This window comes from Ahaetulla prasina, chromosome 4 (assembly GCF_028640845.1).
Source record: "Ahaetulla prasina isolate Xishuangbanna chromosome 4, ASM2864084v1, whole genome shotgun sequence".
In the NCBI taxonomy this organism is placed as follows: Eukaryota; Metazoa; Chordata; class Lepidosauria; order Squamata; family Colubridae; genus Ahaetulla; species Ahaetulla prasina.
Genome location: NC_080542.1, coordinates 54,502,266 through 54,605,943, shown reverse-complemented (window position 1 = coordinate 54,605,943; position 103,678 = coordinate 54,502,266). Strand labels below are relative to the sequence as shown.

General features: G+C 38.4%; 4 protein-coding genes across 13 annotated transcripts; 1 reads left to right on the top strand and 3 right to left on the bottom strand.

Annotated features, from left to right (window-relative positions):
* Positions 1 to 6,468: 6,468 nt before the first annotated feature.
* On the bottom strand, positions 6,469 to 55,975 carry LOC131196899 (membrane primary amine oxidase-like). Of its 4 annotated transcripts, XM_058180347.1 has the most exons (6): positions 49,500 to 55,975; positions 43,066 to 47,535; positions 18,592 to 18,877; positions 14,709 to 14,838; positions 13,101 to 13,135; positions 9,798 to 10,013 (listed from the first exon to the last, which is right to left on the bottom strand). In XM_058180347.1, the coding sequence occupies exons 2-6, from the start codon at positions 44,633 to 44,635 to the stop codon at positions 9,944 to 9,946; spliced, it is 2,091 nt and encodes a 696-aa protein (XP_058036330.1). In that variant the 5' UTR covers positions 44,636 to 47,535; positions 49,500 to 55,975; the 3' UTR covers positions 9,798 to 9,943. The 4 variants fall into 4 exon arrangements, with proteins under 4 accessions (XP_058036328.1, XP_058036331.1, XP_058036329.1 ...); XM_058180345.1 differs by lacking the exon at positions 13,101 to 13,135 and having other exon boundaries at positions 6,469 to 10,013; positions 50,243 to 55,975; XM_058180348.1 differs by lacking the exon at positions 13,101 to 13,135 and having other exon boundaries at positions 6,469 to 10,013; positions 43,066 to 43,363; positions 50,243 to 55,975.
* A 156-nt stretch (positions 55,976 to 56,131) lies between these two features.
* On the bottom strand, positions 56,132 to 72,462 carry PSME3 (proteasome activator subunit 3). Its single transcript, XM_058180350.1, has 11 exons — positions 72,231 to 72,462; positions 67,401 to 67,433; positions 66,969 to 67,031; positions 66,711 to 66,815; positions 66,469 to 66,517; positions 65,428 to 65,540; positions 64,429 to 64,497; positions 62,746 to 62,813; positions 62,576 to 62,630; positions 61,709 to 61,795; positions 56,132 to 58,507 (listed from the first exon to the last, which is right to left on the bottom strand). Exons 1-11 carry the CDS (start codon positions 72,378 to 72,380, stop codon positions 58,427 to 58,429), a joined length of 873 nt encoding a protein of 290 aa, XP_058036333.1. The 5' UTR covers positions 72,381 to 72,462; the 3' UTR covers positions 56,132 to 58,426.
* A 61-nt stretch (positions 72,463 to 72,523) lies between these two features.
* On the top strand, positions 72,524 to 82,996 carry BECN1 (beclin 1). 7 transcript variants are annotated; one of them, XM_058183006.1, is made up of 13 exons: positions 72,841 to 73,314; positions 73,400 to 73,454; positions 74,068 to 74,196; positions 74,530 to 74,597; positions 75,038 to 75,096; positions 76,674 to 76,764; positions 76,976 to 77,112; positions 77,775 to 77,969; positions 78,555 to 78,701; positions 79,389 to 79,538; positions 79,674 to 79,734; positions 81,617 to 81,759; positions 82,219 to 82,996. In XM_058183006.1, exons 3-13 carry the CDS (start codon positions 74,070 to 74,072, stop codon positions 82,385 to 82,387), a joined length of 1,347 nt encoding a protein of 448 aa, XP_058038989.1. In that variant the 5' UTR covers positions 72,841 to 73,314; positions 73,400 to 73,454; positions 74,068 to 74,069; the 3' UTR covers positions 82,388 to 82,996. The 7 variants fall into 7 exon arrangements, with proteins under 7 accessions (XP_058038990.1, XP_058038989.1, XP_058038991.1 ...); XM_058183007.1 differs by lacking the exons at positions 72,841 to 73,314; positions 73,400 to 73,454 and adding an exon at positions 72,524 to 72,655; XM_058183008.1 differs by lacking the exon at positions 73,400 to 73,454 and having other exon boundaries at positions 72,841 to 73,164.
* Positions 82,997 to 83,050: 54 nt separating this feature from the next.
* Positions 83,051 to 92,108, bottom strand: CNTD1 (cyclin N-terminal domain containing 1). The gene is made up of 8 exons (XM_058183011.1): positions 92,061 to 92,108; positions 89,072 to 89,264; positions 88,894 to 88,969; positions 87,968 to 88,124; positions 87,308 to 87,470; positions 85,620 to 85,764; positions 83,366 to 83,462; positions 83,051 to 83,221 (listed from the first exon to the last, which is right to left on the bottom strand). Exons 2-8 carry the CDS (start codon positions 89,241 to 89,243, stop codon positions 83,114 to 83,116), a joined length of 918 nt encoding a protein of 305 aa, XP_058038994.1. The 5' UTR covers positions 89,244 to 89,264; positions 92,061 to 92,108; the 3' UTR covers positions 83,051 to 83,113.
* Positions 92,109 to 103,678: the final 11,570 nt, after the last annotated feature.

Genomic DNA, 103,678 nt, shown 5'->3' with positions numbered 1-103,678 from the left:
TCCATGTTGGTCTCTTGCCTTTCCTTTTTCAGTTCACTTATTAAATATTTCATGGTAGGCAACCCACTCCTCTTCAAAAGACTATGAAGTGCCCTCTCCCCTCTGACCACTAATTATTTCCTCCACAGCTATTTTATCTGATCTGCTGGATTGATGAAAAACTGTGGACCTTTCTAAAATAATTAAAATAGTGTAGCACATGAAAAGCTGGTCTTTTGAAGAAATTCCCTGAAGGTAGAGCAAAGTTTTGCTACATGGACTCTACCTGAATTTAGTGACCTGGCAAATAGGCAAATGGCCTGAGAAAAAGAGCAAACCAAAGCAGCAAAGCCATTTCAAGGAGGTGGCCTGGATGTTGAAAACCAGTGAGTGAACTAGTTTGAGATCAGATTAGACCAGAAACCAGTCACAAGATGAATGTTGCATATCAAGTAATGAAACCTACCTAGCCCACCAACAACCAGTTAAGAACATGGCCAAGTGAAAAATAAAGCAAGGGGCTATTTTAAAAAGGATCTTGATAAGAGCCTAGCTGAAAGTCATACAATACTGGGTCATGAGTCATCTCCCTCAAGCGTCTTAGTCAGTATATGAGAGCAAAAAATGAGTGTGTGTGTATGTATGTGTGTGTTTAAAGCACAATATTTTCACATTATGATAGAAATAGAAAAAAATGTAGGGAGTTAAGAGAACATTGTTTGTGTGCTATCTCATCAATTAGTGAGAACTATTTGACATTTCCCAATCTTGGAAGAGGTTGATATTTTATTGGAAATCAGTTCATGACCACTGACCAAAGCTATGTTTCCAGCAACTCAAGTACACAATAGTACGCAAAAAACTGATAAGTTTTCCGCAAAAAACTGATAAGTTTTCTGATTCTATGTTGTGTAGCCCATGTGACAAGGATAATGGTAAAAATGTGATGTTTTCTATGTTTTTAGTAGTCCCCACATAATCAAATGGAAGATATTGAGTACAAGGAGGAATCGACAGAGAAGGGCTGGTACAAAAGTGGAAAGCACATGTTCTTGAAGACTCATGGAAAAGACAGCAATTGGTGTTGTTTTCCAAGTACAGATGGGTGGAATCCATCAATTGCTAACATGGTTTGGACAGAACACCAAGCTATTACATTGAGTAAAACTGTAGGAAAAATCTGAAATCTGTAAAAAGGTTTCTTAATACAGCTTCATTTCCTTCTGATTTATACATAAAAATCAAGTAGCTTAAGGCCAGAGTGTGACAGTGGCAGAAAATGGTCACATTTATATTATAAAATGGATATTTTGACTGCTATACCCAGGACTTATTAGATATGGCTTCTCATTCACATAGACAATAAATCAAACTACCTGTATTTTTCGGAGTATAAAATGCACCTTTCCCCCCCAAAAAAGAGGGTGAAAATCTGGGTGCATCTTATACTCCGAATGTAGCCCTGCCCAGCTTCTCAAATGGAGGTTTCAGAGGCTGAAAAAAGCATCAGAAATGGAGCTTCAGAAAAAAAGCCCCCAAAGAGAGCTTCAGAGGCTTTTTTCTGAAGCTGTTTTGGAGGCTTTCAGAGGTAGGAAAAAAAAGATTTTTCTGAAACAGAGTTTCAGAAGTTTCAGAGGCAGACAAAAAAGCAAAAAAAAAAAAAAAAGGCAAGGCACAGAGCTCACAACCAAGGAACCTGTTGCTAAAATTCACCTCTTGGAACAGCTGATTGGGGGTATTCTGGAAGGCCCCAGCTGCCAATCAGCATTTTTCTTATTTTCCTCCCCAAAAACTAAGGTGCGTCTTAATATTCTGAAAAATATGGTACTTGCTGATTTCTGCCGGTTTTGCAAAAGCATCAATAGGTTGTTCCTATTACCTCAGGTTGCAAAATTGCAAATTCTTCCTGTTTTGATAGAAAATGTATAGCAATGTCATATACTTACTTCCCATATAACTTCATAAATATGCAGAGGTAACTTTCAGCTTTTAAAACAAAAATATAGCAAAGAATGATAGCTTAAATGTATAAAAACCTTACAGTGGCCACCAAAGGTTAGAGGCAGAAGTGGGTTTCAGCAGGTTCTGACCAGTTCTGGAGAACCGGTAGTGGAAATTTTGAGTAGTTCGGAGAATCGGTAGTAAAAATTTTGACTGGCCCCACCCCCATCTATTCTCTGCCTCCCGAGTCCCAGCTGATTGGGAGGAAATGGAGATTTTATAGTATCCTTCCCCTGGAGTGGGGTGGGAATGGAGATTTTATAGTATCCTTCCTCTGCCACGCCCACCAAGCCATGCCATGGCGACCAAGCCACACCCACAGAACCAGTAGTAAAAAAATTTGAAACCCACCACCGGTTAGGGGAAGATTTACAGTCACCCAATTCTCTAATTCAAAGTAAAAAATATGGAGTGTTCAAAAAAGGACTATTCTGGAAGGGTCATTAAGTTCCCATTTATCACAGCCAGCTGGAAAACAAAGTTATTTTTTTTTAAATTTATTTTTGTCACAACAGTATACACAAACTAATGTCATAGATAAAACAGCATATCTTGAAGAATATATTCTTCATATATTCAGCATATATTGAAGAATATATATATATATATTCTTGTATATATATATATATATACATATATATACATATACATATATAGTTAAAATTATGCATCAACTATAGTAATTGGATATAATGAAGGGAACAATAAGACAGGAACTGCAGGCACATCTGTGCTCTTATGCACGCCCCTTATAGTCCTCTCAGGAATGGGGTGAGGTCAATAGTAGACAGTTTTTGGTTGAAGATTTTGGGATTATGAGTAGAGACTATGGAGTCAGGTAATGAGTTCCAAGCATTAACAACTCTGTTACAGAAGTCATATTTTCTGCAATCAAGTTTGAAGCGGTTGACATTTAGCTTGAATCTATTTTTTGCTCTTGTAATATTGCGCTTGAAGCTGAAATAGTCTTTTATAGGAAGGATATTGCATTAGATGATTTTGTGTGTTAAACACAGGTCATGTCGAAGTCGACGGAGTTGTAAGTTTTCTAATCCCAGGATTTCAAGTCTGTCGGTATAAGGTATTTTTTTGTTTTCGGAGGAGTGAAGAACTCTTCTAGTGAAATATTTCTGGACTCGTTCTATTGTGTTTATGTCAGAGATGTGGTATGGGTTCCAGACGGATGAGCTATATTCAAGAATAGGTCTGGCAAATGTTTTGTATGCTCTAGTTAGTAGTGTAGAGTTTTTTGAAAAGAAGCTGCGTAAAATTAGGTTTACAACTCTTAGGGCCTTTTTTGCTATGTAGTTGCAGTGGGCTTTGGCATTAAGGTCATTAGATATGAGAACTCCAAGGTCTTTGACAGGGTGGGGGTCGTCAGTTAGATAATGTCCATCCAGTTTGTACTTGATGTTGGGTGTTGTGTCTTGCCCGCTCTCACTGCAGCTGGGGTCTTCTTATCTGCTTCCGAATGCTGAAGAATGTCCTAGTATGCCTCCCGGCCCCAGCCTTGGCTCCATGCCCAGACAGGCTGCGGAGGAGGGAGCACCTCCCGGCCCCAGCCCTGGCTCCATGCCCAGGCAAACGGAGCAACTAGACCCCTCCCCCTCCCCCACAGCATGTGAGCCTGAGGGAGGTTTATTACCAACAGCTGCCGACTGGAGTGACCCTCGCTTCAGAAGAATTGATAGGTGGCGGCATCAGAAGGAAGGGAGGGGCAGGCCTGGATAAGTGCTGAGTCATGGAGCCACACCCCATGGCCTATATAAAGGATCTGCTTTCTGGCAGTCTCTGAGTCAGGCAAAGTTGAACATATCTTGCTGAAGTCACTTTCTGGTCTCCTGCCTGCCTTGAGGACCTTGCTAGGACTTTGGCAGAGCTGCAGAGGCACGCCTGATTTGGATTTCCCTGACCCGGCCGTCAGCGGAGGAGTGGGACATGACAGTTGGGGTTCTTTTTTCCAATATGTAAGACTGAGCATTTGCTGGTTGAGATTTGGAGTTGCCAAGTTTTAGACCAATCAGAAATTAAGTCGAGGTCTTCTTGAAGGGTAGAAGTATTATTAGTGGTATTAAATAGTTTGACATCGTCAGCAAAGAGAACACAATAACTTGAGATTAAGTCACAGAGATCATTTATGTATAGTATGAAGAGTGTTGGTCCAAGAACACTACCTTGGGGAACGCCACTTTTGACAGGAACAGGATTCGATATAGCGTTGCCAATTTTGACCACTTGTTGTCTGTTTGACAGAAAGGCATTTATCCAATTGTGAAGAGGTCCCGAAATACCGTAGGATTTTAGTTTAAGGAGTAGTTTATCATGTACTACTGAATCAAAAGCTTTGCAGAAGTCTATGTAGATTGCATCTATTGCTTTTCCTTGATCAAGGTTGGTAGTCCATATATTTTTGCAGTGGAGTAGTTGTAGGTTACAAGACAATTTTTTTCTGAAACCAAATTGTTTATTAGATAGAAGGTTGTTTGTTTCAAGATGGAGTGTAATGGATTGGTTAATGATGGATTCCATTACTTTGCATGAGACACAACATAGAGAGATAGGTCTGTAATTTTCAACTAGGCTTGGATCTCCTTTTTTGAAGATAGGGATGACTTTGGCTAGAGACCAGAGTTTTGGAAGGGAACAAGTTTTGAAGGTTTATTAAAAATTATGCTTAGGGGTTCGGCTATATTAATTGAAAGTTTTTTTAAAAAGTATGCACATAGTCCATCTGCTCCGATAGATAATGATGGTTTTAGGTTGCGAAGGGCTTTCTCAACATTATCTTCTGTGAAGTCTATATGTGTTAGGTCGTTGTTATCTTCTGTGGAATCTATATGTGTTAAGTCGTTGTCAATATTTTTGGTACGATTATGGAATGTTGGATATTAGCCATCACTGTTTACAAAGACTGAGCTGAAGAATGTGTTAAAGAGGCTTGCGTTAACTGTTTTGTCAGTACATTCTTTACCGTTAGGTTCTTTTAGTGGTGGAATGGATCTTGTTTTTTTTAAGTTTATTGTTTACAAAATTATAAAAAGCATGACTGGAATTGGTGCGTAGAAGGTCTTCTTCTTGTTTGGTGTGGTAAGTGTTACATTCTGTTTTTATTTGGTTGCAAATATTTTTGTAGCGGTTTTTGAAGTTTGCTACATAACCCTTTTTGTTTTTTTTCCAGAGGGATTTTTTTTTGGATTGCAGCTTTTTTATTGATATGGGAAATTTGCTTTTCCTTTTGATTTTGGTGATGATTTGTGGTACATATAGTTTGATGATTTTATTGATTTCAAGTAGGAATACTTTATAGTGGTCATCTGTAGTGATACAGGTTGAGAATAGATTTTGCCAGTCAAGAAATGAGAGATCATTATTTATAAGGTCATAGTTGGCTTTTTTAAAATTGTAGTTTGGGGTACTATTGTTGAAACGATTTATGTGAGGGCGTATGTTTAGATAAAAGTCTATCATGCAGTGGTCACTGTTGGAAAAGGGTTCTTTTACTTGTAGTCCATAAATTGAGTTTGCGTTATTGCAAAAAATAAGGTTGAGGCAGTTCATGAGTCTAGTATTGTTAGTTACTAGTGGTTCAAGGCCAAGGTTCGTGACTGCGTTATAAAGAGTAGTATGGATTGGTTCGGTTGTACATTTATTTGTTTTCCAGTTTATAGAAGGTAGATTTAGGTCTCCCAGAAAGATGAGAGGATATGGGCAAGAGGTAGTCCATGTTAGTAGTGAGGTTAACATATTTGCATGAGCGATGTCATAGTCAGGGGCTCTGTAGCATAGTATGAATCTTAATGTGGTATTGGTGGACAGGTCACATACAATAGTTTCAGGTAGAGAGAGTTTATGTGCAACTTGAATATTTTTTAAGTTCAGAGATTTTTTGTAAAAAAAATAGCTACTCCACCACCTCTGCGGTGATCACGATCTGATCGAAGAACTTGGTATTCTTTATTTGAAATAATGGAGTCAGTGAAGGATGAGTTTAGCCATGTTTCACAAACAAATATGATGTCAAATGTACCATTGTTTAATAAGAGGATAAATTCAGGTAATTTGTTTACAATACTTCTTGCATTTAATAGTTTACATTTGAGACCTGTAGAATTAAGTGGAGGAGAGGTAAGGGGCGTGCATACCTAGTTTTGATTGGTAGTTGATTGAGGGTTTTTTGTAATAGGTGGTAGAAGGTAGGTTGGTTGAGTAATGAGTGGTTGATCGTTAGATGATTGGGGTTTTTGATTGGGTGGCTCCTAGGTTTGGACAACAATCACTAAGTAAGAGTTACTTAACTCTAGGATTAGTCCTAGGTATGTTTACAATTGGGGCATAATCCTAAATTGAAATTAGCTAGGTACCAGTTTTGGAAAAGCAGTTTAAATATCCCAGTGTCTTGTTCTAGGGCAAAAGTTCATAGTTTTGCTGTGCTTTATTGTGATCATGAGTTAGCTTTATTGTATATGCAAAAGATGACACCACACATAATTTATTTGTAGATCTGGCTCGTTGATTTTTATTGCCACATAGAAGCTTTCAAAGAATCCAAGGATATAAAATAATAGCAACTAAACAGGCAAGAAAAAGGTTAGAAACTGGCAAAACAACTAGCATGAGCATTTCGAAGACTAACTGTAGTTTAACAAACCACATTTTAGCATAACATGTGTTTACTAAAACAAACATTTATTATTGATTTCTTAACATAATGTATCCACAGTGTCACTGTGATCTGTCTAGATGCAGTATATTTATCGTCAACTGTGGTAACTAGAGAACACGCTGGTGTCTCTGGTTAACAGTCAGAGGAACTTAATCATGAGTTCTGATAAAGAATCCTGGAAAACTTAGTTTGATAGAATAGAATAGATAGAATAGAATTTTTTTTTGGCCAAGTGTGATTGGACACACAAGGAATTTGTCTTGGTGCTTATGCTCTCAGTGTACATAAAGGAAAAGATACATTCATCAAGAATCGTAAGGTACAACACTTAATGATAGTCATAGGGTACAAATAAGCAATCAGGAAACTATCAATATCAATATAAATCATAAGTGTAAAAGCAACAAAGTTACAGTCATACAGTATAAGTGGAAGGAGATGGGTGATGGGAATGATAAGAAGATTAATAGCAGTGTAGACTTAGTAAATAGTTTGACAGTGTTGAGGGAATTATATGTTTAGCAAAGTGATGGTGTTCGGGGGAAAAACTCTTCTTGTGCCTAGTATTCTGGTGTGCAGTGCTCTGTAGCATCATTTTGAGGGTAGGAGTTGAAACAGTTAATGTCCAGGATGTGAGGGATCTGAAAATATTTTCACAGCCCTCTTTTTGATTTGTGCAGTATACAGGTCCTCTATAGAAGGCAGGTTGGTAGCAATTGTTTTTTCTGCAGTTCTAATTATCCTTTGAAGTTTGTGCCTGTTTTGCTGGGTTGCAGAACCAAACCAGGCAGTTATAGAAGTGCAGATGACAAACTCAGTAATTCCTCTGTAGAACTGTATCAGAACCTCTATATGATGGCATTTATAATTTTTTAAAATCAGATCCATAGATCAAATTTAGAGAATAATATATAAATGTAGTTGTAAATACTATTAAGAAAATCAGAAGCCTTTTCTTTTCTTGGTACTTTTTTCACTTATTACTTTTTTTATTAATTCTCTCTTTCAAAATTTGTATTTTTATTCTTTTAAAATTTATGTCATTCACTCACACATATGCGCACACAGTGGATATAAAAAGTCCACACCCCTCTTAAAATGCCAGGTTTCTGAGATGTAAAAAGAAAATCATATCAAGATAAATCACTTCATATTTTCCCTCTCTTTAATATAACACATAAGCTGTACAATTCAATTGAAAAACAAACCGAAATTGTTTAAGGGAAAAATAAGAACTTACAATAACATAGTTGCATAAGTATGCACATTTTTATTGAAGCACCTTTATGGCAGCATTCAACTTTTGAAGGTAGGATGGCCCACCTTTGCCTTGGGAACGTTTGCCCATTCTTCCTTGGAAAAGCACTCCAAATCTGCCAGATTGTGAAGGCATCTCCTGTGCCCAACCCTCTTCAGGTATTCCCCAGGAATTTCAATTTGATTTTATTGATCATATTGATCATATTTATATACCGCCCTATCTCCCGAAGGATTCACGTTTCCTTCCAAAGGTTTCATCTTCTTCTGGCTAAGCCATTCTTTTGTTATGCTTTGGGTCATTGCGATGTTGAAATTTGACATTCCTCTTCATCTTCAGCATTTTAGCAAAAGCCCGAGGCTTCTGTGCCAAAACTGACTGATATTTGGAACTGTTTATAATTCCCTCGACCCTAATCCTGATTAAGCCCCAGTTCCAATTGAACAAAAGCAGCTCCAAGGCATAATGCTGCTGCCACCATGCTTCACTGCGGTGTACTTTTGATGACGAACAATGTTGTTTTTGCACCAAAAGTTCAACCTCAATCTCATCAGATCATAACAAATTTTCCCATATGCTTTTGTGAGATATGAAGTAGTTGTTTGCAAAACGTATTCAGGCTTGGCTGGTTTTTTTGTTTTTGTAAGAAAAGGCTTCTGTCTTGCCATCCTACCTCATAGCCCAGATATATGAAGAATATGGACACTGTTGTCAGATGTGGTAAACCGCCAGTACTTGCCAGAAATTTCTGGAGTTCATTTAATGTTGCTATAGGCCTCTTGGCAAACTCTTAGACCAATTTTCTTATTTTTTCATCGATTTTGGAGGACATCCAGTTCTTGCTAATATCACTGTCGTACCATATTTTTTCCACTTGTTGATAGCTGTCTTCACTGCGTTCCGTGGTATAATCAATGTTTTAGAAAAAAATTTTTGTATCATTCTTCTTCCAACAGTAAGGACTCTTTGATGCTTTAGAAATTCTTTGAAGACGTATCTTTTGCTATAAGAGGCAACTTAGTAAACATCAGAAAAATCCTACTAGAACAGCTGAACTTTATATGGGCTTGATCAGAGTTATTTTAATAGATGGCAGTTGTGTACTGACTACTATTTAACATCAGTTTGAATGTGTTTGGTTAATTCTGAACACAGCCACATTCCTACTTATAAGAGGGTGTGTACACTTATGAAACCATGTTATTATAAACTTTTTATCCCCCCCCCCAAATTTCAGTTTGTTTTTCAATAGAATTGCACAGCTTATATGATATATTAGAGGTGGGAAAAAATCTGAAGTGATTAATCTTGATTTTTTTACATCTCAAAAATTTGACATTTTAACAAGAGGATCTAAACCTTTTATATCCACAGTAGGCAGATAGGTAGATAGTAGAGCAAATTATAAAAATACAGATAGGTGATAGATAGATAGATAGATAGATAGATAGATAGATAGATAGATAGATAGATAGATAGATAGATAGATGGATGGATGGATGGATGATAGGACAAGTTACAAAAATACAGACCAGACAATTACTTTCAGAGTGGGGATTAAATGTATTTTACAGATATATCTAATATAATATTCAAATAAAAAATTAACAGGAGAAGCAGTTGGATAAAAAAGAAGTATTTGGCTGATACAGATAAGCTGCAAACACAAGTGAGCACAATGCCAACAGAACTAAGATTTAGGTGAAACACAGTCAACAATAAAGATTTCAAAACTGCTATCCTACACATAGATTTTGTGCTCGACTATTTCCACTACTGTATTCTCTCAAATGAAAACAGCAGCATTGATTCAAAGCCTAGACAGTATCAGAGCACTGTCAGATTTTGGAAACCTTCATAAGTGAAAGGTGGAAGATTGGGTACGCAAGCAGCTGTTTTAGGAAGGCAGGCAATATGGTTGATCTCACAGGAGTTGAAGTCATCCTTGTCAGTGAAGAACACACTATCAGGTGAGTCAATGGAGGGGTCATTGTCAAAATAATTATAAGGTCTTAAAATGAAACCAACTGCATTTGCAAGTGTCACAGTGTTAGGAATATCCTCGGCATGGGGAATATGTAGAAATCCAGTGGTGATCCAAGCAACCAGATCCTAGTGAAAGACCATAAAACAGGGTAATGTGGTTAAAAAACATGGAAGGGAAATTTTGGAATAGTCACTCCAGTCATGTGATTAGGAAGGAAGGAGCTTAAAAATGGAGCACTCAGCAATACTTCAAGGCTCTGCCAACTGCCTTTTACAAAGGGAAGCTTTGGAGAAATTATTCCTGTTTGTTTGTTTCTTTCCTGCAGAAGTCCCAGATTGATCTGGCCCATTTTGGAAGTCCACTTTTTTTCTTTTTAGTTTCCCCCATTGTATCAAATTTAGTCCCTCTTCTCTCTGTGTTGTTTGATTTCACTTTTGGAGAGAGGCTCTGCTGACAGAATTTTCAGCCCTAATTTCTTTCTTCTAACATCCCACTGAGTATTCATTTCTGCAACTAAATGTATAAAATGAATAAAGCAACTATTGAGACATCATGTTGAGAAACCCACCCTTTCCTGTTTGTATTCCAAAGCACTTTTTTTATTTGCCCCATGCCTGACTGCACAGATGTTTTGGTAGGAAAAGTACGCCAAGCATGGCTTCTGGAATTGTTTCTAACTCCTTAACAACTGTAGACACAGGACACTGTATTTTCTTCTGTTACTGAAATAACACATTTTATGTGTGTGTGTGTGTGTGTGTTTTGCATGAATGAATATGCTGGGAATATTAGCAGCATATGCTTCACTTTGGGTCACATGACCAGAAAGGAGGAACTTTCCTGTGAGGCAACCCAATCAAATGTGTCTACTCTTATGAAAATAAAATAAGGGGTGGGAGTGAGGAAGATAGACTTTTTGGAAAGACAAAGATCTGTGAACTATTCATAAAAACAGAAGAAACACCATTTTTTGTGCACCCACCAGTGATTGGTTGCTCCTGGTTCTGTCCGGTTCTTGCGAACCGGTAGTAAAAGCGGCAGGAGGCTCCGCCCACCCACCCAGATATCATAATGGATGATCTGCACACGCACAGAAACACTAGCTTGCACATTCGCATTCCTGCTGCGAACCAGTAGTAAAGGTAAGTAGAACCCACCCCTGGCACCCACCTACTCTTAAGCTTGTTACTCAAAAACAAACTACCTATCTAGCCTCACTTTTCCCATGTCTGCTGTCCCCTGTTAAAGAAAAGGGCAAAAAAATTTTGGTGTGGGGAAGTAGATTTGTTTCTTTGAACCCAAATTCAGACTCTCAAGTGAACTCTCAGCAAGACCTCGCTCTCCTGAACCTTTTTCACCCATGGGTGCAATTAACTCTGTATCTGCCTTTGTGTTGGACTTCTTGTTCCTCTTAGTAAGCTGCTTAGAAATCAAGCTGATACATCTTTACTCAGTCTGAAATAGAGCAGCCAGCACAAGATAGGTTGCCTGTGATAAAGTAGAAGGCTTCCCAGCTCCCTAATAATACAACACACTTGGGAAGCTATAGGCTGGTCAAATTATTTTAATACAATACTTTCTAGGAAAACATTGAATTTTGGCTACAAAATCATTCTGGGTGCAAAAATGCTCCAAGTTTGGAACGGCTATTTCAAGCATTCCAATTATGAACACCCTCCCCCCCACCCCTTAGAATTTGCCCTAATTTGGAATAAAACTGCTTTTTTCCTTATTATTTTCAAAATTCCACTGTCCTTTTTTTTTTTTAAATCCTCTTTCCAAGATTTGAAGATTGTGATGGCAAGAATTTAGAGGAAAAGTAGACAACTAGATAAAGGACAATCAGTTCAACCAATACTGAAATGGGAAAAACTTTGGATTGCTACAGGAGTGAAATGTTCCCAGATTGGATTGGATTGGATTGCGCAATCCGATAGTGATCGTGACCGGTAGTTCGGTGATCCGGTAGCTATTGTAGCTGGTAGTTTGGCAATCCAGTAGCGATGGCAGAGCAAAGCTCCGCCCACCCGCCTGGGTGTCATTACTTCCTGCTTTTAACCAGGAATTAGTGTGTTTTTTACCTTCTGTGCATGCGCAGAAGGCTTTGCGCATGTGCAGAGGTCTGTGCACGCATGTGATGTGTGCGCACTTCCGGACCAGTAAGGAAGCTAAGTAGATTTCACCCCTGGATTGCTGCTGTGAGAAATCACAGATTAATTTGGCAGTATAATCAATCAGTTTACACTAATTTCTTTAATGTAAACAATTGATTAAATTAATGAAGTTCAGCTGCCAAATTAATTTGGCCAACTCTCCTCCTATCCCATTTCCTGTATCTAATTCAGTAGTGTTATAATCCTGATTAGCTAAGCAGTGTAGACAGTGCTTTATGAGTTGAAATGTGACATATGTGTTCTTAAGAGACCGCCTGCTGCTACCTTATGCCTCCCACCGACCCGTACGCTCTCACAGAGAGGGCCTTCTCAGGGTGCCGTCTGCCAAACAATGTCGGCTGGCGGCCCCCAGAAGTAGGGCCTTCTCTGTGGGAGCACCAACACTCTGGAACGAACTCCCCCCTGGCTTACGTCAAGTGCCTGATCTTCGGACCTTTCGTCGTGAGCTTAAAACATATTTATTCATTCAAGCAGGACTGGCATAAATAGTTGTTTTTAAATTGGGGTTTTAATAATGTTTTAATTATCGGCCGCATAGTAATAGTTCATTTTAAATTCTTTTAATTGTACATATTCTGTGTTTTATTTTGGCTGTACACCGCCCTGAGTCCTTCGGGAGAAGGGCGGTATAGAAATTTAATAAAATAAATAAATAAATAAATAAATAAATAAATAAATAAATAAATAAATAAATAAATAAATAAATAAATAAATTCTTGCATGTATGTGTATAGTAGTTTCTTTTTCAGGAAGCTTGCCAATTCAAAAGTACATAATGTTCATGTGCATAAACAGATAGTTCCTGTAGTTGTGCTGTGTTTTGTAGGCCTGTTGCTTCTGCAGAGAATGTTAAATAGTAGAAAAAGAGAAACATTCTGAGCTTTATTTGTGTGCTTAAAGTTTTTGTGGGGTGATGTTTTTTTTGTTTTTTGTTTTTACAGGTAGGTTGCCTAATCAGAAAAGCATGCACTGTGAGTATTTTTCTGCTGCTGCATTGTTTGTGAGGTGTACTGAAATGAATTTATGGCTGCTACTTGCTTTTTTGGTGGCCTCAGTTCTGTGGCAATTCTGGGCTGCAAAAAGCATGATTATCTGTTAGTTCTATTGTTCACTATTGGAATTTAATTTTCTTTTAAAGCAAACTTTTTCATAATTTTATAAGTCAGATGGCATGTAGCATTTAATTGTGAACTACTACCCCACTTATTTTCATGACTGTGACATACAAGATAAAAGATATGAGCTTTGTTTTATGTTCTTATTTTGGAACATAGCCTGCTTAAAATTCGCAAGGTACTTTCTAATGGCTGAACTTCAGGAATAGTATATTCAATTTGAAAATATGTGTGACATATGAAGGATAATTGTTGTTAACATACTGGTAGAAACTAAAACAGCTTCTCTGTAAAAGAGAAGCTATATTAGTTTCCACGTGAACCAGAGTTTTCACTGACATTTATACTAAACCCTAGATTGCCTTTAGGGAAGCCCGCAGGATTTCTTTAATGATCCTGGTGGAGTAGGGGAGGCTATCCAGTGTGCTCATATAAGTATGCTGGATTCATAAAGCCCAAAGAAGGCTGTTATATGAGAGGAATGAAGTATTTATGTAGGAGAATATGCAGGCAGAACAGAATTGTTTCTTTAATCCTTTCATAAATGTAGATTCTTCGCTGAAATTACAAATTTCCAGTCCTGGGATCTCATTGCAGGAAAAAAATAGATATAAAATATAACATATTAAGTTCTAAGATATAAAAATTGGGGAAAGGAATGGCGTTCATAATAGGAAATTTATTCTGCCTTGAAAATACATCTCTTGTCATTGTGCATTGTCTAAAAACATCCAGCTTTGCTTCATAATGTGCATTTTTTCTCTGAAAAGGTATGGAAGTTATCTTTTTTGTGTATGTGCTGTATAGAATGTGAAAGATTTCCTGTGTGATCAGCTGTAGGAGTTTTGTCAGAAAGAAAATCTTGCCAGAACAAACATTAGCTACATGAAAAATTGACTGTTCTTCATTCCCACCCACTTTCATTTAAAATACTTACCCACAACCCACAGAGGGATTCTGTAGAGTCTACTTATTTTCATTTAATGTATTTAACAACTAGGGATTTCTTGCTGTATCGGCATTTTTAAAATGTAAAAACTCAGATTTGCTAACAAAATATTTTTAACTATTAGAAGTTCTCTAATTTGTATCTTTCCAGTGCAGATAGCATAGCAGAAGATAAAAATACTATAGAGACTAGAAAAGTAAAAATTAACTACACATCTTTTTCAGCAGCTGTGATCATAAACAATAGACTTTTTAAAAGTAGAATATGGAGGAAAACCACAGGCAAATTTTAAATCACCCAGTGCAAATGCTTCACTGTACATATCAAATCAAGTTAAATACAAGCCTCATGTGGTTATCAAATTCATTCTAAATTTTCAAAATATACTACAGCAGACAGCAAAACGAACAAGATTTCTTGGAGTCGGACTGCTAATAAACTGCCATAGAAAAGAGAGGGGACAATAGATTTGTCTAGTATCCAGCCAAGAGTTAGGAGCCACACCTGTCCAACCTCTGTGTGAATTTGCTTGGAAAAGGAGGAAATATCCCCTGTTGTCTCCTTCAAGATCTAACAACTCACCTCATCAACAATGGTCTCATTATCTATAAAGTCTGCAAAGGCAACAGTAGGTGTCCATGGGTCATTCTGATTATAGATGCTGGTACTGCAAGGTTCTTTCTCCTTTCGCTTGGTGACAGCCAGCTTGTACCTAAGAAGCAGAATTGCAATAACTGAAACAAAGTATTGTTGAGCTGGATGATTTCATCACTTTCATAGGCATGAAATAAGTTTCCCTTATGCTTATACCAGTGGTGGGATTCAGCCAGTTCGCACCACTTCGGGAGAACTGGTTGTTAACTTTCTGAGCAGTTTGGTGAACTGGTTGTTGGAAGAAATCATTAGGGCAGACAACTGGTTGTTAAATTATTTGAATCCCACCACTGGCTTATACGTAATAGCTCCAAAGACTATGGATACTCTACAAAAATTGGCAAAGCTTATCTGAATATGTGCCTTTCCAATAGTTACTCACAATGTAACACATGTACGGATAATCCTTGACTTGTGACCATTCATTAATGACCATTCAAAATTATACAGGTGCTGAAAAATATGATTTATAGCCAGTCTTTGCATTTACAACTGTTGCAGCACCCCTCCCCCCATCAGATGATCAAAATTCAGGTGCTTAGCAGCTGGCATGCATTTTAACAGTTGCAATGCCTCAGGGTCACTTGATTGCCATTTACAATCTTCCCAGGGCTCTTTTGAGAAGTTGGGCTTGCTTAATGACTGTAGAATTCACTTCTTAATGTGTGAGAAAAAGACTGTAAAATGGGTTATGATTTGCTTAATGACTGCATCGCTCAGTGACAAAAAAAACTAGTTCTAATTGTGATCATAAGTCAAGGTGCCTCTATAGCAATAAATGTATTACTAAAACTATTGTACAGGTATTAGGTGACTTACGACCTTTTGTTTAATGACAGTTCAAAGTTACGATGACTTATGACCCATCCTCAAGATATAATGGTTGCACTACTTCTTCAGTCACGTGATTGCAATATGAAACCTTCCTAGCCGGTTTCCAACAATCAAAGTCAATGGGGGAAACGAGGTTTGTTTAAAGATGCTTAATGATAAATGAATCGTGTGATTCACTTAACAATTGAATGATTCACTTAATAATTGTGATAAAACTGATGGTAAAATTGAGTTTGCTCACATGTGATTCACTTACTGACCACATCATTTAGCAACTGAAATTCTGGTTCCATTTGTGGTTGTAAGTCGAGGACTGTAAAACTGTAACAAAATTACCCTAATGCCAACATAAAAGAAATGCGTCAGTACATAAAACACTGAATAAAAGAATACAAATAAATGGATTCAATGCAACAATTTAAAATGAAGTTGAAGACAGAAGCACAACAAAGATATGAAAGAAAAAACATGTCTCGCAAACTGGCAAATGGTTTTCCATTTTACAAAGGAGTACAGGACAGCATATTTCAAGCTTGATAGGTAGGCTTCAGTTCCCACAATTAAAATCTTCAATCCATCTTCAAGTTAAAAAACTTGGAAGTTAAAAAACTCTAGATACTATTATTTAATTAATTTATATGCCCAACAATTCTTTTCCCATTAAGACTTTGCAAGCACCCTCAATTCGTAACTTATATATTAATTATGCTTGTAAACTGTCAATTCTCTCAACTCTGATAGTTTATAATATAGCCATTAAAGCAATAAATATAGATGTAATTATATTTGAACAATTATAACTCCATAGTAATAATACAATAAAAATAAGAAACTATTGGCACTAACCGAACAATCCAGTAACATTAACTCCCAAAGAATCTATGAAACTGCTCTGTCTTAGCAGTTTTAGAAAAGGATGCTGGGGAATTCTGGAATTCCACATATCTTACAGTTGCCAAGTTGGAAAAACACTGCCTTAGAGCAACTTATGGTATGCCTATCCTAGGCTTGAACTGTGCATAAAAAGGGATTAAACAATCATCCTCTAAAACACACTGTTGCTGCTCTGTAGCACATCTTCTCAATAACCTTCCCTAAAAAGGGAAGATTGGCAATGTTGTGATTATTGTTTAATGTAACCAAATTTAAAGAAAGCCTCTGAAAAGACTGCATCAGCCTTGTTGAAAGCATAGCTAGACTGAGTAAATCTAGTGGTCAAGGCATCAGACTAGAAAGCAGGAGGTCGTGAATTCTAGTCTCCCTCCATCTTAGCAATGACAGCTGGCTGAGTAACTATGAATCAGCCACACTCTCCCAGCCCAAGTCACTTCACAGAGTAGCTGTTGTGGACAAAATAGGAGGAGAAAGAAGTATTAGGAATGTTCGCTAACTTTATTTCTTAAAGTAATGAAGACAAGATACAAGTAAATAAAATTTAAAAATAGTATCTTTTCCCCGGACAGGCCTGTTTATTGGGCCAACTGGTTATAGCTTTATCCTTTGTCTTTTAGTGCTTGCCTGAGGAACTGCTCCTCCTGTTAGACACCTCCTCAGAGCTTAAGATCCATAGGAGAGGCCATTTGAAGATGCCCCTACTCTCAAAGGCTTATCTAACAGGCAGATGGAGAGGATCTTTTCTTTTTTCTTAGATTCTAGAACAGGTGTGTCAAACTCGATTTCACTGAGGGCCACATCAGGGTTGTGTTCGACCTTGGAGGACCGGGGTGTGTGGACAGATAGGCATAGCCATGGTGGGTCTTTGACACAGGTTCAAGGTGCATTTTTCCCCCTTCTTCCTTTCCACAGTTCTTTAGTATAACCATTTTCCTATCTCTTCTACCAGATATTACTGGCAAACATTTATTACTTATTCTTCATACTCCACTAAACTTTTTATTTCTGAATTTATACCTCATTGTTTAATAGTAAATTGCTTTTCCAAGCAGAAAAGCTATTTATACTACCGTACTGTATTTTCATTATTCAACTAATAATAAAAATACAGTAGCATAAATAACATGATAATACAAGATCTAACAACAGAGGTAAATTTCCTGTATAGTAAATAGAAATGGCTGTCAATTATAGATTGCTGATTGTAGATTAAATGGACCTACAGTATGTAAAATCTGGCATTGAACTGTAGTATTAACATAGGATGTTGCTTGTCTTCTATCCAGATCAGACACTTACTTGAGGCCACATAATTGTAAACCAATCCAATCCAGTCCTCCTGCAGCACTCTGTTGGCTCAGGGTTGTGTGGGGCCTCCATGCAGCACTCTGCATGGTCCATTTTTTTCCTCCCCAACCTCCTGCAGCACTCTGCTGGCTGAAAACGGTATGCGCAGGGCCTCCATGCAGCCCGTTTTTGGCCGGTATAGTGCTGCAGGAGGCTGTGCAGATCCCCTACATACCGTTTTGGCCGGCAGAGGGACCACAGGCTGGTCCTTTGATATTAAGAGTCGAGGTGGTGCAGTAGTTAGAGTGCGGTACTGCACGGTACTTAAGCTGACTGCTAGCTTCAATTCAGCAGATCTAATCTCACCGGCTCAAGGTTGACTCAGCCTTCCATCCTTCTGAAGTGGGTAAAAATGAGGACCCAGATTGTTGGGGGTGGTATGCTAACTCTGTAAACCACTTAGAGAGGGCTGTAAAGCACTATGAAATAGTATATAAGTCTAAGTGCTATTGCTACTGCTATTTCCAGGCTGGCCACGCGGTCCAGATTTTCATGGGCCGGATCCGGATTTCTCTGCCTTGTGAGAAGTGGTAAAAAGAGTTAGCAATTAATGCTTTCATAATTTATGTTTTAGTTATGTTTCAATGTTTTTTCTCTGCATATGTGTCTATCACTTTAAACTGTAAGTTATCCAGAGTGCTAATTTTGAACAGAAAAGCCTCATTTCAAATCAAGCAAGCAATTTAATAAATAAATGAAAGCATTAGATGTTGGTGCTTAGAAAAGGACTGGTTACCTGCCCCAACTGATAGCTCTCTCCATTGGATCTGCCTCTGGGAGATGCTCTCCAGCAAAGCTGATTGTCTGGATTAGGTAGCCACGCTTATGGCCCCACTTGTTTGTGCTGTTTGCTGCAAAATATATATATCTTGGCATCTTATCATTATGGCGGAAGGCAGCTTTATCTTCGGTATCCAAGACCTTTTTCACCAGTTTCATTCTCCGAATCTCATGGTCTGGGTTCCAGGGTGTGTTCACTGTCTCAAAAGTCATATCATTGGTAACCAAGGAATTTTTTGTACCTATCGATAGAAAGAACAGGGAAAGGGAATGAAAACAAGAGACAGAAATGGGTTTTTTCCCCCTCATTTTCTCATTTTTCAAATCACAATACAATCATGCTTTAATAAACAATTATTTTTGCCTTGTTCCCATGTTGTTTCCTTCAGCCCATCTCCAGTCCATAGCTGAGACAGTTTCCTCCTTATCCTAACACATTTTTCCCTCTATGGATATAATCTAGTATACTTCATTGACAATTTAAGAAGTGATGTGCTCAGGAGTTGTGATATGTCCCATTTCTATTCACCACAGTCCTTTAGGCTGCTGCAGACATGGCTCCTTTCCTCCAGTTGCTGGATGCTTTCCAATTTTGGCTTGGGATGTATAATGATGAGGGGACACCTGAACTCCACAGAGGCATCAGCCCACATAAAGGTCATCCAAAGCTTTCCATATCACTTGCCAGATCTTTTGTGGGCTACTTATCAACATAGATTTATTTAGTGCTCTTTTGAAGGCTGCATGTCACCATTTGGATGCATTGTGTATGTTTTTTGACAATAGTGTTTTATGGGGCCATTTTTTTTAATACTTAGTGTTTCAGTACATTTTTATTATTTTAGGAAACTTCAACAGAAGCCTAAGAATCCCAAAGGTGCTTTTTCAATAGGCAACTGAACTTTCTAGTTTTTCTTTTGAAGACGTTTAGCTTCTCATCCAAGATGCTTCTTCAGCTCTGATGTTTGACCTTTGAGACAACCATGACCTGGATGACTGAGAATTTCCATAGACATAAGCCTTAGAACTTATCACTTCTAACACTCATTCTGTTTCATGGAGCTGCAGTTCCTATGACTGCTTATGTGATATACCGTGGTTATTTACACTGTCTTAAAGGGGGAGTGATGCCATTTATTTACAGTTAACTTTGATGGCATTATGCACTGTGGGGACAAATGCTGTTATATATGGCCATATCACAGTAGTATATATGGCCATTAACTATATTTGAATACTGCCAGAATTGGATTGTTTTCTCAATTGCTGCTAACACTTCCTTCCATTCCTTGAAATACAAATAGTTCTCATTTAGCAACTGCTTCATATAATAACTATTTGCAGTTATGACTAATCCTCACATTTACAATCTTTTCAGTTTGGTAAAGCAAGGGAAAAATCTTCATAATTATCCGTTGCTTCTTTTGCACTTCACTTACCAACTTCAGCCAGGCTACTTTTGAATATACCTTTAGTGCTATTTCAGAAAACTAAATCTATTGACATGGTACAGACATAGAGAAGGAAGTGCACCAAGCATCTCTTGCTTAAGTAACTTCAAGTGACTATAATAAACCCCCTTCAGTGAGGCTAGCCTCACCTAATGTCATCCAGTACCACTCCACTCTGGACACACAAAAAAAGCATTTGGTAATGGTTGCCCCTGCAATGGGTGAGTTTGGTAGAAAGAGAATTGATGCCAGGGAGTATCTTAACTGCTTTCCTGGAATTGGCTTACATGATGTAAGTAAAAACAGTACCATTGGCCAGTCTCTGTTGGTAGAATAGAAATCGGCAATAGGAGCACAATTAATGTCAACACACTTTGCTCCTGGTTCAAGGACTACTATAGTAAACAGAACCTTAAATTGGCCAGGTGGAAGAACCCTGAGTCTTGAGCTGTGGAGATATTTCAGGCACAAAGAAATCTTCTCATGTAGGGTTTATCAAAATCAATACAGCTAATCCTCAGTCAACAACTACCTTAGTTAGTGCCCGTTTGCAAATAAGACTGTAATAAATGATAATTAAAAATCCATTTTTCAGCCAATGTATGCATTTAGGACTAAATTTTGGATACTTGACAACAAAAGACTTCAATGGGATTGATGAAGTTCTGGTCAGTTTCAGGCAGCTGCCTGGAATTTAATCAACTAATTTACGGCCACACAGCTGAGTTTGTTCAACTTGCAGTTGTTAACACTTTTTAGATTCATGCTGCTCTGTGGAGAAAAATCAGGAAGAGATAGCTTGTTTAAGCAATACTTCATTCCTGTGAGGGGGCAAAAAAAAAAAAGGCGAAGTATTGGGTCACAGAACACTGTTGGATAGAAATGAGTTGCAGCAATCAATAATCTTCTACTTCATTCTCCTTAGCATTCAAATCACTGCAAAGGATTTCGGTCGCTAAACAGGAAGAGTGTATAAATATATGGATTTAATTATAAAAAAAGTAGAAACACAGGATTAATAAGTACAGGTAGTCATAGATTAGTAATGGTAATTGGGACCAATCAGCAAGTAACATAGTTGTAAAGGGTGACATCATGTGATTTTGCCAACTTACAATGGGAATTCCAGCACTTCCGGTTGCCATCATTAAGCAAATCCTGTGTGGTCATTAACTGTGATACCACACAATTGCCATTTCTGATCTCTTGCCAGCTTCTGCACTGACTTTGCCTGTTGGAAGCTTACAGTGAAGGTCACCTATGACGATGCCATGAGTATGGAATGCTACATCATACTTGCAAACTATTACCAAGGGCCCAAATTGTAATCACATAACTGTTGGGATGCTGTGACAGTCACAATTATAAGAACCAGTCATAAATCTCACTATTCGGCATTGTAACTTTGAACAGTTGTTAATTTGCTTGGACTATCTATACCATCATAGGCAACAAAGATCAAATTAGCTTTACTGAATTTTTACAGGCCAGATATTATTTACTTATTTAATAAATTTATATGCCACTCGATTTGGGCAGGTTTGAAACTTACATAGTCTACTGTATTTTACTTATTTATTTATTCTAAACTCAGAAATCTATCACAGTTTGGATGCTGGATTAGGGAATATAGCCATAAGACATATATTTCCTATGTATATATACAGATAGTTCTCAATTTATAACCACAACTGAGTCCAACATTTCTGTTGCTATGGAAGACAGTTAAGTGAATTTTACCTAATTTTATGACTTTTCTTGCCACTTTTGTTAAGTGAATTACTGCAGTTGTTAAATGAGAGTCCTTCCCTGTTGATTTTGCCTATCAGATTGCAAAAGATGATCACATGATCTAAATACATGCCAGCTGCCAAGCATTCAGATTTTGATCATATGATCACAGGGATGATGCAACCGTCATAAATGTATCATATGACACTTTTTTCAGTGCTATTGTAACTTTGAACGGTCATTAAACAAATACTTGTACGTCAAGAACTACCTGTATTTAAGTACAAAAACTTCAGTTGAATATATATTTCAACAATTCAATCAAAGGGGCACTAAAAAAACCAAATCAGAATGAAAACAATATATATGATTATTCATTGCATGATTGTACTATATGCCGCAGTGGCGCAGTGGTTAGAGTGCAATACTGCAGGTTACTTCTACTGACTGCCAGGTGACTGCAATTTGGCAGTTCGATTATCACTAGGCTCAAGGTTGACTCAGCCTTCCATCGTTCCGAGGTGGGTAAAATGAGAACCCAAATTGTTGGGGACAATATGCTGACTCTGTAAACCGCTTAGAGAGGGCTGTAAAGCACTGTGAAGTGGTATATAAGTGGTATTGCTATTGCTATATATTTGCATTACTAATTCTCATTACACCATTTCTGATGCCTCTAAAATCATGAAAACATAAAATATATCCACAGTTATATTTCTTTTCTCTGCAGACTAATGCTTGTAATGCATAGAAGCAAATTGTGGAAAGTATGCAAAGATATAGTGATAATAACAAATCTGGGTGGTTTTAAAAGGGGGTGGGATTACAGGCTTATATAAAACAAGGCTATAAATAGTTACCAGAGATAATGGCTAATTGGCTATATATTATACGATCATCACTAGGCTATAACCATTTATAGCCTTACTATCTATAACAGGGTCTCCAACCTTGACAATTTTAAGCCTGGTGGACTTCAACTCCCAGAATTCCACAGCCAGTTTGCTTTGCTTAAAGTTGTCAAGGTTGGAGACCCCTGATCTATAACATCAGAGAAAGTTGTAATACTAGTACAATATATTATAATATATACTATGTATTAAACTAAAAAAAATCAAAATCTTTTTCAATGTGTTTTGCAACTTTTTGTTAATGTCAATTTTTGTTCATTGGCATCCTACAAATAATGTTTAATCTTGATGTAAACTTGTTTTCTCATCTTTAAAGGTTCCGCTTATCTTGGTCATTACTGTATTAACATTTTTCAGTTTCTACTGTATAAATATCACAGAAATCAGTTATTTTCCATGATGTATTTTAGTATTTCAGTTTAATGTATCCAAATTATATTAGTATTTTACAATACATTAAAACTTGTAAAAAAAATTCTAGTGGTGCTATAATCTATTACACTGGTACTAAAGAATTATAATATTAAAGAAAAGAAGTGTTTCTATATGGAAGTTGTGGAACAGGGGGAGAAAGGAACTCCTATTGCATAAATATCCTGCTTCAAAGTTTTACCAGATGAACCTTGATACGGACCAGAGGGTTCCCAAATCACTCCCTGCAGAACAACTGTGGCATGACTAATAGTGATCTGAATTACTGGCATAAATCATGGAAAATATCTGTGTTTTATAAAATATCTGTGTTTTATAAAAATTATGGTTTTTTAAAGCTAGCTGAAGGCACAAAATATTGTCTCTCTAGGCCTTTACAGCCACGAGAATGGTAGATATATGTATAGGATTATAAATTGTTAAGTAGTTACATATATTGGAATATGTGTAAACACCCAAATACACTAAATCTAGGACTGACACAACAAAGTTTATATTGAATTGAGTATGTATACTATACATACTTAAATTGAGAAACTCCTTTAACTTGTTACCTAATCCTAACTGCTCTTACCCTAAGGACTTTAGAAAGCTGAACCTAATAAATTGTAAATGATTGCTTATCATTGACATTCCTATTCTTGTAGTAACTGACCAGTGCAAGATAAGAATATGGGGAAGAGAGAGGGGGGGAGAGAGAGGGGGAGGGAGGGAGGGAAGGAGGGGGAGAGAGAGATACATGCATCCATTACACATATTTAATCTTTAGGGTTAAAGAGCAAATATAGACTATGTGTGTTTATACAGTACATGATTTTATGTGAGTGTGAGTAGACAAGAGATTAGAAACAAGTAATCATGTAGGATTTAGAAATTCAAATTATTTTCATTCAGCCTAAATTGTTGGATTTATTTTGGTATCGTTGATAAATGATGGAACTAGTGTGGTTTAGTGGTTAAAATTTTGAACTGGAAGTGGATAAACTTAAGCTAAGTTCACCTCAAACTATGAAAGTCTACCTCACAGGACTGGCTTTTTTGGGTGGGAAGGAGGGAAATGGAGGAAGAGGCTCTCTATATATTGTCTTCAGCTCTTGAACAAAACAGTTATGACAGACTGAATCTGAAAGAGTGAAATACAGGTAGTCCTTGACTTACACAGCCTACCTGTATATCCCATTTCTTGTTTAGGGATCATTTGAAATTACATTGGAACTGAAATAAGTGACTTATGACCATTTTTCACATATATGGCTGTTGTAGCATCCCCATGGTCATGTGATCAAACTTCAGACGCTTGGCAATGGACTCATATTTATGACAGTTGCAGTGTCCCAGGGTCACATGATCACCTTTTGCAACTTTCTTTCAAACAAAATCAATGGGGAAGCCAGATTCACTTAACAACTATATTGCTAACTTAACAACTGCAGTGATTCATTTAACAATGGTGGCAAGAAAGGCTGTAAAATGGGGCACAACTCATTAACAATTGCCTTGCTTAGCAATGCAAATTTTGGGCTCAATTGGGTTATAAGTTGAAGACTGTCTGTAATAGTGTGTGTGTGTGTGTGTGTGTGTGTGTGTGAGAGAGAGAGAGAGAGAGAGAGAGAGAGAGAAGAAAATGTTTTCATTGTTCAAATGGTGCCCTCTTGAGGTGCAGAGTTAGTTTGCTCTGTAAATTGAGTTGCAAACTTTTAGTTTGGAGGTTCAGTAGAAAATATTGAAATATTAAATAATTCTGCAGCTCATCAATATTGACTATCTGACCAAGGTGGGCAACCATCAGTTTTCTATTAACCATCAAATCACTCTTTGGCTTTTCCATAAGAAACCCAAATTGAGATAGATACAGTAAGAATAAGCAATGGGGTAGAGAGCTGCCAACAGCAGAAGAAAATAGTGCAAAACTGCAACAATCAAAATTATTTAAGACTCTCAAGGACTTACCTCCAACATCTAAATCAACTTTGTAATTGATGACATGAGTATGGATTGTACCCAGTGTGTGATCTCCAACTCTATTACCATAATCCAGCCCGTCACTATAGAGGAAAGATGAGATTATGTATCCAGTTGCTTGGACTTTGCTTTCAATGGCACCATTTGGATGAAAAATAAAATTCCAGACATAGTCATAGTTACCGATGGTAACTATAAAACGCATTACTAGCGCAGAGCTAGCAAGTCCCCCATAATAGACAGACTGAAAATTGGAAAAATGACGTCGGAAAGGTGTCCCTGTACTCTGCTCAAAGACACAAATTGAGTTCTTGTGTACCTCTGGCTCGATGTTTTCAATTAAATAAACAGCATCAAGGTAAGTGGCAGAGTAAGGGCAATCAACTCCACGAACTAATGAATATGCAAATCTTCCCAGTCCAAAACTTGCATCCATATATCGGGTTAACATTCCGCTAGGAGTATTGGAGCCATAGATAGAAATGGCATCCTGCACATTGAGTTCATATACAATCCTTTGGTCCTTGAATCGGATATCATAGAGATGGAGTCCCCTCTGTACATCCATCCGAAAGGCAAAACTCCAGGTTGGGGTAGTTACTTGGTTGTTTCTCACATCGTAGTGAGGACCAAAGGGCTCATGATAGAAGGATCCAGATCTTAGAGGGGGTGTCCTTGGACGAAGTGAGGAAAAGCCCCCATCAGAGGAAACTGGCTTAACTTTTGTTACAGTCACCCTCTTTGCTTTGTATTCCTTTTCCAGTTCTGCCAAACTGTTAAAATATTGGCCATTATAAAATACCTTTGGAACTTTCCAGTGAGAGACATTCGGACTGCTGTGGTCAACAAGCACCTCTAGTCCCAAGGGATGCAAGAAAAAGCCCTTTACATTCTGAAACAAGGTAACCCAGGAACAGCGATCTCCAGACTGAAACCCCCCAGGTACTGCGAGGATACCTTCAAAATTGCTTCCATTATGTCCAAATACTTGATTCATAAAAGTGGGTGCCTCTAGAAATTTCTTTTCCACTAGGAATGTCCTAATATCCCCAAATTCACTGAGTATTATAGTTCTGCCATGAGAGGATAATTTCTTTCCATATTTTTGCACTGTTACATCCCAATGATACATTGGCACTGGAAGTGGCCCTACAACATACTCAGTGATATTTGGTTCTGGTTGATTTCCGAAATACACCACAGCCAATGCTTGTCGAGGAGGGCGTGGTCCATCATGATCAAGGAATTTCAGCACCTCTTCCTTGCGGGGAATATTAACATCAACATAATAAATAAAATTATTGGAGAATACAGCCTGAGAAGCATCTACCAAGGACAATCTTAGTTGTAGATATTTCACGACCTGCACCATCTCTTCTGCTGACAGGGCAGCAAATACCATATTCTTGTTCTTCTGACTTCTATCCAAGGAAATAGGTGACTTAGCACCACAATGACTAGACTTCTCCCTCCTAGTCACCAACACACACACCAAGGCAAAAATCGTAACCGAAGCAAGTATAAGAAGAACAAGGAGAGCTTTTGGGTTCATTGCTGCAAAGATATGGCTTGAAGACTCACCAGATGTTTAAATGAAGGCAGTCCCAAAGACAATTCAATAGCTGCTAGATGGCAAGAGACTTTATCTATTTTCTGCAGGAAATGGGACTTCACTGGATTTGGTCCAAAAAGTGGAGGCTTAGAATTCATGGCTTCGATTAAAAAGTAAACGCCCTTTCATGACAGCTATAATCCTTCTCGGTGCCAAAAGTGGATAATGCACGTACTAAAAGACTATAGATCACAAGAAAGGAACTAAATACTAAATTGAAAATAACAGATTACCTCATTTTAAAAATATTCCTGAACTTATTGCTACATTGCTCATTTATGCATTTTTACTATTTTCCAAACAAACCAATAGGCTGTGTATTACTCTTAATAGAGTAATGTTGCTCTATTAAGTACATAGTGCAACTGTTATTTGTTTAAAACCTGAGATAAATCTCAAATGTGCATAGAACCAGTGATGGGATCCAAGTAATTTAACAACCGGTTCTCTACCTTAATGATTTCTTCCAATAATCAGTTCACCAAACTGCTCAGAAAGTTAACAACCGGTTCTCCCGAAGTGGTGCGAACTGGCTGAATCCCACCACTGCATAGAAGTAAATTAATCAGTTGATCTACTGCTGCAAAGAACTGAAGTTGGACTAAATGCTTAGGCCATAGCATACATTAGAATAACTAAGAAGAACAGTTAATAGACCGCAATAGTAGAGTTTGGGATTATCTTCAGAGATTAAGTTTCTCTGATCACAGAAAGTTAGAAGAAAGCTGCACAAATGGAATATATGGGAGATCTGCAAGTGCTGCAGCTTGAGAAACTGCAGCCAGTGCTGGAAATAAGTTATTTAGGTCACTTTTGCACTAGCAACTTGTTGCGTTTTGTAGTCTTTCGGCAATGGCTATGTCAAAATTATATTAATGAGGAGAGGCTTTACATCACTTTAGGTAGTGCTCTGAAGATGCTGTAAGTCATTAGTGAAGAAACAGCCTTAGAATCATTGTAAGCAAGCAACAGATAAATCAGAAGCTAATGAAATTCAGATTATGTGGAGAAAAACTACCCATTACACCATGCATAGTTTACAAAAGTGGAGGCAGGTTGCTAAGACTGCTGTGACCCTAAATCAGGCTTCTCCCACAGGAACAACTGGGAGTTTTTTTTGAAATAGGGATTTGAGCAGTGGTGAAATCTGAACCAGTTTACTACCAATTCACTGGCTGTGCACACACATGCGCAGCGCGCAGCACGCACCAAATGTGAGGTGTATGCGTGCGTGCGCACAGTGCACACCAAAAGGAGGCATGGGGTAAGTAGAACAGCACACGGGGGTGATCAGCTGTGGCACGTGATCTTTTTTTTACTTTGAAAAGCATTTTTTTACAACCTATTCAGCTGAATAGGTTGTAAAAAATGCTTTTAAAAGTTTTTTAAAAAGGCTCTGATGATCGCACGGCTCAGCTGTGAACGTCAGAGCCTTTTTTAAACTTTTTAAAAGCATTTTTAAAAAGAAGCGGCAACCGGGCGATTGGGTGGGCGTGGGCGGGGGGCAGGGATTTTTGCTACTGGTTCTCCGAACCACCCACCGCCATCGCTACCAGATTGGGTGATCTGGTCCGAACTGGGAGCATTTCACCCCTGGATTTGAGACTGTCTCAGCATATTGGCACAGAAGAAAGGAAGATTTCAACAATAAAAAACATATTATAATAATGTAAGGATTTAGGATATTCAGGTTGAATAAAAACATTGTATTAACCAGGCACAGGAACCAGTTTTGGAGGTGTAGAGAACAAACAAACAAACAAACAAGTCTATACCATTATTTGCCAAAGATAGTGTAACTTTCACCAGCTCTTTGTCCAGGCAGCAAGAATAGTCGTGATATACTAAGTGTATCAGTCAGCAATAGGACAAATAACTACATGGTTAGAATAACTATGTTCTTGGAATTTTTGTGACTTTCCTATAGAATAGCACATGAAGTTCAGGAAATTCTGGCTTTTACTGCAATGCAATATATTTTCCATGGAAGATAAAAGCCTATTATCTTTATGTAAACAAGGCTGTCAGGAAGCATCTGTCGGTGAAAGGGTTTTTTAAAAAAGGCATAAGGAAGGGGGCTTCCATATAGTAGCTCTTAACCACTGTAAACACTGCATTTCTGCTGAGTACTAGAAATGCAATTGTAAAAGATAATTCACGTTCCAGGAAATCTGTCGTTACAGGTAGTCCTGGAGTTATGACAGTTCGTTTAGTGACCGTTTGAAGTTACAACAGCACTAAAAAAAGTAACTTATGATCGTTTTCCACACTTACAATCTGTTGTGTCCCTTAAAGACCTCTTAGGAATGGGGTTAGGTTAACAGTAGCCTGTCTAAGGTTAATTTTGGGTGAGTTTTGGGATGAAACCACAGAATGAGGTAGTGGATTCCAGGCATTGACACTCTGTTGCTGAAGTCATATTTTTTGCAATCGAGTTTGGTGCGGTTTACCTTAAGTTTGTATCTATTGTGTGCTTGTGAATCATTGTGGTTGAAGCTGAAGTAATCATTGACAGGTAGGACATTGTAGCAGATTATTTTATGAGCTATGCTTAGGTCATATCGAAGGTGGCGTAGTTCTAAATGTTCTAAGCCCAAAATTTCAAGTCTGGTGGCATAAGATATTTTGTTGTGAGTGGAGGAGTGGAGGACTCTTGAAATATTTCTGGAGACATTCATTTGTATTAATGTGCAATATGCAGTGCAGGTTCCAGACAGACGAGCTGTATTGGAGAATTGGTCTAGCAAATATTTTGTATGATCTGGTTAGTAGTGTAATATTACTGGAGAAGAAGCTACGCAAGATTAGGTTTACAACCCTTAATGCCTTTTTGGTGATGTTGTTAAGTGGGCTTTGGCACTTAGATCATTTGATATGAGTACTCCAAGGTCCTTGACAGAATGAGGATCATCTACAAGGTCTACAAGATCATGTCCACTCAGCTTGTATTTTGTGTTCTGATACTTTTGCCAATGTGTAAGACCGAGCATTTGTTGGTTGAGATTTCAAGTTGCCAATTTTTTGACCATTCCAACACAAAGTCAAGGTCTTTTTGAAGGATAGCAGCATTGTTGGTGGTGTTAAATAGTTTTACATCATCGGTGAAGAGAACATAATTTATTTTATTTATTTATTTATTTTATTAAATTTTTATACCGCCCTTCTCCCGAAGGACTCAGGGCGGTGTACAGCCAGAATAAAACCAAAATATATACAATTTAAAACAACATTTAAAAAGAGCAAATTTTAAAGGCTGATTATTAAAATTTAGATTTAAAGATTTAAAAATATTAAGAATACCCAATTTAAAATTCAACACAAATTATGCCAGTCCCGCTTTAATAAATAAATATGTTTTGAGCTCACGACGGAAGGTCCGAAGATCAGGCACTTGACACAGGCCAGGGGGAAGTTCGTTCCAATAATAATTACTATCATATGATCACAACGGTCATTTATGTATAGTATGAAGAGTGTTGGTCCTAGAACTCTACCTTGGGGGACACCGCTATTAACAGGTGCAGGAATTGATAGGGTGCTCCCTATATAGACCACTTGTTGTCTGTTTAACAGGAATGCAGTTATCCAATTATGGAGGGGACCAGAGATGCCATAGGATTTTGGTTTTAGAAATAGTTTGTCATGTACCACTGAATCAAAGGCTTTGCAGAAGTCTATGTAAATTGTATCTATAGCTTTGCCCTGATCAAAATTTGTAGTCCATATGTTTTTGCAGTGTAGAAGTTGTAGATTACAGGATAATTTTTTTCTGAAACCAAATTGTTTATTACAAAGTAGGTTGTTTGTTTCTAGGTGGAGGGTAATGGATTGGTTGATGATTAATTCCATGACTTTGCAGGTGACACCGCATAAAGAGACTGGTCTGTAATTTTAAACTAGGCTGGGATCTTCTTTTTTGAAGTCAGGGATGAACGTGGCTAGTGACCATAGGTGGGTAGGGAGCTGGTCCTGAAAGATTTTTCAAAGATTATGCTTAGGGGTTTTGCTATAACAGTGGAAAGCTTTTTTAAGAAGTATGCACATAGTCCATCAGGTCCAATAGATTGAGATGGTTTTAGTCTACATAGTGCCTTTTCAACGTTATCTTCTGTGAAATCTATTTGTGTTAGATCATTGTAGTTATTAGTGGTAGGACTAGGGAATGTTGGGCATGAGCCATTGCTGTTTACAAAGACTGAGCCGAAGAATGTGTTATAGAGGTTTGTTTTAACTGCTTCATCATTGCATTCATTACTGTTAGGTCCTTTTAGGGGTGGGATGGATCTTGAGTCTTTAAGTTTGTTGTTTACAAAATTATAGAAGGCGCAGTTGGATTTCATGTGCAGAAGGTTTTATTCTTGTTTGAAGTGGTAATTGGTGCATTCAATCTTTATTTGGTGGCATATATTTTCGTATCTGCTTTTAAAGTTAGCTACATAGCCAGTTCTGTTTTTTCACCAGAGGGATTTTTTTGGGGATTGGAGCTTTCTTATTGATATGGATAATTTGTTTTTCTTGGTTTTGATGATTAGTGAGACACATAATTTAATAACTCTATTGACTTTGAGCAAGAAAATGTTACAATGGACTTCGGCAGTCTTACAGTCAGGGAATAGAATTTGCCAATCAAGAGATGAGAGGTCAGTGTCTATGAGAAAGTTGGCTTTTTTGAAGTTGTAGTTGGGTATCCCATTATTATGGTGATTTTTGTAAGGGTGTATATTGAGACAAAAGTCAATCATGCTGTGGTCACTGTTGGAAAAGGGTTCTTTTATTTTATTTTATTTATAAAAAGGTTCTTTTATGTGTGTCAGGCATTTTTAAAAGTGGGATTTCAATTAGGCAGTCTTTGCTGCTATCTTGATTTTTTCAAAGCATGCTTCATCATGTTTTCATTACTGTACAGTTCCAACTAAATGCCTATGACTGGCAGAAAACTGTAAACAGTATGATTTAAGTTATCTTCATTGCTGGTTGCTATCTTAGTTCTACTGCCTCTAGTCTGACATCCTGTCTAGATGATAGGGGACCAAGTTCCCAGAAATATTATACACCTCAAGGCTATCGCAGAGCAATGTCAGATTAAGAATTGGAAATATCCCTCCCTCACCTCCCTTCTCCTCCCCTTCCTGCAGGCAGGTAAGTGGCTGCTGCTAGGTGGGAGAGGCACAGAGGGGAGGGGAATTGACTGGGTGGCCAGGAAGCTATTAGGGGTCATTGAAAATGAGGATCACATGACTGCAGCAATGCAACAGTGGTGCTGAAGCATATATATATATGACTTTGGTTTTCTGGTGGTAAAGTTTGCTAGTCCTAGTTCTTCAATGCCATTGTGGACTCTGGCCAATGCCTGCTGACTAGGCCATGAACATCATAATCCCGCTCTCCAAGAATAAAAACAAGCCAGCAGCTTGTTCAAATTATCAACAAATTCCCCTTCTATCACACACAACGAAACGTTTTGAGCAGATCATCTATCAGTGCCTACGTGACATAAAAATCAGTACCCATCAATGTGGCTTTGTCAAAGACTCTAGAATTACTGACTACATCTTTGCAGTTAGTTTGCATGCTTATGGAGAAACACCAAGAAAAGGGGAAGCCACTACATTTATTTTTCCTTGACCTTGGAAAAAACCTTTGAGTGTGTTTCACATCAGTTAATTTAGTATGCGTTATGTAACCACAGTGTGCCTGAACAACTAATAACATGGGTCCAGATGCTGTATACAAATATCAACAATTGCATGAAATACACTGTTGGCCTTTCTGACATCTTTCTTGTGAAAGTTGGTGTTCATCAAAGTTCAGCATTATCACCATTGCTGTTCATTTTTATCATATACCGGTATTTTTTTTCTTTTTATGACCCTGTAATCCCTTAATTCAGGGTCAAGTTTAAGCAACTAAATTTGGCTGAGTGTTTACTGGACAGATGTCCTTTCTGACATCTATGTGGAGTTTACAGCAAATGTTTTATTTTTGTACTTTGAGAGCGAAACATCTGTGGCTACCTGGGATTGAACTCTAAATCTTCCGGTGGAAGCAAGCAGCTTCACCTCTAGGCCACCACGGAGCTCAGTCATTTTTGCCATAGACATTATCATGAAAAAACCTTGCAACATGACATCCCCTAGGCCTTGCTCTATGCCAACGATGTAATGATCGCAGCTACCACTAGAGAAGAATTGCAGTAGTAGGTGCAGATGTGGAACAACCATCTTAACCAATTTAGCCTATACCTCAACATCAGAAAGACTGAATATTTAGAGATCGATCCAAGCAACACCAGCATACAAGTCAGCAGTGAAGATCTAGTGAAGACCAACTCCTAGGATCCCATCTACAAAGTGATGGCAGCATCAAAAACAAAGTGTGTGCAAGAGTAAACGGATGCTGTTTATAGTTACAATGGAAGGAGATCACTGATGTATTCTGTGATTGACACATGCCAATCCATCTAAAATAAAAGATATATAAAACGTGGTGCATTTGGCAGCTCTATATGTTGCTGAGTGCTGGACAGTCACCAAATGTTAACTGAATGCACGTTACACGCCATGGAGATGTGCACACTTCCTTGGTTGTTAGGTGTTTCTCTCCTTGATCTTGTAAGCCACGACACAGTTCAGAAGCAAATGGACTCTGTGTCAATATCAGAGAAAATGCAGGAGAAACACCCACAATGGTATGGCCATGTTCAATGAGCAGCACCTCACACGGTTGCCTGTTACATCACCTTCCACTTTAATATAGATGCCAAGCGCCCCATGGAAGACAATAGAGAAGAATGCAAAATACAATAAATGTGGGCATGAAAAATGTCAGTTAAACCCAGATGCTGCATTTGATTGTGTAAAATGGTGATTGTTGACCCAAAAAACAGACCTTGCACCTGGAAGAAAAATGCAAAGATGATTATGACATTTGTTTTTTGATAGTTTGGGATGAGTTTGACCCTGTGGCTCCCGAGGACGTGGACAGGTTGTTGGGGAGGCTCCACACCACCACATGTTTACTGGACCCGTGTCCTTCCTGGCTGGTGCTGGCCACTCAGGAGGTGACACGAGGCTGGCTCCAGAGGATTGTCAACGCTTCTTTGTTGGAAGGGGTTTTCCCTGCCGCCTTGAAAGAGGCGGTGGTGAGGCGGTGGTGAGACCCCTCCTCAAGAAGCCCTCCCTGGACCCAGCTATTTTGGGTAATTATCGTCCGGTCTCCAACCTTCGCTTTGTTGCGAAGGTTGTAGAGAGTGCTGTGGCGCGGCAGCTACCCCAATACCTGGATGAATCCGTCTATCTAGACCCGTTCCAGTCCGGCTTCCGACCCGGATACAGCATGGAGACAGCTTTGGTCGCATTGGTGGATGATCTCTGGAGGGCCAGGGACAGGGGGTATTCCTCTGCCCTGGTCTTGCTAGATCTCTCAGCGGCTTTTGATACCATCGACCATGGTATCTTGCTGCGCCGGTTGGGGGTATTGGGAGTGGGAGGCACCGTGTATTGGTGGTTCTCCTCCTATCTCTCCGATCGGTCGCAGACGGTGTTGACGGGGGGGCAAAGGTCAGCCGCGAGGTGCCCTCACTTGTGGGGTGCCGCAGGGGTCGATTCTCTCGCCCCTTCTGTTCAACATCTACATGAAGCCGTTGGGTGAGATCATCAGTGGCTTTGGGGTGAGATACCAGCTGTACGCTGATGATACTCAGCTGTACTTTTCCACCCCGGGCCACCCCAACGAAGCTGTTGAAGTGCTGTCCCGGTGTTTGGAAGCTGTACGGGTCTGGATGGGGAGAAACAGGCTCAAGCTTAATCCCTCCAAGACGGAGTGGCTGTGGATGCCGGCACCCTGATTCAGTCAGCTGCAGCCGCAGCTGACTGTTGGAGGCGAGTTACTGGCCCCAAAGGATAGGGTGCGCAACTTAGGTGTTCTCCTGGATGAACGGCTGTCGTTTGAAGATCATTTGACGGCCGTCTCCAGGAGGGCATTCCACCAGGTTCGCCTGGTTCGGCAGTTGCGCCCCTTCCTTGATTGGGATGCCTTGTGCACAGTCACTCATGCACTCGTTACCTCTCACTTGGATTATTGTAATGCTCTCTCTATGGGGCTCCCCTTGAGGTGCACCCAGAGACTGCAGTTGGTCCAGAATGCAGCTGCGCGGGTGATAGAGGGAGCTCCACGTAGCTCCCGTGTAACACCGCTCCTGCGCAGACTGCACTGGCTGCCTGTGGCCTTTCGGGTGCACTTTAAGGTTTTGGTTACAACCTTTAAAGCGCTCCATGGCTTAGGGCCTGGGTACTTACGGGACCGCCTGCTGTTACCTCATGCCTCCCACCGACCCGTACGCTCTCACAGAGAGGGACTTCTCAGGGTGCCATCCGCCAAGCAATGTCGGCTGGCGGCCCCCAGGGGAAGATCTTTCTCTGTGGGGGCTCCCACCCTCTGGAACGAACTTCCCCCGGGTTTACGCCAAATACCTGACCTTCGGACCTTCCGCCGCAAACTGAAAACTCATCTATTTATTCGTGCGGGGCTGGCCTAAATTTTATCTAAATTTTATTTTTATTGGTTTTAAATTTATTATTAATTTTAATGGGGTTTTTAGTTATATATGGCCATTTTTATAATAAGTTTTTTAATTAGTATTTTAAATTGTATATTTTGTACTGTTTGTTTTTATCTTGGCTGTACACCGCCCTGAGTCCTTCGGGAGAAGGGCGGTATAAAAATTGAATAAATAATAATAATAATAATAAATAAAATAATAGTTCATAATTCCCAGTTTTCGCAATAATGTATAAATGCTCTTCACAACAACGGTGAAAGGATACCTTATCAACATAAAAGAGGATTGGGATATTTCTCTCAGTTAAGTTAGGCAGATAAAAGTACCAGTTAATAAAATAGGAGACAATAACATTGTTAGCAAGATTTAATAATGGAGCAAAGAGAAATCTTGTTAAACATCCAAGGTTAGGGGAATTGAATCAGTGCCTTGACCTGGGACACTGTGCATAGCTCTCAGGACAATATAACTGTAGATATTATTAATAAAAGACATCTTTGATTTATAATATTAGGCAATAATTTCTTCCATAGAATTTCTCTTGATATGTTATAAAAAGTTGATTTTATGTCTGTGAGGGCTGCATACAATGGAACTTAAGAATGTGGGTATATTTTTCTGGTAGGTAGGATAAAATCATTGCTCAATCAAGTGTACATCTACCTTGTTTAGACCCTGCTTAATCTTCTATTAAGATGTTATTATCTTCTGTTCAATCCAAAGATATTTTCATGTATGAAACACAAATACTCATATAGGAAAAATACTGTATACATGAATCTGCATTTTTATCATGCATTTCAGTATGTTCAGGTTAGCTAGTTGAGAACAGCAAAAATTGGCAACAATCTATCCAGCATTCATTCCTGCTGGAAGTACCCTAAAACTGACCTTTTTGTTAATGGGAAAGGCAGTCACCAGAAATGGAAAACTCTATGCAGAGTAGGAAAACCTCTTTTTCATTGTTATTTTCCAAAACTAATCACAGTAAAGGCTATTTTATCCCAACTTTCTCTTAAACCCACTTCTTCTCAAAAGGCACATCTATGTTTATGTTATTGGAATTTTCTTCCCTGTCCAGAATAAACACAACCCAAGAGAATAATTCTGCAGAGGGACTTTCTCCATCAAAGGTCAGAATCAAGACTTGACTACTCAGAAATGTGCTAAGCCTTACAGCTTAAAATGAATAGATATCATTAACTGATTTTCAGTTCTTGGCATTCTATTAGCCCTACTGCCAAAATATCAGTCCTTGTACATTTTTGAGAATTTTGAATCCCCCTTCCTATTCTCAGCTTGCTGGGAATTGTGAGAATTAAAGTTCCCAAACTGATGTGCCAAGCTGGAGACCCCCAACAATAAGCCAAGTTAATCCTTGGAACTTTGTCCATGTGCTTCCAGCTATAGTTTTTTTATCATTGTATTCTATGCTATGTTTTCATTTACTTGCTTAACCCTTTTCTTTTTTTTGCTTTTTGATCTCTGACCATTTCACCCAGATAGGTGGCAGCAATGAACCAGCTGATCTCACCAAAAGTAGTACGTACTTGCATGGAAGACCACCAAGAACTACTAAGATTGTAACCTGGATTGAACAGCTGAAACATCCTGGAAGAAGGCAAGGAAAAGTTATCTTTATACTTTTGCCAAGAATGAGGCCACTGGTCAGCAGGAACTGGGCTCAACTTGAAGAGGACCTTGGAGTCTTCATATCCAATGACCTAAGTGCCAAAGCCCCACTGCAACTACATCGCAAAAAAGGCATTAAGAGTTGTAAACCTAATCTTAAGTAGCATCTTCTCCAGAAACACTATACTACTAACCAGAGCTTACAAAACATTTGCTAGACCAATTCTTGAATACAGCTCACCTGTCTGGAACCCATACCACGTTTCTGACATCAACACAATTGAACATGTCCAGAAATATTTTACAAGAAGAGTTCTCCACTCCTCTGAATACAACAAAATACCTTATGCCACCAGACTTGAAATCCTGGGTTTAGAAAACTTAGAACTCCACCGCCTCCGACAGGACCTGTGTTTAACTCATAGAATCATCTATTGCAATGTCCTTCCTGTTGAAGACTACTTCAGCTTCAATCACAACAATACAAGAGCAAACAATAGATTTAAACTTAATGTTAACTGCTCCAATCTTGATTGCAGAAAATATGACTTCAGTAACAGAGTTCTTAATGCTTGGATACACTACCTGACTCTGTGGTCTCTTCTCAAAGTCCCCAAAGCTTCAAGCAAAAACTGTCTACTATTGACCTCACCCCTTTCCTAAGAGTTCTATAAGGGGTGTGCATAAGAGCACAAACATGCCTACTGTTCCTGTCCTATTGTTTTTCTTTTTTCTTCATATATATATATGAAGCACAAAGCTGATTTCGTTGCTCCCAGAAGCACGAAGCTGAAGCCTGAAGATGACGAATGAGACTTCGTCGAAACGTCGCCAAGACACTTCCAATTTTAGGCGGGAGAAAACCCGAATAACCAAAGACCTACATACATACATATATATATACTTATACCTCTTACCTGACTCCATAGTCTCTACTCAAAATCCCCAAAGCTTTAACCAAAAACTGTCTATTATTGACCTCACCCCATTCCTAAGAGGTCTATAAGGGGTGTACATAAGAGCACAAATGTGCCTACCGTTCCTGTCCTACTATTGCTTCATGCTTATGCTTATGTATGGTGTTGTGACAAGTAAAATAAATAAATAAATAAATAAATAAATAAATAAATAAATAAATAAATAAATAAATAAATAAATAAATTCTTAACATGTCAGTGGTATTTCTTAGTATTATTTTAACTTCCCATAAATAGTTAATTAAGGGTCAAAATTCTTTTTAAAAATCTATATTTTTTATTATGTTTACTGATCTATTGGATTCAAGTATGGGATAGGAAGAAGAGACACAATACAACCAGTTGGACTAAAACCACCAGAAGCCATTATTGTTCTATTTGAGCAGTTCTGATCTTTTTCCTGAGAAAAAGGAAGCAAAGGATATAAAAGAGCCAGATGTCAAATAAATTATATAAATTAGAGATTTAATTTAACAGTAAAATAATCTGAAAATTGTGACTTCCTTATCAATAGCAGACAAGATAAAAAGTAAAATGGTTCTAAATCTTTGGAAGATGCATTTAGAGCAGCGGTTCTCAACCTGTGGGTCGGGACCTCGTTGGGGGTCGAATGACGATTTGCCAGGGGTTGCCTAAGACCATCGGAAATATGGGAAGTATACTTGCGAGTCGAAGGATCGCGCTCCAATGCTTGACTCCACAAGCCAACTGCAGGCTCTTCAAATCGCTAGCCGAATTTGACTTCAGGTGCGATGAATTAAAAAAGAGGGAAATCTTTGCTCTGATGTCTCCCTCTCAAGCCAACTGCAATCACTCCCAATCGCTAGCCTAATCTGGCTTCAGGCGCGATAAACTTAATAGGGGAGGAGACTCCACTTTAATGCCTCCGTCCTCAAGGCAATTGCAAGCAGTTCAGATTGCTAGCCAATACGGCTTCAGGCGCGATAAATTCAAAACGAAAATAATTTTATGGTTGGGGTCGCCACATCATGGGGAATTGTATTAAAGGGGTTGCCACATCATGGGGAATTGTATTAAAGGGGTGCAGCACTATAAAGGTTGAGAACCACTGATTTAGAGTAAGCATTTAAGAACATAAGAATTTTTATTTGCAGTCTCTTTAAGGTAGAATGCCAGTTGTCCCAAAGGTGCTTTTTTTTCAAGAGGCAACTGAAGTTTCTACTTTTTCTTCGAAGATGTTTCACTTCTCATCCAAGAAGCTTCTTGGAGCTAAAGAAGCTTCTTCGATAAGAAGCAAAACGTCTTCAAAGAAAAACCAGAAAGTTCAGTTGCCTCTTGAAGGAAAAAAAGCACCTTTGGGACAACTGAGACCTGGATGACTGAGAACCTCCATAGACATTTAGAGTGCCCTTTGTTTATGTTTTAGATAAAATAGCTGGTTGTGAAATAAAAATGTGCTGGCCTTTTTAATCCACTCAGCTAGCCTCCAATCTCAATTGCTGGGACTGAAATTCAATAGATGTGAAAATTAGTAAGATGCTGCTGTGAATTTCATTTTTTGACAAAGTGTCTAAACTAGTGGACCAGCAAAATGCTGCGGGCATAGTATACTTAGATTTCAGGAAAACATTTATCAAAGTAGACCACAATTTACTTCTTGCTAAACTAGAAGAATGTGAGATAGACAGCACCACCACCAGATGGATCTGTAACTGGCTGAAAACAGTACTTAATGTGTAGTCCTTAATCTACATCTACATCTACAGTGGGGTACCCCAAAATTCTGTTTTAGGTCCAGTACTCTTCTACATTTTCATAAATAATTTAGACAAGGGAATAGAAGGGAAACTTATCAAATCTGCAGATGACATGAATCAACACCCCAGAAGTTAGGCTCGATGGATCTTAATAGACCTGAATACTGGGCCCTATCTAACAAAATGAAATTAATTGTGAATAAAAGTAACGTTATACATTTAGGCAAGAAAAACCAATATAAACCAGGCGAAACGTGGCTCAGTACCAGTAACTGTGAGTCCTTGGAGTCCTAGCAGACAATCACTTAAATATGAGCCAGCAATATGCGGCGGCAGCCAAGAATGCCAATGCAATCCTAGGCTGTATTAAAAGAAGGAGAGGATGATCACATGAAGTATTAGGACTGCTTTACAAACCTTCAGTAAGACCAGAATTGGCACGCTGTGTCCCGTTCGGATTACAACAATATAAAAAAGGTACAGAGTGCAGAGAAGAGCAACAAGGATGGTTAGGGGGCTGGAGGCTAAAACATATGAAGAACAGAATTGGGTATGTTTATTCTAATGAAAAGAAGGACTAGGGGAAGCATGATAGCAGTATTCCAATATTTGAAGGGCTACCACAAAGATGGTACGACATGACCATGGAAGTATTTTTGGATAACACTGGTTCCCTCGGCTAAGAAACGGAGATAAGCACCACCCCCTTGAGTCAGATTAATCCTACATGGAATCACAGCACATAAAAACATGAGAAAAGGTTGGAATAATGAGATTGTTTATAAGGAGTCAGCAACATTTTTTAAAAAGTTGTCTGTGTACATTTTTGATAGAACATCAAAGTTAAAAAAAATTAAACTATCTCCTGCCAGGGCTTTGAACAAGAATGGTATTGAGGAAACAGGCAGCAACTTCAAAATTAATGAGGGAAGAGGGGAAGTGGAGAATGTAAGATTCCCAGTGCAATAGTAAGAATGTATGTATGTCCCCTCCTCAAAATCATTGTAGCCCCAACATTCCAGATATCTGTCCCGTCTCCAGCCTTCTCCTTTTAGGGAGGTTTTTTAGAAAGTGGTCCAGTTGCAAGTTCAGAGGGTCCAAAATAAAGATATTATCTGAACTCTTTGCAACTGACTTTTAAACTAGAGCATAGTATGGTGTCAGCATCAATCTCTTCTGAGTTGGGAAGTCTGCTATTTTGGTTCTCCTTGGTCTCTCAGTGGCTCACAGTCCACCAGTCATACCATGGTCTTTCTGGTTTTATCTACTGAGATTAAGGATGAAGGCACTATTCCACAGCAGTTGTCCACTTTGCTCTGTTCTAGCTGATGTCTCCGGGTTTGATGGTCTTGCTATTTCTGTTTAAATGAGTTTATCTTTTGGCTTGAGGCCAGGTACCATTACTATACTAATGATATCCAGTTGTATATATGGACTGGTATACATCTGGGCTGTCCAAGTGATGCTATCAAATCTTGTCCTAGTGTCTAGAGGGTATAGGGATCTAATAGGAAATAGATTTAGGCTCAGTCCCAACCAGACTAAGTGTCTCTGAGCAGGTAGAGTACACAGCCCTGGAATTTTTCCATATTAAATCCTAGATGGGATAGCCCTTCCACATTCAGAAACAGCACACAATTTGAGGGCATTTTCTGGATTCACAGTTCCTGCCTGAAGAATATTCAGCAACTATAATCAGGAACACATTCATCTGATATGTACCTGCTACTGAACCAGGGCCCCCCTGCAAACAACCAATCCCATCCTAGTCACCTTGCATGTGGACTATTGTAGTGTCATCTAGATGGAACAGCCCTTGAAGACCACTCAAAACTGGCAACTAGTTCAGAACATGACAATGGAAGCAGAGATGGGGATTCCTTAGTATGCCCATATAAAATTGCTACTCTATGAATGACACTGGCTACAAGACAGCTTCTGGATGTAATTCAAGGTGATTGTCATTATCTTCATGGTGTAGGTTTTGCTTGTCTGCCTATCTCCAATGGTTTCTGTCTTCCTATATTATCAAATACAGTGGGCACACTCTTGGTTCTATCAATTAAACATCATCTCATGGATCAAAAAAATAGGCCTTTTCTGGCAGAGCACCTGCCTTCTAGAACATCCTCCTCCCACCGATCTATATGTTTCCATCCTCAAAAGCTTTTAAAATGTTTTTGAAAACCTGGCTTTTCCTCCAGGTCTTGGTTAGAATGGATGGCAAGGCTCTTTTAAATGTTATATATTTCTATTTTATTTAATGTAGTATGCTGATGAATTTGGGCAGTCCTCTAGGAAGGAAGGAAGGAAGGAAGGAAGGAAGGAAGGAAGGAAGGAAGGAAGGAAGGAAGGAAGGAAGGAAGGAAGGAAGGAAGGAAGGAAGAGCAGAAACAGTAGGGAGTTTTTACTCCCTACTGGCTATTACTCTCACTATGGTGGTGAAGGAGAACAACACTGCCATTTCAATATTTCTAAAACTGCTGTGAGGATGATTCCTCCCAAAACCAAATAAGCAAATAACAGTTTCCTGTGCCTGTAAGCTTTCTGGCTGGAAGCTCCTAGAGAGAGTAACAACTTAAGTGAAAACACTGATTTAGCTGTTTTTCCATTCTCTGTTTCTTTATATATTACCATTATTTATAAACTGCCTTTTGGGATAAAAAAAATCTAATATAAACATGCAAGTAAATAAAAATAGAAGGCAACTTTCTGAAAAACAAGGTTGCTTTTCATTGAACTGCTATAATAGGAGAGGGAGAGAAGAATACAGATGGGAAATCATCCTGTCTTTCTTTCACAATATCTTGCCAAAAAGGCCTAATGGAGAATGGTAATTTGGGTCATCAGACTGAAAGGACATAATGCCTTTTTGCTCAGAAAGATCCAAGAAAAAAATTACTTGAGGTTTGGGATTACATCTACAATAAAACTAACATATTTGTATCTTCTGCTTATTAAAAAAAAACCCTCAAAAGAAGGCCAGCTTCAGAGGACAAAGGCAAAACCAAATTGCAAGTAATAGATCATTTGGATCTCATAAAAGGATTATATATCAGCAAAGGATCATTTCTGAGAGCAGAGGGTCAAGGTATGCTAAAATGAGTATAGGTTAGCACCAATACTCAGCAGAACCTTACTTCTTATTCTGCAATTACAAACAGTACAAAGCCTGAACTTATAGGATTTGCTAATATAGGAATCTGAAAAGGATGGTGAATTATTGATAGGCTACAGGGAGAGAATAAACATAAAAGGAGAGAGGCTGATATTCTTGAAATCAGAATCTCTGTCTTTATCCATTATGCTTAAATAGCACAAAGGATATACTGCAATCCATTCAAATGTCTGTCAGAGATAAAGAAAGACCTATCTATATGCACACAATAGAAGTAGATAGGATTCAGGATTTACTTGATGGAAACAGAAAATCTGCATACTTACCGGCAACATCTAGATCCAGCTTAAAGCCAACAAAGTGTGTATGAATTGTTCCCAGAGTGTAGTCTCCAACTCTGTTTCCATATTCTAGACCATCATTATGGAGATAAGATGAACTTATATAACCAGTGGCACGGACTTTGTTTTCAATTGCTCCATTTGGATGAAATACAAAGTCCCAGATATAGTCATAATTGCCAATGGTGGAGATAGAGCGAAAGACCAATGCTATGCTTTGTAGCCCTCCATAATACAGAGAGTGAAGTTTAGAAAAGTGACGTCGAAACGGAACTCCCATATCCTGTTCAAAAACACAAATAGCATCACGCGTAATGAGAGGTCTTTCTACTTCTGCTAGGAAGGTAACATTAAGATACGTAGCAGAATAAGGGCAGTCAAGCCCTCGCATAAGAGGAGATGAGAACTTTCCAATTCCAAAACTCCCATCCATGTATCTAATAGACATCCCACCAGGGTTGTTGGAGCCATAGACAGACATAGTATCTTGTACACTAAGCTCATACACAATCCTTTCATTTTTGAACCTAATGTCAAAAAGTTGTGGCCCTCTACGTAAATCCATTCGGTAGGCAAAACTCCAGGATGCAGAGTGGACTTGATTGTTTTTCACACTGTAATGCGGTCCAAAAGGTTCATAATTCAGGGAACTGAGTTTGGCATGACGCACCCTGGGTTTCATTGAGGAGAATCCCCCATCAGCTGGAACTCTGTTCACCTTTTCCACATGCCTATGCCCCTCTGTGAATTCTCTTTCCAATTGTGCCATGTCTCTATAGTATTGGCCACCATAAAATACTTTCTTGACAATCCAATGGGTAATATCCAGGCTTCCATGGTCTATAAGCACTTCAAGTCCAACAGGATGTAAAAAGTAGCCAGTTACATTCTGGTACAGGATCAACCAAGTTTCACGATCCCCAGATTTCATTCCCTTTGGCGTTGTAGTCATTGCTGCTAGGTTGGCTCCATCGTAGTTCAATACTTCCTGCATGAACCTTGGGGCTGTGGGGAACACTGTACTCTGCAGAAAGTGGGCCATTTGCTTGTGTTCAGCAATCAGTGAAGGTCTGCGATAATATGGCACTTGTCCTCCATACTTTTGCACTGTCACATCCCGGTGATACAATGGCTGTGGGAGGGGACCCACCACATATTCAGTAACATTTGGATCTGGCTGATTTCCAAAATACACTACAACCAAAGCCTGCCTAGGTGGGCATCTTCCTCCATGATCCAGAAATGACAAAGTGTCTGCTTTAGAGGGCAACTCCAAATCAACAAAGTAAATGCAGTTATCAGAAGGCTGTGCATGAGAAGCATCTTCCAAGGTGCCTCCAAGGTTGGATTTCAAATACTGTACTACATGGACTAATTCCTCTTGTGATAAATCAGCGAAGAGACAACTCCATTTGTTATTTAGATTTTCAGTTAAAGCTTGAGATTGGGAAGCACAGCTGTCATACTTTCCGCCTCTGGTCAACAAGATACATACTAAAGCAAAAATTGCTAGAAAGGCTAGAAAGAGCATGAGGAAAAGAATTTTCTGATTCATCTTTGCAGCAGCAGAAACAGAGGAGCCTAAGCAGTGGTGTTCCGATTCCAAACCGCTCTCTGAAATTATAACTAGCTAGAATGAAAGACAGACGAGGAGGAGGGAGAAACTTGAAAGGAGGGATTTGTCAAAGGTCAGCAAAAGAATATGACCCTCCTCTTCATGCTTGTGGAGATATGATGTGCTGTGGCACAGACATCCTGGGGCTAGAGAAAATAGTGGTGAGTCATGGGATAAATCATAAACCACTTATTTCAGTTTGCTCATCCACCCCAGTTTTCCAAGGAAAGACAAATACAGATACTAGAATGTCTGATAGCTTCAGCATATTTTGGAAATCAAAAAAGCTGTCTTCTTCTCCAAAGTTAGTTCTTTGGGCTAGCATTCATTTCAATGCCACTGCTCCTTGAAGGATTCATGATGGCTACAGCAATCAAAACACATAGGATTGATGCAACAATTAACAAAATATCTTAATAGCCAAATAACACACTCTATGAATATTGCTTTGATTGGCTCATTATACAGTATGACATTAACTCATAGAAAGGCAACATTTTTATCGAGGTACATCCACGTTAGAAGGATATATGTTTTGCCATACCTTACAGTTCTTTCAGAAGGAATGCTGAGCAAATTTGTCCTGCAGCAAGGCAGGGCAGCGAGCAAAGATATGACTTAGGAATTGCATTGCCTGCCTCCATGAGTCTGCCAGATAGCAGGGTCCTAACAACAGGCATACGTGAATGTCTGCTGCTTTATCTTTCTCTGGATTGAGACAGGACCTTGTGTCATGCTTCAGAAAATCCAAAGGGCTATGAAGTTTGAAAGGTTCCCTCTTTCATACAGCATTTTCCATTTCTTCTTTGAATTTTTTTTAGGGCAAGAAGCACAGCTTGACTGCCTTCACACTGAATTTCCACTCAGCTCAGCCAGAAGACTTCAGACAGTTTTATTCTTTTTTGTGCCTGGCTTGCTGAGGAAAGAAAAACACAAACTCTTGCAAGCAAAAAAAGGTCTTTGTGGGAATTTCCATTCCTACTTCTAGTTTGCTGCTATTTGGTTTCCTGAAACTTACAGAATGAATGAGCTCTTTCTGTCTCTTTCCAGGGCAAAATATTGTCCTCCAGTTAGCCTCAGGTACCTTGTTCTCCCTTGGACTACAGTTGCAACACTTTCCTAAAACTTGGTATCTTTGAAGATCTACTTTTTTGTTTGTTTGTTTTAATTTATATCCTGCCCTTCTCCGAAGACTCAGGGCGGCTTACACTGTGTTAAGCAATAGTCTTCATCCATTTGTATATTATATACAAAGTCAACTTGATTGCCTCCAACAATCCGGGTCCTCATTTTACCTACCTTATAAAGGATGGAAGGCTGAGTCAACCTTGGGCCTGGTGGGACTTGAACTTGCAGTAATTGCAAGCAGCTGTGTTAATAACAGACAGACTTCGTCTGCTGAGCCACCAGAGGCCCTTACCTCTAGTCTTCATTTATATCAACAGGCTATATCTGTTGCCTGCACCTTTCTCATTTTCTACTGCTCTATTTGTTCTTCATCCAATTGTCTGCATGCATAGTAGCAAATATGATCTAGGATAGGGTGGACAAAAAGTAAATGCTTTTTGGATCTGCTCTTAACTGATGTTAACCGCCCTCCTTCCTTGAAAGAGAGTATTAGAGAAGCAGCATTTAAGAAATCTTAAAAAGTATGGTTAAATGTAATGTAACTATTCAAAATATAGTAGTCCTTCGTGAAATTGGGGGAAAAAACTGGTTTAAATCCATCCTCCAGAAGACCATTCTGTAAGCAGCCAGCTGCAGACCTCTCTACCAATGAAAAGATCCATCTCTGTGCTGCATCAAGGCAGAAAAAAACCTAAAAATGGTTGTTTTAATATTAGTACTAAATTGGAATTAGTACAAATATTTGAGAATAGTTGCAACAATTGCTGGAATTCTTGTAACCCTATTCCTTTCATCTCTCAGTGCATTTTATTAGAGCATATGCCCCAAGACAAATTCCTTGTGTGTCCAATCACACTTGGCCAATAAAAAATTCTATTCTATTCTATTCTTAAAGAAAACAGATTCTTACTTGGACATAATTTCTTTCGATTTGAGGCAACTACCCAAAAGCTGGATCTCAGCTAGTTGTTTTTTTACTATCATGTTTTTAAAAATTTTAATTCTATTTGGGTGTTATGAGCTTCCCAGAGTCATTTGGAATGGATGACCATAAATTTGATGAATAATAATGAAAAATCATTGGATATCTTTGGGCCAATTGTACTCTCTCAGCCCAATTTATATCAGAGTTGTTATGGGAAAAATCTAAGGCGAGATTTACATAGGCTGCCTTGATTTTCTTGGGAAAGAACAAACATGGCCTTAAAATATGCCTTAGATTAGAAGTAGATTATGATAGCAGTTAGGACCCGGATTATCAAAAGTGATATGATTGTATAGCATGACATCACATAACTACATTGCTTAGCACTTTTGTTGGCAGGGTGATGTCTCTGCTTTTTAATACGCTGTCTAGATTTGCCATAGCTTTCCTTCCCAGGAGCAAGCGTCTTTTAATTTCTTGGGTGCAGTCCCCATCTGCAGTGATCTTGGAGCCCAGTAAAATAAAATCTGTCACTACCTCCATTTCTTCCCCATCTATCTTCCAGGAACTGAGAAGGCCGGATGCCATGATTTTAGTTTTCTTAATGTTGAGTTTCAAGCCAACTTTTGCACTCTCCTCCTTCACCCGTGTCAAAAGGCTCTTTAGTTCCTCTTCGCTTCTGCCATTAGAGTGGTATCATCTGCATATCTGAGGTTGTTGATATTTCTCCCAGCAATCTTGATTCCAACTTTTGATTCATCTAGCCCCGCCTTTCTCATGATGTGCTCTGCATATAAGTTAAATAGACAGGGTGATAGTATACATCCTTGCTGGACTCCTTTCCCAATTTTGAACCAATCAGTGGTTCCGTGTCCAGTTCTCACTGTTACTTCTTGACCTGCATACAGGTTTCTCAAGAGACAAATAAGATGGTCTGGTATTCCCATCTCTTTAAGAACTTGCCACAATTTATTGTGATCCACACAATCAAAGGCTTTAGCATAGTCAATCCTGGAATGTGAAGTCAACCTTCGCGGTGAAGGTTGTAGAGAGTATGGTGGCATATCAGTTTCCCTTGCACCTGGATGAAACTGTCTATCTAGACCCATTCCAGTCCGGTTTCCGGCCCGGTTACAGCACGGAGACGGCTTTGGTCGCGTTGGTGGATGATCTCTGGAGGGCCAGGGATAGGGGTTGTTCCTCTGCCCTGGTCCTATTAGACCTCTCAGCGGCTTTCGATACCATCGACCATGGTATCCTGCTGCGCCGGTTGGAGGGATTGGGAGTGGGAGGCACCGTTTATCTCTCTGACCGTCGCAGTCGGTGTTGACAGGGGGGCAGAGGTCGGCCCCGAGGCGCCTCACTTGTGGGGTGCCGCAGGGGTCGATCCTCTCGCCCCTACTGTTTAACATCTACATGAAGCCGCTGGGTGAGATCATCAGTGGTTTCGGTGTGAAGTACCAGCTGTATGCGGATGACACCCAGCTGTACTTTTCTACACCGGACCACCCCAACGGTTATCAAGTGCTGTCCCGGTGTCTGGAGGCCGTACGGGTCTGGATGGGGAGAAACAGGCTCAAGCTCAATCCCGCCAAGACAGAGTGGCTGTGGATGCCGGCATCCCGGTACAGTCAGCTAAATCCGCGGCTGACCATCGGTGGCGAGTCATTGGCCCCGATGGAGAGGGTCCGCAACTTAGGCGTCCTCCTGGATGAACGGCTGTCTTTAGAAGATCATTTGACGGCCGTCTCCAGGAGAGCGTTCTATCAGGTTTGCCTGGTACGCCAGTTGCGCCCCTTTCTGGACCGAGATGCCCTATGCACGGTCACTCACGCACTCGTGACGTCTCGCCTGGATTACTGCAATGCTCTCTACATGGGGCTCCCCTTGAAGGGCATCCGGAGGCTACAGTTAGTCCAGAATGCGGCTGCGCGGGTGATAGATGGAGCCCCTCGTGGCTCCCGCATAACACCCATCCTGCGCAGACTGCACTGGCTACCTGTGGCCTTCCGGGTGCGCTTCAAGGTTTTGGTGACCACCTTTAAAGCGCTCCATGGCATTGGGCCGGGTTATTTACGGGACCGCCTACTGCTACCGAATACCTCTCACCGACCCGTGCGCTCTCATAGAGAGGGTCTCCTCAGGGTGCCGTCAGCGAGGCAATGTCGTCTGGCGGCGCCCAGGGGAAGGGCCTTCTCTGTGGGGGCTCCCACCCTCTGGAACGAACTACCCCCCGGACTTCGTCAGCTTCCGGACCTTCGGACCTTCCGCCGCGGGCTTAAAACATATTTATTTAATTGTGCAGGACTGAGCTAGATTTTAAATTTATGGTTTTAATTGGGTTTTATTCTTATATTTTAATTAACGGGCTTTTAGAATAAGTTTTTTAACTGTTTTTATATTGTATTTATGTGTTTTTTAAGTGCCTGTGAACCGCCCTGAGTCCTTCGGGAGATAGGGCGGTATATAAATATGATTAAATAAATAAATAAATAAATAAATAATGAAGCAGAAGATATTTTTCTGGAACTCCCTAGCTTTCTCCATGATCCAGCGTACGTAGGCAATTTGATCTCTAGTTCCTCTGCCTCTACGAAATCCTGCCTGTACTTCAGGTAGTTCTTGATCCACATACTGCTGGAGCCTAGCTTGTAGGATTTTAAGCATAACCTTACTAGCATGTGAAATGAGTGCAATGATAATTTGAACATTCTTTCTTTGTCTTTCTTTGGAATTGGAATGTAAACTGACCTTTTTCAATCCTGTGGCCATTGTTGTTTTCCAAAGTTGCTGGCAAATTGGGTATAGCACTTTTACTGCGTCGTCTTTTAAGATTTTGAATAGCTCAGCTGGAATACGGTCTCCTCCACTAGCTTTGTTGTTGCTCCGATTTCCTAAGGCCCATTTGACTTCACATTCCAGGATTCTGGCTCAAGGTCAGTGACCACCCCATCGTGGTTATCATGGATGTTAAGCTCATTCTTGTATAGTTCTTCTGTGTAATTTTGCCACCTCTTCTTAATCTCTTCTGCCTCTGTTAGGTCCCTGCCATTTTGGTCCTTTGTCATGCCCATCTTTGCATGAAACGTTCCCTTCATATCTCCAATTTTCTTGAAGAGATCTCTGGTCCTCCCTATTCTATTGTTTTCTTCTATTTCTTTGCACTGCTCATTTAAGAATGCATTCTTATCTCTTCTAGCTATTCTCTGGAATTCTGCATTTAACTGGGTGTATCTTTCTCTTTCTCCCTTATCTTTCTTTCTCCCTTGCCTTTCACTTCTCTTCTTTCCTCAGCTATTTGCAAAGCTTCCTCAGACAGCCATTTTGTTTTCTTGCATTTCTTTTTCTTTGGAATGGTTTTAGTTGCTACCTCCTGTACAATGTTGCAAACCTCTGTCCATAGTTCTTCAGGCACTCTGTCTATCAGATCTAATTCCTTAAATCTATTTGTCACCTCTACTGTATATTCATCAGGGATATGATTTAGTTCATACCTGAGTGGCCTGGTGCTTTTCCCTTTCTTCAGTTTAAGCTTAAATTTTGCAAGAAGCTCATGATCTGAGCCACAATCAGCTCCTGGTCTTGTTTTTACTGACTGTACAGAGCTTCTCCATCTTTGGCTGCAGAGCACATATTCAATCTGATTTCTGTGTTGACCATCTAGTGATGTCCATGTATTTCATTACGGAGCACATATAAGTTATTGAAGGCCTGGGAAGGGAAGCGGAGAAGGCTTACCTGCATTACTTGATCAAAAATATTGAGACTGTTTTAAAAATATGTAAAGTAATTTCAGAATAGGTTACTTTCAATTTTAAGAAAAAAGTGGGGGTAGGTAAAAGTTACTAATATATTTAAGAAAATGTGTTGTTTGTCTGCTAAAGTGTTTCTATACCTCCTTTATATCTCTGATAAGTATTTGACTAGCAATGGCTAGAGGCAGAATTATACACACATCTTTACTTTCAATCCCACTCATTTTTTCTGTTCCTTTTGTGTGTGTGGAGAATTTGAAATTTTAAGCAGAGCAAGATGCAACTTTTGGCCAAAGATGGCTATCTCTGGCTCAAGTTATGTAGGGTTCAAACTATTGGGTAAGTATCTTAAAAAATGCTATGATAACTATCTTAGAAAATACCATATTCCCTAGGGATCTGGACCCTTTTGAATTGCTATATCCTGCCTAACGTGCAACTGCAAGTCAATTATTTGCTTTCTGAGCTTAGCTGCAGAAGACCTTTGTACATTTTGCATTATAATAACTCTGAGATGCACACAGATTTTGAACTGGCATGCTTTCGCCGCATTTAAACATTAATAGAATCATATTGCATATGTTACTGACAATGGTAAATTACATATTTTAAGCTTCTGCAGGCCAGTAAAAAGAAAAGATCCTGTTCTTGATGGGCTAAACAGGAAACCTTGAAAAAGAAAAGAATAGAAGTTGGAGAAATGGTTGTTTGGACCACACTATCCTGCTCAAATTTTGGGCTCAATTTTGGTTATAAGGACTACCTGTATTTTAAAGCCCTGAACGCATATTGTGCCTCTGCAACTGAAGGGAAAAAATTAGAAAGAGGAAATGGGAATGGGTTTATCTAATGATGGAGCTTTTACTACGTACTTTTTGTTGTTCTTCAGAAGGAACAGAACTGACCCCACCCGAATCTTATAATATTATATCTTTCAAGCTCAGAAAATGAGTAAGAAGATGAAATTAAAAACAATAGTAGCAGTGTCAGCTTCTCTTTGATTAAGTCAGGAGGCAAGAAAAAATCACTAGTTCACTTAAATGAAATTCTGTCAATTAGAAGGTATGAAAGATTTTCAAATACAGCACAGAAAAGAGGCCAAGCACTCTCTAGGTGTATACATTTCAAATTAATCAAAGAATACTTCTTGAGAAAGAAAACACAACTATCCATTAAATAGATGGTGAAAACAATAATGGAAATATCACATCACCCAGACAATTTTAAAACAACCTGAAAGTCAGAAGTTTTCTAGAAAAATACTTGAGAGTTAGCATTTATTTGATGACTATATGAAAGAGCCACTATAGACAGACTGCATTCTGCAGAAAGCATAACCTTATTTCCCTGAAGAAAAGACCTGTGACTATTAAATGAGCTCAAGAAAAAGGAATAAATACAAAAAAAATGCTGTATAATGTCCAACTTCCCTATGCTATCAACAGAGTTGCCAGCTCCAGCTGAAATCATCCTGGAGATGTTTTCCCCCCAAATATTATTTACTTATTAAATTTATATACCACCTAGCTCACTCACTGGGGCGACTTTAAGCAGCTAATAAATTGATAACATAGGTGCCTAAAGTCGCCCCAAAGAGTGAGCTAGATAGGGTTAGAATTATGTTAATATTTATTAATATTAAGTGAATTAAGAGCTCCTGATTAAAACTAGTTGCTTATAAAATAAGGAAACCCTTTTGTATATATTGATTCTTCATCTGTCCTCACTCTGTCACCCAGGCAAGCAACTTCTATGTTGCACTAAAATATATAAACACAGTTTTTTAAATCTTCCTTCCAGCAGAAACTAATCAAATTAAAAACCTCAGATTGGAATAGCTGCCCTGAGAAGGGAATAGAAATTAGGGAGGGGGTGAGGGAAAACAAAACTGGATAGATAAGGGAAAAGTAGGTAGCAAAGGGGAATACTTTACACATTACAGAAACAAGTTAGAATTCAGCAGGCAAATAGATTTGATGTATGCAAACATTTAGGTTTGGAATGGGATAACTCACCACAGACCAACTCATCGCAGGAGAATTCAACATTTCGATTTAATTGTTTAAAATAATTAAAACATTATTTTAATTTTTGTCATTCACATTTCATTTTATCCCTTCTTTTGCATCCTTTCTTTAATAATTCTATTCCACTATTATTTTCAATATTAGTGTAACTTCTGTCTTGTAGTGAGTTATCCTAGACTCATAGGGAACAGTTAACATTTCAGAGAAACCTGTTGGAAAGAACAGTAATGTAAAAAAGCTATCTTGAAAGGACAAAGACTGGGGCTTCAAAATGTGGAGCCTCTTCAATGTCTCTGTCCTGGATATCCAGCTCATTTGGCCATGGATTCAGTTCATGGAAACTCATATTTGAAACCACTGAAACAAGCAACAATTTCCTCTACAAAATAATATGCTTGTAATTTTATTGAGAATTTCCAGTATTGACAAAAGACTAATTTATCCTCAGATCAAATGTTTACAACTGAGCAGGAAATTTATGCTAGGATGAGGGATGAAGACAAAACAGGCAGACACACAAAATCTCTTGCAGTGGTCTTGGAGGATTTTTAGGCCCCATCAACAATTGGCAATTTACATAAAAACATAAAACATCATAAAACCTGCAACATGGTGTAATGGTTCAGCAGCCATTAACATACCATTCCAGATAGAATCATATCCCAAACTGCCCTCTAGTTCATTTTTAGCTTCTTCCAGAAGACAGTCCAATTTGAAGTTTGTGTGAGTTCCAGGGGAGCAGTACTCTGCTGAAAAGCATGCTTGAATTTTAACCTTCTAAGTTCTTCCTTTCTTAAAAAATGGAGAACCACCAGCAGTTCTCAGCAAAATTGGTTGAGCCAACTCTACTGTAAGAATCCTGAAAGTATGCCATTAAAAAAAATTAAAACGTAAAAACCAACTCTTCAAGTGTACCTGAAAGCCTACTGGTAACCAGTCCAGATTCACAACACAACCATAATGTTCTTTCACTGTAGTGAGTAGTAGCTAACATAGAAACTACAGTACTTTAAGCTAGATGTAATGTCTGCTTTAAAGGCGGCCCAAAGTAGGTACTGCAACAGTTCAAGTAATGATGATGGTGGCATGAGTCACTGTATTATTTTCTTCTCTTAAGTAGAGGTGCAATTAATGAACCAGCTAGAACTGAGTAAAGGCCTCTTGGCTATTGCCATCTGCTGTTCCTACAGAGCTGTAAGTCCAGGATGAAACCCAAATCATAGACTTGCTCCTTCAGTAGTATTTCCCCTCAACAGATACCATTATAACAAGCTATAATGAGCTGTGAAATTAGCCTTGAGGAAGAGAAGGAAGAACTGCAGTCAAGACAAGACAGATAAATCTCAGCTCAAAGAAGGAATGGAATTTGAGAATGAATCTCGGACTCATTACCATCTATGTAGAGTCAAGATTAGAGCAGATTTTATACACTAAATATACTAACTGATCCCCGTAGTCAGGTGGGAGCTCTTGATGTTCTTCCCCAAAAGGCAAGAATCACCCCAAACACACTCACTTTACAGCCACCCACTATTGGAATAAGAGAGAAGTAAAATAAGACAACGTGAAAAGAAATTTAAGAAGCAAAATGCTGCTCTTTTGATAGTTGTGGGAGTGTTAGGAGGTATTTATAAAATGAGCATATCCTGTTCTTTCTCACTATTCTCTAATTGGTTAGTATATGTACAACTCACAACTAGATCAAATCTGAAGCCTCACAATAAATCTGTGTAAACTGACAATTCAACTTGGGAGTTTGGATATAGACATGTATGTTTTGCCCTAAGAGTATACCAAATTAAAAGATGGACTCTGTCTTTTTATCCTGTGCCAACATGATTTATATAGCACCTGCAAGTGAAGGAAAAACAGGCTTGGTATTTCTGATGGCATGTTAGCTTGATCCATTTGATTTATGATAGCAAACTGTTGTTGTGAAGAGGATAAGTACAAAACTAGTATCATGGGATGAGTTCTAGGGATTGTCTGGCCTAAAAAAAGCTATTCACTAAACATACTTACACAGAAAAATAGTGCAGATTCTGCACTTTCCTTCCTCCTGTTACCTATATTTTTCTTCCCTTCAACTGCATCCTGTAAAACCAAACCAATAAACTATAACCCTCACAGGAATTTATATTCTAAGAATTTAAATTATCAGCCTTTTCAGTATTCATTGTGACAATCCCCGAGAATTTTTTTTCTTTTCACAAAAAGAAAAAAGCAAAGTATAACCAATATCAGATCCATTAGAACACATTCAAGGTTGCAGTACTATAGATTCAGGTTGAATTAGTGTCAATTCTGATTGAAGGATCACTTTGCTATCATTAGGAATATACCATTATATGTAAATGCTTAGACATCCCTGGTTATTTGGTGCAAAATTAATAGCTCATAAAACCTTCGTATGGTAAAAAGGTGAATATGACACTTTCCTGCAAATCTGACTGCATGTTTATTTATAGAAGGCCTACTATTTCTGAGAAAGGCTTTGCAAGAAAAAGTATGTGTGTATGCATGAATCCTAAAACAATATTAGCTATCTATGGGAAGCATTTGGAAATTGCATATCTGCCAAGTGTTTCAAATACTGAGAGGGTGAACAAACTTTTGTACCTATCATATTCATTGTTCTTTTATGCTGAATTTGCAAGCTGCACATTAGAAAGCTTCCAAATGTATATAAAGATGTCATGTTTAATTCTACATTATGTAGAACTTAAACCATCTTTCATGCAATTAGGAATTTGACCAGGAGTGCCAAAATTTTTGCATTGCTCTGAGAATATACAGAATATTTGAATAATTCCCAACAGTGGATACAGCAGAAAAATAGAATCTCCCACAGAAGAGGCTTGAAGATAACTTACATCTATGTGGAGTCAAATATTCTATGCACGGTCCAGGCAACACAGGTGTTTATTCCTATGGGAAAGAGAGGTCTGTGTAGCTAGAGCTTACTATTTCAGCCATACAATTGCTGACACATTCTGACTATGCTAAACTTGTCTATCACATTACTGGATTCTTCTTGCACCTTAAGAGCGTGAAATGGAATTTATGGTTGCATTCAATTTATTCAGCAGTATCATAACAATTTATTGGGGATAGAAATAAAGCATTGAGTGATATCATAGAGCGATCCTTATGAAGAGCTGCAGAATTCACCAAATTGGAACTTCGGAGCTTTGAGTTACCTGATCAAAGTTTTTCTGGTCCTTTAGTGCCTATTCAGATTATGAGAAGGATTTCTCCCATACCTAGCATAAACTCATCTGTATCTTCATTTAAAGATACTCTATAATATTACTCCTTTTGATGTCTCTAGAACCTGTAATTACTTACCTGCATTGGATAAGTCAGATTTTCCACACCAAAATTTTTTTTATTCATCTCTCTAGCATGTTCTTCCCTGGTCTGCGGTGGTGAAATGTTGGAAGGCTATAGCTCTATAAACTTTTAAATATTCAAATTCATAATACAAAATTTTAGTTGAGAACTGAATGAAATGCACTGGATCAGCAAAGGTAGTGCTCTTCAACTTCAGTTCAGGAAAAGTTAATGAAGTATGGAACAGCATGACTGAAGGGGCCAATAGTAGAGATATACATGTTTTATTTAAGAAAACACACTCTGGCACTATTCATTACTAACCAACACTATCAATTCACACATAAAGATTGCAATATATGTATCTGAGGCTTTGCTCCTCTCCCCTTTCTTGTGGTTTCTGGACCATCATAACATAGAGGGAGGCAATCATTTTTTTTCTGTTTCTGTGGAAGGCCATGTTCCTTTAGAAGTAATCAGTCTAGGGCTGCATCACATGCCAGAGCTAAAGCCACTGACCCATTTAGCCAGAGCAAATTACATTGAGCTTATTCTTTCTGGAATCCCCCCTTTTCATCCCTTTTCTTATTCCAATGTATTCTCTCTTTTCCCCCTTACAAAGAAGACAAAGATTAAGGATGCATTGCTTTTGCTAGAGAAATAAACTGATTTGATTGTAAAAGGCTTTCAATGTCAAGTTTCATGAAACGAGACCAGGAATTGCAAGCAGTTTACTCCTGCTTAAGCCCATTTTGAATGATTGATATTCATTCAGTTTGGAAGCCAACTGGGTTTCAATATATACTACAAAAGAATTATGAGGATGCCTTCAAGCTTCACCCAGGAGACAGAAAAAGTAAATACCACCATAAGGATATGCGGCAGAATATTAGCCTCAGGAACAAGATCTGAAAAGTGGCTTATTTCATGCTCCACCATCATCAGATTAAAATTCAGAGCTACTATTATAGAGATTCTTCATTTTATCCCATAACTTTCTAAAATATCAGAGAACAAACTTGGGAATAAACTTAGGACTTAAAATTATACCTCCTTCTCACTAACAAGGTTGAGATAAGAATAATGAGGTAAGAAAGGGCAAATATCAAATGCATACAGACAGAAATCTTGGTTGCCAATGCACTGGTATCTATAAGGATGATTAAAGATAGATTAAAAGTTCCTGTTACTTTTAATTTGTTGGCATAATAGAAGTTGTACATAGGTTCAATGTAGCAAGGAAATATAAACAATCCAACAAAGCAGCTGATACAAGGAAACAAAAGCAGGGAAGGCTGCTCTCAGGAGCAGGTAGTGAGGGCAGTTGTTATGTGAATTTTTACCTGGGTAAGGTATGGCTTGTCCAGCTACAAGTGACAGTGATGCAGAGGCATCTAAAATGAGTTCAGGGCAATGAACCCCCTGTGCCCTTGGGAGATGGCAGAGAAAAGACCTCTTTAAAACAAGCAGGGAAAGCAGCCAACAAACTTCATTCATCCTGCCATTGTTGCTGTTGTCTATTTTTTTAACAAATCTAACACCACTAACAAGACTACGGCACTAGATGGATATAAAGATAAATAGTAAATCTGAAAAGAAACTGCAGTATCCCAGATAGATAGCATCCCCTTTCTGTTTTCATGAGAACCAGAACGAGAAAATGGAAGAAGCCAACAGGACTTATTCAGACCTAGCAGGACACCTAGGACACTTTGGGCATTCCTGAAAGTGAGGCAAGAAACAAGTGCTAGGCTCATTTAATTAAAATAGTTAAGAAAAAAAGGATTAAGATGAAATATACTTGAGGTCTTCCGTGCTTAATCATTCATGCTGAAATTAGGCAGATCAATTTTGCTAAACTGTCTAACAGGTTTGCCTTGCCCCAAGGAAAAAAGCGTGAGAATGCCCACTGCACTTAGATACTATGCAAGAGTTCCTTATTAGGCAAGAGTAGATTTACTTTCTCATAAAGTTCTGGAAGATTATATATGTGTGTGTGTATGGATTCAGAATAATAAAATAAAATGGAAGAAGTACGTGTAGAAGGAAGAAATTTACAATGGCATTAGAACTTCATGATTGGACAAGTTAGATAAGGGCAAACCATGTTGAGATGAAAAAACTGAGTTTCAGTGGGAAGACTGAAGTAAAGCTTATGACTAGAAACATCAGCTCTGAGTAAAAGTCAACAATGCTTTTGGCAGGGACAACCTAACTAAGGAAAGAGTTTGTCAGGGATGCTAGACCTGGATCATTTAGGGCTTCTGATCTCGGGATCCTTGCCTTGAACAGCTTGGCAAATCTCCCATTCCTACCAATATAGGAGGAGATGCTCTGTTCTATCCTTCTATATCTCAAAGACATGGTAGGAAAAGGGAGAAATTTAAAGATCCAATAAAAAAACCAACCAGAAAAGGACTAGGAGAGAGTTTCTTTAGATGTTTAACTAAAAGTATGGTGAGGACTGTTTCCAGCCAGCTTCCCCATCTTGATAGTCACATAAACTGAGGCAAAGACTGTCTTGAGCCTACTGAAGAGTTCATAAATTCAGAATGCAGCCAGATCAGTAGAGGGTCTCTGCATTGCTGCTCCGAGGTCGCTTGATCTTCTCAATATTCTTTAGAATCATGTCATGCAGAGTCACCTGGAAGGAGAGAATCTGGTTGTTAGTTTTTTCCCCCTGATTTTGGCAAGTATATTTGTTTAGCCATGAGTATCACATTTCTCTCCAGAGAAAGTCAGAAAGGGTTGTTGCCAAACAACTTAACATTCTATACTTCAATAAATGCACAGCTGTTTGGGAACTACTGAGTTAAAATTAAACCAATTTCATGGAGTCATGGATTTCCCACAAATGTTTCTAAGATACTATTGATTTAATAGATTATTCTTTTCACAAAATTATAAAAAATATAGTGATTCACCATAAGAGTGATTCAAATAGGCTTGCATTTGAAGTATTGACCTGAATTATGAATGCTGTTGTACTTGAAAACATAAATTCCCACATCTATGGTATCTATCAAGAGTGCAATACCACAAGACTGAAGTTTAAATAGAAAAATAATACTCTATCTTCAAATTAATCAACATGTTACAATAACATAGCCTTTCCTAGACCCATACTTAACAAAGGTTAGCAGATTTCAACTCCCGAAATTTTCAGTCAGTATTGTCATTTGCCATTCTCTTCTCCGTTTCCCAATATTTTTGATAAATGAAAAGCATTTCTTTGACAGACGCTAATGTTCCAGGCAAGAATCCTGAAGAACAGTCCTGCCATAAGCTACAATTTGGAAATTTTATTCCAGTAGATCTGGAGGGCACTACCAATCCAACAATATAGAAGTACCTAGTGCCTCTCCTGTCTATCATAATGAGTAATCTTCATAGTGTTTGCCACCTTTACTTTCATCACTTTAACACATCACAATAACTCTGATGAGAACAAGTTGTAAAAAGACCTGTCAGGTTTACAAATGAGAAATTTGGAATTGCATTTTCATTAGCTACTCCTATAGTACAGTATATGGAAGAAATACTGAAATGAACACAACACAACAGTATAAACTAGCTGCATGGCCTATGATTAAATATGTTTTTTCTTTCAATTGTTAAAAAAGTATTAGCTGCTATTGACCAGTGCTAATGACTTACGTTACTTGCCCACAGTTTAAGTGAAAGCTTCTAAACTCCTGGATGTAACTGTGCCACATGAAGAAAGATCTCTAAGGTTGAGAAAGAAACCTGCCGGTGTGCTAATGTTTTATCAATGCTATACGAGCGGCAATGGCTGTCAGTTGGCTTAAGAGTGCAATTCAAGGTCCTGAATATTATCTAAAAGTCCTACATTACTTAGGGTCTGATTAGAGACTAATTCCTGCTCATCAGTTAAGATCCAGCAGAATGAGTGTATTCTAGGTCCCCTCTATTAAATTTTGCTATCTTATGGGATCTAGGAAGTATACCTTCTCTGTTGTACCCCCACCATACTGGAATCGCATCCCTCAGACATGAGCATGGCACCTTTTCTTCTAGGGTTCTGGAAAGGTTTGAAAAACTGGGTTTGTTCCCAAGGGGCTGATGGATTGCTGTTTTTATTTGTTTAATGGCCCGTTTCGTTTTGTGGATTTTATTAGAACATTTAAATGTTTTTTTTTACATTTTTAAAAATTTTGCACACCATCCAGACTCCACTGGGATTGGGTGGCCTACACACACACACACACACACACACACACACGAAAACATTAATAGCAATAAGCAGATAAGCAATTCAGAGCCCTTATTTGAGAGAAATGTACTTAAGTTTCACATTATTGATGATTTTATTAATAAACTATGGTTAGTATTTACTTAGATTCTGTATACGTACACCCTTTAGCTTTTTGAAAACAATTTCAATATTTCTTTCACTGAGAAAGAAAAAGAAATTTGTTAGAAAGTTCTCTTTACGTGTTGTACTCAGCTATTAAGGAGTTCAAAAAAGGAAGTGAACACATTTCCAATATTTCTCAGCAGAATTTGTATGCCCTTAATTAGGTTGTTGCAGGTGACTTTACACATTTTAATTAATTTAGATTTGAAGCAATTTTTAACTCATTGTGGTTTTCTCAATATAGCATAAAAACATGTAAAATGTCCAAATAAACCAGAGAATTAAAAAAAATATCTGTAGAAGTAACATAGCTAATTGATAATGTTTTTATCATTATTCCCTAGTTCAGAAACTATGTTATGCCAGTTCCTTTAAATATGGTTTGTAGAAGAAGCCATAATAGCCTGGGGTTACATAATACAGTCTAGTTTGAAGTAGGTTTAGAATGTTATGTGAGCCCAGTCTGTAAATTCTATGTATTATGTGAATAGAATAATATTTCCCATTTTTATGTACCCCTCCCAAAAAAAGCATAGGATCTGTTTAAAATAGGTGATCTAATTATTAACTAAATAAGCAAAAATATCAATTATTCTATCCTTATTTTTATTACATTCTTCAAAGAAGCTACTCAGACTGATCAATGCTAGAAATTAAATCAGCATCACTTAAACACTTGTATGTGCAAACCAAACAGATTGGAAAGTTTCACATGTTATCAGATGGTGATTCCTTAAATAAGCAGTGGGACTGTTCTACAATCAAGAAGCCTGCACAATTATATGGAGCCACAAAGCCAATTACATGGGGACTGTGCTTAAAGATCTGCTTATGTTTCTCTAACACAGCATAGCACATAACACAGAAATAAGTTTTACTTCTTGTTTCTTTGTCTGTTTCTTGTTTTGTTAAAAGATATCTAGAGGTTTGTTTTATCTGTTAACCAACATATATTTTACTGTATCTCTCAAGATTTCATTGGTTTGGACAATATAAACTATTAATCTCAGATGGACAGCAACCACAATTGCATATACAGTTGCATTATATGGTAGACTAAAAAGTATTTCTTTTTTTCACTAATAATTTCAATCCCTTTCTCAAGACTTCCAGTATCTATGCAATTTGTTACTCACTAACTTGCCTATATAAGTATTACTCCTTAGAAAAGAGATCTCACCATATTTCTTTCAAAAAGAAGTTAATTGTGAATTGCTTCTGCTGGACAAATGATAAATCTAAATAAATAATCTAAGACAACAGAACAAAAATACAGTACTCAACGTCCTATTTATTTGCAACTTCCAATAATCCTCACTTGACTATGGCAGCTAGGAGTTCTAGGAGTTGAATTCAACAACACATGGAGGTCAAAAAACCCTTACCTACTTTTGTGACAAGAAACTCTTAATTCATTAGGAAAAGGATTATTATTTTCCAACTTGGGAAGAAACAACATTAACTTACGTATTGATTTCTGAGCTCTGAAATGATGAGGCGGAGACTGATGTATTCTTTTTCATCCATTTCAGTCACTGTGCGGCGATAATCTTCCTACAGAGACAGTTATTTAATCAGAACCATTTAGTCCAGGGATGTCAAACTCGCTGCCTGCAGGCCGGATGCCATGCCCACTTTAGCAAAGGGGGGGGGGAAGTTGCAATACATCACATGACAACGCTGTGACAACACGAGTTTGACACCTCTGATGTAGTCCCTACCATGCAATAAGCAGGAGTGAATAATTTTTAGGATCCTTCATTATTAGTATTACTGGAAGCTGTAGTACACATTTCCCATCTCTGCACTAAGACAATGTGTAGCTAAGGAGTTTCATTCCATCTCTCAGTTTTAACAGTACAAAAATCTGTCATCTTCTCAAGGTTTCCTAAACAGAACACCAAACATTTCTGGAATATTATTAATTAAATTCTAATTAGAAAACTAGTCTTTGAAACTTCCAGAATGGCAATCTGAAGCAAGGATGTGCACTGAGGGTAGGATTGGGTAACTATTTCCAATTGGGGAAGTGGGAGGAGGGTTTTGGGGTTTTTTTTGTCCAATAACAAGGGCTGCAAGTTAAGAAAGTTAATCACCATGTTTTAAAATAGTATTTTATTCATACTTTTACCCTAAATCTCCAGAAAATATAATCAGTTATCCAGCAATACAATTGTTTCTAGAGGTTTCTAGGGATTGCTCACTTTTTATATAATATAGATATAGGCGTTTGATTCAAGAATATGCTCTAGAAACTTTTCAATTATTTCTAATCCACCCAATAGTCCTAAATCTAATTCATTAGTCAATTTAATATCTCCACTTAACACTTACCACATGAGGATATTTTGCTATTTTAGAAACCAACTTTGCTCGTGTGATGTAATATCTGAAATAAAAGGGGGAAAGTGGTACAATGGATAGTGTAAGTGACACACAACAACATATACTCTGGAAAGTTATCCCATCTGGAAAAAAAACTTAAAATGCAAGGAGATACTCACCTAGAGATCTGATCTAAATATGAAGCTGCCTCACTCTCCACAGTTCGGAGCTCCGCTACAGTCTCTTCCTGCAAAGAAAAAGCCAGCAAGAAAATATTAAGAGAAGACTTCATACTGAGGATAATTATAATTGGATATACCCAGACAGCTTATATAAGTAGAATACAAGACCTTGTTTAGCAACAGTAATTGGGGCTTGCAGCTCTGTTAATTTAAATGGTTGCTATAAAGGAAATGAAATGCAAGTAGTCCTCGACTTACAACCATTCACTTAGTGATGATTCAAAGTTACAACAGCAGTGAAAAAAGTGACTTATGACCATTTTTCACACTTACAACTATTGCAGCATCCTCAGTCACATGATCAAAATTCAGGGGCTTGGCAACTGGCCTATACTTATGACAGTTGCAGTGTCCTGGGGTCACGTGATCACCTTGACAACATTCTGACAAGCAAAGTTAACAAGGAAGCCAGATTGACTTAACAATCATGTTACTAACTGATCAACTTCAGCGATTCACTTAACAATTGTGGCAAGAAAGGTTATAAAATGGGACAAAACTCACTTAACTGTTTCACTTAGCAATAGAAATTTTGGGCTCAATTGTGCTTATAAGACAAGGATTACCTGTAATTGGGATTGCATTCTTTTCTTTTTCCCAATCCCTGCTGGCTCAAAGCTGAAAAGACCAATCAGTTTCATATCCTAGACTTTTGTTTGATTCCTAACCACTCCTCTATGCTTTGGAATGCTCATCTAGAAAGCAGGCACATAATGGGAAATAGACATAGAAAGCAATGCATTGGTGCCAGGGCTGGGAGCCATGAGAATACTATGCAAACAGCCTGATATATTGCCCATTATGTGCCTGCTAACTTTCTTATAATCCCTTCTTTTCCAATTTCTCTACTCTCCAAGGGGGGAGGGGAAACCAGGCAATTTTGGTAGGTAATCTCTCCTATACCCGATCCATTTTTGCCTTTCATAGAGTGGAGAGATTGGAAATGAATCAATTACAAGAAAATAGGTAGAAACACGATGGGGTGTTTGCACAGCATGCTCATGGATCCCAGCCTCGTACTAGTACGATCACATTCCTTTTGTATATATTCCCCATTCTGTGCCTGCTTACTCTCTTGTAAATCCTTCCTCTCTAATCTCTCCCTGCTCCAGAAGGAGTAAATAAAAGAAAAACCATAGGTCAGATACAGGACAGTATGTACTGATTATAATGGTGATCACATGACTGAGGAACAATACAAATGTCATTGATGTGGTCATTGGACATATTTTTTCAGCATTATCATAATTTTAAATGGTCTCTGAATGAGGCAGTTGATAAGCAAGAACTACCTACAGCATTATGCTTATGAATTCTAACTTCCAATTTAAGTAACCTGAGTCAAATGAAATAAAAATAATCAGAAGAGTATAAAACTCTAGCACAGTAACAGAAAAACAGAGTTGGAAGTGATCTTCGATGTCTTTTAGTCCAACCCCCTGCTCAGGCAGGAGACCCTGTACCATTTCAGACAAAAGTAGTCGAATCAAGGAAAACACTTGCTACAAGTCAATCAAGTTCTAAATAATGATTTGTACTTCCCCCATTATGAGGTTCCATCCATAGTACTTTATCCATAGGCTTAATTTCCCAGAGTTATCTCCTCAATACTCAATTTACCTGAATAGAAACACCAAAGTTGTTTCCATCCTCTATCCTGGGAATCAGCAGTTGTACCCACATTTTGACCTGAAGAACAAAATGGCATGTTAAAGAAATGCTATCCTTCTGGATAGTCTGCAAATCTTTCGCTAGCTGAGCTCTGCATGAAACATTTGCCATTTTCTTTCAGAGTAGTCATAAAAAGTAATAACTTAATAAACATTTGGACCTTAGAGCCTTATGATCAATTCTAACATTGGGTTAACACTGATTGATGAGCTATAGCCCTTCAGACACAGGAGTACATCATTCCTCCACCCAATCAAAAATTGATACTCCAAAAGTAATTGTCTGCACAGAAAGTATCTTTGTACAGCACAGTAGCAGCCAATTATATCCAAATTTTTCTACCATTTGCAATAAATGGAACTGATTATTTGAGATGACACTATAATTTTTTAAAATAAAAAGTACAAGCAGTCCTTGACTTACAACCACAATTGAGCCTAATTTTTTTGTTGTTAAGCAAGACGGCTGAGTGAATTTTGCCCCATTTTACAGCTTTTCTTATGACAGTTGTTAAATGAATCATTGCAGTTGTTAAGACAGTAACAGAGTTGTTAGGTAAATCTGTCTTCCCCATTAACTTTGCTTGTGAGGTTTCAAAAGGTGATCTTGTGCACTGCAACAATCATAATCATAAACATATGCCAATTGTCAAGTATTTGAATTTGGTCACATGACCATTTTGAAACCAATTGTGTGGAAAATGGTCGTTACTTTTTTCCATGGCATTGTAATGTCACTAAATGATTGGTTGTAAGTCAAGGAGTACTTGTAACAAATTTTGCCTTATCTGCAAAAGGTATCCCAGAGGTGCAGAGAATATTTATTGAATTTGTAAACTGAAATTTCAGAAAAGCATTTGATTTGATCTCTCCCCTCTTAAAAGCAACATGTCTAATAATTGTCTTGTAAAACAGAATCTCATAAAGCAAAAGACAAACCAATTCTTACTGTATTGCACTTCTCAATAAGCAGCCGAATCTCTGGTTTTACTTTCTCAATGATATCCACCAGTTGCTGGTTGCTCTTCAGCATACCATTAGGCATGACAAATACTTTGGTACCTAGTGCCATGGAAAGAGAGTAGATGTAGGTTCTCCCAGTTCCTGCCATCAAAGGCTGAAGGAGAGGTGGTGATGGACAAATGAGCAATATAATTGTGTGTATGTGATGGGAAATAGGGAGGGCGGGAATGACAGGTGATGGAGAACAGAGAAGCCCAGAACCAGGTTTGTATGGGAGGTACCAAGGCCATGCACTCTGGGAAAGGAATGTAAATTGGCCACAACATCTCAGTGTGCTAACATCTTGGCGAGTTCTGATTGGTGAAGCATGGACTAGTCACAGGGATCAGGGGAGAACCTTTTCTGTATCTTTTTCATGCATAAAACCTTAGAACTAGACTCAATTTACTGCAACCAATTTCCTTAATAAAAAACTAATGGAGCCGAGGATCTTTCTTTCATAATGGACAGAATTGGGGCCGGTCTGACACTAATTACTTATTCCGGGGAAGCAAGCTACTCCAACTTCTCATGGAAATTCAAATCTTTTTCCTCCATTCCACTTTTAATCCAATTTTTAAACTCCATAGTGCAAGTGATGTTGTTCTTCTGATTGAAGTTATGGTAATAGGTAATCAACTTCCATTCTTTGGACTACATCCAATTCTGGGATCCTATTTGAACAGGATCCTAATTCTGTTCAAATTATCAGAGACCCTGCACTTTCTCTTTTTAAGATAGAAAAATGGCATTTCAGAGAATCATTTCAAATTCCAAAGAGCTAATCAAATATTAAGGAGCCAGCTTTAACATGCAGTCCAAATGCAAAAGAAATATACATAACATTTGTGGAATTTTTTTGTTACCATATCAATGTTTTAGGATTCTGGACAGTTTTACATACTTTGTGTTCTCAATGATTTCTTCAGTTAGGACAAATTTCCAAAAACAAAATTGGTAACCAATAATTAACTAACACAAAATCTACCTTGGAAGGTCTCTTCACAGTCTTCCAATTTTCGCTTTTTCATATTGGACTAAAAAAAGAAGAGAGGAAATATTATATACATACTCTTCCTTAAGAGTAGCCTCAGGAAACAGATGCTACAAAGCAGATAGTTGCTTCAAATGTCAGAAAGCTTTGTTCTCTCTCCAGTTTATCAGCAAGTATAATATAATTAGGTTGTTTTAATCAATCATTAAATGTTACAAACAGCTGGCCAACCTTACCCCATCCAGTCCATCGTGACTGTTTGTCAGAAGAATTGGGTCTGGAACAGGAAGGTTCATGTCTGAGTGGATTTGTGTGAGATCATGAATGTTCAGAATGGGATCCTAGGGAGAATATCCAAAAGAGTGAGGTATTTATGCTCAGGAACAGTATCCAATGCGATGTTAAAAGTTAATAACTGGCAGACTATTATTTGATAATGTATCACTCTTGAAATAAAGGTATCATTCTCAAAATAAAGGAAATAAAGCTCTTACCTTAAGGAACCCATCAAGTTCTAAAAGCTTCTTTGGAAAAAAATTTGCCACTAGATCCTCAGCCTGAAAGAGAAAGACCATCATCTATGATGCATGAATTATTAATACAACTGCTGATTCCACAAAAGGAAGGCAGAGACCAAGCTTTGGTATGGATCAGGAAAAAACACCAGATAGATAAAACTCCTTGAAAGCTGAGCTACTTCTAAAGGTACATAACAAAAGTCCTATAATTTTCTGAAGTCAATAAACCCTAAACTATAGGGAAAGTCTCTTTTTTGAAAATCAGAAGCAAATTTAACTGTCTGAAACCATATTAGTTTTCCAGTATTTAAGGGGCTGCCACAAAAAAGAGAGGGTCAAACTATTCTCCAAAACTCTGCTCTGCTCTAGTCTATTTACTGAAATTGCAAGCAGAAATCAGGCACTTACTTCACCTGTGATTCTCTCCCTGAAAGAGTCTACCTGCAAAAAAGAAAAGGTGTAGCTTAGTACAGCATATCTGAATTAAGTGCATCATCATCACCCCAAGCACTTTATCTTTGCTCACCTGCATAAATTACAATTGTTCTCACAGATACAAACTCCTACTTGCAAATGATCTTTTTGAATCATTGTTACAGAATATAAGACATATCTAACAAAACAATTAGATAGAAAACCAGCATATACTTTAGAAGAATATTAGATTAAAATAATTTTTAATGATTTTCTATATATTAGGGCCCAGTATAACTCTCTTCTCAAAATTTCAGTTTTTGGAACCATGTACACGTAAATCCTCAGCTTACAACTACAAATGAGACCTGAATTTCTGTTGCTAAGAAAGGCAGTTGTTAAATTAAGCATGGCTGATTTTACTTTTTGCCACCATTGTTAACTGAATCACTGCAATTATTAAGATAGTAACATGGTGAATCTGAGTTTCCAATTTAACTACTTGTTAAGCGGATCACTGTAGTCATTAAATGAATCATATAGTCATTAGGCAAATCCAGCTTCCCTCATTGATTTTGCTTATCAGAAGCTGACTGAGAAGATCATAAATGGCAAAAAGTGATTCTAGAATGCTGCAACCGTCATAAATATGAGCCAGTTTGTCAAGCACCTGTATTTTGATCATGTGACTGAGACAATTGCAAGAGTTATATGAGCAGTGGTCCTAAATGACTTTTTTCAGTACTTTTGTAACTTCAATCAGTCATTTAATGAATGAGTGTAAATTGAGGATTACATGTATCACTTTTGCTTCCTACCTAGTTTGATTTTCATATCATTGCTGTTATGCTTGCTTTTATCTATTTTTACAAAAAAATTAATTGCAGTCCATACAACATACACACACACAAATCACAAATTTTTATGCCAAGTGGTGTGGTGGCCTAGAGGTTAAGATGCTCGCCTCCCATTTGGAAGGTTGGGAGTTTAATCCTAGGCAATGACAGACGGCTCTATCAGGGCACAAAGAGAAAATATCTGCTGTGAACTCCATGTAAGCATCAGGAAGATCACCCAACCAGTAAACACTTAGCTCCATTCAGTCACCCCAACAACCCTGAATTAATGAATTACAAAGTTGTAAAAGGAAAAAAAAATCAAATTTTTATGCTGCCCATCTTCCTTCCAAGATGCATTTTAAAATCAGTCTATAGAAAATAGTACTGTAGTTTGTGAAATATTTGTTACCAATGTCGTTCTTTCAGGAAGAGAACCATTTTTTTACTCTTCTCTTTATTTGTTCACATTATTGTTTGAGCTAATATGATAGTGTTCTCCAATATTTAAAAAAATCATTATAATTTCTACCTAAACCAGTATTCAAATTATCATTCTTCTATGTTGAAAATAATTTTATTGATTTTTATCTTCTTGCACCTTGCCATGCTTATTATTCTCAACTTTTCTGCTTAATTTTCAATTAGGTTGATTACTTACTCCCTTTTTTCCAATGTGATCTGCTTTTGTTTTGCATTAAATTTTAATGACTGTCTTTTCAGCCCAAAATCCTAGAAAGAGTAACCTAAGTAACATCACATTGACCTGAATGGCTTTACTTTTTTACTGACATGTACAGAACTGAAACATACTCTCCTATCATGTCTTGATTTATCTTCATTTGATCTGAGTTCTTTTTAACTTTTCCCAATTCAAAAGTCTATCTTTTCATTAAAGCTGCAATATATTCTTTTTTTTTTCCATAAAAAAGTTTTATTTTTACAATCATGTCAAACAACTCATTCCATGTAGTTTTATACAATTAGTCGGGCCTGCTCAGTCACCACCCCTTTTTAACACTCTTCCCTCTTCTACCTTCTTCTACTTTCCAGAATTTCCTCTCCTTCTCTTATCTACATCCTCTCCTCCCTCCACCCTATACCTTCCTTCTCCCTCTTCTACCCCTCTTTCTTCCTCTTCTCCTCTTTCCTACCTCCTACTCTCTCTTTTCTCCCTCCCCACCGTTCTAAAATGGTAACTGGGCAGACCCGACCCTACATTAATTATATTTATACATCTTCAATAATCCCTGTACATTAACCATCACTCCATCTCTAGCCTCAACCCCCCTAAGTTGCAATATATTCTTCTATCACATATAGTGCCTTATCCCTCAAAATTTCTGTCAACAGATGTCACCAAAATCTCCTACTTTTACAATTATTAGAACTTTCCCTCTTAATACTATATTTTATTTTTCTTAATCTGTTCCTAAAATTAGTATTTTGTTAATGTTAACTTCTTTTAGTTTCTGTTAACTTGTACAGTTCCCATCTTTCCCCTTTTATTTAAGAACAGCAGCAAGAACAAGCAGAACCTCAAATGAAGATGTGAATTAATTTTATTTACCATTATCCTACTGATCTATAGTGCATTCAAAAAGTATTCAGACCCTCTTCACTTTTGTCAATTTTGTTATGCTGCAGCCTGATTCTATAATTATTGAAATTTTTTTTTCTCATTAATCTACACTGAGTAGCCCGTAATGATAAAGTGAAAACCGCTTTAGAAATATTTGTAAATTTATTAAAAAGAAAAACCTGAAATATCACAATAACATGAGCATTCAGACTCTTTGCAACAACACATGAAATTTAGTTCAGGAGCCCCCCATTTCTTTTGATCATTGTTGACATGTTTCTACACCTTGATTGGAGTCCACCTATGGTAAATTAAATTGATTGGATATGATTTCGAAAGACACACATCTCTTCATAGAATGCATACTGCAGCAGAGCAAAAGCCATGAGATCAAAGGAACTGCCTGCAGAGCTGAGACAGGATTATTTCTGCTTCATTGAAGGTTCCTAACAGCACAGTGGCCTCCATAATTCTCAACTGAAAGAAGTTTGGCATGACCAGGACTAGAAGATGATCACTTGACCAATTGGGGGAGAAAACCTTAGTAAGAGAGGTCACTCCAAGAACCCAATGGTCACTCTGACTGATCTCCAGAGATTCTGTGGGAGATGGGGCAGAGCTCCAGAAAGGCAATTCCCATTGCAGCCCTCCACAAATCTGGGCTTTATGGCAGAGTGGCTAGACAGAAGCTTCTCCTCAGTGGAAAACACATGAAAGCCAGCTTGGAGTTTGCAAAAAAGCGCCTGAAGGACTGTGAAACTGTGAAGAACAAGATTTTCTGGTCTTGTAGTCAGAATTCTTTAACTGGTGGGCTCCCATAAAAAAATTGAAAAATATAGTGAGATGATGCAGTAGAACTTGCTTCTTACTGTTCTGTTTGTATTAAAAAATTTGGAATTGCATTTTATAAAGTCAAAATTAATTTTAATTTTATTGCTGAATAGAAAGCAATATTACTATTCTTCAAAATGTATTAAAATAATACTAAATGCCTAAATTTCATTTTATTAATGTGATGGGATATCATCTTAATAAAACAAACATTATTATGATAGATCAAAAGTAAAAAGTACACACTTTAAAGAAATTGTAGCATTCTTAATGTATTTTTTAAGTTACTTTAAACATATTTTTTTAAAAATCTGGTTTGAGTTCATCTTTTATACACTTCTGGAAATAAGGCTCATTATATTCTATTAGTCTCATTTTTGAGCAATTTTTACGATTGAATTATAAACAAAATTAAAAAACTGTATTCATAATTAACATTACATTTATATATCTTTCTTAAAATATAAATCCAACACCAGTGGACAAATTGATTTGGCCTAAAGTCTGTTGTTTTATTACAGCCACTAAAATGAATCCATTTTACTCTATGCAAATTTTTCACCCATTCAATCACTCAAATTGTGAGAAAGGTAATATATAAATTAAATAGGATTTTGAAGCATAAAGTTATATATATATTTCTCAGAATACAATTACTATTGTGTGCAAATATTTTATACATATCACAATTTACCTTTGAAATATATACAACTATGACTATTGCAGACTATTGCATTTTTATTTTCTTTCACAATTATTCTGTAATTAATTTTGTCAATAACTTACTAACCTGCATACTAGACATACTGAATATTACTCTTTTAAATGCAATTTAAACTAATCGTATTTAATACTATAAGACACAGTGAAATACATGTTGATATCAAATGGAACTTCCATTTTACCCAGTAACTTTTTAAAAAAAAACTATATGCAATATTTAATAGTAAATTTATTGAATAAAAGCCTGCAGAACATTTGCTAAAATCAAAATTATTGCTATAAAGCTACACATCTAGCCATTGCAAGTAGCATGGTAGTTGAATGATTAATGATCTTGAATGATGTTCCTAGATTATATAACTTGGTGTACTTTTCAAGGTAAATAAATTTCCCATCCAGGAAATGTTCGAAACATACGATTTTCGTGGAATTCAATAATCTCGCTGGATAAAAACATTCTATTCTAACGCAAACATCTTGTTTTCATTGCCATGGGAAGCTGTAAGGGTTACTCCCATGATTAAAATAAACAGCAGCCTGTCACGTTTATTGCGCTACAACCTGCATAACTAGAGGAATTTTCGGCTCATAAGCAGACTGGCTCACGAATGAAAGCCCAGTGACGCCGTACCAGTAAAGCTCCCAACGGCAGATCACTTGATCCAAACATGTGGCGATCAACGGATCTGTGGCTTGTCACTGTACAAAAACTATTCATGCTTTGATCACGTTCGACTGGCAAAAACAGTCGCCGTGGCGGAAGCTTGTCTGGATTGACCTTCTGTAGCACTCTGCACATGCCTAGAGGCACGCCCGTGGCGGGCTTATTAGAATTCTCCCCTCCTCCCATACCTTGATCTTAACTTCTGGGTCCACCTTGAGCAGAGAGGCCATAGCGGGGCGGGGAAGCCAATTTTCCAATCCAGATCTGTTTCCTTTTATCCCGCGCGCGCGACCACCTGAGAAAACCACCGGCTTCGTTGCCGCCGGAAGTGAGAACATAACGCCCCGCCACCGCCCTTCTTGACCAATCACAGGACGCGATTTTAGCCAACGTGATTGTTCCTTGTGCCTTTGTCGGACAGGCCTCATCCGGTGCTGTGCACATGCGCTAAAGAAACAACTTCCGGTTGGTGTGGGTGGAGCGCAGTAGTAATAAGTGAAGTGACTGACGTGGAGCCAATCAGCGTAGAGGTAGGAAGTTGAAGATGGTTCGCGTTCGAAGTGACTTTTTTCCGGCAATTTACAGGTTACCTTCCGCTGTGTTAAAATCCTAGGTATTATTTCCTTGTGTAGCCGTTTGTTCCTTAGTTTCTTTTGCCCCTAAGAGAACCTTCCATGGTTCTCTTTTTCATTACTGTACTGCCTTTAAACTGAAGTATTTTTGCGTTATTGGATCTGGCTGCGTTACTATGGTCAGTAGATGGCAGCAAAGAGCCAATTCCCAGCCCCAACATTGTGGTGAAGCCACTTCCTCTCTGCTGTGAATATGGGGGAGGTCGTAACAGTAACATGTATCATGTGCGGTTTCCGTTCGTGCAAGAAGGACATCGCCGACTTCGCATCTCTGCAAATAGCTTTTCCAGTCCAGCACAAGCTCCCTCTCTGATGCCACCGAGAGCGAGAAGGCGGTGTCGTTTCTGCGCCTCCTACGGGCTTGAGCAAAGAGTGCGATTTCTCCGGAAGAGAAAACTTTCTGCGAAGCCGATTTGAAAGACGACGGGGTTGCTTGGGAAAGCACTTTCAGAGGAAGAGAATGTCGACCGTGTGGTGTTGGGAGGGAAAGGTGGCCTGGCGGTGATTTTTTTTTTTTACCGATCTATTTCGTTCGCTCCTGGGGAAACTTTAAATACCTATCGATTGGGTATCCTGCCTATCGTTAGGGAGCCTGGTTATGGCCACTTAACAAGCACATTAGTTCGTTGTTGGGCGTGAGGTAGGTAAGAACGATGGAGAGACTTAGATGGAATCAAGGTAGATGCCAACAAAGATCATTGGAATTTACCCTTTTGTATTCCCAGCCATAATTTGTCCACCAGCTTCAGTCTAAACTGTACCAGAAGAAGGAAACCAAAGGTTTGTTCTTTATAGGTAGTAAATGTCAGTACACTGCAGTAGAACAGATTGTGTGTGCATAGTATCTCAAAGATAAGTATGTGTATTGTTCCATAAGATGGAGTTGCACTACCAAAATCATGTTAAGGATTGAACTGATACTGGTACCTGACTAATTTTTTGTTAGTAGACCCTAGTTTCAACTGTTTCCCCAAAGATACTTAGTATCAAAACCTAGCTGATCTCCTTGAGAGTTACACCTGAAATGGTGGTGATTAAACCATATGTTATTACTTGGATTGATTCAATATGTGTCATCAAGTTGGTGTTGACCTAGAGGCATAGAGTTAAGGTCTATGCATAGATAGGATATATAAATAAATGTTCTCCATGATAATGCCAGAGGATGATTACTGTAATGATAGATGGGTGATTACTGTAATGATAATGGCAGAAACATCCAATACATGCTGCATGAAAGAAGGTACCTAGTACTGTAGTAACCACTCCTGAATTTTTACAATAGAACTACACAGATAGAAAACACAAACTGGATAGCAATTATAAAATATTAATTTATATCAACCTACAAAATATTAGAAACATTGTATTGATTATCTTTCTACTTTCACAGATATGGATGCATATAAGTCACCTGCCTGTACCATGCAGGTCAGCTTTGTTTGCCAACGTTGTAGCCAGCCCCTTAAATTGGACACATCTTTCAACGTTCTTGACAAAGTCACCATCCAGGAATTGACAGGTAAAAAAATGTGTACAAAGCCAATGCAATCATAAATTCCATATTGTGAATGCATACACTTGTCAATTGTTGAGAAAATTCAATGGAAGTAGAATGTAAGGTTGTTGGAAACATTCAATAACACAGTGTTGTTATGAAGGATTTCAGCAGAGCAGCTTAATCTGAGCCAGTTCTCAAATCTGAACTCTGTTTCAGAACTTGTCCTTGGAATTGGGAAGCAAAAGCTCAAAGGGAAAATATTATTGACAGATATAGTAATCTTTCTACTGAGTTTTAGCATTATATGCAAATATTTTTATTATTTTCTTTGGTAATTGTTTATCTTTTGTGTAGCTCCTTTGCTTAGCACTGTTCCAACAAAACTGAGTGATGCACAGGAGGAAGAGACCCCTTTGACTGAGGTAAAGTTAGCATATGATTCTAAATTAAAAGCAATGCATCATTAGCAGTTAAACACTAGTCAATTTGTTATTTGTTGTTGTTAGTTGTGAAGTCATGTCCGACCCATCGCGACCCCATGGACAACGTTCCTCCAGGCCTTCCTGTCCTCTACCATCCTCTGAAGTCCATTTAAGCTCCTGCCTACTGCTTCAGTGACTCCATCCAGCCACCTCATTCTCTGTCATCCCATTCTTCTTTTGCCCTCAATCTTTCATCATTATTATTCATTCATTATTAGGAATTGTTATTTTCTTGGCATTTAATCTGCAAAACCTTTACATTTTCCTTGTAATATGTGTACATTGTAAAGTGGCAAGTTGTTAAAAGCTGCTTATGGGCTCAAACATTTAACTCTCTTTGGTAAGGAATAGCAAGATTCTAATGCTAAATTTCTTTTTAGGAAGTGTTTGTTGAAAATCGCCAAGATGGAGTATCCAGAAGATTCATTCCCCCAGCCAGGTATTAATTATTATGTTCTCTGCCCTAATACATTTGTAGTAAATGCCATTCTTTCAGAGGCTGGAAATTTTGACCAAATTCTGATACTGAAGTCTTTCTGAGGTTTAATTTGGGTGGAGGATGTACACACATATACATGCAGCTGCTATTAAAAGCAAAAAACAGAGCAAAAGATAATAAAAGAAGCAAGAATTCTCTCTACTTATAGGAAGTGAAAGCAAAATATACTTTAGTTCTTTTATCCTTCCTTTGAAAGGAAGCACAAATAGTCCTATGACCACTTGTTAAGGTTCAATTCAAGGTTATGACAGCATTGACAAAAATGACTTACATCTGGTTCTCGCGCTTGTGACCAATGCAGCATCCCTATAGTCATTTGATCAAAATGTGAGAGCCTGGCAACCATCATTTGCGAGGGCTTCCAACTAGCAAAGTCAATGGGGAAAACTGGATTTGTTTAATGACTATGACAAAAAAGGTTGACTCACTTAATAACAAATGATGTAGTGGAATCTGGTGCTGAGTTACAAGAGGGAGGAGTAAAGTGAAATATCAGCCTAGAGTTTTTATGCAGGAAGTGATGCAGAAGAGACCCTTCCTAATTTCTTCACAGTATTTATCAGATAGGTATTCAGAGAATACTTTACTCTGGCAAGATTATGCCTTTTTGTGCAATAAAAGCAATAAAAATCATTTGAACATGTTTAGTTCTTGATTTCCCACACCTAATAACTGCTTAGCGATAGAAGTTCTGGTCCCAGTTGTTGTCATAAGTCAAGGACTTATAGTTCAATTTTAATTGGATTCTCTATTATAGAACAACAATTTTCAGAAGAAATTTTATAAAGTCTGGGTATTAGGAGAGTTGGTATAACATTAGGAGGCCAGTAGATTCAGGAAGGCTAGCTTGTTTGATTGCAAAAATTTAAACTAGTTATGTTTGCCCCCCCACCCAATGAAACCGAAGTATCCCTCTATTATTTCTGCCATAGGACTAATACATTCATCCCAGCCATTTTTTTTCAGATCATAGCAACCATTCTCAAAAGATTTTTATCTGGCCATGGTTCTCAATAGCTAATGTATATTCTAATGAAAAGGTATAGTTTTCTAAGAGGGTTTTAAAATGAATCCAAGTGATTCTTGGATGCAATGGATCCAAACACAACTTTGTTATTTTTTAACACTATTGTCTATCTCTAACAATTCAGACAATTTTTTGCTTGTAGCTTAAGCCTGAAAATTGAAGATTCTGTGTCAAATATAGTAAATAGAGCTAAACCTATTTACTATTTAGGAACTGGAAATTGTGGAACAAAATGTAAATTACTATGGTTTAACATCAGAATTGTTGATGTTAAAAAAAATTAACATCAGCCCTCTCTGTGGGCATGCACGCCGTCACTAGCTGCTCTTCCGGGTTCCACTGTGTGCATGCGCACCGGCCAGCTGCTCTCTTCTGGGCTTCAGCGCATGCATGCACACTCCAGTTTCGGCATGGTGCCAAAAGGTTAACCATCACTGGTCACTGATTTATGAGAACATAGCTTATAACAAAATCATGCTGCATTTTTCAGGATGATGTCAACAGAAAGTGCCAACAGTTTCACTCTGATTGGAGAGGCCTCTGATGGAGGAACCATGGAAAATCTCAGCAGAAGACTCAAGGCAAGTTGATCCCTATTCTTGAATGTACTATCAATGTTTAGAAAAGAGTGATTGGGAGAACAGAGTACAATAATTTTGAACCTTTTTTTTGTTTTATCAAAACAGCTCTAATGAATAATAGTTTTGCTTGACAAAAGCTTTCTGTCTCATTTAACAATTGTAGAACTGTTTTCTATTTCCTTTTCTAAAATGAGCGCTTCCTTCCTTGCAGGTCACTGGAGATCTGTTTGACATCATGTCTGGCCAAACAGATGTGGATCATCCTCTATGTGAAGAATGCACTGATACACTTCTGGACCAGTTAGACACACAGCTTAATATTACAGAGAATGAATGCCAGAACTACAAGTGAGTAATAAATTTCAGAAGGGCTACACTATCTTCTTGACAGAATAAAGAAACACAGTTTTACCTTTGTTCACTAAAATATTTTTTACTGAAAAAGGTACCATATGCTTATCTCAGACACATATATACTCAAGCTGTGGCAATTCAGTTTCTGTTTTAAAATAGAACAAAGTACAGGTAGTCCTCGACTTGTGACCACAATTTATGTTGTCTTTTACAACTTTTCTTGCCACATTTGTTAAGTGAATCACTCTAGTTATTAAATGAGTAACATGGTTGTTAAATGAATCTGGCTTTCCTACAGACTTTGCTTGTCAGAAAGTCGCAAAAGATGATTACATGACCTCAGGACACTGCAACCATCATAAATATGAACCAGTTGCCAAGCATCTGAATGTAAATCACATGACCATGGGGATGCTGCAACAGTCATAAGTGTGAAAAATGATCATAAGTCACTTTTTTCAGTGCTGTTGAAACTTCTTACAGTCACTGAATGAACTGTTGCAAGTCAAGGACTACCTGTATATCTACACAGATTTGATGCTCTGGCTGGGTTTCCAGGTGCATATTTGTGAAAGAAAGTGAAGTTAAAGGGTTCTGTATAGTTCATTGCCACCCCATAAAATCACTGGGTTTTTTTGTTTGTTTGTTTTTTGTAGGAAATGCCTTGAAATCCTGGAGCAAATGACTGAAGATGACAAGGAAAAATTACAGTTGGAACTGAAAGATTTTGCTCTTGAGGAAGAGAGATTAATTGAAGAATTGGACGAAGTAGAGCAAAAGCGCAAGGCACTGACTGAAGATTTTGACAAGGTCAAAACTGAGGCTGAGAGACTGGATCAGGAGGAAGCTGAGTGAGTGAAATCTTGCTACTAACAGTATTCCCAACTTTGTGATTTTTTGGCTAAATACGTTATTGGAGTTCATATCCAAGTTTTCGTGTTTATTGGTGACTATTTGTTCCCATGTTTTCCCTTTATGCCTTTACTGAACATCTTCCCTCTTTTTTATACTGCTTTCCCAGCTATTGCTTACCACATTTCTGCTACAGTTCATTTTCTCCTTATCCCTGACAGACTTTTTATTGGTTCTTGTGTTTTTCACATTTCCTTTAATACCCTATCTGTGGCTCACTTACTCTAGCTATCCAGAGTACTTGATAGGAAAGTCCAGATAAATTATATAGTTTCGTAAGGCAGATAGGAAACTACAGTGTGCTATTTTTATGCCACCTGTCTAGCACTAGATAGAAACTTTTTTTTTCAAATTAATTTTCATTAAATAAATTTCTAATTCATCTGAACATTTTTGAAGCCTATCCTTTGCTTCCTCTTAAAATTTGTTCTTTTGGATTTGGCACTATTCTACATGTTGAATCCTTAAAGGTTTTAGGAAGGTTCTCCAAAGAATTAACCTTATTCTCTTGATGTTTCCTGGAGGTATCAAAAAGAATACAGTGAATTCAAGCGGCAGCAACTAGAACTGGATGATGAACTGAAAAGTGTTGATAATCAAATGCGTTATGCCCAAATGCAGCTGGACAAGTTAAAGAAAACCAACGTATTCAATGCCACCTTCCATATCTGGTAAGAAAAGAGATAGACCTGGAGGGAGAAATTAGTGGAGAACCAGTAGTTGAATCTGGATGGAGGAAAATGCATTTAAGTTGCAACATACTGGTACATACAATAGCATATTTGGTCATTTGGGCTCTGCAAAGTTGAGAATTTCAGAAGACTCTGGTCACTATTAGAGTGAGTATAATAGTTTCAGTTTAAGTTTGCTGCTGAAGTCTAATTGAATACTGTTTTCAGTTTATACTTTACAGTGTTCACTCATGGTTGGATTCTTACTTTCCACTTTCTAAGAAGCAACCCTTCTTTGAGAATCTTAGATCGCTCATCATGAATAAATAAGCTCTTTAATCAATATTTTATTCCCCTTTTGGAGGTTACTATCTGTAGTATTTTTTAATGATAACTAATTAGTAATGTTTCAGACAGGGTCCTGTCCAAGATCCTTCTATCCTTGTTTTAAAGTTTCATATTCCTTTGCCAAACTGACTGGGGCTAATAGAATTGGATTTTAAATAATCTGGGCAATACCAGACTGACTTCCTGTGCTACCGACAAATTTTCATAAAAACTGTGGATCTTGATGTTTATGTTTGGAAAATCATTTTAATTTTGGATAACTGTCCAAAAACTGCTTAAAAAGACTTGTTTGTACTGTTTGTAAGATTAAGCTAGCTGATTAGATTTCTTCTTGCATAGGCATAGCGGGCAGTTTGGCACAATAAACAACTTTCGTCTAGGCCGCCTCCCAAGTGTCCCTGTGGAATGGAATGAGATCAATGCAGCCTGGGGGCAGACTGTTCTGCTTCTCCATGCCCTTGCCAACAAGATGGGCCTGATCTTTCAAAGGTAGATATGGAGACAATGAGCCACCTCTCCCTTTGTCAGCCATAGGAATGGCAAGATTAATTAACTTGTTTATTGGTTTAAAAGCCTATTCAATATTTTTCAGTCAAATTATTCTTAAGTGGCTGTTTCTTACAGATACCGTCTTATTCCATATGGAAATCACTCTTATTTAGAGTCTCTTACTGACAAATCTAAGGTAAGAGATTTCCTCACATTTTAGTTTCCAAGAATCCCTTTCATACACCTGCATTTTGGATTTCTAATGTACTGTATCTGTTTGTAGTTAGAAGAGATTGTTCAGAACAAGCCTTTATGCACTTGGTGAAAAACAGTTTGAGCAATTCTGCAGATGCTGAAATCTAAATATTTAGGTTGCCCAAAGTTTTTAAACATAGTTTGACTACTCCATTTTAAATATGTTGAAATATCTTGATTTTTGAGTATTCTTTGATGGGAAATGGGATGCTAACTTAATATAATACAGAATGATTTAGTTGATAACATTTTTAGGTTAATGAAATATTCATGCTTGATAAAATATTTACATGAAGATAATTGAATTTATATTTTGGAAATATCACAGCATTGTGTTTATGCAGTGTAAGCAAATATAATAAATATACAACTTAAATATATGAACATTGTAATGCATATGTATTTAGGGATGTGTTTGAATGTTATCTTCTTAGAATTTTACTGTTTAATTTGATATTTAATATAGTCTTCTTAAATATGGTACTGGATGTGTGGAATAGCAGTACGAATAAGCAGAGGGGGAAGTTCAAAAATTTTAGCAACCCGTTCTCTGCCGGGTTGCTGGCTGGGCGTGGCCATGGTGGGTGTGGACTACTCGGCCTCCTGCACCATGACGGGGGGCGGGGGCGGCGGGCGTTTTTGCCCTTGTCAGGCTCTGGAGGCTTTTTCCAAGCCTCCAGGAGGGTGAAAACAAACTCCTCTGGGCTCCCTCTGAAGGCCGGAAACAGGCCCATTTCTGGAGTTCTGGGAGGCCCATTTTTCACCCTCTCCAGGCTCTAAAGGCTTTTCTCAAGCCTCCGGGACGGCAAAAATGGCCTCCCCTAGGCTCCAGAGGCTGGAAACAGGCCCGTTTCCAGACTTCCAGAATTTCCAGGAGGCTCATTTTTTACCCTCCCAGAGCCTCTGTGTGGGCCCTGCACTTACCTGGCATCCAAAACAGGCCATGTGGAGATTCCTGGGAGGGGCAGGGTGGGGTGGATGGATCCAGCCAGTCCTTGCAACTACCAGTTCGGCAAACCAGATGTAAAATTAGCATCTGGTTCACCAGAACCGGTCCGAACCGGCTGAATCTCACCCCTGTGAATAAGTGTGTTTCTCTCTAGACTTGTTTTACCCTGGATCCCATAGGATCTGCTATTTACCGTATTTTCAGTGAGTAAGACACACTCCTTCCCCCAAAAAAGTGGGTGGAAATGTCTGTGCATCTTAACAGCAAATGTTGCCGAACCCCCGTTCACTCTGCCTTCCAGCAATTTGATGCCACCTATCCCCACTACATGCAACGGGCAAAAATTGGACATGCGGAGGCCAAAAATGGGCATGCGGAGGTGGCGATAGGCAGCAGTGGCAATAGGCAGTGGCGACCCCTGCAATCTGGAACAGTTTATAGGCAGTAGTCCATGAGGCAGATCCAACCACCAATCAGCTGCTTGTACTAAATAGGCTGTGCTGAAGCTGATCAGGCTGTTTGCTGCATGGAGGCAAATTGCTGGGAAGCAGAAGCAGATTTTTTTTTCTTGTTTTCCTCCACAAAAGCTAGGTGTTTCTTATAGTCAGAAAAATATAATATTTGTATTTTAAAATGCCCTAGATACTAATTGAAAAAGAAGCTGGGGTTTAAGAGAAACAGGAATAAAACAGATTTTATTTTCTTTTTCCTGTAGCCTTGTAGGTAGTTTAGAAGAACAGTAATAAACAGCAAAGATAATTCATGCTACCTAAGTTGCACTGAATGCTCTTTATTGAGTAAAGAGTCTAAGCAGCTTCATTAATAATGTAGGACAATTCCTTGTGTTTCTAATATTTGCATTTATGTCTTCAAGGAGCTGCCTCTTTACTGTTCAGGAGGCTTACGGTTTTTCTGGGACAATAAATTTGATCATGCAATGGTGGCATTTCTAGATTGTGTACAACAGTTCAAAGAGGAAGTAGAAAAGGGCGAGACCCGTTTCTGTTTACCTTACAGGTAAATGTCAATGGTGCAGAAAGAAGGTTTTCTTTTCTTACAAACTTTTTAATTCTGTCTGGTTAATCTAAATTAAGTATCTCTTGCTAAACTATTATATAATTGAATTAAATGCTATTAATTTCAAGGTATCTCATGTATACCATAAATTCTGCTTTTAACACAATATAACAACAGCTATATTATTGTGGTTCTTCAAAGTACTGATAATAAACTACCACATTTAGTGGTCTTGGTATTTTTTAGTTGACTCTTGTCATTTGGTTATTGAAAATATGTCAAAAAAAGAAAACTGAAGTTCTCTCTCAACAAGAACATTAACATAAAACTTAAGTCTAAAGATTAATAAATCAGGGCATTACAATAGGGGAGTGGGATTTATTAAAAATAATGTAGTGCTAATCTGAGACCAAATGTCAGCATTTTCAGTGCTTAATAAAATCTGTTTTTCCAATACAGAATGGACGTGGAAAAGGGCAAGATTGAAGATACAGGTGGAAATGGTGGTTCCTACTCCATTAAAACCCAGTTTAACTCAGAGGAACAGTGGACAAAAGCGCTCAAGTTCATGCTGACAAATCTGAAGTGGGGTCTAGCTTGGGTTTCTTCGCAATTCTATAATAAATGACAATTATGAAGGAGAAAGAATTCAGCATGATGCAATGATGCCAAAACTAGGACTTGGGACACTGACAGCCATACATTATTTTAGAAGAAGAAAAAACTGCAAGCTTGATATTACATTATAAAATGGAATGAAGCAAAAAGCTTCATAGCATAGCTTAGATAACATGTAGATAAAGTATACAACTGAATTTAGGAAAAGAATCATGTATTTTCTCCGATAGGACAGGAAAAGGAGACAATATTTGTGGTAGAGGCTCAGTTAGGAGGTTATTGCACTAAACTAGAAATACAAAATAAATACACTGATTTTTTTTCAGAACAGTTTATCAGTTCTAGAGAGAAGAACACATTAATGTATTTTTTGTCAGATATGTTTACTTGTTTATCCTAAAGCTTCCACTTTTACATGTAGTATTTATCTTCATAATCCATACCTCTAATATTTGTCTTAAACGACTATAATTCTTTGTGTTGTAATGGTTATGCAAGACTGTTGTAAATGGTTTTGATGCCCTAGTCATGGACAAAATACATTTCTTTAAATCGTCTTCCCTCTTAAAAGAGTAAGATAACAAAAACTGTGTGATATCCATTAAACTATTGAAGTGTTTGAGGATGTGTAGTGCCTTTTTAATAGTTATCTGCTTACAAATCCCATGCCTATGTCAAATACTATAGTACATATTGTGATAAGCAGGCTTTTCAACTTCAGAAAAATGAAGGGTTTCTAACAACCATTCACCGTATTACCTAGACTGTGCTTCAGAATTGCATAGACTGCTTCAGTAATGCTCTGCAGACTGATGCCTGTGGTGCTATTGAGGTAGTCCACAACCTTTCAAAAGAAAGAAAAAAAAGCTTTAGATGGATAAGCTATATCCTATAGAACTAGGATTCTTATGGGTAGCAAGCTACATATAAGAGAAAAAAAATCTTTTGATTTAATCCATGAGTGGATTAAATGATAAGATGTATGTACCTGATTCCAGTCTTCATGGTTTAGCAGGAAAGAACTTGCACCAATTACTCCTACAGCTAGTAGCATGAGGTCTTCCTTTACAGATGCAAATTTGGCTCTATGAAATTGAAATGACAAAACGAACATAGATTGTATTCCAGCAACGGTAATAAAGAAGTATGTTTGAAAGTACAAACCTACCCTATTTCCCCCAAAATAAGACCTATCCTGAAATAAACTCCAGCATGTTTTTAACAGATGCGCCTAATAGAAGCCCAACCCCCAAAATAAGCCCTACTTAAGAGCCTGCGCAGCTGGCTGGCTGACCATTCCATCTGGTTGCTCATTGTGCCATAGCCATAAGATGGGGTGGTGGTGGAGCTTACCTCAGGGCCAGTGGTGAAATTAGGCCGGTTCTATCTAGCTCGAGCAAATCGGTAGCGCTGGCAGTGGGAGGCTCTGCCCACTCACCTGGATGTCATCACATCCCATTTTTGACCCTCTGTGCATGCGCAGAAGGCTCTGCATGTGTGGAGGGGGCACGCATGAGCATAGCGAGCAAGCACACTCACATTTGCGAACCGGTAGCAAAAGTAAATAAGTTTCACCCCTGCTCAGGACCCCCGCAGCCAGGCCATCCATGCTCTGACACCTGCCTTGCAGTGGCAGCACAAACAGCCATGTGCAGCAGGAGCCCACATAGCCACTAGCTCACTTCTGCTTGCAGCTGCAATGGAGCAGGAGACCAAGTAGAGTGCTCATACCGTGAGACAGGTGTCAGGACATGGATGGCCTGGCTTTGGGGACCCTGAGGAAAGCCAGTGCGAGGTGCATAGGGCAGCTCCACCCTCTGCCTCACCTCGTGGCTGTGACATCAGCATGTCACTGTGTGGGGCATATGAGGCAGCTCCAACCCTCCCGCCTCACAGTGGCACTGGTGCACCACGTGGCCTCCTGCCCCACCGCGAGCAAGCAGAAATAGGCCTCCTGTAGATGGGGAAAAAATAAAAAAAATCTCAAAAATAAGCCCTAGTTTATTTTGGCGCCCAAAAGAAAATAAGATCCAGTCTTATTTTCAGGAAAACGGGTATTTAGCCGTATCAAACCAATATGATTAAATAGTGGATTATTTTTAAAGCATTTCTTTCTTACATTCACTCATCTTTTGAATTAAAAGATATATTTTGAAGACTTATGCTTATGATGACTAGAATGCCTATAACATCATTAAAGTATTTAAATAGCACATTTCTCACAAATCCATTGTGTTCAGTGAAGCCCAGGTACTGCTGTGAGTATCCATACAATAAAACAGTATATTTTCTTCTGCATTTCTCCTGTTACATTGAATATTTTAGGCAACAGTACTGAGTAGTGCTGTATTTTGCTGGCAGGTAACAATGAAGAGGTGAATTTATTGTTTTCTTCATCTCCCAAAAACTAAACATTAACAAAATTTAATGCTTTATATAATTGTATAACAAAATGCCAACAACCCTACTGGGAAAGGAATTTTTTTTTTCAATTTCAGTATATTGTGCTAAAGTGTTGGAAATGTAACACTGGGGGAGCAAAGGCTTTCCTAAGAAAACATGCAAATTGTGAAATCAATGAAACTTTTCTGTAATAAAAAAAACCCAGATTCAAAAAGGTTATTTGAAATGTGAAAAGGGAAGTAAAAGGATCCAAAATGATCCAAAAAGTTCACTAATACAGGGACTGCCAACCTTTTGGGCACCAGGGCCCAGTTCTATGGAGAAGAACCGGAAGGGTCGTGGTTTTGCATGCTGCCTGTATCCCGTGGATGGGGCTTCGCTTGTTTGCGCAGCCCAGTTTTCAATTCTGCAGCTTTAATTTTAGCCATCAATAGCTCATCCCAGTGGTCTAAAACAAAATAATTCTAATTATGTCTTCCCAGTAACTCCTCCAATTCATATCCCAGTAACTTACATAGGGAATATTTAGATACATTTAAGGTTCAAAACTATCCCATCCAAGTAAAAAATTGCCCATATTTAAACATTCTGCAGGAAGGAAATGTTTAGATGACCCAAAGAAAAATCAGGATGATGTTGGCACACTGAAGCTAGATTCTATCAGGAGAGCATTGTTTACAAACATATCTGTTAAAATCTGCTATTGGAAAACTAATCCAGATATTCTTGGTGTATAAAATTCATTTTCCATTTGTGTTATTTCAATATACACAACTCTCAAGTTTTGACTTCTCTTTATGGCACACATTTATTGCTAGCTTGCTTCTTTCAGAACTTACAGTTGAAGTTCACTTGGTGAGGAGTTTTCTATTGAAGACTTCAGCAAAGTATCATAAATACTGTTCCGCAACAGATATGATAAACTCAATAAATGTTTGCACATTTCATGCAGCTCTTTTGTGGGAAGTAAATAGCCATTGTATCCTAGTATTGGGAGGGGAAAGCCCAAGAATTAGATGCTATAGGAAAGAGAGTGGGTTTCTATAAGCTGTGAGAATCTATCTCCTTGATTTTAGTATCTGTGAGCCATGGATAAATTTGTTCCCCACCCCTCGTTTTTCTCTGTTTCAATACTTTCCATTTAGCTAGCTCCATGTCCAAGGCAGAACAAGAACTTACCATTTCCTGGTTTCTAGCCTTGTGCTTTAACCACTACCCCAAATTGGCTCTCATATTATAAGAACCAATAAAACTTCACTATATCTGTGATGCCTGTGATTAAGATTGAGAATAATCACTGATCCACAGCACATTTTATTGAAATATTTAATTTTCTAACCACCAGAAGCAAAAACAACAACAACCCACAAACAAAAAACAAAGAAATAATAGGATTCCTGAGAACAACAGGGACATGTCCCTCTCGTTCATTGGTAACAAGAAGAAACTGTGTGACCACTGCCTTCCCCTGAGATGTTCTGTAAATTGTCACTTTATCCTACAGCTCTAGGACCATGGCACATGTGCCACATTTGGAACACAGAGCCCTCTCGGTGGGCATGTGAGCCGTCGCTGAACTCAGTTTCACTGCTCACTTTCACTTTCACATGCTTCCTGCCGGCCAGCTGATTTTCAGGATGCGCAGGGAGAGAGGCGCATGAGGGAGATACGCGTGCATGCGCGGGGGTCATGTACACATGCGTGGCCCATTTTTGGGCCCAGGAGGCTGCAGGGAGGCCTAGGACCAAAACGGGGTGGGGGTTGCTGGTTCGGGCCAACCAGATGCTAATTTTACATCTGGTTTACCAAACCAGTAGCTACAAGGACTGACTGGCCCCTCCCAGGAGTCTCCATGCGGCCTGTTTTGGATGCCAGTAAGTGCAGGACCCGCACAGAGACTCTGGGAGGGTGAAACATGGGCCTACCGAAAGTACCTGAAGTCCAGAAACGGGTTAGTTTCCGGCCTCCGGGGGGGGCCTCCAGAGCCCAGGGAAAAGTGTTTTTATCCTCCTAGAGGCTCGAGGAAAGCCTCCCAAACCTGGGGAGGGTGAAAATGCCATCCTCCCTGCCATGGTGCAGGAGGCTGAGTAGGCCACATCCACCATGGCCATGCCCACCCAGCAATCAGGCAGAGAACCGTTTGCTAAAAATTTTAATGCCCAGGGGGTGACAGAGCATGGGGATTGTGTGGGCATGCACAGGGAAGTCATGCGTGCATGTGGGAGGCTCGCATTGCATTATAGACGCCGGCCTGCGCACGTGCCATCGCATGCTTTTGGTGCAGAAAGAGAAAAAGGTTAGCCATCACTACTCTAGGATGTAACTTGAAGATTTTTTTTTTAACAGCAGCAAAAGTTGGCTAAGTGCTGCCACCTGCTGCAGAGACTAGGAAATAAAGAGATCAACCAGTTTAAGTGTGGCTGCTCAGTTACCGGTAAGAGGGATAGACAAATCAGAATCAATACCAATTTTTTACTAGCAGGGCAAAGTTGTTTCATAGACTACAGTATATGTTTCCTGGGTTTACCTAAAACTTCTAGGAGAACTTCAACATAGGCAAGTGGAACTGGAACATTGACTTGAAAATTCAGAGCCTTCAAAATAGCTAGTTCTGATTCTAATAATTCTTCTGTAGTGTATGAGAAACCCAAAGACTTCAGAAACTTCAGAACCATTTTGTTATTAACGATCTGTGTAAAAGAAGTAAGAACATTACATCCAAAATGCCAATTTTACTTCGCCATAGTGTACTGTGTTTTATTGGAATGGTTTGTTTTGTATATGTTGCTTTTTTTAACCCATGAATCATAATGATATTAAAATTAACATTTTTGTTTCTACTGCTAATAGTTTATATTTATTTATATATCAAATTTCTTAACCATCCCATCTCCCTCATATTTGATAGTTCACCATTGTGAAAGCCAACTCCATATACAATCATACATCTCCTTCAGTACTAACCATTAACCCAAGCTATTTATGAAGACACCATTGCCTAGCAATTTATAACATTATTTTCATCCTCTGATCAGATTGTCTGAGAAATAATTATATTTTTCCCAAATGCACACATGCATTTAACTGTTTCTGTCACTGAGAAAGTCCAGAAGATATCTCAGAAACAAAATTTGTGTGAAAGTTATATAATACTGTATTGCTCAAGGCAAATCTTGAATCTCCTTACTTTGTAATGGAAAGAAAGCTTGCTGGCAAGCTGAATGCAAGAGACTAAACGCAGCATATATGTGTCTTCCATTTGTACTTTCAGTGAGGTCCAATTGCTGTCTTCTTCCTTTCCTAGAGTCAAATTAGAGAACTCTTCTAAAAGTTTGAGCATATACCTAAAAATGCAAAAGTATTGATAAGGTATCTACAGAAAAGAGCAGATACTTACGGTACTTGAAATTTGCTTTATAGTTTACAGAAATAAATATCAAAACCATGTAACTACACTGATGTTATGGAGTGAAAGCTATTGTGTCATGAATCAATGTATGAAACAGCTACAGTAAACTTTAGGACCCTCATCAGCACACACACACACACACAAGAATCAAATTGTCCATTTGGTGCAGTATATTCACAACTGGATATTCACTGAAATAACTAAAGTGGCACAAAAATGCAATTTAAATACTCCAGACTTGGTCTCAGGCACAGTTTTATAAAAACAAGAGATTGGAAAGAAGCATGCAAAGAAAGAAAAACAACCCTTGAAATCTAAATTGTAGACTGAATGCATTTGTAGTGGTTGTCCATAAATTCCTCCTCTGACAGATGGTGGGCTTTTAGTACTCAAAGCAGGCTTGTCATTAAATACCTTTTGATTTGTAACTTGGCTAAAGTATTCCCCCCAACAATCTTTTGAGACTTTAAAAAGGAAGTGTATACATTTTAGTTTATATATTTATAGGTTAAAGCTGCGATTTGGCTGCTGTAACTACATCTATAAAACGATAAAGGTATAAGTTACAGGAAATAAAACTGGAACTTTAAGCACATCTACTTAGAGGTAAATCACACAAAATGAATATTGTTTAATCTGTGGTACATATATAAATTAATGGTTCTATCCTAATATCAACATTCAAAGGGAAAATAAAAAAATACCTTTCAAATATTTCTATTGCTTGATATGTGGCTGATTCAGTTAGGCTCCACTTCCCAGCTAAAAGAAAAACGAATTCTGGCAGAGACACAAGGGAAAACGATCATAGTTAGAGGCTCTTCTAAAATGTCTTTCAGAATTTCATCTCAGTTTAGAGAACTTGTTAAGGACAATTCTTACCTACTATCTGTGTGTCTTTGAAACAGCCTGCTTCACAACACAGCTCACTCAAATACCGCTCATTCTCTAAAGCCATGTGAAGCAAAGTATCTTGGATAATTCCAGGGGTAACTACTCCAAAGATAGGTTCTGAATACTGGTATCGGGCTGATACCTGTGCAGGTAAGCCCATTCTAAAAGTATTGTTAATACTCTGAAAAAATAATAAATTATCATTAAACTATAGTAATTGATTTCTTCCAACAGTTCATTCCAACTATTTCTATTAATAAGGAATAGAAGGGGAGGGGAGGGGAGGGGAGGGGGACAGGACAGGACAGGACAGGACAGGACAGGACAGGACAGGACAGGACAGGACAGGACAGAATTCTTTATTGGCCAAGTGTGATTGGACACACAAGGAATTTTCTTGGTACATATGCTCTCAGTGTACATAAAATGATACATTCGTCAAGAATCATAAGGTACAATACTTAATGATAGTCATAGGGTACAATAAGCAATCAATTCATATTAGGAAATAGTCAAGTTAAATTGTGAGGATACCAGCAACAACGTTACAGTCATACAGTCATAAGTGGAAGATGTGTGATAGGAACGATGACAAGATTAATAGTAGTGCAGATGGTTTGTCAGTGTAAATGGTTTGTCAGTGTTGAGGGAATTATTTGTTTAGCAGAGTTTTTTTTTATTTGCATTTATATCCCGCCCTTCTCCCAAGACTCAGGGCGGCTTACACTGTGTTAAGCAATAGTCTTCATCCATTTGTATATTATATACAAAGTCAACTTATTGCCCCCAACAATCTGGGTCCTCATTTTACCTACCTTATAAAGGATGGAAGGCTGAGTCAACCTTGGGCCTAGTGGGGCTTGAACCTGCAGTAATTGCAAGCAGCTGCTGTTAATAACAGACTGTCATACCAGTCTGAGCCACAGAGGCTCAGATGGCATTCAGGAAAAAACTTTCTTGTGTCTAATTATTCTGGTATGCAGTGCTCGTTTTTGAGGGTAGGAGTTGAAACAGTTTATGTCCAGGATGCAAGGGGTCTGTAACAGAGGTGGGTTTCAGCAGGTTCTGACCAGTTCTGGAGAACCGGTAGTGAAAATTTTGAGTAGTTTGGAGAACCGGTAGTAAAAATTCTGATTGGCCCCGCCCCCATCTATTCTCTGCCTCCCAAGTCCCAGCTGATTTGGGAGGAAATGGATATTTTGCAGTATCCTTCTCCTGGAGTGGGGAGGGAATGGAGATTTTACAGTATCCTTCGCCTGCCACACCAACCAAGCCACACCCACAGAACTGGTAGTAAAAATATGTGAAACCCACCACTGATCTGTAAATATTTTCACAGCCCTCTTTTTGACTCCTGCAATATACAGGTCCTCAATGGAAGGCAGGTTGGGAGTACTTTTTTCTGCAGTTCTAATTATCCTCTTAAGTCTCTGTCTGTCTTGTTGGGTTGCAGAACCAAACCAGACAGTTATAGAGGTGCAGATGACAGACTCAATAATTCCTCTGTAGAACTGAATTAGCAGCTCTTTGAACAGTTTGAACTTTCTGAGTGCAGAAAGAACATTTTTGTTGTGCTTTTTTGATGATGTTTTTGATGTTTGGTGTCCATTTTAGGTCATGAGATATGATAGAACCGAGAAATTTGAAGGTCTCTACTGTTGATTCTGTGTTGTCTACTATTGTAAGAGGTGGTAGTATGGGAGGGTTTCTCCTAAAGTCTACCACAATTTCTACAATTTTGAGTATGTTCAATTCCAGATTGTTCTGGTCACACTAAGAGGCTATTTATTCAACCTCCCATCAGTATGCAGATTCATCATTGTCTCGAATGAAACCAATCACTGTTGTGTCATCTGCGAACTTCAGTAGTTTAACAGATGGATCATTTGAGATGCAGTCATTGGTATATAGAGACAAGTGGAGAGAGCACACAGCCTTGGGGGCCCCCTGTGCTAATTGTACAGGTATCTGATGTGATTCTGCTTAGCTTCATCTGCTGCTTCCTGTCTGTTAGGAACTTATGATCCATTTATAAGTGTGTTCAGGTACCAGTAGCTGGTTTAGCTTAGTTAGAAGAATGTCTGGAATGATGGTGTTGAATGCTGAACTAAAGTCTACAAAGAGGTGGTAATGATGGTTAAAACAGGATACAGTGGCATCTATCTTATTAAGATATTATATATTGATGTTTTACATATTCATGCTGTTCATGTAAACTGCTTAGATTCAACAGTATTGAAATGCCGTTAAAGCATCAAAAATAAATACAATTCAATGTAAACTTTATGAAAGGAAAAGTTCCAAGAAAGTAATTTAGAAATTAAAAGATTAAATTAGTCTGATATAAAATTGTGCTTTCTTTAAGCTCCTGTAAGGAATACTCCTAAACGCATCTCTGACTGAAGATTAATTGTGGGTGAGAGAGAAGAAAAGGGCACCTGACACAACAGTATACACAAACAATTGTCATAGATAAAACAACATGTCTTGAAGAATATATATATATATATATATATATATATATATGAGTAAAAAATATGCATCAACTATATTAATTTGATATAATGAAGGGAACAATAGGACATGAACGGTAGGCACTATTGTGCTCTTATGCACGCCTATTATATTATATATTATATATATATTATATTATAATATATTATTATAATTATAATTATATATATTATATAATTATATATATTATATTATATTATTATTATATATATTATATTATTATATTATAATCTATATTATATTATATAAGCCTATCTTTAGAAAATTAACAGCAACCTTATTTAAAAAGTCCAGCTTTGTTTAAGGGGACAGCACGAAATACATTCAGAATTGTGCCATTAAATTGCAATAGCACGTATTAAATTCAATTAGAACATGTGTAAATATATCGCATTCAACACCATCATTCCAGACCATCATTCAACACCATCATTCCAGACATTCTTCTAACTAAATTAAGAACCTAGCCAAGGAAAGAAAAACTGTGCTGCTCCAAGTTTTTAGTCGTCACTTTGAAGGGCAGAAAAAAGATACATAATTAATCTGAGGAAATCCTCACCTATCCTACCCTGCCATAAACTGTCAGCTCAAAATACATGTGACTCCTCCCCTTTTAATTAGCGTTTGCCCTCACCAAAGATGGCAAAAAAGCATGGTCTTCAGCGATAACAGTCGGGTGTTGTGTTTTTTTAAAAAAAAAAATGGCTGACGTCGTGACAAGCGTAGGTCACAGCCCTTAGCAAAGATGGCCGCGCAGTCCTCACTGGATTTAACTTCCCGGGGTTGATATCTACTTTCTTGCCAAGGTCCTGGGAAAGATGTCGGCGCCGCAACGAGGAAGACATTTTTCGCGCGTGCCGCCAATGAATGCCAAACCGGAAAGGATGGCACCCGTTGGATTTAATCCAGCGCCGGGCATGGGGATGGTTCGGCGAGGGATGAACACTCGCAACAAAGCCTTAGCGCTCGGGCTAGGAGTTGCCGCCGCAGGAATCTGTATCCTTTGGTAATCTGAGCGCCATGGCTGTCCGAAAGGGAAAAGCTTGCCGTGGGTCCAGTTCCGTTGCTTGCGTCTTTGGGCTTCAGTAACCTTAAATTGTCAGAGTTCTTGCGCGTTTTGCGATGGTTTAAAATCGGGGCGGGCGAGGGAGGAAATTCAGACCTCTTGCATGGTAAGCAGAACCCTGGGCCTGCAGATCTCCTAGAAAGGGATTGTTGTTTGTTCTAGTTCTCTCCCTGATTTTAGGAGGGGAGATCAAGATCTCCGCGTGGCGTTCGCCTATTTTGCCCTAGTTTTATTCTTGCAGTTACAACGACGCAAGAAATGACTGGCCGACAATTACTCTTCGAATGCCCTGGTCTGGGGAATCCTGAGTTTCTTCTTCTCTTAAGCCAAGCTTATCCACTACACCATCTTGAAATCTAGCAACGCCAGAATGTACTATAAATTTTCACAGTGAGTTGCATGAAGCCGGGAGTTTCCTTGTATGCTTTGGCTCCTAGGCTATAGGGAAGTAAAATGCATTGGTCCTAGCTAGATCCCAGCCTATTTCCTGGATCCAGATGGCTAAGAGCTTTTAGCTAGAATTTGCAGGTATTGAGGTGTTTTTTTTGACTGTTCAAGGGTATAAGAAGGGTTTTGAAATGTAAGCAAGTATTTAACTACATTTTAGTGGTTCTGTCTCCAGAATATGGGAGTCCATCATTTGTTCATACAGAATAGCTAATACTGTTGGATGACTCATCCAAACTTATTGGATCTCTCTCTCTCTCTCCCTCCACCCCCCCCCCCACCTCCAGGTTGACATGTTTTTTTGTTAAAGCATATCTGACATCAAGATTAACTTTTTTTTCTAGGAGAGGAAAATTTTGAAATGCAAATGATATTACCTTTCTTACTTTCTCTAGACTTTTCTTTTGCATCCAGTTTAGGGCAGAGATAGTGTCATAGTGCAATACCGCTTGATTGGTGGTAGAAATGATGTAAGATTTATTTAGTAGAGGCTAGTAGCATGCATACTGTAATTTTCCTGAGCTGTCATATGCAGATGTCTACACCATGTATGCTTTCTCCCAAGATGTCTTGCTGAATGAAGTAGAAACAGAAGCTGAAATCATGCGAGCACAGGCAGCAAAGACCTCATCAGATTGAGATTGAAAGAATTGAAGAATTACCCATTTTAGATGTTGAAAGTCAACATTCCTCTTTGTGCTCTCAGACCACTTGAGGATAAGTTACACAACACCATGGATAACACCCTGCATTTCAAAGTGTTCACTGATAACATATATTGCCATGTCTAAGCTATAAAAGCCATTTAACCCTTTTATCTGCTTTGTGAAACTCCAATAAACAAACTCAATGGTGGATAATTGTGTGTGAAAAGTTGTTTTAGGGTAGAACTCCAAACTGCCTGAGGAAGAAGGCTCAGAAATTTTATGTACTGTTTTAAAATACATTTTACATCTGAAAGAAGATAATGATTTATTTACCAGTAGTATAGGTGAACTCTTTGTGTTCCTCATATACATGTAACTTACCAAGGTGCCAGTTTTTTTCAGCATATTTATATTTATTAGAGCTGTATAAACTTCAAAGGGGTATTTCATTTCATTTTCATGGTGCTTTGGGGGAGAAAATAGACCTTCAAAGCTATTTTATGAAGTAACATTATCCCTACTAACCTACTTTTGATTTGTATTCTGTAGGTCCCTCCACCCCCACTCAGCTAAAACAAACACAAAATGCCTCAATAAGGTTACCAGTGTTGCTTCCACAATGCAAAGCACTGTTAACCATCTCAAATTCTAAATTCCTTGCAAAGAAGAAACATATTTATAAACATGACAGGAAGCAAAATTGTAATAAGACTCTTGCTCAAAGGATTAATTTTTAAATTTTTAAAACATTCTTACTTGGAACTGTATAAACTGTATATTATATCTGAATATAATACCTTTGAAGACTATTGACGTAAAGCGTGTAACAATTATATTTGAATTGTTCATTTCTTTTTCAGCAGCTAACTAACATTTATCTTTAATCAATGTATTTTAATCTTTAAATGTTTCCAAATTGGTAATTATTATTAGAACAGAACTATTTTATTACCCTGTTTTCCCCAAAATAAGACATCCCCTGATAATAAGCCCAAGCGCTTATTTCAGGGTTCAAAAAAATATAAGACAGGGTCTTATTTTCGGGGAAACACAGTACCTGTCCTGAAACACTCACCATCCACCTTGAGTAATCTGTTCAGAAGTATGAGAGGTAGTATGGAATAGATAAAAAGCGAGGTTGTGCCCAGAAAAACTTCTATGGATAGTGGCACAAAAAAACATTTTATTGATGAAAAATAATAGGCAAAAACAAATGGTTAATTTAATGCAAGATAGTAAAGTTTTGTCGATTCTAAAATAAAACCAAGAGAAGAACTGATGACAGAAGGATATAATTGTCAGTGATTCTTTTATTTACAATTATTAGAAAAGTAGACAAAAATATAATTTTGAATACTAATATTAATTTAAAATAGAATTATGTACAAATATGAACATGTAATTACTAAAATGCATAAACATTTATTGAAACTTGAAACAGAAGAACAAATAAGAGAATGTATAATAAAAGTGGATCAGAGGTGAGATAGGCCCCACTCCTGACCTTTCAGGAAGATAATCCTTGCCTTGCTTAGGGTACACAGAGCAGCATGCAGCCATAGGGCTGGCTAGCACACTGAAAGCCTTCCCCACCTTTTAATTAATTTTTAACATTCAATTTTATTCATACTTGCCTCTTTTACATTTTATGTACTGTTTTTATGTTTTAATATTTTATTTGTACACTGCCCAGAGTGACACTATGAGGGAGATGGGCGTTTTCAAAGTTTTTGGTTATAATATCCAAATGGAAGCTATTCACAACTTCACAAGCCCTTTCCTAATAAATGCCCATGTTGGACCCAATCCAATATGGGCACTGATTAGAGTTTTTTTTTTTAACCAAAATCTGCATTTATTACATGTTTTACACCGAATCATATGCTAATTAATCCCTGCTCCTAAAGTTTACAGCAATCTGCAACTCTTTTATTTAATCATCCAATAATTATATTTGTCATTGGATACTTGTAACTCCATATAATTTAAATTAAAAATACTACCCTTTGGAAACACTCTATTTATAACTAGTCATTGTAAAGCTTGTCTTTTCATTGAAACTTTTTTTTGTGTTTTGATAATTCTATTAGAATACCTTATCCTATAGAAAGTTTGCTCAGAATGATTTTTGAAAGTTATAAGCAGTGTCTACCGAATCCCACATTATACATTGTATTTGTTGCTATTTTAGATAAATAAGCCAATTTAACTTTCCAGAAAGTTGCAATGTTAGATTAACTCATCTATATTTTCTTATCCTCTTTCCATCCCTAAAAAGATAAGACCCCATTTTTTCAAAAGATAAATATTTGCTTAGCGTCTTCTAGCACAGAGGTTACACTTGGGATTACAGTATATTAGGTTTGAAAACAAACTAAAATCAGACTAATTCTATAATTAGCCAACTGCCCGACTATTAACTTGATTTCTGCTTTTAATGGGTTTAACATTAAAAAACTGAAATTTCTTTAAGGGTCCTAAAAATATGTGTCCATTATTATTGCTTTACAATCTTTTTGTTATTTAATTACCAAAAAATATAGACACTCCCTTACTTACGAACTTTAGAGTGACAAACTTTTACCCATACAAACAAACCTGTCACTGACTCCAGCCTAGAAGGTTCTACCGGTAAAAAATTGGTTAGTTTATGCATGCTGTGAGCCTTCCATCAAGAATATGGCAGTACCCCATACCCTTGGCCAGGAGCATGTTTGCCAGGCTCCACTGAGCCTTGACTGAGTGGAGCAGATATGGACATGAACATGCTTGAAACAGGGTCCTAAAACAGGGTCCAAACATCCCAGGAGAGAAGAGAATTTCTGAGGTACTTAAAAGTTGCCTCTACCTGAATGCTGACACAGGAGGGGTCTCTATCAGAGAAGAACAATTGACCTAGGTACATGCTTGGAGAGATTTAATGGCAGGGAAATGGGGTGGCATGAGAATGGGCATTAGAGCGGGGAGTCTCCCACTGCTGGGAAGCTCCCACCAAATTTGCTCCTGCTTATCCCTGTGGAGAATGAAATGGCATGGGCTGCCTATCGTTGCTTATGATCAAGACCAAAACGCGTACACCTCACCCTTTCGCTTGTGGATTGTACTGGTTATCTTGCTGGCAACTCTTTCCCAGTGAGGGTCCCAGTGGCCTACGGGATGTCTTTGCCCCAGTGGTTGAAATCTGAGCAAGTAAGTGAGCAGTGAGAGAAAGCACTGCTGCTTAAAAGGGCATTAAGGGGTTAGGCTTAATTTGCAATTGATCAGGTGAAGAAATGTAACAATATTTTTTTATACTTGGATGGACTTACGAAAAAGGCACTTAGTAATAGCCTCTTGGAACACAATCAGTTCATAAGTAGGGGACTGTAGCCGTTTCTGTAATAGCTACCATGATATTATACATTAAGGGGTTCTTGGCTACTTGGACTTAAAGGTACTTTGCTTTTCCCCAGACTATTTAGGATTTAGCAAGTGCATATATGAGTCACAATTCTATTAATGTGGAGCAAAAAATAGATAAGTGTCTTAAAATGTAAGCCTTTTCAGTTCAGATGATCCTCAAGGTAGCTTAGGCTAATGAGGTCAACCAAGGCATGAACTAATACATAATTTCAATTGAAAATCTCCAGGGAATGACTACAATGTTTAAATAAGACAATTCTGTTGTCCAACAGAATTAGTACCAGCACACTAATATTTTTCAGATATTAGAAATACATTAGTCACATGTAATTTTTAACAGCTTTGGCAAATCTGTTTATGCACATATTAAAATACTTCAGAAGCATCAAAAGTAACAATGTTTAATGAGGCTCAGAATATCTGAACACCCTCTTTCAAAGCAAAAGTGATTTCAGGAAGTGGGATTTCAAGGCAGGTATGGCAAAAGATCATGGCAAAGATCTTTGCCAAAGGAAGTGGTGAATAAGTTGATTCCTTGGAATTTCTTTGGATAAAGAGATTGCCCAGATGGCTGCTTCCCACTAGACTGCAGGACAGTGGTCTTCTATGGATTTGAGTGCTGGGATATGATGCGATTAGCCATCTTTCTCAAATCTGGTGGGACTTTTTAAAAGAAACTATGTTTGCAAGCCACACTTTTAGAAATTGCTTATTAACTATTTGTAAGCTATTAGAGACCTTCACAATGACAAGTTTGAAAATGACTGAGTTTACCTTTAATCATGAAAATTTTAATTGTAAGCTTAAGAATTCAAAGAATCTGAAATAAACAGCAAAATAGAAATAGGATTTTGATCCTAGAAAGTCCTAAATGGATTAAGGGTCCAGTTATAAAAAGATTTTGGAATTACTTGAGCACAAATAGCTTCTAATGGGAAATAGATTCTGATATGATTTTTACATGACATGATTAAAGAATTTTATGATTTCAAAAATTGACCATTAGAGGGGATCAAGATTTTTACGTAAAGATATAGAGGCTTGAAAGTTGGTTTATGTTTTAACAATAATGACATTAAAGGAGAATTTTGAAGAATGGAATCAGAACATGGTGGCCACAATATTAACATTATCAGTAATGATGTCTGCTTCTATTTATTTATTTATTATTATTTATTTATTTATTTATTAAATTTTTATACCGCCCTTCTCCCGAAGGACTCAGGGCGGTGTACAGCCAGCGATAAAACAAAATATATACAATTAAAACAACATTTAAAACAAAGCAAATTATAAAGGCCAATAAATTAAAATTTAGATTTTAAAATTTTAAAATATTAATAAACCCCAAATTTAAAATTCTACATTATTATGCCAGTCCCGCTTGAATAAATAGGTGTGTTTTAAGCTCACGACGGAAGGTCCGAAGATCAGGCACTTGACGTAGGCCAGGGGGAAGTTCATTCCAGAGCGTCGCTGCCCCACAGAAGGCCCTACTCCTGGGGCCGCCAGCTGACACTGTTTGGCGGACGGCACCTGAGAAGACCCTCTCTGTGAGGCGTCTGGTCGGTGGGAGGCAAAGGGTAACAGCAGGCGGTCCCGTAAGTACCCGGGTCCTAAGCCATGGAGCGCTTTAAAAGTGGTAACCAAAATCTTGAAGCGCACCCGAAAAACCACAGGAAGCCAGTGCAGACTACGGAGTAGTGATGTCACGTGGGAGCCACGAGCGGCTCCCATTACTACTCGCGCAGCCGCATTCTGGACGAACTGTAGCCTCCGGGTGCACCTCAAGGGCAGCCCCATGTAGAGAGCGTTGCAGTAATCCAACCTAGACGTAACCAGAGCGTGAGTGACCGTGCATAAGGCATCCCGGTCAAGGAAGGGACGCAACTGGCGGACCAAGCGAACTTGGTAAAAAGCCCTCCTGGAGACGGCCGCCAGATGTTCATCAAAGGACAGCCGTCCATCCAGGAGGACGCCCAAGTTGCAAACCACCTCCTTTGGGGCCACTAACTCGCCCCCAACAGTCAGCTGCGGATGCAGCTGACTGTACCGGGGTGCTGGCATCCACAGCCACTCCGTCTTGGAGGGATTGAGCTTGAATCTGTTTCTCCCCATCCAGACCCGTACAGCCTCCAAACACTGGGACAGCACTTCGACCGCTTCGTTGGGGTGGTCCGGGGTGGAAAAGTACAGCTGAGTGTCATCAGCGTACAGATGATAACTCACCCCGAAACCACTGATGACCTCACCCAGCGGCTTCATATAGATGTTGAACAGGGTAGGCGAGAGAATCGACCCCTGGGGCACCCCACAAGTGAGGCGCCTCGAGGACGACCTCTGCCCCCGTCAACACCGTCTGCGACCGGTCAGAGAGATAGGAGGAGAACCACCGATAAACGGTGCCCCCCACTCCCAATCCCTCCAACCGGCGCAGCAGGATACCATGGTCGATGGTATCAAAAGCCGCTGAGAGATCTAATAGGACCAAGGCAGAGGAACAGCCCCTGTCCCTGGCCCTCCAGAGGTCATCCACCAACGCGACCAAAGCCGTCTCCATGCTATAACCGGGTCGGAAGCCGGACTGGAACGGGTCTAGATAGACAGCTTCCTCCAGGTGCCGGGGGAGCTGCCATGCAACCACACTCTCTACAACCTTCGCCACAAAGCGAAGGTTGGAGACAGGACGATAGTTTCCCAAAATAGCTGGGTCCAGGGAAGGCTTCTTGAGGAGAGGTCTCACCACCGCCTCTTTCAAGGCGGCGGGGAAAACCCCCTCCACCAAAGAAGCATTTATAATCCCCTGGAGCCAGCCTCGTGTCACTTCCTGAGCAGCCAGCACTAACCAGGAAGGACACGGGTCCAGTAAACATGTAGTTGCATGTAACCTCCCCAGCAACCTGTCCACGTCCTCGAGAGCCACAGAATCAAACTCATCCCAAATAACCTCAACAAGACGCGACTCTGTCATCTCGGTCGGATCATCGCAATCTTGGTCCAAACTATCCCGAAGTTGAACGATTTTATCGTATAGATAACCGTTAAACTCCTCAGCTCGTCCCTGTAAGGGGTCATCCCGTCCCCCTTGATGAAGAAGGGAGCGGGTCACCCGAAACAAGGCGGCCGGGCGGTTATCTGCCGATGCAATGAGGGTGGAAACGTAGGAACGTTTCGCCTCCCTCATTGCCACTAGGTAGGTCTTAGTAAAAGACCTCACTAGTGTCCGATCAGCCTCGGAACGGCTAGACCTCCAAATACTCTCTAGGCGTCTTCTCCGGCGTTTCATCTCTCTCAGCTCCTCGGAAAACCTCTCTCTTCTATGGAGAGACTTACACGTAGTCCTTTACTTACAATCACAACCGAGCCCCAAATTTTTGTTGCTAAGCAAGACAGTTGTTAAGGCAGTTTTGCCCCATTTTGAGACTTCTTGCCACGGTTATTAATGAATTACTGCACTTATTTAATTAGTATCATGGTTGTTAAGAGAATCTGCCTTCCCACTGACTTTGTCAAAAGGTTGCCAAAGGCGATCACATGACCTTGGGACACTACAACTATCATGAGTCAGTTGCAAAGTGTCCGAATTTTGATCATGTGACCATGGGAATGCAGCGTGAAAAAATGTGGAAAATTGTCACGTCACTTTTTTTTTAGTACCATTTTAACATCGAATAGTCACTAAACAAAGGGTTCCGAGTCAAGGACTGCCTGTATGTTCAAAAGATATTATTGAAGAAATATCAGATATAGAAATAAATGTTATTTGACAAGATAAAAGATGCTATCAAAACTGACAGGCCAAGAAAATGATTTAGAACAGGGGCCCCCAACCATTTGGGTGCCAGGGACTGGTTGTGTGGAAAGAGGTTTTTCAAAGGACTGGAAAGGGCATGATTTCACGCACTGCCTGCATCCCACGCATACACAAATGAGGCTTCACTCATTTGCAGGGTCCGGTTTCTGGCACATCACAGACAGGTGCTGGTCCACCACAGCCCAAGGGTTGGGGATCCCTGATTTAGAGAAAGGTTTCACTGACTCTACAAAAGAAATTGGTTAAAGTTTGAAATTTAAAAGGGAAATACAAACAATAAACCAAAAGAGTGACCTAGATATTTTTTCTGTACTAGATTTTCAAAAGAGGTGTGATGAATATCTATGAAGGTGAGGTGAGGTGATAGATTACAGAAAAGCAGCAGATTCCTTCGAAGGAGGGAATGCCTTTGAAGAAAGGGGGCAAGACAAGAAACATCCACCACAGAGCTGGATTGTGGGAAGCGGAAATGATTTAGGATAGCCAGTCTCTAGATTAATCTCCCAATGTATGTCGATCAGTTTAGAGTAGCATAGGTTTAGTCTGGCAAAAATCTGCCTATACAGGGTAAGCAAATACAAGAATTGAACTTCAGTAATAGAGTTGTTAATGCCTGGAATGCACTACCAGACTCCGTGGTCTCATCCCAAAATTCCCAAAACTTTAACCTAAGACAGTGTACTGTTGACCTCACCCCATTCCTAAGAGGTCTGTAAGGGGCATGCATAAGAGCACCAGCATACTTACCATCCCTGTCCTAATGTTCCCTTTAGTTGTATTCATTTTATGTATTCAATTCGTGCTTATATTTATATATATATTATTTAATATGTATCTGACAAAACAAACAAACAAACAAATAAACTTTGGCTATTTTGTTTTGCTTTGTGTTGAGGCTAGGCCTGATGAAGCTTGAAAGCTTTGTATGACGGGATGCAGAAGAAATGAAGAGAAATAAAATCCTACAAGAATATTTGAACAAACTGAAGATTAACACTGATAGAAGTAAAAAGAAGGAATATAAAGATGAGTTTATTTGAAATAGTTAAAATAAGATACATTACTTCTAGCTACACTTTGTGGACTTTCTGCTGAAACTGTGACTGAAAAAAATAATGCTTTATGGAATAGATAACAGATGGGAAATTGCATAAAGTGATAAATATTTGTAACTTTAGAGAGGCTGAAGAGTTACTAAATTTTATACTTTTATGTTTTTTATACTCTTTATGTTTTGTTCTTTTTCTTCATTTTTCTTTGATTTTGTACTTTATTCTTTTTTAAAGTTTAGTTAGATTTTACTATTATAATCAATATTCTTAATAAAAATTATATAAGGGTGACTTGGGAAACTAGAAAAATAAACTTGACATTTAATATTTAGATGAGTCTACTTTTTTCTCCTTCAAATAGCAAAACAAAATTATCAAAGATTCTTATTGCACAGATCCCTACCCCTGAATTGTTGAGGTTTTCTATTAAGCAGAATTCTTGCAGGCTTTGGCAGTTCATTTCCAGGCCATAAACTTTTTGATGTGCTACTTTGACAACTGTATTGTTGGTCTTATTGTTCCTTATATATTTGGTGTAAGTGAATCATTAAACTAGCAATTGACTAGAAGCCAGACAAGGCATTTATCAAATGCATATTTCTTTAAAGCTCAAAGAAAGGAAATTTCTCTTTAATAGAAAATGTGTCATGTGCGGTTTGTTTGTAATTCAGATTTTAGAAGAAGGATTTCCCCCTCTTATTAGAAGGGACTCTAGAATATTCTCAGGTCTAGAATGATCAAGAGCTTAATTAGGGCAATTACAACTTAACCTTCTAATACTACCTCTCAGAGTGTATTTTGTAGGAACCAAAGAAGCAGGATTGAGCTCAATAGTACTCTATCACTTTTGTTCTTCCAAAGTGGAATAGAGGAATAAACCATTTTCAGAAGAATTACATACATGAGTATTCCCCCCTCCCCCTCCCCCTCCCCCAATTCAGGTACACCAGAATTCTTGGAGAGTAAATGACTCAAATGTTTGAAATGTGTGACAGTTCCTGCTTGTTGCTTTCATCCATTGCAAATTTCATCCATTTGTCTTTGTTGTTTCTGTTAGATTCTCTCCTATTCTTCTAAAGAGTTTTGATCATGAGATTGTTCCTCTTTGGTATATCCCAGCTATAGTAGTTTTAATAAATACATTTCTTTTACTGTGGAATGTGCCTTCTGCACCAAAGAGGTTTACTGTTAAAACAATTTTACTGGAAATGGGAGTAGCAAGAAAAAGTACAATGCTTTCTCAGATTGTGAAGAGATGCATTGTATGGTTCTTTCTCTTTTACTGGCCCATTTTATTCCCTTGGAAGTTCTACAGTGGAGGTGAATTAATCTATACTTACTCTACTATTACCATAAATTTTCTGTTTTTGTGCACATTTATCTATAACACCAAGGAAATGGAATACTAGCTTCTGTGGCTAGAAGTCTGCAAATAGCAATTTTTTTTGCCTCTGCCAAAAGCACTGTAGCACTAATGCTGATGTGCAGAACACTGGAAATCAACAGAGGGCTTAGTATGTGGGATCCCCTCTCAATGCAGGAACGCAGCATTCCTTGCTCTGAGAGGGGGATTCAAAACACCTTCTGGATCCTGCCCTCCAGAGGGCTAGCTTCCTAATAAAGCCTTTATTGTGCTAGTACCTGTCTTATTAA

Bases quoted from the DNA above. Each gene is read 5' to 3' on its own strand.
- LOC131196899 (XM_058180345.1), bottom strand. From the start codon at position 44,635: ATGAATCAGAAAATTCTTTTCCTCATGCTCTTTCTAGCCTTTCTAGCA. The intron at 18,878-43,065 runs GTAAGTATGCAG...TTCTATCGATAG, and splicing joins GCTGGATCTAGATGTTGCCG to GTACAAAAAATTCCTTGGTT. The intron at 10,014-14,708 runs GTGAGTTGTTAG...GTCTTTCACTAG, and splicing joins ATGAGACCATTGTTGATGAG to GATCTGGTTGCTTGGATCAC.
- PSME3 (XM_058180350.1), bottom strand. From the start codon at position 72,380: ATGTTCTCACTTCCGGCGGCAACGAAGCCGGTGGTTTTCTCAGGTGGT. The intron at 67,434-72,230 runs GTATGGGAGGAG...TCTTTTTTGCAG, and splicing joins ACCCAGAAGTTAAGATCAAG to GTAGACTCTTTCAGGGAGAG. The intron at 62,631-62,745 runs GTGAGTATCTCC...CTTTTATTTCAG, and splicing joins TATTTAGATCAGATCTCTAG to ATATTACATCACACGAGCAA.
- BECN1 (XM_058183007.1), top strand. From the start codon at position 74,070: ATGGATGCATATAAGTCACCTGCCTGTACCATGCAGGTCAGCTTTGTT. The intron at 74,598-75,037 runs GTAAAGTTAGCA...ATTTCTTTTTAG, and splicing joins AAGAGACCCCTTTGACTGAG to GAAGTGTTTGTTGAAAATCG. The intron at 78,702-79,388 runs GTAAGAAAAGAG...CTTCTTGCATAG, and splicing joins AATGCCACCTTCCATATCTG to GCATAGCGGGCAGTTTGGCA.
- CNTD1 (XM_058183011.1), bottom strand. From the start codon at position 89,243: ATGGGCTTACCTGCACAGGTATCAGCCCGATACCAGTATTCAGAACCT. The intron at 88,970-89,071 runs GTAAGAATTGTC...TGTCTCTGCCAG, and splicing joins CAAAGACACACAGATAGTAG to AATTCGTTTTTCTTTTAGCT. The intron at 83,463-85,619 runs GTAAGTTCTGAA...TCAATTTCATAG, and splicing joins TCACCAAGTGAACTTCAACT to AGCCAAATTTGCATCTGTAA.